The sequence below is a fragment of the Brachyistius frenatus genome, unplaced genomic scaffold, assembly GCF_029030835.1.
Source record: "Brachyistius frenatus isolate BFR_SWC_R1_liver_20210118 unplaced genomic scaffold, ASM2903083v1 Contig_89, whole genome shotgun sequence".
In the NCBI taxonomy this organism is placed as follows: Eukaryota; Metazoa; Chordata; class Actinopteri; family Embiotocidae; genus Brachyistius; species Brachyistius frenatus.
Window position 1 is genome coordinate 455,001 of NW_027210688.1, and position 120,000 is coordinate 575,000.

At 42.8% G+C, this 120,000-nt stretch overlaps 2 protein-coding genes and 1 long non-coding RNA gene across 3 annotated transcripts in view; all 3 read left to right on the forward strand.

Moving 5' to 3' along the window:
- The first annotated feature begins 17,170 nt into the window (after positions 1 to 17,170).
- Positions 17,171 to 105,865, forward strand: fat2 (FAT atypical cadherin 2). Its single transcript, XM_069710064.1, has 28 exons — positions 17,171 to 17,434; positions 27,732 to 31,001; positions 32,390 to 32,701; positions 41,284 to 41,342; positions 42,453 to 42,764; positions 43,245 to 43,452; positions 50,639 to 50,778; positions 51,290 to 51,352; positions 52,281 to 52,493; positions 53,019 to 53,229; positions 54,271 to 57,938; positions 58,521 to 58,917; positions 60,954 to 61,153; positions 61,283 to 61,436; positions 62,216 to 62,449; positions 65,604 to 65,993; positions 73,547 to 73,758; positions 75,168 to 75,305; positions 75,431 to 75,574; positions 77,369 to 77,566; positions 78,328 to 79,141; positions 82,798 to 82,955; positions 87,801 to 88,218; positions 92,237 to 92,390; positions 94,954 to 95,053; positions 95,160 to 95,308; positions 96,039 to 96,316; positions 103,078 to 105,865. The coding sequence occupies exons 2-28, from the start codon at positions 27,740 to 27,742 to the stop codon at positions 103,572 to 103,574; spliced, it is 13,083 nt and encodes a 4,360-aa protein (XP_069566165.1). The 5' UTR covers positions 17,171 to 17,434; positions 27,732 to 27,739; the 3' UTR covers positions 103,575 to 105,865.
- A 1,525-nt stretch (positions 105,866 to 107,390) lies between these two features.
- LOC138627633 (uncharacterized) lies at positions 107,391 to 108,182 on the forward strand. The gene is made up of 2 exons (XR_011311403.1): positions 107,391 to 107,894; positions 107,947 to 108,182. It is a non-coding gene; the product is annotated as an uncharacterized lncRNA (long non-coding RNA).
- Positions 108,183 to 119,647: 11,465 nt separating this feature from the next.
- The window catches only part of mtnr1al (melatonin receptor type 1A like), a 12,038-nt gene continuing 11,685 nt past the window's right edge, over positions 119,648 to 120,000 (forward strand). Inside the window, exon 1 of the mRNA XM_069710081.1 lies at positions 119,648 to 120,000. This exon is cut by the window's right edge and continues 423 nt beyond it. The gene's annotated coding sequence lies outside the window, so the exon portion shown is untranslated.

The window sequence follows — 120,000 nt, forward strand, 5'->3', positions numbered from 1 at the left end:
TACTGCCTGCTTTGACCTCGACTCACCTCGTACTAATACCGACTGTGAAGGTGTTTCAGTCTGCGCTGAAGTAAACAAAACCATCCTAGTTAGGGTTAATTAAAATAAATATTTCAACAATAATAAAATGATGATAGTAATTGTTGCTGAGGTTTTATTGTAGGTGGTTTCTACTTTGGTGCATGGAATGCATAGTGTTAGTTAGTGAGATGGTTGGCAGATATCGAGTCCCTTGATCTGCAGTAATTTGCCACTTTTGTGTGTTGTAAAAACTTTACACCAAAACATTTAAAATCGCTCCAAAACACAAGAAACAATAAAAGCAAAACATATTTGTGTTAAACCAATTTAATAGTAATAAATACAAAAAAGTACTTTTCCCCCCTAAAATTACTGGTGAAATATTCAATATTTTGGGATGTTTAGATAATTGTTTGTCAGATATAAATATTTTGTATTCACTCGACCCCCCCCCCCACCCCCAACTTTATTTTCCCTCCTACTCCGTCTCCTCTTTTCTTTTCTCACTTTCTTCATTCCTCCCATCATCACCCCCCTCTTTTCTTTTACCACCTCAATCCCTGCTCTGATTCTTCTCACATCATCCCATTGTCCGCCCCCCCCCCCCCCGATCACTCCCCCACTCCCCCTCACACACTCCCATTTCTTATCTTTTAACTCTCCGGCTGATTGACTGATTGCTCTCGGGAGTCGAGCGTGTGATTGACAGATGACAAATGTTAGCAGCATTGCCAGTCCAGACAGACGGAGCGCACCAATCACAGCGATGGGTTCAAGACTAACTAACAGCTGACCAATCACAGCCCAGCTCACCGTCACACCGAAGTGCTCAGGTGGCGACAGGCTGTCTGGTAACTGATCTACCAGTTTGGTCTGATTCCCTTTTTTCCCCCTTTTTATATCTACAGATCTTCCGACTCGCTCATTTGTTGTCCAACACATTCTTGGAATCACTATGTTGCAATGAAGTAGTTGAAATTTGGGAAACTTTGAACTGATTTTTTTTCACCATTTATTTTCTAACTGACTAAATTGCAAACAAATATCCACATCAGGTCTGTCAATTGACAAACACCCTTTCCCGGGGTGGGATTCATAATAATAATAATGCTTGAGTTTAAACCTGCTCGTGCCTGTAAGGAGGATCAAAGCATCGATCCTCTCTAAAATGTCTTTAATTTAAAGTTGCTGAAAGATTGCGGATGACGTGGCACAAAGTATAGCCTTTATCTTATTTTTTTTTTACATGACTACGATTTGTCTGATGTGTGTTTACTGGAACCATCAGAGCCTGCAGGCAAGAGAAAGAGTCCGTTTGAAATCCCCCAGACCAAACGAGCAGGGAATGCATCTGGTTGCCCGCAGTCATGGTGTCATTGATTTGAAAGTTCACTTTTGATCTCGAATAAAAGAAATTGTGAGAGAAATCTACATGTGAATCTGTGTCTGGATAAATACTGTAGAACTGGATAAACCATAACATGAGGTGAAACTCCTCCCTCAGTAAATACTGCAATAATGAGGGGGATTACAGGGATTCATGTAAAGGGAGTTAAGACACGTACACAGTTAAGGACTCGTCCTTTTTTCTTTTTTTGTCCTCAACTGGAAATAAAAAGGTTCCACCGTCGTAGAACTTTTGAGATAAATGAGTCCCTGCTCACAACTTTTCAAAGAATTTTTAAGAGGCAGTCTTGCTGGAAAGTGCAAGATCAAAAAATAACAACAACGATTTACTCAAAAAAAGAAGAAAACGTGTTCTCCGTAAATCAGTTCTGTTACTTTGACTTTTTTTGAGCTTATTGGTCGTGATGGGATTTGATATCAGCTCGACTCTCTTGTGTTCAGCTGACGCACGTGTTCTGGGAGCACACGAGGAAGTGACCGACACGGCTTTACCGGGGGAAAAAATTACTTTTTCTGTATGTAGTCATCAGAAAACACAAGAAGAAGACTTGGTCAGCAGCAGCGTGGGTCCCCGACCGGCACCGGGAGGGTCGGCGCCGTCGTTGCATATAATGGGCTTCTCACTAAAAGGGCTTTGAGAAGGTTCGGATATTTAGATGCATCTCATCTGGAGAAACTCCCACGCTCTCTCAAACTCTACATCATTGCTTTTTATTTTTTTTATATCATAATCATAATAATGATAATGGATCATAATATGCACATGAAAGAGTGTCAGTAGTGATACTCAATATTTTGAACGAACCAAAAACCAAACCCGTTTGAACTACCGGCGGAAGAAGTTACAGCGAGGACGTAAATCCCAAACACTTATTCAGTTTTAACAATCTGTATGTAATTTAAAGAAAAGTTTCTGTTGGCGACCGCCGCGTCGGCCGTTTGAAATGACGGTTATCTTCCACTAATTCGATCGGTTGTTAATTAGATAATCAATTTAATTAAAGAAGGTTTCTATTTGAGATGAAACAATCGGTCACTTAATCCAAACCCGCAGAAATCAATCACAATTTGAACGTTTTCTCACTCTTCTTTGCGCAGCTCCGATGAGATGGAAACGCCTAATGATCAATGAAGAAAATCATTAGCGGGTTACTTAGTAATGAAAATAATTAAATCCAGAACTTTTTATAGCTGATTAATCATGTCAGTCACTCCTCAAACAGCTTATTTTCTATCCTGCTGAGAACGAACAGAAAAACAACCAAGTACTTCTAGCTTAAGTAATGTAGTCACATTCAAACATATTAATTAATACCTACTGAGTTCCTGTTTCAAAAGAGAAAAAGATATCAGCAGCAACGTTATATTGGCCACAATAGTCAATTCTCAGATGCTGCACAAAGAAAATCATTTTGCTTTTTATCGTAAAAAAACAACATTGTTGATCTTTCCTCCATTGGCAATAAAGTTTTGTGAGTTTGTTCTTGTCCAGCATATTAAGAATTTGGATATGTACTGATCATAAATCCTTCGATGTCAGTTATGGCTTTAAGGACATGTCTTCAAAGTTTTTGGTTGACGGTTGAGGTGAGGACCATAAAAGAACAAATTTGAGTCAAAAAAAAAAACGATGGGGTTTTTGATTTTATTACAGTGTAGGTTTAAGGTTGCAGAAATCCAGGCAGTCAAACAAAACAAACACAGCAGGCCGAGGCAAAAACCCCAAAATACAGACGAGCTTCTATAAAACATGCAGCAACTAATCTAAGCAAACAGAAGGCGGGAAAGTAAAAGCACCAAAAACAATCTGGCAAATGAGTTGAGGCAGGCTGGGTATTTATGCTGTGATTATCTGGGGGGGAAAGAGGAGGGGCAGGTCAGGTGGCACTACTGGTGAGAAAAGGGCCGGCAGGTGAGAGTGGCCAGGTGTGAAACGATGAGAACTAGTGCACGGAAACAGGAAGCGGCCACGCTGAATGAATGACTGGAAAAAAAAAAAGATCTCTGCAACACATTTAATCCAGAGTAAAATCCGTCTTCTCTCTTTCATTTATTTGTCTTTCTCAACTTGTTTAATATTGTATGTTCTGTACGTTAAACGTTTGAAAATGAAATATTCCCCCCCCCCCAAAAAAATGCTTGTTTTTTAAAGGAGATCATGGAGGAGGAGGAAAAGAACAAGGAGGAGTGAACGCTGTGAGAAACGGAAAGATTAGCCTGGAGGCATCCACGGAAAGCAGAAAAAAAGAAATAACTGGGAGATTTAAGTTTGGATACAGACGGATGTTTAATCTATCCGTCCGTATCCAAACTTAAATCTCCCAGTTATTTCTTTTTTTTTTCTGTCAGAAGATCAAGGAGAAAATGTGCGAAATCACTTTCTTTCATCGTGTCAACCAGACGGCTACCATAACTCAACAGGTTCGGACGAGAAAAAACAAAAAACGTCACGCCCGAAAACGCCGCGTTGCCAAAATACTTAGTCGATATTGTCTCTGAGTCTGGCGGGATCGGACCCAACTTGTCAACATCTAAGTTCTTCACCGCAGAGCGTCAACAAAGAACAATGGGGCTCGTTTCACTCAGGAAAAGCTGATTATTTGTGTTTTGGGGAACGGCTGTAATTACAGATTGCTTGTTGCAAACCAGAGGTGGAAAAAACTTCCACCCTAAAATGAAATATTGGGTCCCTTCTGACAGCTTGTAATGTCACGGTCAAACAGAAAGGAGGTATCTTCCCTGAGCTTCTCGCTCCTTTAATCTCCGTGTTCTCCTCCCGTGATGCAATTTCAAGGCTTCGACGGCACAAACGTTACATTACAGTCTGTAATTTCAGTGTCGATAATATTAGAGATATTCTGTGTACGCTCCCACTTTTGGTTTCCATGCGACTACATGTTAACCTGAAATAATTAAAAAGGATAATGGGTATTTTGAGCTGTCGTATGAAAGCTGCTGTAGAAATAAAGTTTCTGCGGTTCGACACTGTTTGATCGATGAAAGACGCAGGTGAGGAATTTTTTTTTTTTTTTTTCCTATTTGTGGCGTCATGATAGAAAGCAGAAGAAACGACTACTTTCCTTTCAACGCAAGCTAGTTTTTACTATAATACAGCAGCTTATTAGAGCCAGAAAAAAATAAAAGAAGAAGAAGAACGCTTTTGATGGTGCAGAGTGGGATAGAAAGAATAACTGAACATTGATTTCACAAAGCCCATAATACTGTATCAGCTGCAAGCCTCAGGCAGCCCTGTTGTACCTGCTACTGTCAACACGCTGCACACACGTCCTTCATATCACTGATTTATTGATTTTATTTTTTTTTTGACATCCAAACAAATTTAAAAAAAATTCTGTGATAGCCCCCGAGCATCATGGGTATTGTAGTACCTGTTTACAGATGGCCACAACATCGACCTACAGGGTCGTTAAATTATCCAAGAGGAGTCCCTTGTTTCTCTGATTTGTAACATTGTGGATTTTGTTTTAAGTGTTGTGTTTGCGACGGTGAAAAAAAAAAGGGAAATATTTTTCCTTCGCTTTCCAGTGAACTAAATAGAAAGAGCTGTAATGAGAGCAGGCAGTTCAGGAGGCCCATTTGAATCGAGCAACCTGTTTGTTTGTTTGTTTGTTTGTTTGCTCTCTGGCACCCTGGCAGGTATATGATGTCACGGGGACGTGAAACATACGAGACAATATCGTCCCTGAAGAGACGGATCTTCCAATAAAACCGTCAGGAGAGTTTTTCTTTTTTTGTATCGTCAGTGTGTAGATGGCAGCGTGTGTGTGTGTGTGTGTGTGTGTGTGTGTGTGTGTGTGTGTGTGTGTGTGTGTGTGTGTGTGTGTGTGTGTGTGTGTGTGTGTGTGTGTGTGTGTGTGTACTTGTATTACTCCCATTGCGGCGGATATAAATCTGCTCACGCAGTCACATTGTGGACACCTGCCTCTCTTTTGGGGCCAAAAATCAAAACATTAAAGTTTTTAATGAATGAAAGTCTGATGTGATGGAAACTCGACCGTGTGTGTGTGAGAGAGAGAGAGAGAGAGAGAGATAGAGCGAGAGAGAGAGAGAGAGAGAGAGAGAGATCGAGAGAGAGAGAGAGAGAGGCGAGAGAGAGAGACAGAGAGAGAGATCGAGAGATAGAGCGAGAGAGAGAGAGAGCGAGAGAGAGATAGAGCGAGAGATAGAGGCAGAAGTATGAAAAGAAAATGAGAAAGGAGGGAAATGTTCGTAACGAGATGTGATGCCGATAAAGACATGATGGAGTTGGATGTTCGTTTCACCGTTCAACTGTGAAGTAAATCTGAAGCAAATATTTGAAGAGTTGCCAAATAAAAAAATAAAAAAACGCAAGCGAACTCTCTCCTGGAGGATGCGGGCAGGTTGTAAAGAGATGGACCTTTTCTCCAGTTATTGTTGTAGTCAGACGAGTGGCGTCGGATATTTCCCTGTGTTTTAATTTTTAATTTTTTTTTTGTCTGTAAATGGAGATATTTATCATCAATCTCTGAGTCAGACGCTGCAATGCTTCGAGACGGATGCTCACATCAGTTTGTCGTAATGTTGTGTTAGCATACTAACGATTTTACGAACTCAAAAACAGTCCGTCCATTATGTTGTTGAGACATTTCAGTGAACACCAGGAATGTTAAACCTGTTGGTGTCGTTTGGGGTGGGGAATACTAAACTGTCACACACAGAAACAAAAACATAATATAATTAGTTGGATGGACAAGAATACTACCAAACAGAACCAGAACCAGAACCAGACCTGCGACTCTTTATTTTTGTTTTACCAGCGTTAATATGACGTAGGAATGATTTAGTGGCTCCCGTTAAGGTTTTCTAAAATAGAAACCGAATGCTCCGTATGTTGAAGAATAAGGGAGTTAGTGTGGTTAATGAAGGCCCGAGAACAGGGGTACAAATGTGTGTGTGTGTGTGTGTGTGTGTGTGTGTGTGTGTGTGTGTGTGTGTGTGTGTGTGTGTGTGTGTGTGTGTGTGTGTGTGTGTGTGTGTGTGTGGGGAGGGGGGGGGGGTGTTGGTATGCTCATATATCAAGGAAGCAGATGGTGGTAAAGCAGGAGGTACAAGACCGCCCACAACTCATGTATGTATGCGTGTGTGTGTGTGTGTGTGTGTGTGTGTGTGTGTGTGTGTGTGTGTGTGTGTGTGTGTGTGTGTGTGTGTGTGTGTGTGTATTTTATTACCTCTTTGGGACCTTCTCCTGTATAAACACCAACCTCGTTAGGACCAGCGGCCCCCATAGGAACCAAAACCTCGGTCCTAATGAGGCAGAACGTCATTTCTGAGGTGCCGGTTAAGGTAAATTTTAATAAAAAATAAATGAATACATTTATTGTGGTAGCGGTTATGGAGGTCAATCTTCTAATGTATAGCTCTGGAAAAAGAAAAAAAAACACAGGCAGGAAAAAAAGGGGGAGCAGCCCACAATCTGGACACATGGTGTGTGTGTGTGTGTGTGTGTGTGTGTGTGTGTGTGTGTGTGTGTGTGTGTGTGTGTGTGTGTGTGTGTGTGTGTGTGTGTGTGTGTGTGTGTGTGTGTGTGTGTGTGTGAGAAACACAGCAGGTCCCAGGAAACGAGGAGTGAACTCCCAGCAGATCTGCTGGTTCAGACACAGTTATGCTTCAGTCTACACAACACCGTCTGTCCATCTGTCTTTCTCTCTCGTATGTCTCTGCGTTTCCAGTCCTTAAAAAAAAAAAAAAATTACGTTCACCCCAGCATTGATCATCTAAACCAATCGACCTTCACTTTTTTTGTTAAACTCTGCTGGACAAAACAAAACGTCAGATTCGTCCCGAGTTCTGTTAAAATCCTTCAAACTCTCCCGCGTCGGCGTGTCGACGCAGATTTTGTCGGCATTGTTCCCGAAGACACGACGACGTTTACAATAAAGTGATTTCTTTTCTTTTTTTTTTTCGAAAGAATCTGAATTTTACAAAGATTTGCCTGCTGCACAGTGGAAAGTAAAGCAGCTTTACCCAAAAGGTAGAAATAATGGTGGTAGTTTGTCACGTTGGAGCTTTTCAAACCCGCCGGTGCGGCTAGTTTTTATCAGTACGGAGTCTTTGACAATAAAAGCAGAAGCAGAGAGAAGATTTTTAAAAAAAAGAAACTGACGCGCTTTGTTTAATTTTGTTGAGCTTGAATTGTTATCGGGGGGGGGGGGGGCTCTGCTATCTTGTGCCACAGTAGTTGTGTTGTTCTGGAGCAACAATGTTATTTTTCATATCACAGTCTGTCAGACTTTTTTTTTTGGAGTTTGGAGAGCTGCTGCTGCAGTTTCACTCCAGCAGACTCACTCGGTTCCTCACAGTTCAATAGAAAATGCAAAACCCCGTAACAAAGACGGCGTTTCCCCCAAAACCGTGCCAAAGCAGACACACAGAGTGACTGACTTCAACCCTGCAGGGAGAAAAACAAGTGTGTTTAACTCCAAAGCTGCTCGGTGGCATGACATTAATGTCGCGCCTCCTGCAGAGATCACATTTTTTGATGCGTGACTCACATTGTTCGTGATTTGTAAATTAATCATTTTTGTGGCGACGATGCATCCTTTGATGAATCCTCTGACTTTCTGCTTCAATGGCTTTTTCTATCCTAAAAAAAGAAATCAAGAACAATCCACCACAATTGTGCTGAAAATGCTTTAAATCAGTTGGCTGTGATTATTAAATTCAAACTTTTTCGGTCTTCAAGCTTGAGCCATAAAAAAAAAACCAAAAACGTGCAGAGCAGAATTTGCTGACATTGCGTACGAGTGTAGCAACCGAAGAACACGGTGCATCTCTGACTCAAACTTATCAGTTTATGTGCCGAGTGGCTGAGGTGTGGGTTTGTGATAAGCAGGGGGGAAAAAACAAAGCGGGTTCCTCTTTGTCTTGCGGAGGAGCACGAGGCCGCGGTGAGGCCGCGGTGAGGACATGATAACGCCTGAAAGAGCGTCTTTGTCTGATACAGGCAACGGACAGCAGGGAGGAAACCGATGAACCTGCAGACACACAAACAAAAAAAAACCTTCAAGGCTGCATCTAACACTTCTATGAAATTGACAGAAATTTGCTGAGCTGGCAGGTCATCGATGAGCTCGAGCTGCAGATCTGAAGGCTTCATCAGCTTTTGATTCAGTTACGGTGAATTTTAAAGCCTGTGTTTGTTCCAGTAACTGTTTTGCATATTCGCTTAAATACTTTTGAGCGTCTCCAGTCTGTAATCTTACGTTTGCTACCGTCGTGATACAACGTGAAATACATAATCGGTACAATTTCTTCCAGAACCGGCGTTGGATCTCCGTAAGCTGATAAATTTGTCCATAACTCTGAGATCATCCTTCTTTCAGTATTATTAGATTGTTTAGGTATTTTTCAAAAACACATCAGCATGATCGCTCAGGGGATTTTCTTTTTTGCTCCGAAATCCACAAACAGAGTAAACGTGTTTGAAAATGTTCTATTATTTTGTTCCGATTAAATATGCAGCTTTGGCAGAGGGGCTGTTTTTCTTTTTCATAATTTTATTATATTTTTAATTCATGTGTCATTTTGAAATGGAAAATTGTCTGTTTTTCTGCTTTCATCATTTTTAATGTTTGATTATTTTCTTTTATTATTATTATTTTTTTTTTGTTCACCCCATTTCACCCTCCATTTCCAGCTGTCACTCAGGGCCGGCAGCAGAACGGCTGTGTGTGAACGATACTCGATGAAGTTAACTTTAGTAAATATCCATGTCGTATTTCCCCGCGCGTGCACTTACACACCGAGATCCCACAGAGGACGACATGTGTAAATATTGATGTTTGTGGTTCTGGTTTGACAGCGTTGTTATTTAGATAACATGCAGCCAGCGTGCGGATGACTGCGGCTGTACGCCACGCTGACACGGCCAACATCAGAGACATTAAATACAGATTTCCTGCCAAGTATAAACATACACAAACATTCATAACAAATCCATTTCTATTTCTATTTTATTATCAGAATGACGAGTGTCTCTTATTCTTTTTTTTTTTAGGACCAGTTTTGCATCTTTATAATCAACCTCCAACTTTTTTCTGAACTCAACAGACGAGCTCTTAAGATGGCGATAGAGGTGGGAATTATTTGTGTATTCACAGATCCGTGTGTAGGGAATGAAAGCAAAGGTGGTGAGTTATATTTAAGCCATTTTGTTTGTCAGAAAAAACTCCTGTAAATTTGAAGTTTTGATGAGTACAGATGAGTGCTTTTTTTTCGGGGTTTAATCAGTGCTGGGAGAGGAACTTTAATCATTAATCTCATGGTTGGATAGATAGATAGATGGAAGATTGGAGCAGAGGATCGATGGACAGGACGACATCAGGGGAAAAAGCTCAGTGAAAGGATAGATTCACAGTTCTTTTTTTATTTTTATTTTTTTTATTCAGATGATCGTCAGAGGACCATATTACCATTTAATAAAGAGATATGTTCCTAATGTGCTGTCAGTACTAGTGTTGCGGAAGAGAAGCTGAAATGAGGCTTTAGTTGCTTAAATTAAACAATTAAGTGAGCGTCCTCCAAACGTACAATCTTTTTAGTGCAGAAACGGACTTGATTAAAAAAAAAAAGGAGTCATTCTGATTACACAGCGCAAATTGAGCCATCTCAAAAAAACTTAAAATCTTGTCTGGCTTTCACGAAAACAAAATCACTGAAGACAAAATCATATAGATGTTATATCTTATCTCATAGCAAAGTGATATTTACAGAATCTAGTCGTTAAAACTGAGGTTAAATCTCCAAATCTTTCCATTTAACCAAAAACTCTGTAACACTGTGATTTCAACAACAAAAAAGTCCAGAATAAAGTGGCAGCCGAATATCTGAGGATTTTAAGAGTGATTTAAACAATGTGTTTTGTGCAAAAACTGAGTGGATCTTGAAAATGTTCGTAAAAATTCGTATTATTCCATGACTGTACAATCTGTTTCAGTCTTTTCAGAGAGCTGCCTCGTCCTGCTGCTTGACTGAGAACATTTCGTCCTGCTGCTGCCTGTATGATTTTTATCAGGCGCTAAGTGAGGTGGGGGGGCAAACACTGTAAATCAAAGCTAAGCCAATGGGGGTTATAGCTTCACAGCCCTCGGGGAGTATTTGTAGGGAGAATTCAATCACTGCATTCATTGTTGATTTTTCTTTTATTACTTTACACATGTGGGTCTGGAGGGTTTTAAAGAAAACACCAAAGCTGCAGCCTCAGTGTAGACAGACGCCTTTTTTTTCTGATTTTTGTTGTTGTATTTTATATCAGTTTATTCAGAATCAGCTTTGTTGGCCAGATATGTTCACACAGAAGAAATTCGACTCCGGTTATAACTTCTCTCTCAACGTGCAAAAACCATAACGGACAGACATAAGTAGACATATAAAACATTAATAGACATATAGACACCTAAACAATGGTGCTGATGCGGTTGGGTGTGGTGCAACAAGGTCCAGTATTATTGCACATTATTGTACACAGTGAAAAGATCCTGAAGATGAAAAAAAAACGAGGCTCAAGTTACCATTACTATGACGATATGCTGAATTACTCGGATCGTTATCAGTTTATTATCATTACTTATCAATCTGCATCTCATGGGAGTTTACAATTGAACTGTTACGTGACATTAAAATATTGTGTTCATGAGGCTTTTAATTACTCATCAATAAATCCATCGACATCAAGTGAAGGGGAAAACAGATCAAATAAATAAATCGTAAGTAATGTCTCCGTTTGAAGACAAAAGAGGGCAAAGTTTCAGAGAATTTGTTGACCTTTCGGGGTTCAACGTAACATTTTGTCACCACTGGGTTACTTCTCCGTTTTTTCATCAGTGAGACTTTACTTGTGGTGATGGGCGAGCTGGGATGTTTATACTGGGACACATGCACTTTACAGGGGGAGAGTGTAACTGGGTAGATTTTCTGTAGAAACAACTTACAGACGTTTCCTAAATGCAAAAGATCAGTTAATACTACAATTTACTGTACCGTTCCCACCGGTGTCTTATCCACATCCATTTTGGTGACGTCATCTCGAACACGCTCACTCTGATTGGCCGCTACTGGCCCTGAACCAATCAACCAACCAACCAACCAACTTGCCTTACATACCTTGCCCCCCCAACCCCCCAGGCGCTTTCCTGTCCCTTCCCCGAACCCAAATTCCTTCTAGCCTGTCTCAGGAGATGGAACTAATATGTGAACCTGTTGACAGACACATCGACACATTTTTGAGTGAAAGGTCAGCTGAGGACTGTTTGGAGGACCCTGCAGCTCCGCTCCATTACTGCACCTGAAAGCCGGTTCGGTCGACTCGCGGTGACAGTTTTCCTTTCACTATACATCAAAATGGAGGCGACGGGGACGGGAGACGTAGCAGAACTGATGAGCTCGTGAGATGACCCCACGTTCACACCGAGCAGCGCTCGGATGATGAGTTGTTTCGGCTCTGATGATGAAGTTGCTGAAGACAGCGGCTCCAGGTGCTGTTTTCTTTTTGTTTTGTTCTTCAGGTGAAGTGTCTTTCCTGTTGCTCCAGTTGCTTTTAGGTCGTCTTTCATAACATGAGTATAAATTATAGGGCAATTCACCAGGTCCCGATTCGATTTCTGTTCGGGATATTTCAGTTGCAATACCAACATGAAACAGAATCTCAGAGAATTGATTCTGTAAATTGTGATATAACGTGTACCAATGTTTACATTAAAACTAGACCTCAAAGCAGTCACATTCATGCACCTTTTATTCAATAACAGCAGGATACTCTTTTGTTTCTGGTATAAGCCCCGCCCACTGAAACCGCATATACTCGTGTTCAGAATTTCATTGGCTAAACAAAGCGTCAATCATCGCCAACGTGACTTCCAACTGGTTGGATTCATTACAGACTCTGGCTGTTTGTAGGCTGGGGGACAAGGTACGTACGCTCCCATTGGCTCGGTGAGATGTCAATCAAACCGGCAGCATAAGGAGGCTACTTGACTTTACTGTGTAGAATAGAAGTTGTTCTGCTGGATTTGGTCCTTATACGACTGCTGAACATCAAAGAAGCGGACAAAAAACAATTCCTTTCGAGAGGAAACACTGAAATCTGACATTTTATTCGCCTTTTTTTTTTTTTTTTTTGCGCTCTAAGTCGGCGAGGATGGAGGCATCGGTGGAACGTGTGGATGTAAATGCTGAGCGGTATGGATGGAGCAGCGTGAGGCGGCAGCAGCAGCGGGTTGCATGAGGTGGATTTGAGCTTTCATTTCCTCCAGGCTCTCCTGCTCTCCTGCTCAGGTTCACCTGCTGCCCGTGGCTCCATGCCCACCTTCTGTTGGTGTTTATTTCTGGACCAGACCTCCTCCTGCCTCTGCTCCTCTTGCTGTTCATCTGTCTCCCTCTCCTCCTCCTCCTCCTCCTCCTCCTCCTCTCAGTCCATCTCTTTTGTATCTCCCGGTTTCAATCTCATATTCATTTCGCTGCTTCTCTCACCTTTCTGTCCCGCCTCTTATCAACTCTCGCTCCACGTCTGTGTCCTGCTTTCCATTTTGTGTTTGCTCTTTCTTCATCTGCATTTGTTTCACGTCTTCTTTACCTTCCTCTCCCTTCCTTCATTCCTTCCTTCCTTCCTCCTTCCTTCCTTCCTTCCTTCCTTCCTTCCTTCCTTCCTTCCTTCCTTCCTTCCTTCCTTCCTTCCTTCCTTCCTTCCTTCCTTCTTTCCTTCCCAACTTTCTCTTTCTTTACTTTTCTTCAATCTTAATTTTTTTTTCCCATTTCCTCCCCTTATTCGTTGTGTCTCCACAGGTCGATGCCTCCTGTCTCTCTCTCTGTCTCTCTCTCTGCATCATGTGACCTCTCCACCTTGGCCTGGAAATCCTGCACACGGAGCCTCAGGGAAGCTTCTGCTCACCTTCTGGTCCGGTTTAAAAGGGACAGTACAACGTGTTTGTTTTTTTTTCTTCCAGCCGAGAGCAGAGAGGGTTGATACGCCAGTCTGCAACGTAGCGTTAGTTTACATCGAAGCACCGAGAGGGAACGGAGTAACGTCTCCACAGCTTACGGATCGCTGTACTTCTGTACCAGTTTTTTGGGGGTTTTTTTTGGGCTGTTTTGTAGCTGGACAGAATTTGTTTTGCGTCTTAAAACAGGAATGAGGACAGAGATCGTGATTTACAGCAACTGTTGCATTGTTAGTCGTGATGAAACAGTGAAAACGCACCAAAACAACTAATAAACAAGAGGGAGGAGAATTTGGAGCCGTGTACAGGTTGCTATGACAACACAAGTTTGCTCCTTTTCTCTTTTCTTTTTTGTAACGTTGATGAGCGAGCTTCTCTGAGATGTAAATACAATACATCTTCCTTTTGTGTAATTTCAGGTTATTGAGTTAAAGTTATTATTATGTTGCTTTGTTATATTAATGAACAATTTGTATTGGAAGTCCCGTAACTGTTTGACCCAGTTATTCTGAGTGACAGTTATTATGAGTGACACTCATACGGTTCACAAACGTTTATTTCCCGGCGTCATTAAGAAAATCATTAAAAGAAACAAGACTTTACGATTTTCCGACATGTATTTCTACACGTCATTAAAACGATTTCATAACTTCAGTGACATCGACAGTCATTAATGGCGGTAGAGTCAATAGCTCAGTGTTGAGATTGATAAAAAAAAAAAAAACATGTTTTCACACTTCAGCTGTAATTAAGGCTCGAATGAAGTCCACGCCGGCCTGAATATCTTCTACCATTAAAAAAGAAGTTAGATGACCCAACGTGAACTATATATTCACATCCCATTTACTTTCTTTCCCCTTATTCTGTTTCCAACAGCCTTCAATAATTCATCATAACTTCTATGTAGAGGACTGTATAATGTGTCTGCCGGCAAAATCAAATACGTCTTTGATAAGCCCTGAGGAGGAGGGAGAGGGAGAGAGGGAGAGCTTAAAGCAGCTCGGCGGAAAGAGTCTGAACACCGGAGTGTGAAAAGTTGTAAGTTGTAAAGGCCACTTCGGTGTATTGAAGTCATCACGGAGGAGATCCGGGCCGACGAAGTCTCCGAAGAATTACGCTTCTCTTCTTCCGTCGAAGGACATCTGCCATGAACATAAAAGTGGCATTAAACTCGATTTTTGTTTTTTTGTTTTGTTATTTCTTTTTTTTTCCTGCCCCAAATGGCTCTTAATTCGCAGCATCTGCAAGCGAGTTTATTTGAGTCACCGCTCGCACAACAATCCCTCCTTTTGTGCGTTTCCCCCTCCGCTCGCTAATAGGAAGACATTTTGTGGATTTGTTTATTAGTTATTATACAGCATATATCAGGGGTGAATAATTACCTCCTTTTATTATCCCGTCGTGCCTCCTTTTATCTGCCGTGTTGTTTACAGCTATCAGCTGTAATTTATCTGATTTCTTTGTCCCTTACAGGACATTGTAGGCACCTCCGATGTGAGCTCGTGGTTGTTGTGTGTTTTTTTGCAATTCTATGGGTCTTTATAAGGCAGAAATTACTTTCGACCTCTTTCTTCAGTCATTACTAAGGATTAGATACCCCCTCCACCCCCCAACCCCCTCCCTAACCCTCATTATTCCTCGTCTTCATTCCTAACCATTCGTGGCCCGAGGGCAGGAGTTAGACAGCTGTGTGCAGAGAGTTTATTTGTCGTGTTTACACAACAGCAGCACAAAGACCGTCGAGTATCTGCTGCCTCCACTGACTGTATCAGCTAATTACCCCCCCGACCTCCCTCCATTAGGCTCAGATGGTTTGAACTGGTAGTCCCAGCTGGGCCGGATGGCCCCGCCCACTCTTGTCAGTATAACAACAAGTGAAATGCAAAAATAATTATTATCTCGTGTGGATGGAGTTTAACCAGATAAAAGCAAATGTAAAAACATGATTATTTATGATTATCTTTCATTATTTCGGGTTGTTTAATAAAAAGATTCAAGATTATTGATTCAAGAAATAAACGTACGTGTGTGAAGTCTTGTGATTGTCTCCAGGAACTGAGACATTACATCTGGCCGTTAAAGCCCAATAAGAGCCTCATAGATTACATTGGAGAGGTATTTTTTCTTATTAGTCTAATTTTTTTTTGGACGTTTGGTTTTACGAGAAAAACACGTTTTTCCTCATGTCTTCACACGAACTTACTTTCTATTTTCAAATATGAACGATTCATGTGTTTTTCATGTTTGCGAATCGCCTTGCTACAAATATCCCATGCAGAGAAGCGTGTATATATTATATGAATTAAGTGCTGGGGGTTGTTTGTATGACCCAGGGGGGAAGTGGGACATTTTTCTGTCTCTGAATGAGCTCTTTTAATTGTGTTTTTTTTTTTTTTGCTGATCTTCTGCTGGTTGACCTTTAAACTCCACACAGGTCACCACCAGACCATCTGTATGAAGAGCACTTTGAGATTTAGATCTTTAGGAATGAGGACATTTTGGGAAAGTGAAGATATTTTGGGTGGCCTGAACTTCCTGACACTTTCAAAGGGGGCTGTGTCAGGGTTCATGTCTGGTTTTAGCATTAAAGGCGGAATTAGGTTGAGTTGGGTCTTCACAAAGACAGCCAGACAAAAATGTGTTTGCGTGTAATAACCAATCTATATATATATAGATACCAAACAGCGCCGTTGCCCGTTGCTTTGTGAACGGCCATTATGAAGCCTCAATTTCAGATTTTGTCCGGCGCCATCTTTGCTGGCTCAGAGTGGTTTGGAGCAGGAAGTGACCATATTTGGACGAGATAGGGGGAGGAGCCAGCGGTGGATCTGACTGATTGGAAACCTGAAGATACTATGTCCCGCCCACCAATAGCTGTAACCTGACTGCACCACAGGCCTGTCAATCAAACAACCCCCCCCAAAAAAAATATTAAAAAAAAACACATCTCTTTGAAGCTTATTTTTAGATGGACCTCCAGAAAACTAATAAGGAGAATTAAGATTTTATGAGAGAACTTGAATAGGAGTCTATGGAGGCTTTTTTGGAGCCGACCTCTAGTGGCACTCTGTGGTATTGCAGCTTCTGTATCGGCCTCATTTTCCAGACCTGGAAGCTACGAACATTTTTATATCCAGTCTGTGGTTTTACCCAGTTTGTGGACTCGCGTTGTCGAGAGCCGTCTTCTTTTTGTGGACAAATACCATGTCCCATAACACAGATGATTAAATTGTGGTATGAAGTGATGAAAACTCAACTGTGTGTCTGTGGTAGATGTGGTTTGTTTTTCTTACAGGTTGTTAATTTACTGTTTACAAAACCTCTCACCGAATCACACACGCACTGAAGAAAAATAAATCAAAATCAGGCTACATGATTCGGCTGGATGTACAGTGTCAACACACACACACACACACACACACACACACACACACACACACACACACACACACACACACACACACACACACACACACACACATATATGCACACACCCTAGAAGCACAGTCCTGGCCAAGGCCCAAAGGCCTGAGCCCACAGGCAAGAAAAAGGAGGGGGGGGGCAGCCCACAGCCCACAATCTGGGCACATGGAAGGTGTGTGTGTGTGTGTGTGTGTGTGTGTGTGTGTGTGTGTGTGTGTGTGTGTGTGTGTGTGTGTGTGTGTGTGTGTGTGTGTGTGTGTGTGTGTGTGTGTGTAAAGAGAGGAGGGACAGTGTAAGAAGTGGGTGGAGATGAGCCTCCTGAGGGAGTGTTGAGGTGTCTCAACAGACACTTTTGGTGCAGAGCCCTTCGAAGGCGCTGAAGTTGGAAGTTAGCGGCGGCCTGAGACTCACTCCCACAACTCTGTATGTGTGTGTTTTTATTTTTTTCTACACTACCTTCTCCCTTTTTGTCTCTTTGACTTTACACCAAACCACGATGGGAGTACGCCGCTCTTCGCCACGCCGTCGACGGATTCTTAAAGTTCCTGAAGCGTGAGGAGGAGAAAAGAAACAGATACTCCTGGAAGAGTCGACCAGCTGGACCTCAGGTGAGTTTTAGGTTGGTTTTTTTCTCGTTGCACACATGCATTGCTGCCTCACTCCACCTCCCGCTGCTGTTTATTGTGGAGATTGACGCCACTATTTAGTATGAAGGTATTACCAAACACCACCCAGGAGGATATATAAACGCAAGTACCTCAGAGGAAAATTTTATTTTTTTCTCCTGCAAAAAATCAAGCAGTTATTGAAAAATAATTTAAGTTTTTGCATCATTATGCTTCTCACATTCAGCTCTTGTTAAAGCTATGCATTTCTAATGTGCATATGATAGATAGATTTGAGCACCAGCTGTTGCTGCTTGCTGCCAGGAAGAGATTTGAAATGAAAAAAAAAAAAAAAGAGTTAACAAACAAAGTGTAGAGAGAGAGTGTTGAGAGTTTTGTAAAAAGGATTTTGTCTTTTACATCTGACAGTTTTTTCTTTTGCATGGGAGGAGGAGGAGGAGGGGGGAGGGGAAGGGAAGCACATGTCAACGCATGCAGACGAGCTCTTTGACATTTTTCAGATTTGGCCGAGCAGTCTAATTGAATTGCTCAACCGTGATAATGATGCACGTTCCCTGAAATATTTTTTTTTGCAATGCAGGGAAAGGAAAAGTTGAGTTTTTTTTGTTTTCCCCAGCTAAAGCGTGTAAACACCAGCGGTCCTGATACCGGCCCGCAGCACTAACGTAAGAAATCGATGATGGCATTTGTGATGGATGGGCGTTAAGATAACCTTTAATGACCGAACCACTTCATGTAGTCAGAAGCTGTTTTTTTGTTTTTTTCCCCCTCCATTAATGAAAGTGACACGCTGGTGATTATTTTGTAAACTCCCTGAAAAAGAAAACAACTTTTTCTTGAACCTCATTTGACCTGAGAGTCGCCAGAGGCCGTGCTGGGGTTTGATGTTGCTTTTCAGCACAGCCGGGTTTTTTTAACAGCACAGATGCCCCTATATCTCAAGATGAGGCGGTATAATTTGTTCAAGTAGGATTAAGTCGGTTTTGTGGGAAGCAGAGATTTTTTTTTTTTCCCCTCACGGAAATGTTGAGATATTTAGAAGCCGCCTCCGGACCGAGAGCTTTTTTTCAAATTATCTGATGGGTAATCCGGCAAAAACAAAAAAGGAAGCTGAGCCTCATTAAAGACAGATCTGATAACACGGCTGTTAGCAGCCATTGAGATAAAGTCTACACTTTAGGTAGAGCGATGCACGCACACCGCCCACCCCTGAAGGGAGAGCTGGATGTAGCCCCGCAGCAATTAGGCCGACCTGCTGGCCTCGCTAACTCGACCGCCTGAAAACGCCTTGTGAGCTGTGGAAAAATTATCAAAAGAAGTAATGAAATTAAAAAAGACTGGAAGCTTTAGAGGAAAAAAATATTTGCGATGTGAGGTCAGAATCAGATTAATTGCTTCCCATTTCAACTTATCTGCTTCGTCTGGCGCAGCCGGGTCCAAACGAACCTTCAGACCGACCGACGAACACAAAACACAAAACACCGCCGAGGTATTTCTGACCCTCCCCTGTAATTATGGTCTAGAACACTGTGGGTGTGTTTGTGTGTGTTTGTGTGTGTGCGCCTGTATGCATAGGAGGCTTTTAACCCCCCCCCCCCACACACACACCTCTTTCTCCACCCCCGACACCCCCGACCCACTTCCACACAGCCCATCCACCTTTCACGCGACCCGACCCTGCAAACAGGAGCTCAGAGAGGAGAGGCAGCAGAGCTCCGCTCTACTTTTAAAATGAGTCTAACGGGTTGAAACAAACGCAGTTCAACTTTTTCCCGACATTCACTTTAAATATCTTCCCCCCCCCCCGAACATTTCCATGACTTCAGGATTTTTTTTTTTTTTACGACTGCCTCCGGTGCAGCGCGTTTTCACAGATGCTCTGAAAGTAGAAAGTAGTGATTGTAGGAGTGGAGCTGGAGGAATTATCTGGAGTCTGTTTCACAGCGACATGTAAAAGTTATTAGCACACTGTGTGCATTTGTCTCCCAACTATTTGTGTATCTTATGGCATCTTAATTGTCTTTTTTTTGTGTTGTTTTTTTTAATTATGCAGTTCGGACCAATGCTGCAAATCCTTAAGTTAGATTGTGTTGAACCTTTATTGTATTTTTATGATTTATTTTTTTTTTTGCAACAATATGACGTCGTACCTGACCACATACGGTACACATGGATGTGGTCAGGCGTGTGATCAGCATCAGTTTGTCATTCGCATACAAAGAAGCTTATTCAGCTGGTTTTGGATGGAGTTCAGCTATGTGAACAAACGTGACTAAACACTTTCATTCAGTCAAAGTAGTTCACAGAGGAGGGAAGAAAAAAAGAACCGCCGGACTACTCGCACTCGCTACGAGTCCCCTAGACGGTGCAAGTGTGAAACGATGGACACCTTTCCATGGCTCCCCGGCAGTAAACCGTAGCTGCAGGCGCCAGCGGTGTGTTTAACGTGTGCGTTGAAGAGGGGGCACAAAAACAAATAATCAGAACCGTTGGCAGGTGATGCACTCGGAGTATGTCTACGCAAATTAAGTGTTCGAGCATGTCGGAGTACGTCATTTGGACCCGGCTTCATGCCGAGGGGTGCGAGAGAGGTCGGGTTCGGAGGTCGCGACCCCCCCACCCCCCCGAACCTTTCTAGACGGGGGGTTAACATCGTAAACCTCGACATCATCCAGGAATCTGAAATTACAACCTCTGCACAGGCATCAGATGGGAAAGTTGCTGTCGAGAGCTTTTTGCAACAGTTCACACCGATTTGAACTTTTTCAGTTTTGTGCAGAGTACAATTAAAAAATAAAAAAAAATAAAAAAAAGCTTTAATTCCCTGATTACGGTGAGATGATACAAAAACTGGGATTTAACGAGGTCCTACGAGAAAAGTAGTCGACACACCTGTAGAACTCAAACCTACAATTTTGACACTAATGCCTCATGAAATGTAGGTTTAATGTCCTGTTTATGATTTAGTCCAAAAACTATTGAATCTTAAGAGAAGAATGACTTTGGCTGCTGACTGGAGGTTTTTAAAAAAAAAATTTTTTTTAAGGAGGTCAAAGGTCAGAGCCATCGAGCACTGATAAAAGTCATGCAGGAAATAGGTAATAAAGTGGAGTGCTGCAGAGCCTCCATAAATAAGGAGTCAAAGCGAGGGGATGATGGAGACTCATTTAGTCCAACCTGTAAAACCCCCCAGAGCCATTGAAGCCTGGTTTTAATTGATGTCTGGATGCAGGAAGACACATCAGGGATTATTTGATCCGTTCATATCGCAACTTGTGAACGGTAACCGTCCCGGTAGACGTCGGCTGTGTCGAGTAGGCTGGATTAAAAAAGAAAATGATTGACAGGTCTCTCCTTGTAGACGTTAGGGTTTCACAGTGTTTAATACAGGAGGCCTCACCTCCATGTCCAGAGCACCCCACTAACATCAGAGGAATATTTACATTTTAAGGAAGTATAATAGGCTTATTAAGGTCACCACCTCCAATCAGCAGTTAGCTGGAAGGGAGGGAGGGGCGGTGGGGGAGGGGGGGAGTTACTGAATAAATCACATGTATGATGTAACAATGTATTTGCTGCCTGTTTTGCATCAGAGAAATACTTTGCTCTTCAAATATTTGACATACATTTGCTTTTAGATTAGAAATAGAGAAATAAAAATCCATCGTGATGGTGACGCAACGTTTCGTTTCTACTACACATTGGTAGAAATACAGGCTGGTTCGTTAAGTGGCTGCCTGGTTCTGGAAACCAGAACTTTTCTGGTGAAAAAGCAGCATCTGTAAAAATACAAAACATGTATTGATCACTACTGCACCACCGAAATCAAGTCAGAAATACATCCCTGATGAGGATTTAGCCCCGTAGTTGTGAAAATAATTCATATTTAACACCTGTAATCTTGTTCGGGCTTTTCCTTTCAAATCGCATGAAGACGTGTTTTTGCTGCGCAGCTCGGTCTGACACAAATCAATAAGGCTCAGACGATTCATGTTTTCCAAACTTAAATCAAGTACAAGTAAATGCAAATAATATATTCTGTCACATTGTTTTGAGTTCATAACGTTATAAAAAGGAGTGAAACGATATATCTGACCTCACGCTGTGTAAGACGATGACGCGCAAGATGTTTTACAGTCGCTGACCATTTGCAGCTTTGCAGCTATGATAAGGGATTAAGAGGGATTATAATGTGTTGTGGAGGACAAACCCCCTCGACTCTGTTTTCTACTTCCATAGAAGCCTTTAGGCCTCTTCGTACTAACACCATGTCATATTGAGCGTCTTCAACCGACTGAAGCTTTAATATTTATGATATTTATCGATATAAAATCTTTTTTGAAAATGCTAAAGACCCTCACATGTCACCGAGTGTGTTTCCAAACGACCTTTTTATCTGAACGGGGAACCAGCTGCTGTAACATCTTGTTGTAGCACCTTAATTGTGAAATTTGACATTTTCAGGTTATTTCACTCTGTGAATCTTTTAAGGAGGAGGGAAACAACACATTTTGGAGTAGTTTCTTTTTACCATAATACAAAAGTGAGCACTTAATGGACTGACACCGGTTGAAGCCTCCCCATCCATCACGGCCCAACGCTACAGCACAGACTCATTACTGTGTTAGATTGTACTGGTGTGTCGAGGCCGTGCTGTTGTTTTTTTAATGGGTAGGGAGGAAATTGAGCTCTTTTGCAATTATGCAAATGAGAGAGAGTCTTAAAGTCAGTTAAGTTTCAACACAGAGGAAAACGTGCTGTTGTTGTTGTGACTGGGCCGGGATGGTTAGAGATTTAAAGGATACCACTTCACTGAAAGCGCTGCTGTTTAACAAAACAACTTTGTTAAAATGTCTGAAACATTTTAACTGTTTAAGGGAGATTTTCTCTTTAAGGTTCATTTGGTTCCACAGAAATAAGCAAAAAATGATTTACTGAAAGGTCCATCTGTTAGATCTCTGACGGCTTCATCGTGTGGCTCAGACTTAAAGTTTTTCTCTTTCCCTTGAAAAATTCATGTTATCAAATTTACATGTGAAAAAAAATGTTTTGAAAATACACTGTACATATCAACATAGTGATATACAGTACTACACGAGACAAAACTAATGTATAAATGTCTGTAGGTTGGGATATATAGTAGAGATCAATCATATTAAATAAATACAAATAAAGTAGAACTTAAATTTATGGAAATTACCCTCAGTGCTTCTGTTATTTCTGATTCCTTTGAACCGCCCACATCACAAAACAGCACCTTGATGTTAATGCTGAGATATTATATTTCAGCCAAATCCAAGCAACCCTTTTTCTGTTTTGAAGAATGGGGGTGTAATCACTCCACAAAAAAACAGGAAACGGGTTAGCAGGATGAATACAGTCGAGGAGGGAGCAGGAGGGGGAATAATGCCGGATAGTTTGCAGCGACAAAAGGAAAACACCCCGAGGTCCTTTCATTCCCTGATACGACCACTTTAGTATTGTACCGCAAAACCTTCTGGAGAAGAAGCTTTTGTACAAACACACGGCGATAATTACCTGTATGCCACTGGGCCACTTGGCCCGGCCCTCCCTTTATTAAAATGTCCCTGATGGGGTTTTTTCTTTTCTTTTTTTCAAAGCCAGACTGGTAGTTACTTGGATCCATGATTCGACTTGTCGGTGTTGCAATAGTCATCACACAGGAAACGGGTGACTACCCTTTACACCGGGCGAGGAACGCAGTTGATTTCCTCGTAGGACTGATGAGTAAGCGGTTATAAAATGATAAGACATGACACAACAGGAGCTGCGGCTAACTGTTGTCTCCTGAAATTGATTCATCGAATGTCAACGACTGCGTAACCTTCAGACCGGGATCAGCATGAAATGTCATGTATGAGCACGTTCTGCACAGCAGCAACCAGATGATATAGATATTACAGTGCAGCATGTATTCATGCAGTGCGACCTGCAACTATCCTATTGATTGTTTCGACTGATACACTTTCTCATGCAACAATTACCTTCAGACAATTACAGACTAGATTGTTTTGAGCATATAAACCCTGCACTTATTGGAAATAGGATGCAGATGTTTCTCGGAGGCCCAAAGTTAGTCCATCTTTGAAAAATGGACGGAGTCTCCAGGTCTGAAAGTGGAAGCTAATACGGAATTGCCTTTAAAGTGCATTACCACCGAGGGCCACTAGGGGCTGGCTAGGCTCCCATTTAAATTCTCATGAAATACAAAGTCAATGGTATCTGGTATAAGTGGGCGGGGATTAGTGTCAGGTTTCTCAAGTCAGATCCACTGCTGGCTCCTCCCAGTTTGTCCAAATATGGTAATTTTCTGGCTCCAACAATCCCAAGGTGGCGACTACCAAAAAAAGAAAAACAGTAGTTCACAAACCAGTGGTGGTGCCACTTGGTTTTGACCCTGAACATTCTGATTCCAAAATTTACACAATTTTAGAAGCATGAATTAATATTGACATTTGATTTAAAAAAAAAAATCCTTTTGCACACCGACTCTGAACATGATACGTTGCCTAGTTTTGACAAACTTTACTGTCATCAATGATTATATCTGTAAATATATGCTTACAAAGAAAACCCGCAAATAAAAACACCAACACAGCCGAAAAATAGGTCAGAAAAATAAGGTTCAAAGATTAAAACAATCTCCCAGTGCACATGCTGATCTCGATAAACCTCTGATAGACCTTTATATTTATATATTTATATGTAGAAGATGAGATATCTGCTGCTGATATATCGGTGCAGTCTGCAGGAGAGAGCCGGCATGAAACATGAAAGAGAAAATTTTCCCCGAGTTGTTTAAAACTTGGAAGTTTGCAGTAGATTTCAGCACTGTAGAGGTTCGGTCAGAGAGTGACGACCCCGTCACGGTCGCTCTGACGGACGGACAGACAGACAAACAGAAAGACAGAGACAGACAGACAGACGGATGGATGAGGACTGAAAAAAAAAAGCTGCCAAACTGTTCTCTCTGCACCAGGAGCTATCGGGGTGATGTCGCAATGTGAGCCAGGAAGACTGAGATCAACATGTGGCTGCAGGTTGCTATGTGTTTGAGTGTGTGTGTGTGTGTGTGTGTGTGTGTGTGTGTGTGTGTGTGTGTGTGTGTGTGTGTGTGTGTGTGTGTGTGTGTGTGTGTGTGTGTGTGTGTGTGTGTGTGTGTGTGTGTGTGTGTGACCTCTGCAGCAGCAGTAATGACCTGTAAGCTTCTGGCCTGCAACACTGGATGTTTGGATAAAAACACTTTTCCTTCAGACTCAATTTCAGGTTCAGTTGAGTCGCTGAGTGACTCGTACGGTTTTTGCAGCAGAAACATGAAAAGTTTTGTTTTTTGTTTTTTTTAACAAGTGGCAAAAAAAAAAAAAAATCCACAGCAGCGTTAAAATTATTATTTTATTTTTTACTTCTAACCAGCATTTTCACCTCCGTTTTTGAAGTCACACTTCCAACTGCCTTTGTGTTGCAGCGTCGCTGTTAACGAGCCACGATGAAGCGAATAATGCTGATTTGTGGGATTCATTACACGTTTGTCATGTTTTCTGTGTTTTCGGTTAGAATTTAACGCGTCCTCATCTGCCTCTGAAATCAGCCTGCGCTCACTAAAAGGATTCACCTTTGTTTCACCGTTAGAGGAGAAAGTGTGTTTCTGCTGTGACTAATGATGTTGCCAAAGAAGGGTTCGATTATCACGCGGAGCAAATTGCAAAAGAGCACCGGATCATTTGTAATTTATATCGGCTGTTATTCAAGAGTTCTTGATTTTTTTTTTTTTTTGTAGGCTTTTGTTTTTCACTGTATGATTCATATTTTAATACATTTTTATCTTTGCAATAGTAGATATTTGTCTTTTAAACCGTGTCCTCAAATATAACAAAACAGAGGAGTTATGCATAAACCCTCTGAATAGCTTTAGAAAGCCCAAAATGTTTTCAAGGGCAGCTGGTGATGCAGTAACTATATTAATGTAGTCGACCCAGTGCAAAGCTTTTAAATTCAGCTGAGTTGCTCTGCCCTGCAACGAGGGAGGAAACACGACCTCTCGGGAACAAAATCGATCCTCTTGTAACCTGTTGCATCTATCATATTATTTCTGGAGACTTTTGTGGGAAAATATCATTAAAAGAAAACCATGTGCATCAAGTGTAATTTCACCCGAATCAATTTGCCCATTTAAAACCCGGTGATGCAGAAAGCCTTTCGTTTACTGAAGAAAAATATATTTTTGTTTTGTTTGCAGTTTGTGTGAACTGACCCTTTAAGCAGAGCCCGGATTGCACAGCTAAATTCCTGCTTGAGACATTGGAAATCTAACAGGTTTTTTCTGAAGACAAAATGCCTCTTAAACCTGTAATTATCACACAGAAAGTTACTTCATTCATCATTATGACAATCCTGTAAATCCACGTCCTTGAGAACGGAGATAAATGTTATGTATGAGCATGTACCATAAACCAGCGGCCAGACACCGCGCCCGACAATAGAAATATTCCACTGCTGCAATGTCCCGGTCCCAAAAATAGATATGAATGATTTAAAAAAAAAACAACAACAAAAAAAAAAAACATGGCAGTGCTGAAAATCTGGCAAGATTACAAAAATGCCTCAAATCTCGATGGAAACCCAAACAATGACCCTGACCGCTGTAATCTGATTATCTGTCACCAAGTGAGTGGAGATAAAAGAAAAAAAAAACACATACCCGCCATCCTCCACTGAAAAACAGACGCCCACCTCCACGTGTTAGGTGGACCCGTGGGGGAGCCGTTATCATAAACCCATATAAACCCTGAGATAGCGTACGACAATGGTATTCACACTCATTCAGACGCCAGCATACCGGCGGTCACACAACGGTATAGATTTTTCTCTAAGAATATTTTCTAATCACGTTATTTATTTTTTGGAGCGAAGGAGCAGGGAGGCGTGAGATCTTGATTTCTGCCCTCCAGATTGTTCTTGTGCGGATTGCTTTTTGTTTTTGCGTTGGATGAGCTGTCAGAGAGGCAGCGAAGAGCAAAGCGTGTTCTGCCCTCCGGTTCTGTCTCCGCCGTCGTTCCCCGGCTTGTTGTGAAATCAGGCAGCCGGCGCGGCGTGGTCGCACATCAGCTCGGGTTTCCATGTTGCTCTGGGCTTCGAGTTTCCATTTAACGAAGGAGCTGCAACTTGAAGCACGTTTCAAAATCTGAATTGAGGCCTTTTTTTCTTTGCAAATTGTGCACTATTTTTCCATCCTAATGGGATCACGTGTAAGCATGAGCAAAAAAACACCGTCTGTCATCGGACAGAAACTGGTTTTGGGCTTCATGTTTTGCATCAACATTAACTCTCCCCATCATCGTACGCATCACTCCCCCTTCTTGTGTTTTTTTTGCCGCCACTTTGAGCTTGACAAAACTTCAATCGCCGTGGCCGTGAGATGCTTCGTCCCGACCTGAATCAAAGTACTCATTGCGAGAGATTTTGATAACATCGGTTTACGCCGTTGACGCTACAACACCGAAGTATGAAAAAAAAAAACAGAGATTAAGATGCAGATGAAGTTCAAAAGAGGACTGTGGGAATATGACAAGACAATTTTCTCACCGTTGAAAAAGCTTTTGAAGGAACTGAACATGAGACCAAACCGGAAAAATATTATTCAAATGCAGCCAACATTACATACTGACTTTTTTTTGGGCCAGGTCTTCCTTGTAAGAGAATATGGAAGCACGAGTTTAGTGCCATCGTACAACATTACACGGTAAACGTTTGCTCTCGGATCAGAGACTGAACCACCCGCTGTCATCTGCAGGACACCGAGCCATCAAATCTACAAATCCCTCCTCGTTGCTCTGTGTTTACAAAAGGCTTAGACGTAATAATTTTGACAAGCACTTACTTGGGCACATTGGGCCTCCGAAAGGAATAATTACTGGGGAGGCGACTTGCTGGTCCTGAAACAATGTGTTGTTTTACTTTTTCTTTTTGTCAAGGCAAGTCGGGACAAGAGTCAAATACCTCGCCACAGGCCTTCCCTCTGCTGCTGTATCATTGTGTATTATGTGTCCATTAAAGTATTCTTAGTGGAGCTGCAGCTTAAAGGGACATGATTGGTCTATTTACAAAATAGTCGAGTGTCGTATTTGTTTTTTCTGCAGATATATACAAGGCAATTCAGACAAGACCTGAAGGACTCTATTGTTTTCCCCTCAAAGGCCTCTTTTTGTTCTTAATTTGTAGTATGTTGCCTGACGTGTCTTCTTCTTTCCTTTTTCCGCAGCCCTGAGGATGCTCACGGAGGCGCTAAGGATGGCAGTTTCGGGAACGACTTTCCTCGCTTTAGCCGCAGTCCTCCTGCCCGTGGCGAGGTGCCACGGGACGATGGGGAAAGGAAAAGACGTCTCTCCGCTCAGGTTCACGCACCATCTCTACAACGCCACCATCAACGAGAACTCGGCGCCGCGGACGTACCTGGACGTGCCGGTGAAGATGGGCATCGAGGCGACGGATCCGCTGTGGGACATCAAATATAACGTAGTCTCGGGCGACGACGACGGCGGCTTCCAAGCGGAGGCGGTCCAAGTTGGAGATTTCTGCTTCCTCAGGATCAAAACGCGGAGCAGCAACTCGGCCCTCCTCAACAGGGAGGTCCGAGACGCGTACGCTCTCACCGTGGAGGCGACGGAAAGCACTTTGGACTTCCAGGCGAAGACCAAAGTGTTTGTCCAGGTGCTTGACACCAACGACCTAAAGCCTCTTTTCTATCCCGCCTCGTACAACGTGGTCATTGGGGAGGACACTCCGCTGAAGTCAAGTGTGGCCAGGGTCAGCGCCACGGATGCGGACATCGGCAGCAACGGCGAGTTTTATTACTTGTTCACCAGCAGAGCTCACCCCTTCGTCGTCGACCCTTTCACCGGCACGGTCAGCCTCATCAAGAAGCTCAACCACACCCGGGCGGAAAGGTACGACCTCACCGTTTTGGCGGAGGACAGGACGAAAAAGATATCGGGCATTCAGAAATTTGGTAATGTCGCGCGGGTCACGGTAAACGTACAAAAGATGGCCACGGGGTCTCCGGTCATCACGCCACCGCCACCACCATCCACGATCTCCACAGACGGTAAAATAACTATCGATGTCCATGTGGAGGCAGGAGTTAAGCCTGTGGCATCCCTTCATATTGTTGGAGGGGATCCCCACAAGTGTTTTGAGATAATCCCGTTAGGTGTGCAGGGAAGTGACTTCCAAGTGATCTCCACAAAGAGGATTATCTGGTCTCAAACTCCCTTCGGTCTGAATCTGTCCCTTCAAGCAAAAGACAGGAGCATGCCAGGTTTGCTCTCTCCGGTTACACAAATCCACATCCCGGCTCATCATTACAGCCCCTTGGTGTTTTTGGAGGACACCTACATCGTTACACTGAGCGAGTTTTCACCCCCTAAAAGTCACGTCGTTAAAGTTTCTGTGACCTCGGTTCCCTATAATGTCACTTTTGGTATCAAAAATAACCCGGACAGCTCGAATTTCAGGATAAATCCCAAAACGGGGATCATCACTACCGCGGAGAAATTTGACTACGAGAGAAAAGATCGATACGAGTTCGACGTCGTGGCCAATCACGGCGAGGCGGAGACTCACATTGTGGTGGAGATAACGGACGAAAATGACAACAGCCCACAGTTCACGCGGACGTCCTATCAGGCCACGCTGGACGAAAACACCCCCGTCGGCAGCAGCGTGTTGAAAGTTGCAGCTACAGACCAAGATAAAGGCAAAAACGGCTTTGTGACCTACTCTATCGCCAATTCAGGCCCTCTACCTTTCACGATCGATCCATTCACCGGCGTCATCTCGACCTCCGAGCACCTGGACTACGAGCAGATGAAGCGGCGGTACCACCTGCGGGTTTGGGCTTCGGACAGCGGCGTGCCCTTCAGTCAGGTCAGCGAATGCCCCGTGACGATCACCCTGAACAACGTCAACGACAACGTCCCTCTGTTCGAGAGGGTGGACTGCAACGTCACCGTGCCGCCAGACGTGCCGGTCGGTCACGCCGTCGCCGAGCTGTCGGCCATCGATCTAGATGAGCTGCAGCAGCTGAGGTACGTCATCGACTCGGGGAACGAGCTCCGAGTGTTCGGCATCGACTCCGTTTCGGGAGCCGTCACCCTGGAGCGACCGATTCCCCCGGGAGAAGGTTCGTTCACGTTACGAGTTGTAGCCACGGATGGCAAGCATCACTCCGAAGACTCGGTCGTCCGGGTAAGCGTCACCGACAAAGGTGACGACGCAACGCTGCGTTGCCGGGAAACGGGCATTTTCAAACAGCTGACCGACAAACTGATCGAGTCAATCAAACCGGTTTTAATCAACCAGGAGGAAGATGCGTTCTCGGATATCCACATCACCAACCGACACTCGCCCAAGTTTGACCTCAGCGTTCCCGGGTCGATCGACCTCGCCGAGGACCATCCGTTGAACTCCACCATCGTTCAGTTCAACGCGACGGACGGCGACACCGGCTTCAACAGCAAGCTGGTCTACGTCATATCGAGCGGGAACGAAGACGGCTGTTTCTCCATCTGCACTTTCTCCGGGGACCTTCAGTTAGTTTGCCCGCTGGACAGAGAGAGTAAGGAGTTCTACATTCTGAACATCACCGTCTACGACTTGGGAACGCCGCAAACTTCGGCGTGGAAGTTCATTGCCGTGAACGTCCTGGACGTCAACGACAACCCGCCTGTTTTCGATCAGCCCAGTTACGTGATACGCGTGCCCGAAAACACGGAGGCGGACTCGATTATCTTCACGGCCCGGGCGGTAGACGTGGACACGGACGCCAGCGGTAACGTCCGGTACTCCCTGTTGACATCTACGGACGTGTTTAGAATCGACGAACTGACCGGAGAGGTGACCGTGACGGGTCGACTGGATCGAGAGAGCTCGCCCAGACACGACCTCTGGATCGAAGCGAGAGACCAGGCCAGACCCGGCCCGCGGCTCTTCTCCACCGTCGACCTCGTGGTGGTTTTGCAGGACGTAAACGACAACGCTCCCAAGTTTGTGCCCAAAGTGTACAAAATAAAAGTAGCGGAAGACGTTCCCGTGGGCACGCTGCTCGTCTGGGTGGAGAGCGTCGACTTGGATCTGGGCGGCGGAGGCGTCGTCACCTACAACCTCAAGAACACGGCGGGCGGCATCTTCCACCTCGACTCGTCCACGGGCGCCCTGACCCTGGAGAGGGAGCTGGACTTCGAGAGGCGGCCGTCTTACAACCTCACGGTCCGCGCCGTCGACCACGGCCTCCCGCGCTCCCTGTCGTCGTCCTGCTTCGTGGAGATCGAGGTCCTGGACGTCAACGAGAACCTCCACCGGCCGGCGTTCTCAGAGTTCGTGTATGAAGCCGCGGTGATGGAGGGCGCGGCGGTCGGGACGTCGGTGGTAACTCTTACGGCGTCGGACAAGGACCTGGGCAGAGATGGAGTCGTTCGGTACCACATCTATGACGGCTCTGGCCTCGGAATCTTCACCATCGATGAGGAAACAGGTAATAAATGCTTTTTTATAGTAATAGTGGTTGTATTTTTGCATTTTATTTTCCCTGATTATAAATTATATATTAGATTACTGATTACTTTGGACTAATTTGTTGTACCTTGATTTTTCCTGACTTGGAGCACTAACAGAACTAGCAGAGGTATAAAAACAAGCCAGTTGAAAACTTTTTTTCATCTTGCTGTTTCTGCCTGCATCTTAAAAAAGCAGACAAACAAGTCTTTTTTTATTTTTTTCTGTCTTGCCAAGAGAGGCAAGAAGATGTCAATCTCAATCTGGTGCCAGCGATCGGTTAGCTTGGAGACTGGAAAAGCCAAATTCGCAACGTACTGGCACATCTAAAGGTCACAAATTAACATGTCATGTCTTGTTTGTTTCATCTGTTTCAAAAAACAAAGTTTAGAAGCTACATATTCATTTTCCGGGGGAGTTATCTGCCTGATTATTTACCCAGCAGGCAGTGAAAGACTCTCTCTGGGACTCACTTGTTTTCTGACCGAGATCTCGTGATATGATTAAAATGGATAGCTGTTAAGTGGGGTGTGCAGTGAGATTGTTTTACCAGCTGCTTATACATGTGAAGAATGGACGTTTTGAAAGAAAAATATATCCACATTTAGGAATGTTCAAAGGTCACCGAATAAATATCTCAGCGTGAATTCTGTGTTACAAATTATTTTAATCGCTGCAACTAATCTTTTACGGCCGTGGATTTCCTCGTGTTGCTTCCCTGATAAGATGACACGTTAGGACACAGTGTTTCCTCCGAAGGGTTGGGTGAGGTTGTGTTTTTTCTACTGTGTGACCTCCTGTCATGTATTGCGACGCATTCCACGAGCCTCCTGCTGCACTTAAAGCTTCTGATAAAATCAGGGCAAACAGAGTTCTCTTGTCATGATGGGACTGTGCTGAAATACACCTCCGTCTCTGTGTTGCCGGTGTTTGAGTTCTCCCTCGGGTCGTCCAAATCCAAACTACTGCTGAAAGGCAACTACGTTCAGAAGTGTCAAGTTGTATACCCCGACTCCCCCCCTGTTTTCAGTGGCCTCTTGTATATTGGATGAGCCGGAGTACATTTTGGCAACACAAATGTGTCGCCCACGTTGCTGAGCAGGGAATGCTAAAAATTTCCCAGCACCACCTTCGGGCTCTAATCCAGACTTTTGAAAATGCGAGTAGGCACCTTTTTTAAGTGAGATGAAAGTCCCAGTGATTGACGCTTCCTCCAGGCTTGTTACAGTTATTATGGGTAAGTGAATTTTTGCCCAAGGCACAGCAGGAGGTTTGAAACAAGCGGTGTGCGGTTCACGAGTGAAAACAGTGTTTTATCTTAACCGTTAACCCTAATTCCTCCCAAATGCCCTTTGTGATGCGTCTCAGGTGTGATCTGCACCACGGAGACACTGGACCGGGAGACGGCGCCTCACTACTGGCTCTCCGTCTACGTCAGCGACCTGGGAACCGAGCCTCTGATCTCCTGGACTCACGTCTTCCTGGAGGTCCTGGATGTTAACGACAACGCTCCCGAACTCTCCCAGCCCGTGTATTTCGCGTCCGTCCTGGAGAACGTAGACATGGTCAAGTCCGTCGTCCAGGTGTCGGCCGCCGACGTGGACACGTCCTCCGAGGGGAAGCTTTCCTTCCAGATGCTGGAATCTCATCGAACCTACTTCGACGTCGATCCCAAAACAGGTAAAGTACACTTCTCACAAAGGTTGTGCACTGCATTGAAACAATCTGTCGTCAGTTAAAGGAGAATTTTAGTTTTTTTGTTTTTTACATGTAGTTCGGTTTACTTATCATGAGGAGCTACATGCTCTGAAAAAAGGTGTATAACCTCCTTTGTGGCTCCGAAGACTTCTTTCCAGCATGAAATAACCAGAATTATATCAGTGTGAGGTTTACATTTTTAACTGTAAGTTTATGTTAAAAAGTGGATAACTATTGATTTTTACATTGGAGTTGCATGATAGGAAATGAAGGATCCATTTGTTTAGAACCAGGCTGTGAGCATTGACCCATAGATCAATATATCTCATTACATTATTTTAATGTGTCTCATTTCCAGCTTTTGAGTGCAATAGAAAATGACTGCAGGACTGAAATTAGTGGCATGTGAAACACCTCCTTAAAACCATTGACATGTGTTTCATTGTCTAACTATAAACCCCGCAGATTATTTTGCCTGTTGAAAAAGCTTCTTGTAAAATCCCTCTGCAACTCCTGGACGTGCACCTTCAGTTTAGACCCTGCAGGCACTTAGAGGCAATGAATGAATCTGAATTAAATCCGAAGAGCAGCTTTATTTGAATAATATCCAGCTGTGCCCTGAAATACATTTAAGCTTATAGTGATCTAAAACACGAGCAGGAAGTTGTAGAGTATGCTGCGTGCTCCCTTCTGCTTGATTTACATCTTTATTCCAACTCCCTTTGTGATTATAAGACATCTGGAGGAACCTCTGTTCTTTCTCCTTCGCAAAATTGTTTCGACATGAATATGTCCGTGTCCCCACAGCGGATCATTTACATTTGTATTTCTTTTTATTAAGGCAGCTGTGAAACTGAGCAGTCGAGTTATTTCCCATAAGAGGTGTTAAAAAAAATAAAAGGGTGATATCTTCTGGTGCACAGTTGCAAGTCTGAGCAGAGAAAAGTGATGCAGAAACCCAGGGAGTGTTGCAGAGAGAGAGAACAAAATTATAACTTCATAATAAGAAACTCCTGCAGAAAGTCAGTCGATCGCGATCCGAGAAAGGAAAAAGAAATGAACGCGGAAAGGAAGAACGGAGTTCCTGGTCCATGTGCTCATCTTCTGACAGTTTCAACTGAATCACCTGGTGGCGACTTTGATGTTCAAACAAATGAGCATATCATTAACTCTGCCGCTACAAGCCGCTACAAGTCCCGTCCTCCTCTGATAATCTCCCTCCAGGTAGCCGCGGTGTTTGTCCACGCCCTGAGGCCAGTATGTCGAAGGATTACAGGGCAGAGAGTGTGAGTTGTGTTAATAGAGAGGCAGGTAGGTCAGGAGGTGTTGATACAGCCGGAGAGTGTCACTTAAAACAAGCTCTTTTTTGTCGTTGTGTAAATGCAGGTGTATTTGGTATTCATTAACTAATCCATGCAGAATGAAATGTGTCGTGTTGAAAATGGTTAATGTGTTTCGGTATTCTGAGGATTTCCATAACTTCAAGTCTTTGAGGTCATTTAAAGGGTCCTCGACCTAAATTCATGGAGAAAACGCTGCTGAACTTTACTCGGGTTGGTCTTCAACGGGTTCACATGAAAACAGGATTAAATAATAACCACCAATTTAAGATGACGCATAACTGGTGGAGCAAGAAAAAGACAGCTGAACGCACAAACATCAAAAGGAAACTGAAAGACTCCCACAAAACAAAGGTTAAATGAAAAAACTGAAAAAAAAAAATCAACATTGTATATTATAGTATACATTTATAATTAGCTCCGAAGTACATGAACCTGCTACTTTAACCTCAAGCTAAACGGCAAAAAGAGACTCTATGAACAGAAGTATGTGGACACCCCTGTCCATATACATGAATAACTTTGGTCAGAGGCAAGTTTCATGGCTCAGGTTTATCCCATTTAGTTCTAATCAAGGAAAAAACTAATTGTCGGCCGACAAAGGCTTTAAAATGCAACAAAAAATAATGAACATTTTGCTGATACGACAGGCCGAAAAAATGACGTTTTATTTGGGGATGGAGCACGAATTTTTAATATTCAAATAGTCATTGTAATCGACAAAATCTAATTTCACCGGCACCTGGTTGTAATTAGTTGCACCTGCCAGTAGATGGCGGTAATGCGTCTGAAAGCTGTTTGAGTTTAAAAAAAATCAAATAGTTACAAGCGAAGTTTTGCTTGAAATGCCCATCCCTAGTTTTAAACATGCCCAGTTGACTAAATACTTGGCTAAATGCTCGATGCCACTACCCTGTTATCCCACAGGATGACATCAGCATGTTTCTTGAGCAATATGTCCGTACTGACTGGAGGCTTTTTAAAAAAGTTTTCAAAATGGATTTCAAAGTTTCCATTTGCAATAATTGTCTCATCTGGGATGAATCTCAGTTTTACATATAAAGTTGAAGGCGTCCTGCACTTTGTTTGTTGAATGTTTACATTCTTTGTAAACACATTTCATTTTACATCTGCCGGTGGGCCATCACGATATGAGCCGGCATAATCATGTTATTTCCACTACGGGGGAGACGTTATTTTCTCTGCAATTAGGTGGGGAAAATATGAAATATAAAAATAATACGTGCATATATTGGAATATCAGCAGTTGGTTAAAATAGTTGGAAAATATCTGCACACACAAAAAAAAAATCAGAAACACTGGATCACAACACCAATAAGACCTGTTTCCACTTCTTTCCACTTGACTCTACTCACTGTTTTGGGGGTTTTCCACTTGGCAAAAGTTGTCGCAGTATCGCCGTCCGAGCTTCCGAAGTAAGCTGATAAATACGAGGTGAAAACACTGATCGATCAGAGAAAATCGTCACGATCGCTGCATACGCAACGACGCGGGACGTCCCGCACAAACATCGTTAAGCAGCTTAAGCTACGATAGCAACTTGCAATTTTTCTTTACTTGCTGGACTACTCGATTACTGGAAACCTTGAAAAAAACAACAACAAAAAAACACACCAAAAGTCAGCTGAAGAGACGTGTGGTTGGAGAAGGAATTGCTGTCTGGCTATTAAAGAGTCCAACCTCAGTGATTACGAGTGCTGAAGGGATTTATTCCCATTCAGCCATATTGGACTGGAGTTTAATAGCGGCACATTAGTTTCCCACGGTGTCCTTAAACCTTAGAGCATGTCGTTTTAAGAGATTAGAGCTTTTCATATGAAGACAACAAGGCCGCAGCTAAACTAAACCGTCATCCGATGACAAAAGTTACAAGATTCATGTCCTGGTGTCATTCAGAGATCTAATAAACCCACATTCATGGAGGGAGATCATGTTTCCCTCCAGTGACTGTAAACGTGCTTCAGAACATGACCCGCCTTGTCCCGTTTTTTTTTTTTTTTTTTCACAAATGAACCTGCTCTTATTAATAATGCCGGGTGTAGGAACCTCTCATGCCTTGACAGGATGAAAATGACTCACGGCTGCGCGCTGGTAGCTGACTAAGCTTTTATGCTTGTGAAGCCTGGATGTACTTTATACTTTATGCATTGTGTGTGTGAGTCAACTCAGATGAATTAGTTGACAGAGGGATTTATGATCAACCAAAGATACTGGAATCCTGTCCAGTCTGTTTTTTTTTTTTATTGAGCACCTGTTGGGAAATCGGAGTATCTCGGTTATGCAAGTTCAAAATGGGTTTAATTATGTGTTTCACAAAAAAAAAAGAAAAGGTTGTTTGTTGATGAAGGCCAGGCAAGTTAGGAATGTGACCATTTCATCAGCATTTAACAGGAGCAGATTCCTCACACCGTTGGAGTGCCTTCAAACTCTTTCAACTGCTATCATGGGAAGGATTCTTGTCATACTAATATAATTATCGATACTTTAGATCGACAGGCCATAAATAAAGAGGAGTTATATGTGAAGTTTGACATTCTGTGATTTCCTAATGTCAACAAATCCCACAAAATGACCACGAAATCGAAATTAATTTATCCTTGTAGCTCAAAAAAAAAAATCAAGAACAAACACTAGTTTATTTAGACTCAATGTGTGTTAATCCGCCGCTGAAAGTAGTCCCCAACAAAGGCTCTATTTCCTCTTGTTTGTTTGCTAAAAACTACAGCAGCCATTTGTTTTTCAGAAATTCCTGAAATGCCTTGTTTTCAAAAAGGAAACCGTATATTCATGAGCTGTTTTTAATCAATTTATGTCTTCAGGGACCATTGGGCTTCGGGCTGAGATCCACAGACCGGTTAGGGAGGGTTACAACACAATAAAAACAAACAATAAAAAAACCTGAAAAACATTAGGATTACTCTTTTAAATATATTCAACATCTACTGTAACATCTCCTTTCCGTGCACCAGTGAGATCGAGTTGGACAGTTTTCAATCGAACCCGAAGCGTCCTCGCTTCATGGCAGCCGATCTGTCAGCCGCCGTCTCTTTTGCTGCGTGTTTTTCTAAGTGATGTATTAAATGTTTAAAAGCCTCTAAATTACACATTCAGTCTCTGAACGCAACCTCGAGACAGTTTGTTCTGATCCGATGTCACTGACGATAAATCAGGCCAGCGGGGCGGAGAGTTTTCCCTCCCAGATCTCTGATCGGATCAGATGATGGTGGTGGTGGTGTGGGAGGAGCGACTTTCGCTAACAACACCGAGATAACTGCTGGAAAAAATGTATTGACTTCGTATTTGCTGAAAAGTTGAATGGGAGTCTATGGAGCCGGAGGCTTTTTGGAGCCGACCTCTAGTGGCACTCGCTGGTATTGCAGCTTAAGTCACTTCTGCATCTGCCTCACTTTTAAGACGAACACTTTTATATCCAGTCTGTGAAAACCACCTTCAACGTGGCCTCAAAGCACTTTAAAGTCACAAAACAAACACACAGCAAGGAAAGATAATAATAATAATAATAATAATAAAACCACATTAAAGTAACAAAAAAAACCTCATTTAAAAACGTCTCAAAACGTCACTCAGAAATTTAAGACGTCCCCCTTTTAAAGGCTGACTTTGACAGGGCAGCGTTAAAGAAAGAAAAGAAAAGAGGAACATTGCGTTGCAGACTGGCATAAAGAAACGACAGGGAGACAAACAAACCGGGTCCCGACACGCCAGACAAACACTTTGTCTTTCGCGTTTCTCTTGACAGCCGTCCGGCACGGCCGAGTGAGAACCGGCGACGAGGGAGACAAGGCTTCGGCCGCGATTCCCACGTCCGCCCTAATGACACTTTCTGATGCGTCCCACCTGTCCTAATGATGTCCTCCCAGCAGGGCTTGTTTGCGCTGTCGTAAAAAGGACCGAACGACCCTCAGCGGGGTCTTTACACCCCGTCCCCCACCACAACACCTCCCGCACCTTCTCCATTCAGCTTCCAACACTTCAACATGTCTCGCTGGAAGATTTTTTTTTTTTTTTTTCTAGATCAATTCCTCAAAAGTTGCTGCAGCTTCATCCTTAAGTGTTTTTTGTTTTTTTGTAAACAGAAATATTCCAGATGGGTTCATGACAGGCTGTTGAAGTTTTAACTAACGCAAACATTTACTCCACTTGTGTTATAATTTTTAAAAAATAACAAGTTTAAGCAATGCAGTTCATCATTTGTTTTTCAATTCTCACAGCTGAGTATAGAAACAGAATGAATAGAAAGATCATTTTTACAGCTGTTTAAGTTGTACTGATGGAAGAAGTACTCACTAATTAAGTAAAAGTAGTTCCACTGCAAAATGGAAAAATACTGTGTCACAAGAATGTCCTGCATTAGAATTTGTACTAAAGTGAAAAGGAAGGAGACGTGATATCGTTCATATTCTCTTTCCTGGAAGAACGAACTCGGATGTTCTCATGAAAAGTGACAGAAATCGTTAAAAAAAAAGAAAAAAAAGAACGAGAGCAAAGTTCAAACCGCGGCTCGTCTCTCGGTTCGGTTTCCAAAGATATTGAACTGAGAGGTTTGACACCATCTTGGCGTCAATCCTGCAAATACTTCTGTAACTTTTAGTGCCCTCTTTCGTCAGCAGTTATGCAGGTGTGCATGTTTTGTGTTTTTTTTTTTTGTTCACTGTCAGTTTTCGTTGTGATTTACTGAACCGACGCTCAGAAAACTGGAAATGTTTGCAGGGTTCACGGCGTCCTGCCCTCCTCTGTCACAGCAGGCTTTGCACCGCCTCATCCGAAGAGCAGCAAGTCAACACTTCAGTCTTAGGATGACGTTTTGTTGCTGTTATTTTACAGGCAACGTCCGGCCTTTACGCAACAGAACATCAGACCTCAAACCTCCGGACTCAAAACCACAAAAAAAACTTTAAAATATCCAATTCATGCACAAACGATGCCCTCAAACTCAATAAGTTCAAATTTATTACCTTCTAAAGCCTGTCAATAAACACTTTAAATGTAAAGCAGTTTGAAAGAAATGCACATAAAACTGATATAACCGATGAATATAAGGAAAAATAGAAGGTAGTACTAAAATAAAAGAACACTTTTGGCTGTAAATTGGTCGATTAAGTGATCTGACTTTTTAGTGAGAAGTTACAAGTTCAGTTTGGAGGAATTAGGGGGATCATTTGGCAGAAATGCAGCTCAAAGTGTTTTACAGCTACAAAATGAAATGCAATGATTCACAAAAAAACATTTCAAGGAACATAAAACCATGTTCAGATCTTATTTGAAATAAGGAAAAACAAATAAAATAGCATAAGAACAGATCAACACGTCAATAAAAGAAAATAGATAAAAATATATGGAATGAAGCGCCGTAGATTCTCACTTTGGATGTGTTTGGTTGGTCGTTATCCTTGAATCCTCCACAGACTCCTTTCGAAGGAACTCAATTAAAGTGTTTTTCGTGTCTCAGGGTGCAGAATTAGCAGAAATGTCTCTTTTATAAGATCACCGTGGTAACCCCGTTGTTATCATAAAACAAGACATTCTTTCAAAATGTGCCCAAAACAAACGGGATTAACAGCAGCAGTTGTTGATTTCACAGCTACGATAAACACGGGGTTTCCCGCCGACCCTCGTTATTATCCGACCGGCAGCGTTAGCCGGCGCGTTTCTGCTGTTCGAGCCAACAGCTGCTGGAAAACACTTCATTTATTTTGATAAGGGCAGAAGAGAGAGAGGGAGGGAAAAAAAGAAGATATTTACACAAGCAGCTTTGAAACATTAAAGCACGTCTGCAGTAAAAAAATAAAAATAAAAAATCCAAGATTTCTTGTTATTGATTACATTTGTTTTTTGTTTTGTTGGTGGATATTGATAGGATCCAGATTTATGATGATTTCCTTGGTTATGACGAATGCCTCGTAGCTCGATCCCCATACAAAAACACCTCTCTAAACATCCCGCAGCCTAATAAGAGATATGTCAACTCGTGTTCCAGGATTTCCTCCATAAAACAACAACAGAAATGAAAGCAAGTTTTTTAATATGTTTTTTTAGTTTTTTATTAGATCCTCAGAAATTGTAAAGGTTTCACAACAGCTGCAGACAGACAGACAGACAGACAGCTGCGTCTGAGTAACCTGTGGAGCTGCATGGTTTATCTCGTATCAGACACAGGAGCGCTTCTTAGAAATACAAACGCAACTGCTGACTCGTCAAAAATGCCAGACTGCAGTCTGTCGGCTTCTGGTTTTCCTTCACTGACTCTGGTCCCAAAAATAAAATATAGCCTCGATCAGATTCAGATTCGCTCTGATTGGTCGTTCAGCTCCACGAATCTGTGATTTATTCTGAATAATTTCACCAAGTTTTTTTACCATCAGACGTCATCTCTCTCGATAACAAGTCTACGTTATTAATAATAATGTAAAATCATTACAAGGCCAGTTTTGTTCTCGCTGAGCAGATACAAACTGGTGGTGAGGAAGTGAATCGAGTGTTTTCGATTCATAGCGAGAACAGTTATTCTTTATTCTCCTTTATTTGAACGGTTAGTTAATTCTTAGTTATGGAAATAGTTCAGCAATTATCCTTCTTTGCCGTCCTCTTCCGCTCAGTTTTGATTTTACTTTCTTTTTTTTTTTTTAATGAACAGATTTCAGTAAAGGAGGTTATACTCTTAGGGTAACACACGCATACACACACACACACACGCACACACACACACACACACACACACACACACACACACACACACACACACACACACACACACACACACACACACACACACACACACACACACACACACACACAACCAAAACAACAGCAGAAACAACATCCATGAACCAGAATGTGTTTGTTCAGGTGTGATCAGCTCTGTTACTGCTCGAGGTCACACACACACACACACACACACACACACACACACACACACACACACACACACACACACACACACACACACACACACACACACACACACACACACACACACCAACAACAGCAGCAGTAACACTTCCAACTGTCCTTGTTTGTTTGTTTAGCTGCAATTATCACTCTCACTTCTTCCTGGGATGGACAATAACACCATCGATTCTCCCCCCCTGTGTGTGTGTGTGTGTGTGTGTGTGTGTGTGTGTGTGTGTGTGTGTGTGTGTGTGTGTGTGTGTGTGTGTGTGTGTGTGCGTGTGCGTACGCAGGTGTTATCAGCACTCTCTCTGCCCTGGATCGGGAGGATAAACCCGAGCACAGCGTCGAGGTGAGACTCCTCATAAACAACATTTTTCACCTTCCTTCAGGTTGATGCCAAAACGGGGAGAAAAACAAATCCTGCCGCTCGGCGACGCATCCGAGGTTCAGCCCGTCGATAAATCCATAACAATGCACGTTCAACAGGCCGTCGAAGGGCTGATTTGAATACAGCAGGTACAGATTATAGCGCTTCTCCGTAAGGCTTGACTTCTCGTGTGCAGAAAACACGGCGTCGTGTTGGGATGTTTTAATCTGGTTTTAAAAGCAGCAAAAAGATCCGACTTTGAATTCAAAGTAAGTAAAAAGTGTGTTTTTGAAGTATCAAGCGTCACAGAGGACGACATCTACATTCACAGCAGAAGTAGCAGGAGGTCGACCAGAAACGTTTCCTCAGCTGGAAACGCTTTCCCCTTTTGTTCTTTCTGTGAGTTCGAGTATTGATCAGGAAAAAAAAAAAAAAAAAAAAAAAGCTGCCTGCTCGACAAAAAGTTTTTGGCCCCAAAATGACCTCAAAAACTTTTCTTTATAAATATAAAGGTTTTTTTTGTTTTTTGTTTTTTTTAAATTCCAGTGAACACGGCATTAATGTACCGTCTAATAATCAACGTATTTTATTAGAGCCAAACTTGTGGGTCAAAATTTTAGTCTTTACTTTTGAGAACTCTGTTTGACCCCGAAAACTACAAAAAATAAAGTCTCAACGTCCTCTTTCCCAACTTTCCTCTGATCACGTCAGCGTTCCTCTGCGGATTCACTTCACACAGCCCCGTTCATTAATTAATTCATTAACTTAACCGGGCTGGATTAATTAGGTTTTGATCAAGGTCGTTACATGGATGGGCAGGATTTTACATTTTCATATTCTTATGCAATCTGCACATTCATTTCTCGATCAATCACTAAAGTCTGTCAATGTTTAAAAAAAAAAAAAAAAAAGGTGTAACGTTTCGTTGATTATTGAAACAGTTGAAAGTTCATTTTCTGCACATCAGAGTAAGTATAATTACTTACCTGGGTTACCACGGTAACCATATCCAACCGAGAACTTTGACGGCCGAAGTGGAGAAGGGCTCCGCGTGAACAGAACTATTGTAATTCTGATATTTAACCCTCTCAGGTGATCGTGTCCGATAACGGATCTCCGTCTTTGCGCTCCACCGCCACCGTGGTGATCCGCGTCCTGGACGCCAACGACAACTGGCCGAAGTTCACCGACAAACTCTTCCACGTGAGGCTGCCGGAGCAGCGGCGCGGCGCCGGCGGGCGGGAAGCGTGCCGGATGGTGGCGCGGGACGACGACGAGGGCGCCAACGCCGCGGTGACCTACGAGCTCCACGACAACCAGGACGAGCGCTTCGACGTCGACCCGGCGACGGGCGTGGTGACGGCGCACGGAGACTTCTGGCCCGGGAACTACACCATCCTCACGGTGGGTGTTTTTCTGAAACGCAGGTATTTCAACAGGCTGGAGTTCGACGCTTTCTCCGAGTCGTCGAGCTTCATTAGTGCGTGTCGAAGGTGCGGAAGACGCCGACGACCCGACCGAGCACAAAGAGGTTAAATTAGCCCGAAAGGCACCGACGGCGTTCATCAGGGACTGAAAGGAAACATCAGCAAACTCTTCTGCTTTTCTTTTTTGTTTCTTCATAGGTCATGAATCAGGTTTTATTCTGAATGGCTTTAAATCCCATTTAAAAGTAATAAACCTCTGACTGTCTGTCGGTACTTTAACACATCCTGAGCCAAAGTCTATCACTTTCTGCCTGGAGGGCGAAGTGCGTTTATTGGGATCTATTTTCAGCGGCGGATTAATTCATGTCTGGTTTTCTAGAAGTATTTTTAGCTTTGAATAAACACAAAATACTAATATTAATATATTTAAACGCTCATTTAAAATCTTCGTTTCCAGATCAAAGCGACCGACCAGGGCAGCCCGCCACGCTCGTCCACCGCTCGTCTCGACATGGAGTGGGTCGCCTTCCCGCCGCCCTCCGCCGAGCCAATCACCTTCGAGGAGCCCCACTTCACCTTCGCCGTCATGGAGACGGAGCCCGTCACTCACATGGTGGGCATCATCATGACGGAGACGCACGGCCAGCGGTGGTTCGACATCGTGGGTGAGTGAACACACACACACACACACACACACACACACACACACACACACACACACACACACACACACACACACACACACACATACATACACATATACACACACACACACACACACACACACACACACACACACACACACACACACACACACACACACACACACACACACACACACACACACACACACACACACACACACACACACACAGTATTGATCAGGAAACTTGTTTGTTTGTGAAAGAAAACAGTAAAAAAGTTCAAACTCTCAAATGAGGTTAATGATCTCCAGAAGAGGACAAACGATGGGTAACGATACTATTTATATTTATTTCTACGGGACGCTCAATTTGACAAGAAAATAATGGTGCAGGAAAACCGAATCGGAGAAAGAAACTCTTTCATTCCCAGGACAACGACTCCTCGTCGATCACGGAGAGTCTCTCTGTCCGTCTCGGCTTCTCGTGTGACGTTAAACTCCCGCAGTCCCAGAAAATCAGACTTGACGATCACCGTATTGCCACTTACAAGCGAAGTTGCTGACTTGTAGAGGAGAGTCTCTACAAACAGGTTTCCCGTCATCATCCATCCTCATAAGGCTCCGGATGAACTGCAGACGATTTGTTTCTTTTCTAAAGGTCAGCAAAAGTGCCGCGACGGCGGAGGAGATTAGAAGGACGAACGATACGAGGGTGTGCGTTGAAGGGAAGAAAGTTGTTCTGTTTTTTGTTTTTGTTTTTTATTATTTTTATTGATTTCTTTGAGAGTTTGTCAGAACTTCTCTAACTTACAGTTGTTGTGTTTGTATAGAAGGAGAACGTGAGTAAAGGAAGGAGCCTTTGGTTTCTCGAACAGTGAAGTCAGACTGTTGGTTCGTAAACTGCTGTTCTGGCGTTTTGGTCGTTGCCATTTAGCTGTTTTTTGGAGCAGGAAGTGACCATATTTGACCGAGCTGGAGGAGGAGCGAGCAGGTGGATCTGCCTCGATCTGATTGGGAACCTGAGGGCACTAGGCCCCGCCCACCTCTAGCAAAATCCTGGCCCCCAAAAACAGGTCTTCTTGAATCTTCTTTTCTAATGAATGAGGGATTATTTTCAGATGGACCTCCAGAAAACTAAGAAGAAGGAGTGACTTTAGCTAACAACACCGAGATAACTGATGGACACATTTTATTCACTTTGGATTTGATGAGAGAAGTTGAATGGGAGTCTATGGAGCCGGAGGCTTTTTGGAGCCGACCTCTAGTGGCACTCGCTGGTATTGCAGCTTGCTGACGGGTGTATTACATATTTTTTGGCGAGATACCACGCTGTTTTGTTCCACTTGTGTGTCTAGAGGGTCTCCATGCATGTTTTCTATATTATGTTTTAGCATCAGACTCCACTAGCGGTGCAGAAAATATCTAGATGTGACATACAGACATACAAATGTACAAAAAAACAAACCCAGAAGGGAAAATTAGATGCTCAGAAATCAGTTTAAAGGACCATTCGAAATATTTTGGTCCCAAAAGAAGTTAATTCAACATAAAGTAGATCTGACTAACATCTGCCTCCTTTTGTGTTTATAATTGTACTCCTTGTGTTTGTTGGTTAAACCTGCTGCTGCCTGTCAGAATTAGTTATTTTTAATCTCCCTGTTATAAACAACTTGAGTTTAAAATAAATTAAAAAAAAAGACATGAAAGGAAGATCGCGGTGACCAGCAGTGAACGAGAGAGAATTTGTTTGGTGCTGGAAGCTCTGAAGCTCCAGGAAAGGGGCTTTGAAGTGATTGTGAAGCTGCTTGTTTTATTTCTGTTTGAAAGGTAGCTGATCGTTTAATCCGTAGAAAAGACACTTTAAAAACAGAAACCCAGACTGGAGAGGTTCTTGTGCCTTTGAGGGAAAGTGGCTCCGACTGACCTCGCTCACCCATCCACACCTTTATCCTCACTTTCAACCGGTCCGAATGAAGCTTCCTGATCGGCCGGTTATGTATTTTCATCGTGTAAATATGTGTAAATATTCTGTTAAATAACCACTTATTTTGTTGACATTTGCTTTAAAGCTTCTCTGAGGTTTTGTGCGGAAATATTTCACGAGGGATTTTTTTTTGTTTTTTTAATGGGGAGAATAAATGCTTAAACATATACAGACAGAAAAAGATCGAATTTTGCCATCGCAGAAGGTTTGAAGTGTCCCTGAAGTGATGGTGGGGAGGGGGTGGGGGGTGGAGGAGAGAGAGGTGAAAAAAAAAAGGTCTGGGTGTCGGCGGGACGTTTTGACTCTGTGAGGATGAAACAGTGGCGCGCCTCCTCTCATCACCTGCCAGATCACCGCAGGAGGGCTGGCTGCTCCTCCTCCTCCTCATTTTCCTCCTCCTCCTCATCTTCCCATGAAAACACTTCGAGTTGAAGTGGAAATCAGCCCTCTGAGTCCGGAGGTGTGTCTTCGTGTCGCATCGCATGGAAAAAACACATTGGGTGTGGGGAGAGGGGTGGAGGGGGTGGTGGTGGAGGGGGCGGAGGGGGTGGAGGGGGTGGTGGTGGTTTTTCCAACCGTTTCCTGCCAGGCGGGGCGGCGTGAGCAGGAGGAAAAGACCGAGAGCTTTTCCTCCTGCTGGGTTCGAGCCGTGCCAGAGCTCAGCTGAGCTCAGCAGAGACCAGAAGGGAACGTTTTCACTCGTCTCCGATGCCGCCGGACGTTTTACGTCAGCTGACGTTCGTTCTGTCACGAAGCGAAGGACTTAATCACGCTAAGCACACACGACATACGCTTCCTGTTTCCTCCGCTACGAATAGGTGCAACGTTTGGTTTTCATTTTCCATGAAAGTCTCTTATGAGCCAGAAAGAAGTCTGACTGCTGTGTTGTTGTTGTTGTTGTTGTTGTTGTTGTTGTTGTTTTTGCAATACTTTAAAATTAATTTCTTTGATCAGTTAATGAAACAGAAATGTCACGTCTCATTAATTGGATCTTCTATTGCATCAATAATTCAACCAATCAGTCGCTTCTTATTTAAAGTGCAGACTCCCAAAACACAAAGCAGTAAAACAACATGAAAACATCATACCAATGCATGGAGAGGAGAGGAGCTGCAGTGCATCATGGGAAGTTTTTCCTTTCCACATTGAGGCTCTGTAGACAGAGGGTCAAGCAGGAGGTTGGTTTTGATGATTGAATTTGCATTAATTAATGAAATTTCATTTGTCATTGAGGCTGTAATAGAAGAATTCTGGATCCTGACCCATCTGTGCTGCTTTCATGAACTCTTCCCTCGCTGGATGAATTTGCGTCTCGGTACAGAAAGTGCTGCTAAAACAGAAGCTATGAACCGTTTTTTTTGTTGTTGTTTTTTCTTGTTTTGTTTTGCGAGCTGCTTGACATTCAGGTCTGGAATAGAAAGTCGGTGTGTGCTGCTGCTGCCCGGCTGATACAGCAGGACTCTGTCGTCGGCGTGATGCCGCCGGCTGCCGCTTCCCTGCATCACAGGAGATTTGCATGAAGTGGAAACCAAATTGTTGGACGGCTTTTAAATTTACGAGCCTTGTTGGCGGGCCGCAGGGTGCCGCAGGGTGATTGTGTTTTTTTTTTTTTTTTTAGATAGGTCAGCTGCAGTGTTAAACATATGTATAGCTTATATTTCCTTGTTTTGTGTTATCAGATATGAAAGCGGCTGTATTACAGTGTTGGCAGTTTATTTTTTTTGTCAATCAAAGTGGCGAGCGGGAAGGTTCATAATTTAAATAAAGAATAATTTATGTGTAAAAGTTGTTGATATGTTGTAGAAATGAAATTAGAAATCTGTGAAGTAAAAGCAGACGAAGTGAAGAGGATGTTAGTAAATTGGAGTAAAAAAAAAAAAAAGAAGGCATATTTGTTTGTCATGTTAGAGCAGCAGAGTAAATGTAGTAGTTCAGTCCTGTGTTGTTGTGTTTCATCAGCCAGTCTGAGTTTTCTCCCTGTGGTCAAAACTCAGTAATTATCACTGATGGCCTGTCAACCGTCAGATCAACCAATCCTCCTCCTCGTCCTCCTCCTCCTCCTCCTCCTCCTCCTCCTCCTCCTCCTTCTCCTCCTCCTACCCTCATATTTCTGTTTTATGTCTGTTCCGCTCCATCCGCGGCCGCTCTGCCGTCGTGTACCTCTGACCTCCATCCCGTCGTTGCCAGATGAGGGCTGTTGTGTCACAGGCTTCCTCTCCTACGCAGATACCATCGTGTATTTACTGCTCCTCCTCCCCGGCGGCGGAGCCCTCCGATGGCCATCGCCGCTCTCCGGTTGCGAGATATCCGGGAGATACAGATGAAGATTTCCTTCGTTGTCAAAACAACTCGAACACATCCTGCGAGTCTGAACAACAACATCCCGCTGCGTTCAGAGCGACGGCGCGTCGAGGAGCGGGAGAGAATCGCTTCTCCGCCGTCCTGCAGCGTCGCTCCGGTGACCTGCGTGTCGCGTCGCAGCTGGACGCGATGCGGTCGGGATGCGGGTCAGCGCCCGCCGGTCCAAGGCCAGCGGCCCCCTGCAGGAGGACGAGGTCTGTCGCCTGCAGGGGAGGGTTGAGCATCCGAAAGGAAAAGTTTCAGAAACTTCTTGTTTGCAGTTGAAAGAGCGGTTAGCGGTTAGACGTGTCCATAAACAACATTATTTGACTTTAGCCGAGAGTCAACACGTCATTTTATTTGTTATCTCTCACGTTCCTATAAATTTCGACATTATACGAAAGACTTTCTACATTCCTCGAAGATGTTCTGTTCATTCAGCTTAAGCATGAAAGTTGCCAAAAGTCTTGATCTTGGAGAGAAAAGAAAAAGGAAACTTTACTCCCAGTATCAGCTTTTTCCAGAACTTTCACCTGCATCTCACGACCTTCTTCAGCAGGAAAAAAATGGAGAAATCTTCAGAAAAACACAAGAACTTTCTAATTTGACAAACTTTTACTTGAATCAAATATTACATATATTTCATATATATTCATGTGTAATTGTTTCACCTCGTCTGGGTCTTTAAAAATAATTCTAATCAAGCAGCACTTGAAGGTAGAAATCCATCTGTGCCTGAAGTGCTCGCAGATCAGAGCTGAGGAACCTTGATGAGGCGCTGTGAGGTGAATATGGATCATTTTAAAGGACCACAGCCAGAAAGAAATCATTTTTAATATAAGCTGCAGTCTAACACTTTTGCAGCATTTATCTCAAAGAAGCGTAACGAGAAATGTAAATTTGTTTTGTTTTTTTGTATTAATACATCAACCAATCACAACATGTCATAAGAAAGTCAGAGACTTCAAAAATATGTTTAACCGCTCTGCTTTTTATTTGTATTCAAAATAATATTAGAAAAATTTAAGATCTGTGAGTTTACAGCAATAAAAAGCAGAGAAAAAGAGCAATTTCGAATGTTTATGCAGGAAAGCAGAGAATATTTGACACGATAATGATAAATCAATTATTAAAATTGGACAGGAGTAACTTTCTATCGATCTACTAATTGAGTCGTGGCACCTCTGGGCGACCCGATAGCCGAGAGTTTTCCCGGGCAGCCGGACCTTTTATTTCCTGTCGTTCCTCTTTTATCATTTTCTGACAATAAAATGCCCTAAAGAAATCATCTTTAATCTAGTTAACGGCTTGAAATACCACCGAGTGCCACTAGAGGTCGGCTCTGGCTCCATAGCCCCCTAGCGGCACTCGGTGGTACTGCAGTTTAAGGCAATTCCGCTAAGTGTCCCAGTTTTTCCTTTTTCTACCGGTTCGTCTGTGACTGTCTGCTGGTTTCAGGGTCACCGGATCTCCTTTGAAACTCAGTTGACGTAGAACAGATAAATGTGGCTCAGGGACGTGTTGCTTTGTGCGTCCTCCTGCTGTTCATTTAACCCCTTTTGCTGAATGGATAATTGTGTTTTCCCACTTCACCCCGACCCCGCTTCTCTTCTGCTCTACGTAACGCTCCCTTTCACGACATACATGCATTGTGCCACACGATGAAGACGGTAAAATCAAGGCTGGCCTGTTTAAATGACTGACGGGCTGCTGGAGACGCTCGGCTCGCCTTGTTGCCGCCGTGAACCTGAATCTTCTTCAGTAAAAGATGCTTCCTGCGCGGCTTGCTCCCGGAGGAGAGAGGAGCCTCCGAGCTCGGGAAGGGATCTCATTTCTGTCCCGGAGATGATCAGCAATGTGAAAGATTGCTCTGACGGTACATCGTCCTCCTCTCTGTGCCGAAGCTGCGTCGGAGTCGTACAGGAAGTCAATCCGAGGGATTTAAGAAGATCAAAATCGGTTTCACGAAAAGCTGTCGATGTGGCTGGTTCATCTGCCGTGTTTCAGCTCCATCATTAAAGCCTAACTGACAGAAACAGACCCTCCGGATGACCCAAGTTATCAATCGATCGGGAGCCAACAGAGTCGTTCGTGTGTCGGGAGAAATAAGGGAAATATATCGGCGCTTTATCTCACTTCTTCTCTTTCTTGGTATACAAATGCAAAATGTAAAATGAAGCAGCAGCGTGGTGCAGCCTCAGGCATCACATAGTAAATAAAAGTGCATATGGGGTGTGTGTGTGTGTGTGTGTGTGTGTGTGTGTGTGTGTGTGTGTGTGTGTGTGTGTGTGTGTGTGTGTGTGTGTGTGTGTGTGTGTGTGTGTGTGTGTGTGTGTTTAGCTCGTTGCAGGATGGATATCTTAATAAACACCATCTGGCTGAGCAGGCATGAGGTTTACCTTCCTCACGTATGTACATGTAACCTGCTGAGAGAGAGAAAAGACACGGAGCCATAAAACACAAGGACGGAGCAAGGTAAGGAGAGAGAAGAGGAAAGAGTGGAGGAAGGGAAGGAAAGGAAGGAAGGGAGAAGGTGAACGAGATAGAAGCAGATGGTCAGAGTGAGACGGAGTGAACAGTGTGTCGCGGGTGATTTGTGACCGAAAGAGCGAAGACAAACGAACACGCTTAAATCAGGACGCGTTGAGGATGAAGCAGCGCGGCGATCCGATTCATAAGAAACCATTTCATCCTGCAGCCAATCAGGAAACACCAGAGAGGATTGTTAAAGTCCAACCAAACACACTTAAATGCACACACACACACACACACACACACACACACACACACACACACACACACACACACACTCTCAATTTAAGCTCATCTCTCTCTCTCTCTCTCTCTCTCTCTGTCTCTGTCTCTCTCTCTCTCTGTCTCTCAGGCGGTGACGACCAAAAGGACTTCGACATCCAGAGGAACGCGGGAACCATCTCTATCGCCCGCCAGCTGGACGCGGCTCGCCGCTCCAACTACAACCTGACGGTGCGCGTCACCGACGGCCACCACAGCGCCACCACGCAGGTCAGAGACCGGAATTACACTGCAAAACACATAAATACAAAAACAATTGAAAACAAGAGTGGATAAATATGTTCCCAAATAACTCGTTTATGGAAAAAGAAAGTCAGGACCAATCACAAGTAGTGCTTCAAAAATATCAGCAAATACCGGATGAAAATAAATATATAGCAAATGAGAATTTTTTTGACTGTTTATTTTCTTCATGGTTTGTTCACCCAGTCTTGGATTCAAACCAGAGATTCCCAAAACTTCCCATTGACCTGCAGTGGAAAATGTGTTTGAGAAGGAACTCGGACTCCCTTTTGACCTCCTTTATGTCCACCAGGGATCCTGAACTTAGTGTCTTCACATCAAACTCATTCCAAACTATACATTTTTTCAGTTTATTTACTACCAGAAATGGGAAAGCAGCTTTTTGAAGCGCCACCTTCCATATTTGATGTCGTTCATGCTGAGCGTCAATTTTCTATAATAAAAAAAACCCTGTTGTCTTTCTGTCTCCGAACTGCAGGCCTACGTCCGTGTGCTGGACATGAATGAGCATCGGCCCGTCTTCCTGAAGCCGCTGTACGAGGTGAGAGTCTGACACGTCTTTATTTGAGCTCACGGGTGAGTTATTACGGCGATAAAACACCCTAAAGGACGTCGTTCACAGATAATCATCGGCGAGCCTGCTGTGAAAAGCATCCCATAATCACAAGTCCTCAAGCATTTTATTATTTTTTTTTAAAGAGTTTTCTGGAATCAGTATCTCTCAAAACTTTTTCTTAACAGTTATAGTAACACTGAGAAAAAAACATAACATTTTAAATTTGTTGCCATGGCGTCGGTTGCTTCGCTGCAGTTTGAGCACCCTTTTTCTTTTTTGCAAAATTGGCACCGTTTAATCTGTAAAGGACCGAAAGTCGTACAGATGTTTGTAACTGGATTTCTTTGATACCCAAGAAACTTAAGAACAAAACAAAAATTATCTGCCGGGAAGTTAACGAACATCATTCATTCATCAATCATTGTTGTTCACTAAATATTACAGGTTTTAAAAGGAACGGCCTCCATGACCTGTTTCTTTTCATCTCCTTACAAACATCTTTTACTTTCCGTGCCATTTTGCTGTCTGAAAACCAGCTAAGTCATTCAACTTTAAAAATGCCTTCCCTCTTGCCTGTCCTGCATTACTTCCACCCCACCCCCCACTGTCTGAACCCTCGGGGCTACGCATCTTTTTCTGGATTTCCTCGATAAGATTTGGTCACGCAGTCGCACAGAAAAATTCTTTTTTATTTTTAATGTCCACCCACTTAGAAAATCTGTTATTTTTTTCCCCTCACTGCTGTTTCCTTTATTGCCGTAATCAACAACCTCTCCGGTCCCGTCCAGTGGGGAATTAAAGCTGTAACAGAACAATTTCTGCTCCTCAAAATGTTTTCCATCCTCAAAACCAACTTTTAACAAACACAAAAAATAATGCTACTGCTGAAATTTGAATTGGGTGTGTTTTTAAGGTGAGGGTCCCCGAGGACACGTCCCCCTGGAAGGACATCCTGCAGATCAGCGCTCAGGACGCCGACGCCAACAGCAAGCTGCTGTTCTCCATCCACAGCAGCCTCCACCCCGACAGCACCAAGTTCTTCCACCTGGACCCCAAGAGCGGAGTCCTGGTGATGACGGAGGAGCTGGACTACGAGATGATCTCTGTTCACACGCTCATCGTCATGGTAACGATACGGCCACAACAGTACACTTAAACTAATACGTCTCAATTGTCATTTTCTCATTTTGATTTAAACAGTAATGAATAAGGGGGATGATATTTAATGATTAAAAAAAAAAAGGAATATAAATCTCAAAATGTTTTATAAATAGCTGTATTTTTAATTTACATGTAATTTTTTGTCATTAGTACTTGAAAATGACTTTAAAATGTGTTCTGAAAATTCAATGACTTTATTTAAAAATAAAAAGCCAACCATTTAAATACACAAGATGCATACGATTTCCATTCTTTTAATCGCTGTATAAGTTAATAAAAAAGATAATAATTGACTTTCCATTCATTTATTTTAACATTAGCCAAATTTTCTAAAAAAAAAATAGCAGCAGCAACAGTAAAACATACGTCCGCTCCTCAATATTTTATGCTTTAAACAGATTTTATTCGAGGATTGTAACTCTCACAGTCGTCGACCTCCAGAAACCCTTTTAATAAGAAGACTTTAACATTTCCTCGCTCCTCCTCTCAGGTGCGTGACCAGGAGATACCGGTGAAGAGGAACTTTGCGAAGGTGGTGGTTCACGTGGAGGACTGTAATGACCACACGCCGGCGTTCCTCAGCCCCCGCTACGAGGCCAGCATCTCCAACCTGGCCCCCACGGGCTCCCGGGTCGTCCGGGTCAAGGCCCTGGATAAGGACACGGGAAGCAACGCAGACATCAGCTACTCTCTGCACTCCGGTGAGCAGCACAGGCAACGATTAGCATCTTTTATTTATGCTCGCTCCTCTTCGGCTTTAATTCTGCTTCACACTCACTTAGTCATACACAGTCACATCTGGGAGCCCCCCCCCCCACCCAGATGTCAGACGCTCCAGCGAGGCAAAAGGTTCAAGGTCACCGTGACGACATCCGAAAGAAGCGATTTTTTCCGTTTAGGATTTGAGTTTCGACACTTCGGCCCTCTTCTCGTCTCGCCTTTGCTTTCTCACATCGAAACCTCGTCTTGACCTGCCGAGAGATCCGTAATAACAGCTGAGGCCCGCAGCTCGGGCAGCGGCGGGGGGTTCATCCAGCGGATGTTGCTGATCATGTGTGATCAAAGCCTGCTTGGAAATAAAATGTGACACACACACACACACACACACACACACACACACACACACACACACACACACACACACACACACACACACACACACACACACACACACACACACCCTTAACCCCCGACCGCTGCAGTGGAACAAATTATGCCCACTCAGCGTACTTTTGACAGCAGAGAACATCCATCTTTGCAATTATTCCGTCTCAGATTTGGCTTTCATTAATTCTTTTGTCTTTAAAGGGGAGAAATGTGTTTGAAATTGGCCAACGGGGTGAGATAAATGTCACTGTTTCCCAGAGCGGCTTCACTGCTGCAGAATGAAGAAAATCACACTTTTATCTCTCAAGGTTGATCCGAGAAACAAACGACGTCATCAGTTTGTATTTTAAAGTGTAAAATCACAGCTCGGTTTCTAAATGCTTTACGATTACAACAGAACATTCAACAAAGCAAAACAAATGTTAAACAAACACAAATAAAAACATAACGAAATGCAGCGACCTGACAGTATAAGTTAGTGGATGGTTTAGTTTAGTTTGATCAAAAAGGAAAGTTTAAAGCTCCGATTTTTGGGTCTTTGACAAAATGATGATGTTTAGAGAACCGAAAGATGAAATTTTATGCATTTTAAAGTAATTAATCTGTGTTCAACATAACGTCCTTTCTCCCTGCAGGTAACACCGACAACATCTTCTCCGTAGATCCGGAGCTGGGCTCCATCAGTGTTTCCAAACCTTTGGACCTCCAGCCTCAGGACCAGTTCCACCTCACGGTGAAGGCCACCGATCAGGGCTTCCCGCAGCGCAGCGACCTCTGCTCCGTCCACGTCCGCGTCCTCGTCTCCGACCAGACTCCGCCCACCTTCCCGTCGGACGAATACCTAACGGAGATCAGCGAATCGAGCGCCCTCGGTAGCCCGGTGGTCACCGTGTCGGCCTCCAGCCCTGCCGCGGTGCATTATGGGATAGAAAGCGGCAACCCAAACGGGACATTTTACATGAATCCTTACACCGGGTTGATATCAACCCAAACTCACCTGGATTTTGAGAAGCGCGACTCCTACAAGCTCAAAGTTACGGCCTCCACCACGGCCGGCGCCGTTTCCCGGACGGTCGTCCACATCTACGTGATCGATGAGAACGATAACGCTCCTGTGTTTCAGCAGCGCGAGTACCTGGGGCAAATAAGCGAGGCCGCTCACATGAACAGCATGGTGATGGGAGAGAGGAACACTCCTCTGGTCGTTCAGGCCTCGGACGCAGATCGAGATTCAAATTCTCTGCTGATGTATCAGATCCTCGAGCCGGAGGCCCTGAAAGTCTTCAAGATAGACTCCAGTATGGGCACCGTCTCTTTGATTTCGCCCGTCGACTTCGAAGCCGAGGCCGAGTATCACTTCACGGTGCAGGTGAAGGACTCGGGGGAGCCGTCGCTCTACGCGGCCGAGCCCGCCGAGGTCACCGTTCGCGTCCTAGACCTGAATGACTGCCCGCCGCAATTCGCCGCGTCGGTGTACGAGCCATCCGTCATCTTCCCGGCTGTCGCGGACGCAGAGGTCGTGCGCGTAGCGGCCCGTGACGCAGACTCGGCAGTCACGTACAGCATCACTGAGGGAAATCTCCACAACGCCTTTTCAATTCACCCCAATACCGGAGTCATCACCGTGAGCAATGCGTCTGAATTCATGTCGTTTTACCAGCTGGTCGTCAAAGCCTCAGACGGCCTCTACAAGGACTCGGCTACCGTCAAGGTGAATGTGACAAACGTAACAGCGAGCGACCTCGGATTTGATCACGAAGTTTACACCGTCAGCGTCACCGAAAACCTAGAGGCGGTCAAAACTTTGGCGGCACTCAAAGTCGTGGGGTGTCACTTCAACGAGCCTCTTTCGTACGCTGTCGTGAACCCGATCGGGAAATTTTCCATTTCCCAGACATCCGGCGTGCTCGAAACCACGGGAATCCCGTTTGACCGAGAGGAAAAAGATGTTTACGACGTAGTGGTCAAAGTGCAAGACATGAGGACGCCCCCCAGAACGGCTATGACCCACGTCAAGGTTTTCATCGACGACGTCAACGACAACGCTCCACAGTTTCTCAACTTGCCTTTTTCGATGATGATTTCCGAAGACTCCGAACCGGGCGATGTTTTGTATCAAGCGACCGCCATCGATAGGGATTTGGGAGAGAACGCATCCATCATGTACTCGCTGAAGGAGGACTTCGACCTCTTCAGGATAGATCCCGATGTAGGCGACGTGTCCCTTCAGAGACCTCTTGATTTCGAAGCCCTGAATAAATACATGTTGACGGTCTTGGCCGCCGACGACGGCGAGCCCAGTCGCAGCGCCACGGCTCAGCTCAGCATTCAAGTGAGGAATCGAACCAACCCGGTTTTCCAAACTCTTCTCTACCCGCTGAAAGTTCCCGAAAACGTTCCCCCGTTCACGACCATCCTGCACGTCCAGGCCAGGAACCCCGAAGGTTATCGGCTCATCTATAACCTGGAGGAGGAAAATGCCTCCAAACACTTTAACATCGATTTCAAAACCGGCGTGCTGACCGTCACCAACCCGCTCGATTACGAAAGACAGACCATGTACGTGCTGACAGTCCGAGCTACCGACTCCGTGACCGGAGCTTTCTCGGAGGCCTCGATCGAAATAGAGGTGGAGGATGTGAACGATAACGCGCCGGTTTTCTCACAGCAAGCGTACAGCGTGGACGTCGCTGAGGGGCTCCCGATCAACACCTCTGTGATCCGGCTCTCTGCCTCCGACGAAGACTCTGGAAGAAATAAAGATTTTACCTTTCAGATGGTTAAAACAGACGGAGACGAGGCAGATTTCTTTGAGATAAACCCTCGGAGTGGGTTGATTGTTACCACACAGGTGCTGGATCACGAAAACAGAAAGCACTTTAATTTGATAATTAAAGCCATCGACAACGGGACTTTACCTCTCAGCACCGAGGCCGTCGTTTTTGTAAATGTCACGGATGTCAATGACAATCCACCGGACTTTGTCTCATCCGGCTACAAAGCCACACTAGATGAAATGGCAAAGTGTGGGCACATTGTCATCAAAATCCAGGCTTCAGACCCAGACGCCGAGGACCTGAATAACCTCAAGTATAAAATTCTCTCGGGGAACGAAGGCCGGTACTTCAACATCAACGAATCCTCGGGGATCATCTCCTTTTCTAACGTCTGCAAGAGGAATCTGGATCCTTTCTATAACCTGACCGTGGCGGTGTCCGACGGAGTGTTTCAGAAAACCGCACCGGTCAATATTGACATGATAAACAGCAACAGGCACAGTCCGTACTTCAAGCAGAGCCTCTACGAGGCGGAGCTGGCTGAAAACGCGGAGGCGGGAACTCGCGTGATCCGATTGGCGGCCATCGACCCCGACGACGGGCCGTACGGCAGCGTCGACTACACCATCATCAACAAACTCGCCGATGAGAAATTCTCCATCCACGCGGACGGGCAGATCGTCACGACTCAGCCGCTGGACAGAGAAAACCCCACCCAGAGAGTCATAGCAATCAAAGTGATGGCGAAAGATGGCGGCGGGAAAGTGGCCTTTTGCACCGTCAAAATTATCCTGACGGACGAGAACGACAACGTACCTCAGTTCAAAGCGTCCGAGTACCAGGTTTCCATCCAGTCCACCGTGAATAAAGGCGCCCCGGTCATTCAGATCATGGCTTACGACGCCGATGATGGCAAAAATGCGGACGTCACCTACACGGTCGACGAAGCCGAGGAGGTCACGGAGGACATCATCGAGATCAACCCCTTCACCGGAGTCGTGAGCGTCAAAGAGAGTCTCATCGGCATGGAGAACAAGATCTTCAATTTCAAAGTGAAGGCTCGTGACGGCAGCCTCCCTTTTTACAACTCCACCGTCCCGGTTCAGGTGAAAGTCGTCCCTCCCGAGGTCGCCCTCCCGAAGTTCTCAGAGCCCCTCTACACCTTCTCGGCGGCGGAGGACGTTCCCATGGGGACGGAGATCGGCTCGGTGAGGGCGGACTCGAACATGCCTCTCATTTACAGCCTGGTGAACGGGAACACGGTCGAAAGCAACAAAGACAAAGTGTTCAGCTTGGACAAAGAGAGCGGAACCTTGCTGCTGCAGAAGACCATCGATCACGAAAAGACCAAGTGGTACCAGATCGACGTGATCGCCCAGGGCAACCACAACGGGACGGACGTGGCGTCGCTGGTTTCGGTCAGCATCCAGGTGCAGGACGTGAACGACAACCAGCCGGCGTTTGACGCGAGTCCCTACAGGGCGTTCCTGGCCGAGAACATGCCGGCTGGAACAACGGTCATCCAGGTGAGACGAAATACGTTTCTTTGGAAATATTTGCAACCGTGTGATAAAGATAGTGAGTTTGATGAGCATGAGGTCCGATGTGGTTCTACTAAAGGCTTTTAAAAGATGTCTTTCACACACACCTTGAAGCCTCTTGTGAAATTAGCTCCCCCCCCCCAGACACTTTTAAATACCTTTGCATGAATTGAATGTTGTCTGTTTTCTCTCTATATATATAAAGCGAGACTTTTCTTTGGAATTAAATGTGAAGAAACTATACTAGTTTCATCTGTAGGTGAGTTTCTGCCTCAGAAACGTTTCTTACCTGCATTTTGGGTCTAAATTAAGTTATTTACCTCCAGAAATGTCCTCATGAGTGGCAGAACTTTCTGAAGGTTCACAACCGTTTTGGGTTAAGCTGTCTGCCAGCTGCCATTAAACAATATCAGAAGAAGAAGAACGCGTAGATTAATAGTGAAATAGTTCAGAATGAATCTTTACTAGATGTACGAGCCAAATTATCAGGAAGATGGCACAAAAGCGTTTTCCCTAAATATACTAAAGTTTGAATTTAACAACCAACTGCACGTTTTCAACCGCCAGGTAACCGCCAACGACCCGGACACGGAAACCAACGGTCTCGTGACCTACAGCTTGGAGTCACTGCCCAACGACACGGCGTCGGACATCTCGGCGGTGTTCTCCATCGACGGCGAGAGCGGCTGGATCACGGCGGCGCGGGAGACGGACTGCGAGGCGACCCGGCTCTACAGGTTCAACGTGCTCGCCACCGACCACGGCGGCGACGTCAAGCTGTCGTCCAGCGTCCTGGTGGAGGTGATGGTGACGGACGAGAACGACAACCCGCCCAAGTTCTCCGAGGACGTGTACCGCGGCTCGGTGGAGGAGAACAGCACCCCTTACGGACCCATCATCTCCATGACGACCACAGACGCCGACGTGTCCCTGGAGAACCGCCTCGTGACCTGTTACATCACAGGTGTGTATTCACGAGTCGCGCCACTCACTTGTGACCTTGCATTTGTGTGTGTTTATTTTTTTACATGAGCTCGAATGTGTTTATCAGCGAATTTACTGTCCCATTGAAGATGTCACGGCACAGTGGGATTTTTTATTCTTCCCCAAGATGTTAATAAGGTGAAATGAAATCTATGTTAATCGCCCTCAACGGAGTCCCGATGTTATTCAGCCACAGATTAATCACAAAGAATCAGCTGACAGGACGAGAATACCAACTGGATGCCCCGCAGCTAACAACAAAAACAAAAGCCTCGAATTAATGCAAATCCTCTGTTTTCCCCAGACGGTTAAACCACTCTAAAGGAGCTCTCTGTCACAACATTGGTTTTTGTAAGTGGGGAGTATTTGCTTTGGAATTATTTATAATGGAAGGGTTCGGCTGAGGCTCGCTTGTCACAAAGAAACAAAAACAGAAACAAACGTTGGATATTAAAGCCGCGCACCGGCAGTATGATTGACGTGAGGATTTTACTTATTCAGGAGAGTCCTGAGCCGCTTCACGAAACCATAATTCGCAATTCATCACTGGAAGTTTTTTCATCAAGGCTGCAGCCAGGATTTATGAAATAACAACGCAACCTACAATTTCTTTTGACTAGTGACCCAAAAAAAGATTATAAAATGGTGCAATATGTTTGTTTTTTGTGTTTAACATTTCTTTTGTTTAACTCTGCACAGTCACATAAACATCCAGATTTTATTTTCTAAATTCCATTTCAGAACTTTTGTACTTTGCAGAATTGACAAATTTGAGTCTAAATAATACAAATTAGACCGAATAGAAGTTATTAGAATAGAATAGAAGAATATTTGTGTGCAGCTGTAGAATTTGGTGTAAAACTCCCCGATTCTTATACAACCCTGATTTTTGTCATTTGAACCCAAATTTGATTCTGTAAGACGTAAAATGAAAAGTTTTCTCTTCATATTTAAGGTAATGTTTACCTTAACAGTGAAACTTCTATAAAAGAAATTGAGCCTCGTTTTTTTAAGCCTAAATTTAAATTTAGAAACGAGATAACCTTCTGAGGTGTTAGAAATCTTGTGTTTAGTGATAAATGATCTCTATTTGTCCTTTTTCTTTTTTTACCTTTTACCCCCAAAAAATTCCACCTTTTAATAAACGAATGCACCGAACATTGATGTTCCACTGTGGGAAAGTCAACGCCAAGTTAAAACCAACAGTATTCTTCATTTTGATGATCTAAATGAGCTTTCGGTGGCTTTTCTGCAGCGCTTCCGATCGCTACGCGTTTGATATTTTGTGAGCATAAACATCAGTTACGGTCTCGGTCTCTGGAAACTCTTGATTAAACTTCAGAGCGTGACGTCCTCCTCCTCCGCAGTAAGTAGCCTTTAATAAAGTCCGCCTGCAGCTGTTTACATCATCCGTAAGATCCACGCTTCTCCTTACAGATCTGCCGGCTGTTTGTGAAACGGTCGCATTTCAGTTAGTGTTCAGTCTCTCCTGACAGCTGCAGAGAAACGGCCTCCTGCTTCAGTTAACGGCTCCATCTGCACGCGTCACCTGTTCTAACAAGGTGTGTGTGTGTGTGTGTGTGTGTGTGTGTGTGTGTGTGTGTGTGTGTGTGTGTGTGTGTGTGTGTGTGTGTGTGTGTGCGGGTGTGTGTGTGTGTGTGCGCGTGCGGAGACCGACTGTGATGCAATCTGCCGCAACAATGTGCAGAACGACGTCGAGATAACAAACAAAAAAGTTTGATTGAGAACAAACACCAGTGAAATGCAAAGTAGCCAGGTGAGTCGGGCTCGTGTTGGAATATCCGCATGATGCAAAACAAAAAAGAAACATGCGAGGACGGCAAACGGGAAAAGTTCTTGAATTATTCAGGACCAACAGTGGCAGCGTTGCTCAGTATCAAACACGCTGCTGCCGGATTGAATCAGAGCGCTGGGCATTTTCAAAATACCTTTTTTTTTTTTTTTATGAAGCAGAAAGAAAGTGAGAAACTTTGAAACTCTCCGTCTCGCCTCCAGACGGAGACCCGTCGGGCCAGTTCGCCATCGTGCAGCTGGACGAGGGCGAGTGGGGTCTGATCGTGAAGGAGAGTCTGGACCGAGAGACCAAGGACAGATACGCGCTGAAAGTCACGGCCACCGACGGCAAGTTCGAGGCCCCGATCGCGGTGGACGTCCACGTGTTGGACATCAACGACAACAGTCCGCTGTGTGAGCAGGTGAGTTCGTGTTTCTCTCTCCGTCTCTGAACTGCTGCTTTCCTTTAGTTTTTGTTTTGTGTTTGTCTTTTCTGAAAAACACTCTGCCAATTCAGGCCCTGATTGTTGTTCTTATCCCGGCGTCCTCAGCTGGTGTACACGGAGGTGGTGACGGAGAACTCGCCCCCCGGCACGTTCGTGCTCAAGGTTTCGGCTTCGGATCCGGACGTGGGCGCTAACGGCCAGATCTCCTACACGCTGCACGGTCCGGACGCGGACAAGTTCCATCTGGAGCACCGGACGGGTACGAGGCTTTCGGGTTTTGTTTCCCCGCTAAGCGAGTGTTTGACTCGGTCGATGCCGTCGGCGCTCCGACGGGAGACGAAAACATCTCTGTTGTCTTTTCTGTTTTTCCCCCCATTTTTCAGAGGGCACCTCCCCGACATCCATCACACTTTATTCCTGTCATAACATCTCTCGTCTCGCGGCTTCACTGCTGCGTGGTTGCCTGGAAGGTATCGGACGGTCGGCCGCTGGGCAGAGACCGATGTCCAAAATGTCCCTCTTTCATTCCCACGTGCACACTGAAGACTGAATTTATTGTATAACACGCTAACATTAGCATGTGAGAATGATAATCTAAGTGAGCGTGCTAACATGAGGCCTTTTCCTCCTGAAACCCTTCGAACAAACTTTACACGTTTGTCCAGCTTCTCGTCGCCATAACAGAACATTTTGATAAATCCGAAAACTGCTAATAAATAAATTATAAAAAAGTTTTATAATAAATTTGGTTGTTTATTGAAGCAACCAAATTTATTGAGTAAATGAGATTAATTATTATTCTGGTGATGCGAGTTAATAGATTTAAGTTGCAGCGGGATCTACTGCGCTCACACAGTGCAGTAAATTAATGTAATTATATTCATCATATATTTCCTTTACAATTAAATATATTTTGATATGAAGATATGTAATTATATCTTTAAGTGTAAACTTATACCTCGGAAATTAAATTTGAGTTTGTCTCGTGGCTGAGTGTTTGTGTCCTCCCGTCCTCCCCGTCCCCCCGTCCCCCTGAAGGCGAGCTGTTCACTCTGGCCGTGCTGGACCGCGAGAAGGTCTTCGAGTTCAACGTGGCGGCGAAGGCGACGGACGGCGGCGGCCGCTCGTGTCAGGCCGACATCCTGCTGATGGTCCAGGACGTGAACGACAACCCGCCCCGCTTCTCCTCCAGCCACTACGAGGTCACCGTGTTCGACAACACCACCGTCCGCACGCCCGTCGCCGTCATGTACGCCAACGACCCCGACACAGGTGAGTCGTCGTCGTGACTCTCAGACATCGAGGGCGGGTGGGACACATCGGGGGAGATTTACAGCACAATAAATCTCCATCGTATTGTTTCTGTCAGAGCAGAACATGTTGTGACACACCCTCCGTCCTGGTATCTGCACGATTAAAACCTCATGCACGGGCTTGTGTGTGTGTGTGTGTGTGTGTGTGTGTGTGTGTGTGTGTGTGTGTGTGTGTGTGTGTGTGTGTGTGTGTGTGTGTGTGTGTGTGTGTGTGTGTGTGTGTGTGTGTGAGTGTTTTTTCTGATCCCGAACATAATGAAAGACTAAAGCCGTTCCTAACAGAGATTTTGCTTTCTGAAACTCCCACCTGATTCCTGATATGTTGTCATTCCAGCCGTGGTAATAATCATTCGCTTCGCACTGATTTTTATTTTTAACCCTTAAACCACCGCGAGCGTTCGCAACACACCACTCATCAGGTCGTTTCTTCACACTTTTAGCTTCTGTTTTTAGTCAGCACACAATCTGTTTTTAAGGAGCATTAAAAGGTTTTATTCACTAATATTTTACATTTTAGTGTTATTTACCAAAACAATTAACAAAATCTGTGTTGTTTTTTTAAATGTTTGCAGGCTGCAGTTTTTAACATCCAGGTGTGCTGCAGCAGTCGTGTTCTTCGGCTTGAGTACATTGGCACAGCGCCATGTTTCAACCACGAACTATTGTTAGTGTAAAATAAAAAGGAAACTCATTCAGTATCATGTTCAGACTAGTGTTAATGAAGTCATCGATACAATCAGACTTCACACACGAACACTATGTTGGTTTGAATCTGTTTTACATGTAAACAAAAAGTGTGTGTGTGTGTGTTGTTATTGTGACCACGACAGCATAAGGGGAAAACCAAATCTAGAAAAGTACCCGTTACCAAAGTTGAGTCTGTAACATCAACAGAAACGCATCTTTGAATAATCGTAGTTTACACGCTAGATTAGATACAAAATGTACAAAGAACATATTGAGACGCACACACACACACACACACACACACACACACACACACACACACACACACACACACACACACACACACACACACACACACACACACAGAGACTGTGAACAGGTCCGCCACTCCTTCAGATGTGCAGCAGCTTGTCCTGACGACTTTCTCAGACAACAATGACTCACAATCATTTTTCAAAGAAATGAATCGAAAAACACTTTGACAAGCTGGAAAAAAAAAAAAAAAAGACTCGAAAATAAAAACTGCAGCCATCAAAACGAAACATAGACAGAGCTGTGACATGATGCAGGTGTATAGTCGGTTTTATTCAGAAGGAATCACAGAATCTGATTCCTAACGCGGCTTTAAGAAACATGAAGTTAGACCGGCAGAGCATCGAAAAATCCAACATTTCAGCTTTAGAAATGTTGACCTTTAAATCACAACATTAGTCATCAATGTCAATTAATTATTAGTGATGATCCTACAACATTTGAACTCTTAAAACTAATCTGTCTGACTGACTCAGCCTGACGATCAATAACCATCAATCACCATCAATAACCATGAATAATCATCAATCACCATTAATAACACCAATAATCATCAATCACCATTAATAACACCAATAACCATCAATCACCATTAATAACCATCAATAACCAACAAGTTCTGTGGTTTTGCAGATCGTCACTTTGCACTTTTTTGTTTTATTTTTCTGTCTTTGAAGAACCTTTTTCTGTATTTATGTTACAAACCTCCCCCAACACCACTTCGTCGTCCATGACTCCGGTCCGTCCCTCCTAATCAGAGCGCTTTTATTCTCCCCGCTCAGCTGCTCACATCCACCTCCACCTCCACCACCTCCTTCATCCGCCAAAACGTTTCAGTTGTTCCCTCGAATGTTATTAATCTCGGGAACCATCTCTGTGTCACTCGAGCACACAACGTACGCCCGAGCATTAAGATCAGATGATGATGTGTCATCATTTGCGTGTCTCGTATTTTTTTCCATCTGATTAACAGAAGCGAGAAACCAACGTTTCCACTTGTCCTCAAAATAATAAATATCTTCATTAAAACTTCAACAACTCCCACTCAAAAAAAAAACCCCGTTTGTCGTGTCCTTTTGTCAAAATAAGTGTTCTCGCACGCAGGTGCTTTTTTATTTCATCAGTAGAAACAGTTTCACCCACGTGATACTTCACTAATTGTTTATCAATGTTTTTGTAAAAGTCTCTTCAAAGTCTGAACAGTTTTTCATCTTTATGGCAGAGTTGAAAGTTACATTTTGATTATTATTTTTCCTCTGTGCTTTGACATCATGAACACACCTCGTTTAATCTTGACGCGGTTTTCTATAACAGTCATAATTTGGTCTTCCTGTCAGATGAAAGAATCCAGGTGTCGCCTGGCAACTCGTCTGTCAGTGGCTGAAACTAAATGAAACCACATATTAAAAGTGCTTCTGCATGCTTCACCAATTGACCTCTTTAATTTTAAACTACTCTGGACAGCTTCCACAAAAACTAGTTTGAAATAATTAAGATAGATAGATAGAGAGAGAGAGAGAGATACTTTATTAATCCCCAAGGGGAAATGTGTTCTCGCTACAGCAGCATTTATAGATACAGGAACGAAATAAAATAACAGTAAAAAATAGTAAATATAAAAATGCACAGTATATACAGTAAAATAGAATAAAATAAAATAGAATAATTAAATTAAAACTAACTAAACAATAGTTCAAAGTTTTTTGTTGTTGTTTTTTTTTAAATATTTAAACAACCAAGAAAAACAGACAACGGCGTTATTGTTGTGTGATGGATTTTGCCAGAGGTGAGTTATTGTACAATCTTATTGCAGTGGGCAGAAATGATCTCCTGTATCTGTCCTTGTTACAGCTGAGCTGATTATATATTATATCAGCTTATTTATGTGCAAACAATATGGATATGTCAGCTAATTCTAACATTATATAATCAATCAGGAGCTAATTAATATTTTTGATTGAATCAATGTGACCTGTTAATTGGAAGAAAAATGGATGACTTAACCGATTAAAAATGATGAATTCAGGGAGCTGAACGGCCTCCTGCAGCCACAACTTTTATTTTGAAGGTGTCAAACATCTTAACGGTCTCATTTCTCTGTGTTTGTGCTCCAGGGATAAACTCAGAGGTGAAATATTCCCTCCTGGCCGGCGACGGCGGCTACTTCTCCCTGGACGAGTTCTCGGGGATCCTGCGGCTGGAGCAACCTCTGACCCCCGACGCCCCGCCCTCCTTTGAGCTCAAAGTGAAGGCCACCGACCGCGGCCTGCCTCGCCACCTCTACTCCGTCACCACGGTGACGGTGGACGTAGTCTCCCTGGACGACTACCAGCCCGTCTTCCTCAGCTCGGAGTACACGGCCCGGCTCCCGGAGTCCTCGGCAGTCGGGTCGGAGGTGCTGAGCGTCTCGGCGCTCACCAGGGACGGCGGCGGGCCGGATCCCATCGTGTACCGCATCGCGTCCGGAAACGAGGGCAGCCACTTCCTGCTGGACCCGCAGACAGGTCAGAGTTTTAATATTAATATTCTCACCAAAAAAACAACTTGAATTAAAACTGGAAGCAGTGATATGCGGGCTGCACAATCTACGCTGCACGTCGGCGGAGGGAGTATGACATTATGTATGTATGACATGCAATGCCTCTAGTTACTTCTCACTGTGAGGAGGTAACTCTATTGTCTAGTGCACAATGAAAAAAAAAAGTCTCTTTTGGACTTGAAGGGTGGGGGTTCGATTTCCCCCTTTGTTATGACTTTTTTTTAAAAATCATACTATAGCATGTCATCGAAATTATGAAAAAATAAGTCATATTACAGCAAAAAAGTGACCTAAAAGTCCTTTTTGGGTCACCTTTTTGGACAACATACTTTAGTATGACTTTTGGGTCACTTTTTGGCTGCCACGCCACGGGCACACCGATCAACGAAAACAAATTATTTTGATAAATTTTAATTCCAAACATGTTGTGAGTGCACAGACTAAATTTCAAGTCGGTCCGACAAAATCTGAAGGAGGAGTTTGTTAAAGTACAACGTGTGTGAATCGCCAAAAATGGCGACTAAATTCAAAATGGTGGACTTCCTGTTGAGTTGACGTAATGGTGCAATGTAACTTTTTTGTACATCTGGGTGTGATACACATGTCCACCGAATTTCGTACATGTAGGTAAATGCAGTCACCGGGGCCTCTGTTTAGGGTGCGCTAGCGAGCCATTTGGCCACGCCCACTCACGACTCCACTAAAATATGAAATTTATCGCCGGGAGAGACGGGTGTACCAACTTTCAGGAGTTTTTGAGTATGATAAAGCCGGCAAAAATGTAGTTGTTTATGGAGAATCATAATAATCGCTTGAATAAGAATAGGGCTTTCGCACTTTCAGTGCTCGGGCACTAATAATAATAATAATCATTTGAATAACAATGGAGCGTCGCACCTTCGGTGCTCGGGCCCTAACTAATGTGACACCAAAGATTATTTCTGGTGTTTTTAAAGTGGTGCTGCAGTGATTTTTTTTTTTTTTTTTGTACACATGAAGGTTTGTGAACAAGTATTATTAACAGTATTAACGATGCAGCAAAATTCGCAGTCAGAAATTAGCCACATCATTTATTTTTTCCAGATGTAATAATTCACATTTGTTGACAGATTATTAGAAACTTTTTGTCTAAAGGTGTTAAAATCTTTATTATAATTTTGAATTATGCTGGTGCAAATCTCCTGAAACAAAATCGGCCCGTCCCACTTTTTTGTTTTTCAAACTAAAAGTGTGATTACTTTCCTTTAAAAGCCGGAGAAGAATCGGCCGTCTGACCTTCAGGTTTTTTTCCTCGCACTCTTGTTCCTCGCTGGATAAAAAAAAACTTTTCAAGCTCGGGAGTGAAGTGCAGTCTCCCCTTTGGACTGCGTGGGATTGTCTCAGCCCGCTGCCAATAATTCATTAAAGGCCAGCTGGTCAGAAGAAGCGCGCTCATTGATCACTGTCCGCTGCATTAGGTTCCATTATTTAGGGAGAAGAGGGACTTTAAAAGTTTGAAAAGCCGAGACGCTGCGGTCGAGATCTCGAATTGCATTCAGCAGCTCTGAGGAGAAACTACCTGGATTTGGAAAAAGTTGTAGAAGTTCTTGGTTTCAAGTTTGAGCAGGAATTTTTTTATTTTTTATTTTTTTTTCCCCATAAAACATCAATCTAGAAACACAAATCTGTGGGATGTTATTAAAAAAGCCTTGTTTGAAGGCCAAGGTGAGAAGTACTGGAAACTGTTCTGCAGACTGTTGGGATGTTAAAGTTAAAGTTTGTAGTGTTTGTTAGAGGGTTTATTAAAAGTGAATCCTCAACACAGACTGTTTATAAAAGTGTTTGTAGCTTCAAGGTCTGAAAAATGGTTCTGATCCAGAAGTGTCTTCAGCTGCAATACCAGCGAGTGCCACTAGAGGTCGGCTCCAAAAAGCCTCCGGCTCCATAGACTCCCATTCAACTTCTCTCATCAAATCCAAAGTGAATAAAATGTGTCCATCAGTTATCTCGGTGTTGTTAGCTAAAGTCACTCCTTCTTCTTAGTTTTCTGGAGGTCCATCTGAAAATAATCCCTCATTCATCAGAAAAGAAGATTCAAGAAGACCTGTTTTTGGGGGCGTGTCTGTTTGATTGACAGGCCTGTGGTGCAGTCAGGTTACAGCTATCGGTGGGCGGGACGTAGTATCGTCAGGTTTCTAATCAGATCAAGTCAGATCCACCGCTGGCTCCTCCCCCAGCTCGTCCAAATATGGTCACTTCCTGCTCCAAACCGCTCCGAACTAGCAAAGATGGTGACGGACAGAATCTGAACTGGAGGATTCATAACGTTCACAAACCAACGATGACATCACTGATGGTCGCCGCTCGGTCCTCCCTGATTTAATTTGAAAAGCTACTCTGATCCTTTGAATCGATCCAGGGTGTCAGGACGGTTCCTGCTGATCTGTCCTCTGATCAATAACTGCTCCGGTCTCTCAGTGTGTGAGTTACACAGTGAACAGAACCGCTGACTCGGGTGTTGTTTTGGGTCTTTTTTTGTCTTATTTGCCGTTTGAATTTCGAGCGTCACGGACTTAATGACCCAATTCCCCTCGCTGTCAGCGTGGAGCTCACGTTCACAACGAGCTGCGAGTGTTTATGTTCGGCATCAAGCAGCACAAAGTGCCGAGTCAGCGTTTGTGCGAAGACATGTCACTGATAGTAATGAAAATTCATAAAGAAGCCGGTGCAACCCGCTCGCGCGCACCGGTTCACTTTCCTCACAGGAGTAGAATGCTAACTATATTTTTAAAAAGATACGGTGGTTCAAATTCAGGTTAGAAATTTGAGTCTGACATTTAAACTGTCGAACTTTAAATTATGGAGAATTCAAGGTGGAAAAGATCAATGTGTTTCATTATTTGCAGAGAAGCCGAGTGCGTTTAAGATTGACTCTGAACACTAACTCTGAAATGAATGATCTCTTATTGGTATAATTGATTAAAAAGATCAAACCCTAAGAAAGAAGAGCCGTGCAGGTGTGAGAGGTTTTTGTGTTTCAGTCCGTTAAGTGTTGCTCTCCGCCTGAAAGGCATTCTGGGAAACGTACCAACTCGCCGAAAAGTAAACGTTTTCCTTCTTTTTAGTGAAAGTTAATATTCAATAAGAACATTTTTATTTTCCCGCCCGCTGCATGCAGAAAAGAGACTCGGTGGCTCGTTGTAGTTTTTTTTTTATGTCCGCAGAATGATTCAGAATCAGATAAATTATAGATGCTTTGCGTCGTGAGTTAACACCTCCAAGGGTGCCGTTAAGGACGCGGTTATAAACAGTGAATCCCAAGGCAAGCGTTTTTTTTTATTAAAAAAAGCCCCTCGACAAGCTGCAGTTTGTCACATCGCGTTGCCGTTGCCAGATGGACCAGATCGATGAATCACAGCGAGGCGCTCGGCGGTTCACAAATCTCTCCGCGGCTCCGAGTTAAGAGTCACCGAACAGAATAAACTCCTCGTCAGACACGGCGGCGCGACAAGGACGTTTGCTCAGAGATAATTTTTTATACATTCATGAATTAAACTAAATAAAAAAAACTGACATTTTTATACTTGTGCTTCATGACATTTAGTAGTAAATACAGCATTTTTCACTGCACTACATTTTAAGTGACTAGTAAATAAAAAAATATTGGCCAACAAAGCAGATAAAAAGCTGTGTGAGCTGTGTTAATGCAGAGACTCATGCATTTTAAAGGGGGAGAGTGAAACCCAGGTTATTTTGTGTTGCTACAACTTAATGTCCCCTACATGCATCACATGGAAACTATTCATAGACATTAGCTCAGCCTCTAGTCCCTAAATCTGTTAGTATAATGTACACAATTTGAGTGCAACTAAATAGTTTGAAAAGAGTGAATTAAGGTTTTTTAATATGATATTTACCGAAGTTGAAACCCAGCGTTTCCCCGACCATTCGGACTCTGAATCAAACTTATTGACAGAAAAAAATAAAACCTGGTAAATGATGAGACCTTGTGTAAAACGCAACATGGCTTTTAATTTGAAACGAGGGCTTTTAATTTGAAAAGGATGTTACAGATTTTTTTGTTGTTGTTGTTTTTTTTAACCTTATTTCTGTGGATCCGATGTTTGTTCATACATCGTTTATAAATCAATTGACAGAATATTAATTGACCCCTCTGGTGATAATCATTAATGTACAAACTCCCCCAAATTTAAGGCTTCCACCTTTTTTAAACATATTATATTATAGTGATTATAACACTATATTTGCTGCTTATCCTTTGAATTGTTAGAATTTTTTGAATTTACAGTTTATAAATTTTCACGGCTGGTTTAACAAAAATAAGTCAGTTTGAGCTCTGAGTATCTTTTGACTCAGTTTTAATCAACAATTAATCAATTATTTGAATCGATACTCAACTTATTGATTGATTCGTTAAAAATCATAACAAAATATCATTTATAACAGTAAAATACTGCGTCACATTAAAGCATCCGTAATAATATTTGTTATTGTTTAAGCATATTTGCCTGATTCTCTCGTTGGTTTTTATGAGTGTTTGTTTTTACAGTGCAGTGTTACCACCATGTAAAAACCAAAGGAAACTTAAATTCCTCACTTTATTTGTTATTCTAATTGAGAGATTGAGTGATTTACAGTCTTGGCTCCTCCCCGTTATTTTTCTTTATGAGCCCACACAGCACACATCAGCGCCGCTGGATGAGTATCAACACGTCGCCACCATTTATTTTTTTGTAATTATTCTAGCTCATTACAGTCTCACACAATCAACACACCCTTGATTAACTGTCTTTTCGGGTGTCTTCGGTCTGAGAGTGTTTGTGCTCCCAATGAAACGTTTGGAAAACGAAGCGGGTTTTTTTGCCCTTTTTTCTCAGATTCGCTTCCTGCTGTACTCAGACACCTTTGAGCGAAAGAACAACAAAATACAGAAGCCGTTATTGACAGAAATCTGGCACCGCAGTCACATCTCACTCATTAGCAAAATGACCTGCACAAACACAAGCGGTTACAGCCGGGCATGTCTGTCGTTAGCCTGTCTGTCACACTGTGGGAATGTCAGGGGGGGAAATCGACACGATTAAATTGGGATTACTTACAGGAGCGGCACAGAAATGCAGCATTGTTTTCGGCAAGCTGAACTCTTTGTGAGCTCGCCGCCGTGGCAGGTGCTGGAAGGAGTTAGCAGCTGGTGGGAAATCAGAGCCAACGCTTTTATTCAGGGGAGAAAACCGGAGCTTCACCTTTTTCTGTGGAAGTTTTCCTTTGTGTCGTCACATTTAAATGTAAATAAGCTTCGGGGGAACATTTTGAGTCTTGAAAGGTTTCCAGGTGAGCTTAACAGGAAGGAGCTTTGAGTTTTAACTTCCTCTTTTTGTTCCCAATTAGAGCAAACTAAATAAAGGCAGGTCAGAGTAAAATACAGCCACAGAATCAGATTATCATCGGCCGTCCACTTCCACCCGTTGGAGCGACAGCTGAATTATCAGACTGAAAATCAGCGAGGATCGATTTAAACTGAAAGAACGAAAGAGGTGACGAAGCTCCTCCGCCCCCAGCTCGCCCAAATATGGTCACTTCCTGCTCCAAACCGCTCCAAACTAGCAAAGATGGCGACAGACAGAATCTGAACTCAAAGCTTCATAACGGCCGTTCACAAACCAAATGTTGGCGTCACTATAAGGAAAATGATGGAAAAGCACCAGACTTGGTTCAAAATTGAGGTTTCACACTAAAAGGAGTAAAAACTAGACTTTATTTGGGTCAACATAGCGCCACCGTTGTAAATTTATCCAGCTTTCACAACTGGAAAACCACACAGGATAAGAGGCTGATCCATATTTTGAGGAGTTTTTTTCCCCAAACTAATTAAATATGCTTTATTAAATATGGAAAAAACAACTGGAGCTCGGATGACTTTTTTCACAGCAGAGAAAGGTAAACAAAAAAAAAAGAACAAATTAATAAATAATACAGCTTGGATCATTCGTCCTCAGACTGGCTGCAGAAATCTCCTTCATCTCGGGAAGAAATCAATAAAACGAAGCGTGTGAGAGGCGCAAATAATTCACTCCCTGAAACGTGGAGGTGCTCATGGTTGTTTTTGTTGGATCCCATTTTGTTTTATCTTAATGAAGTGCGGTTCAGCAGACTGGCGGGCAGCCCAAAGAAAACGGTGTGTGTGTGTGTGTGTGTGTGTGTGTGTGTGTGTGTGTGTGTGTGTGTGTGTGTGTGTGTGTGTGTGTGTGTGTGTGTGTGTGTGTGTGTGTGTGTGTGTGTGTCGCGTCTTCATGCCTGCTCACTTTAACAAACAATAAAAAAAAATGAGAAAAGAAAGAGGAAGCAACAATTTACAAATTACAGTTTGTCCCTCGTTTCCAATGAGTCGTGTAAAAGCTTGTCGCGGCGGCTTCGCCGAAACGCTGATGACGTGTTTGAATGTGGTTCGCCGGCGACTGAGAGGTTTGTGGTTTTGTGAGTTTTACAACTTTACTGCGAAGACGGGTGCTGAAATACCGACGGAAAGAGACACTCTGAAAAAGACAAGGAAAGAGTGTTTAAAAGAAATCTGAGCAGAGCGACGACTACAAGTTCTCCACCGTGACTGACACAAGATATTTCTGATTTTTCTTATTTTTATGGCGTTTAAATCCAACAAAGACCGACAGACTGACGGAGTGTTGTTGTTCTTTCTTTAAGGATAAAGTTATTCTCTATTTGTCTCATCGAGGACGTCCAACTTACTCATTACTCGGATCAATTCACTGGATTCGATAAGAACATAAAAAAATATATATTTATCTACATAATAAAAACTCCTCAGTCGAAGTTTATGATTTGCAGATTCTGCAGATTTGTTTCTTCAACTGTGAAATCCAATTTCATGGAAAAACAACCTGACGTCTTAAAGTTTTGAGACAACACATAAGATTGTTTTTGTTTTGTTTTTACGAGTAATGAAATTAACTTTAAGTTCAATTTATTATGTAAAACAAATGATGAGCTAATAATGAACCAATAAACCTCCAAGCTGATGTCTTCTAATACTTGTCAGGCTAAAGCCCAAAAATATGAATTTAACCGTCAGCCAAAGTCCATTAATTAACCCTAATTAGTGCATATTTGTTCTACAAATGACTTAAACTATCAATTATCACATATTTAATCGTTAGCAGGTAATTAATAACCACCAAAAACGCCCCATTCTGTCCACAGTTTGTCTTTTCTTCCACATAAAAGATCGAAAACGGTGTTGTTTTTCTTTTCGTCCCGACACGGAGGCGTTTCATTTATAAAGCAGACGTTCGGTAACGAGGACGCGTTGAGCGACTTGACCGGAGGAGGAGAGATCAGGGTTCAAAAGGTCAAAGTTCAGCAGGTTCACAGCAGTTCAGAGAAATGAGGACTTCAAACCATCTGAACCTGAGAAGAGTCACTCAACAAAATGAAATAAAATACACAGAGAAAACGACTGAACGTGTTTTTAATAGAGAATCATTCAGCGTTGTGGTCTTGCAGGTCTCCTGACCCTCGTCGCCCCGCTGGATTTCGAAGTTTCCCGCGAGTACTACCTGTCGGTGGAGGGGAGTCGCGGCAAGTCGTCCCTCAAGGACGTCACCATGGTGATCGTCAACGTGACGGACGTGAACGACAACGCGCCGGTGTTCGGACGGGGCGACTACAGCGCCGACATATCGGAGGATCTGACGCCCGGGAGCCTCGTGATGAAGGTCAGAGACACATTTCAAACATTTCAATTAAAAGAGGATTTAAAAAAAAAAACAACACTGAACATTCAGAAGATATAATTGGTGTTTTTTTTGCCAGTTGTACTGAGGACGTTTTCAAATAAAGTCCATGTTCTTAGTTTGGTTTCACGATGCACCATACGCCCATATTTGCTCATTTCCTGCTGAACCAGCAGAAATGTGACCCCTTGGGACCCTTTTTTTTTTTCCTTTGGATACGCTAGCACAGTTATCACAGATGTTTTTCCTCCTACACTTTTACCTTTTGAATGAAGAAACACGGATGAACAGATTCGTGGCCGCTAGATTCTTATTTTTATGATGTTTCTAACACGTCCTTTCAGAAAATAAGTCAGAAGTTTCTTTTTTTTCTTTTTTTCTTCTCCCCTTGTTTTACCACGACTCGTTTAATTTACTTGTCTTTGTAACACGTATCAAAGGTGTAACCTGCAAATATTTTGCAGTCCTGCAAGCACACGCACTCGGATTATGTTATTTCACCTTCCGCCTGTGACACAGAACACACACACACACACACACACACACACACACACACACACACACACACACACACACACACACACACACACACACACACACACACACACACACACACACATGATTAATATGACAGCGTCTGACACCTGGCAGCCCGCCGACACTTCACCCAATAACAGAATAAAGTCGCATAATAAGAACAACGACGGTGTGAGATGATGTTCACAAAGCAGATTAAACACACACACACACACACACACACACACACACACACACACACACACACACACACACACACACACACACACACACACACACACACACACACACACAGTTATCCGACACCATGTCATCCTCCAGGCCAGCAGCAGAGATAGATAACGTAGCAATAACACGGCTCACCGACGGTCGCAGCACGGCGCCACGATGAGTCGGTAATCACACGGTTTCATATTTGATTTTTTTTCTTCTTCTTCTTCCAGTCGTCTCTTCGCGTCTCGTCCTTCTGTTACACGTCGTTATTATGAAAAACGCCTTCATTATTGTATTATTTCTCCTCCCCATAATTAGGAGAGAGGCTCGTCTGACAGCTGATTAAAGGATTCATTGTTCCTCTGAGATACATGCAGGTCAATGAGGAGGAAGACGGATGAGTCATCTTTAACTATTACAGAGTCCAAACAGTCTTTTCTTTAAGTACAGAGTTCCTATGGGTCGAGGAATTTCAGGGAATTTTTGTTTGCCTGTTTACATTTTTCTGAAAATGAAATCTGTTAATATTAGTTAGTTGTTGTGTTTGTTAGCATACACAGAAGATTGAAACTGTAGTTTATTCGTTTGAGGACTGCAAATGTCGCCTCGCCTCAGCTTTCCCTCCGTTTCTTCGCCTGCAGGTAACGGCCACCGATCAGGACGGCCCGATCAATAACCTGCTGCGCTACTCCGTCGTGAGCGGAGACCTCCTGCAGCAGTTCTCCATCGACCCTCGCAGCGGGGAAATCACCGTTCGCACCGCGCTGGACCGAGAGGAGGTCAGTGTGTCACACCATGTCACCGAAACCAGGAAACAAACAACGGGGCAAACGTCAAGATTTAAATAAATAAATACTTACGTGTTATTTTCCTCCTCCTCCTCCTCCTCCTCTTCCTCCTCCAGATCCCTCATTACTCCCTGACGGTGCAGGCGGCCGACGAAGGCAGCCCTCCGCTGTCGTCGGCCGTCCTCGTCGCCATCACCGTCGCCGACGTCAACGACAACCCGCCCGTCTTCTCTCAGGTCAACCACAGTCTGCTGCTGCAGGTACGACAACCTGCGGAACGCGTCGCCGCGCAGGAAACACTCTGTTCAATAACTTAAGTCGTTTTTCTGTTTTTAAAGCAAAGTCACACGACATGACGTCATCCGGACGAGTGTGAGCGCTCGACAAGAGGCAATAAACGCAAAAACCGACGCGGTGTTAGTCGGTGCTGCTGCACAAAAAAGTTCAGTTTCACTGTAATATAGATATATTAATATATTACATACATATTATATATAGATATATAATATATATGTGTAAACATGATGCAACTGAACCCAATTACAACAGCTTCATTTGAAGGGAAAAATGTGCCCTTTTTCATCACATATTTCATGTTTGCAGGTCTGTTAAAAAAGGGCCTTAAAAACAAATCCCCCACATTAATTAAGAGCGTGTGTTTTTGTACAACACCTAATGGATTTGACCCCTGCAGGACACCGTAGGTTTCTTCTCAGTGTGTTTTCTGGTTGAGAAAAAGCAGCTTTTGTTTCCAGTTCAGTTCATCCTTCCAGCGTAAAAATAAAAAACTGGACTATCAAGCTGGCCGTAAACTGCGAGCGCTCGGCTCCTGACCGAGGCGATAATGAAGACAGATGAACTAATGAGAGGAGATAATTAAAGACAAATCGCTGCAGATCAGTCGTCCTCCATCGGTCCGTCTGTCTCTTTTTTTCTCTCCTCCGAACACTCTCCGGTGGAAATATGCCGACCACTGAGTGCTGCTGAATCATAACTGAACTCATTAAAACTGTGCTGAGTTCAAGAAGTGAAACTCTTCAGAGCCCTAAAACAAAAACAAAAAAAACAAAGTGTGGGCTTCTCGAGTTTGTGTGGGGATCAAAGCGGCAGGAAGATCAGCTGTCACGATTTGTTGCTGTGTGTGTGTGTGTGTGTGTGTGTGTGTGTGTGTGTGTGTGTGTGTGTGTGTGTGTGTGTGTGTGTGTGTGTGTGTGTGTGTGTGTGTGTGTGTGTGTGTGTGTGTGTGCTATCACAACGTCGTTTTCGTTCTCTGCCAGCTCTCCATCACTTCATCACCCCCCACCCCACCCTCCCCCAGCCCCGGGCTTTTTCTGCCAGCTCAGGAAAAGTCCATATCCGGGCCCAGTCACGTTCTCCTTCATGAGCCCCGAAGCGCTGCCAAGATGTCCAATCCAAACTCCTGAGACATCGTCCCCATCTGCCGATGTCTCCGCAGCCAGCTGAAGAAGCTCTGATTGCATCGAGACGCTGCAGCCGGTGGAGAGCAGTTGTTGTTGTTGTGTTGCTGGTCGGCTCAAACTAACACCTGCTGCGTAAAAATATATTGAAAACGTTGTTTGTAATCCCATAAAAACATAAAGTAATCTGCTGGCGGCCTCTTCAATCTCAGACGCGTGCAGGGAGGGTGAATCCCTCCTGTCCGTTAATGCCTTGCTCGACGCACCGAGGAGACTCCTCCCCCTCTGATGAAGCCCACTGACTCTAAACTGTGTATATTTTGCCGTCTCCCGGAGTTGGCTGTATGTTTTTAGATTGATAACCTATTTTCCATTGAACCGCTGGTTCTCTATTCATCTCGGTGCTCTCTGTAAATCAGAGTCTCTCGGACGGCTTCAGATAGGTAATCCATCACCGGCAGCGGTTGAAGGTCTTCATTGCCGTTTGTCAGAGTTACCGTCCCGAGGTCCTGATGTTGGATTTTGATGTTTTTAAACTGGAACTGATTAAAGTTGGAAGATTTAAATGATGCTGTCCCCCCACCCCCCTCCTCCTGCTCCTTCTCCCTCCCCCCTCCTTCTCCCTCCCCTACGCAGGAGGGCGAGGCGCTCGGCAGCAGCGTCCTCCAGCTCCTCGTGACGGACGCGGACACGCCTAAGAACGGCCCTCCTTTCTCCTTCCACGTCGTCAGCGGCAACGAGGACCGCCGTTTCCACGTCGACCAGGGCGGCCTGCTGTCGCTCTCCGCTCCCCTCAGGAAGAAGGTCAAACCCCGGCATCAGCTCAAGATACAGGTAACAGAGACCGCTGTGTGCCCCCCCCCTCCATTACCCCCCTCCTTATTTTTTCAGCGTGTACCGGCTATCAGAAGTCCTTCGGAGTTAATAATGTAACTTCAAAGAGCTGCTGATTTATTTTTCTGTTTCCTTGAGAATCGGTCACATTCATACGATAAGCCAGGATGTCCACGGTGTGAATTTAATTAAACATTTCATTTCAACTATTTAATTTCAAACTGAAAGCTAGAAAAACACATTTAAAAAAAACGAGGTTGTTTTGAGGTTACGACACTTCGCTAGTACCCGCTGAATATTAAATATTAGTGGATTTTGTTGGTGTTTTGCATTTAAAACTGCTGATTGATGATATTTTAGTCCAAATAGCTGCATTTTTCATATTGAACATTTACATATTTGTAAAAAAAAAAAAGTGTTTGCTCACGTTCAAGACTGAAGGCAAATCTCAGATCAGATCTTCAGGACAGACTTTCCGCACCGTTATTATCAAGTGAGCAGATCGGACTTGTTGCGTCCAGACATCCCCGTACCTGTCTTCGTGGGTTGCCGTGGTAACGACATGTGCGGCTTTCAGACACGGAAGTAGCACAAAAAAGAAAACGTGTTCAATAAAAAGGCAAAGAACCCCCAAAAAAACAAGTTACAAGTCAAATTTGTTACATATCTGTGTGTGTGTGTGTGTGTGTGTGTGTGTGTGTGTGTGTGTGTGTGTGTGTGTGTGTGTGTGTGTGTGTGTGTGTGTGTGCGTGTTTGCTCAGGTGACGGACAGCGGCCACCCTCCTCTGTCCTCCATCTGTGTGGTCAACATCAACGTCACTGAGCAGAGCAGGTATCCTCCCTCCGTGGTGCCCCTGGAGGTCTTCATCACCACCTCCGGAGGGCTGTTCGCGAACCGGGTCATCGGCCGGCTCCACGCCTCCGACCAGGACCTGCAGGACGTCCTGACCTACAAGCTGGTGTCGGAGGACCCCGACGTCGGGCGGAGGTTCTCCATCGACCCGGCCGACGGCAAAATCTGGGCGGACGACAACCTGGAGGAGGGCTCGTACGCGCTCAACGTCAGCGTGAGCGACGGGAAGTTCGTCGTGTGGACGGGGGTCAAAGTTCACATGTGGGCGGCCCAGCAGAGGGCGCTGGACTCCGGGCTGACGCTGCAGCTGGCCGGGATGTCGCCCGAGGAGTTCCTGGGCGATCACTGGAGGGGCCTCCAGCACAGCCTGGGACAGGCGCTGGGTTTACCCCGACAGGAGCTCCACCTGGCCAGCCTGCAGCAGCTGCCCGACGCCCCGGTCCTGGAGGTCCTGCTCGTCCGGAGGCCTCAGAGCGGACCGGTCCGGCCGACGATGCTGAACGTTAAACTCTTTGATTCCAGGATGATATTGAACCTGGAGGACTCTCTGGGCCTCAGCATCCTCCGGGTGAAACACGACGGCTGTCTGGGCGCCGGCTGCCCGCCGCGAGGCTGCAGGAACGCTGTCCTCCTTTCGGCCGAGAGACTGAGCCATTTCACCACGGCGAGAGCCGGTTACATCACCCCGCAGCACACCTGGGAGAGCGTGTGCCCCTGCAACGGTACGTCCGTCCGTCTGTCCGTCCGTCCGTCCGTCCGTCCGTCTGTCTGTGTTTGTGTCTGTTTTTTTTTTTATCATGTGAGAGCCAGAGAAAGCAGGAACGACGACGGCGCGGTTGGCCGACCACGCAGCTCGGGCGTCTTGTCTTCTGAAGAGCAGTCGGCAGCCTCAGAAGCAGCCGAACAATTGATGCAGTTAAAAAAAAAAAAAAAAAGACGGTGTTGAAAGAGAACGAGCTCCGGCTCAGTCGTTTTTCAGCCCACTCTCTCAACTCTCCGAACATCCACAAAGAACAAGGAGCTGCACTCTGTCCTCGGCTGACTCATCCGCCTGCAGGAAAAAGACGAACTGACTGTGTGGTCACGGAAAAAACGATGTTTTCACGTTTTTTTTAATGAAAGTAGAAGAATTATGGAAGTCTTTAGTTTGCCTTCGGACTGACTTGCTGCCACGTTGACTCGGGGGTTTTGCAGGATGAAGAGAGTCGATATTCTCGCCGGCGTTCGTAAAAGTCGGGATCAGATAAAGAAGCCCGTTCCGTCCTGTTGTTTCCTCGTCGGTCCTGGTGGGCTTTTCCAGGACGTAAAGACTCACCCTCCATCCCTCGCTTCAGATTAGACGTCTCATTTCCAGACAGAAGATATCTTGTCTTTTTTGCCAGTAGATCAAAGCGGGGCCTCTTTTCTTCTCACCGGTTATAAACAAAGTGAACTCAAGGCTTAAAATCCCCTCAGATTTCACTCGCAGCGCTTCGGCTGTGAATGTGCCCTCAGTTAGCTTCTCAGTTAGGATCGTCTTCGCCGATGTTTGCTGGCATTCCTGCGAGGATTAGAGTTGTGCCAGAGAATCAGAGTCGGCGACGGGCTCGTTATCTTGTTTTGAAGTCCTTTTTTTTTTTTTTTTTTTTTTTTTAACCTCTGCAACATCTTCAGACTCTGTTATCGCCATACGGGACACCTCTTTGGTTTTAAAAGACTCAGAGGGTCGAAGTACGGAGCCGTTTAAGGGAGATTCAGGAGAACAAAGAGGGAAAACAGAAGTATCTTAGAAGCAGAAGAACAGAACAAATCTAATTTATTTATGTCTCTTTTAAATAAATAAGTTAAAAGTATATTAACTGAGCCATAAGACACATTCATTCAGAAGGTTTTCAGGGTAAAATCAGTGACTTTTGATTATTTTAAAATGTGAAGAAAAAAATCTAGAAAATGTATTGAATCCTCACTGGATAAATATTGAAAGCTCTTTTAAAACAGACAAACTAACAAACAGCAGGACAAACTCTGTTCTTGTATAACTATTGACTTTAACATCACACTTATTACAACTTTTAGGTGAACTAAAAGTGTTCGTAGCTTCCAGCTCTGAAAATTGTTTCCGATGCAGAAGTGCCTAAGCTGCAATACCAGCGAGTGCCACTAGAGGTCGGCTCCAAAAAGCCTCCGGCTCCATAGACTCCCATTCAACTTCTCTCATCAAATCCAAAGTGAATAAAATGTGTCCATCAGTTATCTCGGTGTTGTTAGCTAAAGTCACTCCTTCTTCTTAGTTTTCTGGAGGTCCATCTGAAAATAATCCCTCATTCATTAGAAAAGAAGATTCAAGAAGACCTGTTTTGGGGGGCGTGTCTGTTTGATTGACAGGCCTGTGGTGCGGTCAGGTTACAGCTATCGGTGAGCGGGACGTAGTATCGTCAGGTTTCCAATCAGATCAAGTCAGATCCACCTGCTGGCTCCTCCCCCAGCTCGTCTAAATATGGTCACTTCCTGCTCCAAACCTGCTCCTCAGGTGTGAGTATCTGCTGCCTCTCTCTCTAAGTCGCAATATTCTTTGCAGACAAAACTTTAATTCCGTTCATTAAAAACAATATTCACCAGATTAAACTTTAATAAAAAATGTTTTATTAATGCTGCCCCAGAAAGTTCAGAGATGAGAATCACTTTATCTTCCTTTATGAAGATGGTCAATTTGCCGAGTTTAACGAGAAACTGTAAAAAGTCATTCAACAAACGGTGATTGAATTTTTGACCTTTTTAATCATCATCAAAGTTTGATTATTAATAGTGCATTCTGTATTTATCATTAAATTGTATTGTTTGTTCATTATTTGTCGGGTTGACTGATAAACACAGAGCAGGACTGAGAGTTGCAGCAGCAGCTGATGAACAGTACTATTAGTTTCCAACCGGTGACCTTTTAAGACACAAACAAACTCCCATCGACCGATCCATAGTTGTTTTTAATTTTCAGCGGAGCCCTCGGGGGGGGGGCAGAAGGTAAAAATAAAATAAAAAGTTGCTGCATTGAAATCCTACTTCAAGGAAAGCTTGTTTTTCACCACCAAAGAGGAAAAGTTTTTTGTTTTTTTTTATAACGCAGTAGACTTTGGGAACATGTTACTCAACCTCCCCACAGGCATCATTAAAGTTTCATTCAAGAACCAGCAAAAAAAAAAAAAAAGCAAAAAAAGAATTTTGTCTGTTTACTAATTCACTCTCTTTTTCTTCTGGATGATCCATTCATCCATGAATTCATTCAGTCCTTCCTGCTGTTGTTGTTGATTTATTTTGGCTTTAGGGGTTGTTGTTTTTTAGTTCATCCTCTTTTAGCAACTTTCCAGTAAAAAAGTTCAAACAAATTTTCTAAAATCATGATGTTTTATTCTTTCTTTTCACATTACATCCAGTTTACTCCGTCTTTCATCTGCAGACGCAGCTGTCACATTAGGTGTAAAATGATGATGTAAAAACGAGGCCGCCTGGGGGGGATGATGGGGATTCATTCAAAAAGGCTCATTTATTCAGATCATTGTTAATGATTCTGGAGGAATTTGGTGCCTTCAAAGCGCCCTCAATGTTGACTGTGAAGACATTTTGTTTTTATTTGTTTTCAGTGTCTAAATTTATTTTGCAAAGTTTTATCTCCAGATTTTTTTTTTTTAACGTTTTCTAAATATTTAAATACAGACCCGAAAATATGTGAATGTGGTGAAAGGTCAACTTTACCTGAGTGTGAGTTAAAGCTGACATCGGTAGTTTTAATACAACACAACAATATATCTTCCACTTTATTTTAAACACAGAACTTTTGCAGATGTTGTATCTCAGTGTGACCTTCCCAATTTAAAACACGATATATAGATGAACTCAATAAATAACGAGCACTTTTGATAAATATGATGTTATATTTCTCATTGGTTGACATAAACATAGTAGTACTGGGTGATATATATAATATCCTACCTGTTGGAAAGATTTATTAAAACTGAAGACAAGGCAGTTGAAAAGAAAACTAAGAATATTTTAGTCTGTTCTGATAAAACATTTTTCGAGTTTATTTTTTTTATTAATATATTTAACTAAGACAATTATTTCCATTAGAAATTAATCAGTCAGTTACATTTTCTGATTAAAGTTCGAGAGCCAAAAGTGGCACCTTCAGATGTTTGGATTTGACCAAACAACGGTCCAAAACCCAAAGATACTTCATTTTAAAATAAATCAAAACAGCTAAACAATACACCTTCATATCTGAGATGATAAAAATCACAAATATTAATCATTTAAAATTAAACTATCTGTCAACCAACTTATTTATTCAACTTGGTTTTTTTAAGTTCTCAGATTCAAAAATAACAGACATGTTTCTGTGTTTCAGAGTCGGCCGTGAGGTTTGACGAGAAGTCCTACCTGAGGTACATCCACAGGATGGACGAGGACAACCAGGAGTTCAGACTGTCCCTGAGGTTCAGGACGAATCAGCAGCACGGCCTCATCGTGTTCACCAACAGCACCAACGACTGGGGAACTCTGCAGGTATTTATTTATCTTTTGACGCTGCATTTAGAGAGAAGAGCAGGAAACTGGACTTCATTCAAACCTATTAAGATTCAAGCTTTTGTAGCCCTATCAGCCAATCAGATATCAGTCCCAGCTCACCTGCATTATGTACTGTAGACATAGACTGTATATAAATGTTTCCAGGTCTGAAAAATGAGGCCGATGCGGAAGTGTCTTCAGCTGCAATACCAGCGAGTGCCACTAGAGGTCGGCTCCAAAAAGCCTCCGGCTCCATAGACTCCCATTCAACTTCTCTCATCAAATCCAAAGTGAATAAAATGTGTCCATCAGTTATCTCGGTGTTGTTAGCTAAAGTCACTCCTTCTTATTAGTTTTCTGGAGGTCCATCTGAAAATAATCCCTCATTCATTAGAAAAGAAGATTCAAGAAGACCTGTTTTTGGGGGCGTGTCTGTTTGATTGACAGGCCTGTGGTGCAGTCAGGTTACAGCTATCGGTGGGCGGGACGTAGTATCGTCAGGTTTCCAATCAGATCAGTTAGATCTGGTTCCTCCCCATCAGTTCGGCCAAATATGGTCACTTCCTGCTCCAAACCGCTCTGAACTAGCAAAGATGGTGACGGTCGGGACTTCATAACGTTCATAAACCGACGATGACCTCACTGCTGTAGGTCAGAGAGACTGTAGGTCATTTCAACCATTACATCTTTTTTTTTCTGTTTTCTCAAGTGACACACTTTAGCGAGACTAAATAATGTAATTAAAGTCAGTGGTGAAAACAGCGACTGCTGAATGACACTCAAAACTCATTCGAGTATGTTACGGCTGATTGTTGTTCAGCTGTTGCAGCATTCACTTAAAACTGGTCCAAGGTCGAAGCAGGAAAGAATAGAGCTGCTCGTCAGCGATTGTTGTGTTCACATGAGACGGACACCTCATTGTCTGTCGCTTTGAAAAGTCTCAACAGCTCAGGCAGATTAAAAGAGAAGAAACGGCAACGCGCAGACGGCAATTTAATTACAAGCGAAGGAAGCAGGAAATCATTACTTTTCATTCATTTCAAGTAAGTGTAAATATTTGCTGTGTTCTCCCCCGAGCGGGGACTTCATTTATTTTGCTCTTGGAGTACACTGCTGCCGTGGAGAGATTAAATCTCTTCCCTAATTTTCAGATGCTGTTAGTGTAATGTTGTTGTTTGACACTCATTTGCTGTCGGAATGATAAAAATCAGAGCGCGGCTGATTTAATCTCGAGGAGTTTGTCACTCGGGAACGACGACGACGCATGAAAGCTTTTCGTTTCCTGCTCAGATTCACAAACAACGGCCGCACGCTCGACTGGACTGATAGCATCTTAAATGCCAAATTTCACATGTTTCTTTTGTTTATCGTGTTGAAATACTTGATGTCTGGTGAGCCCTTTCGTTTTTTACATTTTGCCGTCTAATCCCAGAACAGCAGGACGCTCTGCTGCGTTTCCGGGTCGGCACCTGTTGACACGCCCGAAACTCGGCGAATCAAAATCAACTCGATTTAAATTTGTTCTTTTGTGGCGAACGCTGACATTTCAGACAAACGTGGCCTCCTTCTCGTGGAAACACCGGCTGAGTCCCGGCCCGTTGACAAGAAAAGCCAACGTCAGAGAGGATTTTCTGTTCTTTAGCCTTTGAGTCTGTGATTTAAGAAAAAATCCTGCAGACGAACGTTCGGCATTTCTCCCTTTTATCTCGTTGCAGCAGATCGTTTCATGTTTAATTTAACGTGCTTAAATGCTCGATTGAACATTTTAAAACGTTGGATTTCGAGGCCCGTGATGCCGGTCTGGCTTATCCAGCGTAATCAGCTCATCAGTGCCCTTTTTAACGGCAGTTGTGACGACCGCTCGCCCCTGAACGCAGCACGTTGCCCTTTTCCCTTCGAAAACACGAGGGAAGAGGAGGATTGGTCTCGGTGCTACGACGCCAGGTCTACTGCACCATATTAAACGGGCACATTGAAAGAGAATAACGAGCTGCTGTGCGTCTCCGTGGATTCTTAGAAAGCCTCCAGATCTCGTCGGTGTGCTCCTTCAGAAGAAAAAAAAAAAAAAAAACACAAACTTGAAGCTCAGACGTATTTTTCCTTTTATTTTACACCATCACATTTGAAATGGAAATGGTGAGCACTCAAACGAGGAGCAGTTAAGGTGACTCGTCGGTGGAAGGAAGAACGCCGTCCTTGATGAGGAGTGACAGCTGAGACCTGACAGCCGAGCAGTTTGCACACTCGCTGGTGAACAAAGACGCCGGTGTGGAAATCGGTGGACAAACGCTCCGTCGCAGTCAAACAAACTGACTCGCGTGTCAATTCAGGCTTTTTTTCTCTGCGACTGAGCAGAGACCTGAGATTTTTCACTTCGACGAGGCGCTGTATTTCCAAATAATCTCGGTCTGTAACAGCAGAAATGAGCTTTTTTTCAGCCTTGGTAGTGCCATGAATTTCGTTGGTTGGTCCCACCACCTTATCCTCCATTGAAATACCTCAACAGCTACTGGGCAGATATTTATGGCCCTTCGAGGATGGACACTAATGACCTCTAAAGAAATTGTTATCACTTCTGCTGCAAGCTTTGATGTCTGCCTCAGGATCGCAGACTGTATATAAAAGTGTTCGCAGCTTCCGGCTCTGACAAATGAGGCCGACGCAGAAGTGCCTTAAGCTGCAGTACCAACGAGTGCCACTAGGCTCCAAAAAGCCTCCATAAAAAATGCTGAGAACTTCAAATTAATCAAATTTTGATTTTCTGACTAAAAAATATTTTATCTTATATTTCAAAGTTGCTCCTTCTTCTTCTCTGCCAGTTATTAACTGGTAACACAAGGGGGCGCTGGTCTGTGATAGCCAATCAACTGCGCCCCCGTGCGGCGTCGTATCTGCGCTTCACATACATGACATGCGAGCGTAAACACACTCGGCGTGCCGCGGCTGTTAGTCGCATACTGAACTTCGCCCGGCGGCGTGCACTGATGTTGTAGAGCTTCGGTCGCTGAGAAGCTTCAACTTGACACGGCTCGCGCTGATACTGTAAAAAGAAAAAATTCCTCCGTGCATCAAGCTGCGCTGCCTCTCTTCAAATATCCACCATAAATCACGGCAGAAGCCAAAGCAAGCCATGTAAAATAGATTAAAACACAAGCAACACGGTTTTAGCTTGTTCCTCTGCCAGCGCTTCAGCGTCCATCCCACAATAAGCCCCTCCCTCCCCCTCCTGTCCCATCCCTGCCGAGCTGCCATTGATCCATTTGAAGAATTTCACAGGTCTATCCCTCCAAAAATGAATCATTCCTCTTCGGGGTTGTTTTGTTTTTTGTTTTTTGTTTCCATCTTCTCAGCTACAGGGAATAAAACAGAAAACTCTGGCAGGGACAGAAAGCAAACCGGCATCCACCAGAAGAACAGCGTGAAGGCTGAGCAACCGACGGGAAAGAGGAAAGAAATATATAAAACCCCCGAGAGAACAAGCATGCAAAACAAAGAGAGACAAGCGGTGATTAAAGAAGCAGGAGCTAAGCGTTGGGCATCAATAATGCAACGCGGCCTTCGGCATCCGACGGGGTGGTGCTCGGCAATTTGCAAAATACACAATTCATCTGTATATTTAACAGAGAACATATGAGGAGGCGTTCCTTTACATAAAGAAAACATGAATACATAAAAGGTACAAGGGGGAAAAAAAAAAAAGCTGCTGGCTCGTTACTTTTTAGGAGCGCCGAGTGTGCAGAAACGCTAAGCCGCTCCCGCTGATGTTGATGAAAAGCTGAGCAAACCTGTGTGTGTGTGTGTGTGTGTGTGTGTGTGTGTGTGTGTGTGTGTGTGTGTGTGTGTGTGTGTGTGTGTGTGTGTGTGTGTGTGTGTGTGTGTGTGTGTGTGTGTGTGTGTGTGTGTGTGTGTGTGTGTGTGTGTGTGCGCTGCGTGGTGTAGTACAGGAGAAACACGAGAATCCGACAGCAAAAACAGACTTTATTTGTTATATAAAGGACACAAACATGCAAGTCTCTTCTTAATGTCTGCAGTCAGCTGGATGCAAAGACTGAATATAAAAGTGTTCACAGATTCCAGTTCTTAAAAATGGTTCCGATGCAGATGCGCCTTAACCTGCAATACCACCGAGCGCCACTGGAGGTCGGCTCCAAAAAGCCTCCATAGACTCCCATTCAACGTTCAACAAGTTTCCTGTATTTTGCTATCGATTATTAAATAATAATGAGAGGCTCAACTAAATACAAAACCACTGAAATGTCATTGAAATATATAATTTATTCCACTTTTTAAACAACATGTCTAAATGTCTTCTGACATCTTCTGTGGGAGAAATAATAACTGCGATAATTGAATGTACAGATCACTATAACAAGCAGCTCAACATGACGCACGGCCACGAAATAACAAAGCTGTGAATAAACATTAAATATGAATGACCACAAGTTGTAAAATGTCAAACAGAATTAAACCTCCAGGTCCTGTTAACATCCTTCTGTAGTTCTGGCCTTTGAAAAGAAAGATTTTTAACTTTGTTATTAAAAAACAAAACAAAGTAGTCTTAGAAGTGTCTTTGAAATCCCCTGAAGGACAGAAATCAATATGGAGAATTTATTACAAGAAGTTATTGGCTGCAGTGTCACTGCAGAGCAGTATTACCTGAGAGGTTCCTGAGTTTTTCAAAGAGTGAATTAAATACCAGAGTTTATTTAAGTAATTTAACAGATCTTTGTGCTTAACTTCCGCCGCTCCCTCCGTCCGAGAAGCTCCTCCTAGTTTTGAAAAGTTTTGATTCTCTTCGTCGTCGATGGATTTTCTTTCTGACCTTTTATTTCCCTTCGACAGCTGACCAACGGAGAGCTGCAGTTCAGGTACAGATGTGGCAACGCGTCGCCCGGCTCGCTGCTGGTCCCGTCCCATCCCGTGTCCGACGGCCGGTGGCACAGCGTCCTGCTGGAGGTCAACTCCTCCTCCATGAAGCTGACCCTGGACCAGCGGCACCCGGCGTCCGCCGCCCTCGCCGAGCCGTGCCGGATGATGCGCTCCCACGGCGCTCTGCTCTTCGGCCGTCCGTTCGACGGCTGCCTGGAGGACCTGGAGCTCAACGGGGAGCCGATCAGAGCTGGGGACGCGGCGGAGTGGGCGGGGCCGGGGAGCAGGAGGGTGTTTGGCGTTTACAGGTGCTGCGGCGGAGTGGGAGGAGCCTGCGACGGCGAGCCGTGTCAGAACGGAGGGGTCTGCGAGGAGGAGGGCGTCGACGCAGGTGAGTGGAAGAAAATCTGAATTTTATGACACGACGTTAAGTAACAAAGCAAGTTCGTTTGGACCGAAGAGATTCATTTTCCAGCGTTTCCTGCTGAACATAAACACAGATTCTGACAGAGTGACTTCACAGACAGTAACAGGAGACTCTCCACTGCATCCTTTCATCTCGGTGCGCTGCAGGCGGGACTTTGGGTGTTTTCAGCAAACGAAAATACACAACGGTTCATGTGCGCTCGTAGACCAGCCTTATAGTGTAACGTGTACAATTCAACTGCACCGTCATTTCGTTTGATTTTCTTTCTCCTCGTGTTCCCTGTCAATCTCTAGTTTCATCTGCCAAGAATAAAAGGAAGAAAAATTAAACAAATAAAGAAGAAATCTGAACAAAACTTAAAAACCAACAGTCAGTTTTCTCCAATTAAATAATTACATGGATTTTCCAATAAAAATAAAACGGCATAAGACACACGTACTAATTTAGTAAGGAAGATATGTTTTTAGTTGTTAAAACCTCAAACTGAATAATAGATAAGTTAAAGCTTCAGAAGTACAATTAAAAGGTCTAATGTAGAGTTGAATTAATTAAAACCTAGTTTCAACAAACAGAATCAGCAGAAACTTCTGCATAGTGTAGCGCTGAAACCAAAAGCATAGACTCACTTAATTTAGATATAAGTGTCTAATTGTTTTGGCGTTAAGAAGAAAAATAACTCAAATATCCTGAGATGACTTTTCACTCCATGAACTTTGTGTTTAAAGCAGAACTGGAGTCTGAAGTGGGTCAAAAAATTAAATTAAAAAAAGCAGCGACAGCTCCGAGCTCACAGTTGTAGATGATTCAGAAAATAAATAAAAACCTCCTGCAGCATTGCTTTCATAAAAAAAAAAAAAAAACAGCGAGACGAGGCAGCAGTGAGGTCGAAACCAGTGTACATCTTTTCTCAATTGTCACTCGGCAACAAACTTTTATGACAAGCCCGAAACTTACAACGAGCTGGTCCTTCTGCCGACCGATCTCTGGGTATAAAACTAGACATATATCTCACTCCCTCGGGGCCACACGGCGCCGCTGTTGGTTTCAAATAACTATTAGAAACACAGTGAGGCCACACTGTTGCACTGGATTATGGAGCGATAAGACTGACATAATAAAGACTAAATCTCTAAAAGAATAAGGAAATCAATGTGGAAAAATAAAATGGATTGAATAAATTAAAAAAAAAATACCCAGAGCATCAAATGTGGGTTTATCTACTATTTTTGGTCGCTCCGAGCACCCGTACCGTAACACCACGGATAGTCGCTCACTTCAAATCCTAGCGGCGGCGAGCTGGACCGGTTTGGTTTGAACACATGACGCGGTGCTAAAATCTTAAAAACACACGAGTCCATCGATATTTTTTGTTCATCAGATATCTTTGTTCATCAGATATCTTTGTTCCAACCAGACTGAGCTCGCTGAGCAGTTTAGTGTTTCTATATTCTGTATTTATTCAGTTTGAGAAATCATCTCTAGAAAGCAATAAAACGGACTCGATCTCCTCTCCGTTGCTAGGGGTCGTCGCTAAGGGTCGGACTACTTCCTGGAGCGGTAAACATTGCGTACGTTACATACGAGTCTACTGGCGCGGCCGATTGTTTTCCAGTTTTCTTAGTCATACTAATGTTGCCATGGAAACGGAGATCAAACTAACAAAAAGTTCTATGTTTTAAAAGACACATTGCCCCACAATATGAACACACTTTGAGTACATGTTTTATTTAGTCGGTAATTTGCTGTATAAACTTCAGTGACAGCGTTAAAGGACACCGTTTAATTAAACTATATTAGTGCGACTTTTTTTTAATTTATTTTTTTAATTTATTAATTAGGAACCCAATTTGTTTTGGGGCTGAAAGTAGAAAACTGACTGAAAAAACCAGGTTGTTGTTTTTTTTTTTACTATAACAAGTGCAGAATAACTAACCCTGATATCAGCTCCTCTGTAGACGCTGGAGAAAGAAAACACATTGCAGTTTTCCAGCATTATATATTTTCCAATATTTCCTCTCTTTCACGGACAGCTTATCCAACTCTGCCTTTGTTTGGCCTGAAAACCTCGTGTGACTCTCGTCCCTCGTCGAGACGTTCCTTATTACCGTTTTAGGTTATCACTAATTGGACAGATGAGTCGCAGCTGATACGCACACCTGCAATTTTACAGATAAAAGAGCCGCAGCTTTTAAGCACTGTTCTCTGTGAGGCTGAAGTCCAGTCTTTCTCTAGCGAGGTGGATATGGAACCAAAACATAAAGCAGGGAGAGATACTGATCTCTGGAGGAAGCGTGTAAACAAAGAGACCCTAAAGCTGTTATCAGCAACCTGCCGCCTGATGTTATTTCTTTACTGCAGGTTTACCTGGTAGGTCACTGAACTGTATAAATTCTTATTTTGCTTTGGTACAAAAAGGGAAAAATGTCCACTGTTGGCTGTGCGGCGGTCACAGCTAGGTATTACTTTTTTTCTCAGGACTTTATTCATCATTGTGTCAAATCACATTTTCAGTTATGCTTCAAGGGATAAAATCTATGGTCGCGACGCCCCAAAAAAAACACATAGATTTCATTTCCCAAAAGATCCTTCCAGGTGAAGGAAATGTAATCAGACAGGCGGTAAAAACAACAACTGTGGATGTGTCTTCTGTTTTTTGTTTTTTTTCCAGTCACTCCTTTACTGTTTTACTGACGCCTCAATTCTGTTTGAGATTTTTTTTTTAAAAGGATGTGAAGTAAAACGAAATAACAAGACGGAGGAGATCAGTCATGTTGAACTTTTTCCTCTTATTGAACCACTTAAGTCTTTGTTGTTTATGTCAAAAGAAACAAGTCTTTAAAAAAAAAAAAAAAAAAAAGGGGATAAATGCCACAAACGCATCAGAAGTGCACCCACGAGTTTTAGAAATGGAACCGGCTCAGTGGTCCTCACGGGGCGTTAAAACACAGGATTTTGATAACAAATTGTCGTACAGAAGTCTGTAACTCCTTTTGTGTGCTTTACGGCCCCAAATGTCATGAATACTAAAAGAATCCAGGCATGTAGACATCATCAGCGCAGACTGAAACTGAGCACGGCAATGCCAGGGAGGGGGTCAAAGGTCATCCAACTGGTGGATGGCTAGAAAAGAAAAACAAAAAGTCAGGTAGATGAAAGTTAATCTCCCCCTGATATCAGAGCAGTTGTTACTGTCTGAAGTTGCATGTGTCAGGCTGAACGCAGAACCTGATGAATTTTCAATATTTCTGCATAAATATGGAGGTACCGAGAGCCAAAATAAACAAAGCAGAGTAATTTATTGATCGAGGAAAACGATCCAATAAAACATCCGTGAGTGGCAAAAAAATATGTGAACTTTCAGTATCTGGTACTCAGAGGTCTTTTAGAAAACATCTGGTCATATTTATGCAGAAATAACAAAAACAAGAACAAATACAGGAAAAACAAGAATAAAAACTAGAACAGGAACAATTTAAAAAAATGTCCCCTCGGGGATTAATAAAGTAACTACCTAACCTAACTTAACCTAACAAAAACAAGAACAAAAACAAGAATAAAACCAAGAACAGGAACAAGAACAAGAACAAAAAAAAGAACAGGAACAAAAACAAGAATAAAAACTAGAACAAGAACAGGAACAATTTAAAAAATTTCCCCTCGGGAATTAATAAAGTAACTACCTAACCTAACAAAAACAAGAACAAGAACAAAAACAAGAACAAGAACAAAAACAAGAACAAAAAAAAAGAACAAGAACAAAAACAAGAACAAAAACAAGAACAAGAACAAGAACAAGATCAACGCTGTGACAGTTTCTTTCTGCTGATTTGTTCTGTTTTTTTTCCTCTAAATATCAAACACATGTGCGTTGTCTCCAGTTGACCTTTGCTTTGATTATTTCCTGCCTGTAGGGGAAACTCGCCGCGGCTTTGATCAGTCGTTCTTGTCTCAGATGTCTGGGTGTGTTTTATTTGCTCTGCAGAGATCCGCTGCAGGTGTGCGGGACTCTTCCACGGCGCCCGATGCGAGCTGGCCGACAACCCGTGCGCCTCCCAGCCCTGCGCCCACGGCAGGGTGTGTGTTCCCAAACCTCAGGGATACATGTGCAACTGCTCGCTGGACAACTCCGAAGCAAGGTAGACACGACGCGCACACACTTCACCTACACTTCACCTGTCTGGTTTCCAACTATTTCTAGTGTCTAAAACTGACCGACAAGCTGTTCTAGAGGCTTTTACAGAACAATTATGAGGGAACTCCGAAACCTTTACAATGAACATGTTAAATCAGTCAGCCAAACTCAGTACCGAAAAGAATTCAGTGATGAAGCAATTATCCGATTAACGAAAATGTCAATTAATAATTTTTGCAACATTAATAAAAAAGGTTTTTTTTTTTGCCACTTTTGGTTAGAAGAACATGCAGAAAACACAAAAATATTGCATTATAAAAGTTAATATGATTGTATTAGATTGTATTGTAGAGTTAAGAGCCGCTACAAGCAACCAACATATATTTTGATTTATTATCACAAACTATGGATGACTGCAGCTGAAGTGAAATCACTGGTTACACGTTTTACAATTTACCAAACAAAATGTGCTGGTTGATGAAAAAAGTTACGAAAGTTAAACTGATTTTGATAGACAATATTCTACCTTTTGGATTTTTTTATTTTTTTTATTGGCTAATTTGTTCCCCAAATATTAAATGTAAGAATCTGCTTCTTTCTCACTTGATCAGAGTAAAATAAATAATAATTTAACATCACTATTTTCAATAGTCACACGTTGTTGGCATTCAGAGATTCATGACTAAACGATTAATCAAATGATTTAAACTCAATTAACAATTAGTGGATTCAAAGTTATTAACAGAATTCTACCAAGCAATAATTTTGAATTGAATAATTGTCTCTCTTATCTTAATAAAAATAGCATAAATTCTCAGCTTTCATTCGGGTTATAAACGAACGGCTGCTGGTTCTCTTGGCCTGCTATGAAAATTAACTGATTAATAGGAAACCATGATTACAAATACATTGATAATGAAACTGAATAGTTGCAGTCCAAAGAATAATGAGGGAAAAAAAGAAAAAAAGAATAGAAGTAATCAGTGATAAAGATAATTAATTACCTGCAATCTTAACCCTGACATCCACAAAAGGGTAATTAGACACAGAGTTGTTATCATGACTCCAACGAGGCCGAGTAAACACAAAATAAAAGGAACACAACATAATGCAGCATCACTTGCACTCGAGTAGCCGTGTATATTTGCATGTCTATGTGATTGGACTTTCATACTCCAAAAACAAACACATTCGCTCATCACCCCTTAAACCGGCGAGTCGTATTCCCCTCACACCACCGACGGCCGGCCAAAGAAATTACAGCCGCATTTGCATATTCCTCCTTTCATTAAAAGCCGCCTGTGGAATTGCGTCCATGTTGCAGGTGAGATTTTCATTAACTCCCTGAATGAAAAATTGACACCGCCGGATCGTAATTGCAGAAAGTGGGAGTTTTGCCGTACGACTCGTAAAACAAGCGGACGTGTTTTATTGCATCAAACTGTAATCAGTCCGCGCAGTGGACAGAATTATAGTTATAAATATGTTGATTGAATACAATCTCCGTGAACTAACAGCCGTCCACTCATCCAAATGGTGTCAAATATAACGGAAAATAATACACGACTTGATCAAAACTTTCCAAAAACTCCTCGTTCAAGAGAAAAGCAATAAACGCTGTGTTTCCTCTGAGGTGCTGCTGCAGCGAGGGAATTTTTCACTTGGGAAATGAGCAGTTTTGTGTAAAACAGGAGTGACAGGATTTTGTCAATGTGGCAGAACCAGTTATCAGACAGAGCTGGAAGATGGACGGCCACAAGTGAAGCTTTTAAAAAAAAAACATCTTTTGAGGATTATTTTATAATTAACGACGGGAGTATTTTCAGATGGACCTCCTGGAAAACTAATCTAGAAGATTGAATTTAGCGACATACAGGAAACTCGTGGAAATAATTAGAGCAGCTGAATGGGGGTCTATGGAAACCGCCACTTTTTGCAGCCGACTTCGTGGCACTCGGTGGCATTATCTTTTTCTCCATAATCTTTTGTCATTTTGATCTTGTTTTAATTGCAAATAAAGAACAACTTAATTCCTATCTAGCTATAAAAAAAATAAATAAAAAAAATTCAATCAGACTTGTTAACTTATCTGTTAAAGCTGCCATACAAAGTTAAAACTGATGGTTGTTTATTGTTTCCCAGTTAAGAAGTGGTGCGTGTTAAGTGTTACACACTTTGTTGCGATGCTAAAGTTATTATAATTACATTATAAATGCCGCATTCCTACATGTCTGCAATTTGAATGCATTTCAACAACTGTGGGCGTTGGCACGTTAGTGTACTAGCGTTGTTATTAATCAGCTCAAAGTGCTGCTGAACTTCACTGAGACCACAGCGGAGGTGTAGAAAGCGCTGACGAAAGCTGTGATGTCTAACAGCTAAACAGACCACAGTACTATAAAGGAACAACATTTCCTTTGGTCTCACCCTCAGGACAGAACTTTTGCTCCAGCAGAGGCCAAAAAATACAATCTATTGAGTTTTGGGAGCTTTGTGGGAACAATACACAACAACAAACGCTCAAAATGTATGCATTGTGTTAAATCTGGCTTCCTTTAATCATTCAGGTGCCACAATGAGATCAAAGTGTGTTTGCCCAATCTGTGTGTGGGAGGGTTTGACTGTAAAGTCACCGATGGGACCATCCACTGCGACCCGCTGCTTCAGGTCAGTCAGAACTGTCCTCTTCTCTGTTTTTAATGGTTCTTACTTGGTAGTTTCAGGAAAACTTTCCCAGGTGTCGTTTCAATCCGTCATCATCCTGTCTGTTCAGGTGTCTCCGATGATTGGCTATGTGGAAATCATGGAGATCAGCGGCAGTGTGCTCACATTGCTCTTACTGGTCGGCATCTTCGTCTGCATCAGGAAACGATATGTTCAGCACAAGAAGAAAAAGCCGGTCTGCGTCCAGGACTCCAACGGGTAAGAGGGACATTTCTTTTTAGTCTAAAATAAATCCTCATGTTATTTTACCAGTCCAGAGTGCTTGTTTTTACACTGTAATAAAATCAACATCTAATCTTTTAGACCCTATTGGCTGTAAAATCCACAAATTCACCACCTGCTTCTAAAATAAAATTCCAGGGATGGATTTTAAACTCCAACTCTTCTAACAGCACAAATAGAAAACATAGTCCAGTGGCTTTCTTGATTTTCTGCAGTGCATTTAAACCACATGTATTTAAAAAAAGGCAAAAGGGTCAGCAGCTGACCCGAAACAGAAAGTGACTGTAGGATTTCTTCAATAACACAACTATGAAGTTGTACATGGACTTCAGTAGAAACACTTTCTTGGAGAGATGTTTTAGTTGCAACGCTCAGCCGGGCTAAAATAAATCAATCCGCTATTTTCTTTTTCACCCAAACATCTAGTCAAAGCTGAATTAATGATTTTTTTTTTTTTTTTTCATCAGAGGGCAAAGCATGTACAAAACCACTTCACATGCCTTAAACAAACTGAATCAGTGTTAACGAGCAACATTACCATCCGTTTGGAGTCCGTGTTTCTATCCGGCTAGTCCATAACTGAAGAAGCTCTTAATTGACCAAAAATGAACAAATTTAAAAAAAAGTTTCGGAGTTAAGAATTCAGGTATCTGTAAAAACTGCACAAAGAGTAGAAAACAAATTGAGAGAAAACCGTTTCTTACAGATATTTCCAGCCCAGTCTGGCCAAAAGCCTCAAAGCGGACTGCCTGGAGGTCACACCCATCGAGATGAGCTCGCTGGTCAGCGCCACCACCAACCTCGACCACAACACGCCGTTCAGGTCGCTGCGGCCTCACAGCCAGATCAATTCGTCCGGAGGCAGGTCTCCGAAGACGCAGGGGCCGGTCGTGTGCAGCGTGGCCCCCAACCTTCCTGCCAGGCCGCCGTCGAGCTCTGACAATGACTCCATCAGGAAGAACCACTGGGACATGGACTATGAAGGTGTGTGTTCATGTTCGCTTAAGTTAAAGCCAGACGAACCAATCAGCTGGGCTACTACAAGTGCCGTCATAATTGTTCAACCCTACTTGCTTAAAAAGCCCAGTGACCTTGACCCACCAAATTTATATCATTTCATCCTCGAGTCCGGGAGGACGTTTGCACCAAATTTGAAGAAATTCCCTCGAAGCGTTCCTGAGATAAAGCCCGAAAAACCACAATGGCTCCGACCACAGCTACCAGCGAGGAGGCATGAAAAGATTTCCAAGAGACGCAGTTAGCGACATAATAATATGAAAGTTTCACCTTCGAAGTTGAATGGGAGTCTATGGAAACCGGCGCTTAATAATAATAAACTTGATTTGTATAGCATCTTTATGCAGCTCAGAGTGCTTCACAGCAAGAAAATGACACGCAGTGTTTCACATAAAAACGGAACAGCTAGAAATATAGAAAAGAAACTAAATGCATGAGAACAGAAAGAATACTTATAATAGAGTTGAAATAAAAGGGCGGTAGTTCAAGTGCAGGCAAGTAAAGAGATATGTTTTGATCTTGCTTTTAAAAATATGTACTGAGCTGAAGTGATGGAAAAATATCAAATGCAATGAAGAACAAAAGAAAATCAATGGGCAACAAACTGAGGCGTGTCATCGTTCTCTGTAACGATAGAAAAGGTCAGAAGAGGCTGAAAGATTCACTCACTCAAGGTCACAGTAAACAAGTATTTAATCGTGATGACGACTGGTGCATCATGGGAAACGCCGGACTGTCTGTCAACACGCGGCGCTGATTAAACTCGGGATGAGACATTCATAGTCGAGGCCGACTGGATGCGATAACATCAGGAAACAAAGTGGTTTCTCTGTTTCGTCGCTCCGTATATCTTTATTCTCCTCTTTCTCTATCTGTGATTGCTTCACTCTCATCATTCACGTCGCCATTTTTCTCTGTCTATATTTTTCTCTGTCTATCTGTCCTTCTGTAATACCCTCCTTTATTCATCGTTGTCTTTTCTCCTGTCACTCTCTGTAAAACGTCTTTTTCTGCCTCCGTCACTTCCTCTCGCTCAGTTTTGTTCTTTATGTTTTGAACTCCCTGTGCCTGTCTAATACAAGTGCCACTCACATCAATAGATACATTAAGGAAGATGCGCTCGCAAACTGAACTCAATGAATATTTGCCACACAAAATAGTTAAAGAAGCACCTTTGATTGACATTTTTACAAATCATTGTAAAGCACAATGTTTTGATCGTTTGGATTCAGCCTCATATTTAATCTCCTCCACATCACAGCTCCAGAAATGCATGCTGGTCCGCAGTTTGCGTTCACACCACAGGTTCCTGTTTACTTAAAAAAAAAAAAAAAAAGAAGTAGTTTGTTTATAAGACTTCGCCCTGAACTTGAGCCTCCTTAAAGTTAACTTCTCCTTTTTATTGAGACATTTTTGTGCATTAAAAAACTCTTTTGCTTCATGTAGAAATTTGATTTTCACCCATTTTGCTAATGATTGAATCTCTTGAATTCACACCTCAAAACGAGTTTATTTCACAGCAGCTGGGAGGATTTTTGCTGAGTCGGAAGATTCTTTGTCCCTTTGAGGTTTGCTGATAAAAAGGATTTAGGGTTAGAAAATGTTCTTATGTGAGGCCCATTGTCTTCTCACTTTATCACTCTTTTCTCTGTTGCATCCATCCGTCATCCATCCATCATTCATCCATCATTCATCCATCCATCCATCATTCATCCATCCATCATTCATCCATCCATCCATCCATCATTCATCCATCCATCCATCATTCATCATCCATCATTCATCCATCCATCCATCCATCCATCCATCATTCATCCCATCCATCATCCATCATCCATCCATCCATCATTCATCCATCCATCATCCATCATTCATCCATCCATCCATCATCCATCCATCCATCCATCCATCATTCATCCATCATTCATCCATCCATCCATCTCTCTGGACTATTTGTCTCTTTCTTTTCTTCTTGTCGCGTTCATTCTTTCTCTTCTCTCCTTTTGTATGCAGCATTATTTTTATTTTTTCTTCTTCCATGTAACATCAATACAGCCGAGCCGTAACTCATACATCCACCTATGTTCTTGAGACAAATGAAGAGAGGCAGATCGGGCGTTCGTCTTGCCATCGTTCCCCAGGCAACGCCGGGCTGGCAGGTCATTCGTCTGCTTGACCTTATCGCAGAGAATAAAGGACACATTCCTGAACCACTGCACTCGGTATCCGAGTCATTAAAGGAGACGGCCTCATGAATCCTCAACATCTAGATCTAGATTTGCCCTGTGACCCCGCTACTAAATCCTCTCTGGTTATTGACCAGACTTCAGGTTGATCTTATGTGTCTTAGGCCCCCCAAAAAACCGGTTGAAATGTTGTCTGTATACACAATATAAAGTATCAGTGTATTAATATAAAAGAATAAAAACAGGTTTAATAGTCATCATCGCCATTAGTGAATGGGTGATAAATCACCAATCAAAAGCTCATGTACCGATTACTAACAACTCCTTCTGCTTTACCGAGTATGTGCAGAAGGATAAATGCTTGAAATCAAGTGATTTATTAATTTTCTAAATTAATTATTGGATAAAAAGTGAAACTGCTCTGTAGCTGGAGCTGAAAGTCACGGACGGACGGACGGGAGCGCGAAAAAACATTCAGCCCTCAAATCACATTATAGCTTTTCAACTTGTCAGCTACCTGCGAGCCGTCATGCCTTCGTTCCTAGCGAAGCGCGATTTCATTAACAAATCATTATTTATTTTCTTTGAACGTCCTTTTCGAGGCTGTTTCAATACGAAATTGTGGGAAACACCTACAGGCGTGTGTTGCTGTGGGGGAATGCTGGGAATTTAAAAGCCATTTTATTGCTGATTTGTTCGCCCCCACCCGGTCTCATCTCTCAGATCTTTCCAGCTTAGCTTGCGAGCCACATCCACAGTGAAACAGGCCTAAAGACACACTACGGTGAATTTTAACATTAATTATGATCTTTATTTTCCTTCTTACGCACTTGTTTCATTGATTAATTCTAGGGAGAGGTTCAGAAGCTGCACACATTCATCAGCTCGCAGCTAAAGTGCATAGACCTTAACAAATAAAAACAATATGTTTGTAGGCTGTTTTATTTACGTTTAATGAGTCCTTGAATAATTTCCATCTGGACTTCAGTTGGAAGAAAAGGATTTTTTGAAAAGTTTGGTTTCGGTTTGGTGTAAAAAACCTCTTTGACTGAAACTTTGAGTGATAAGTAATTTATGCCATTTTTGACCACTTTTGCAGGCTTTGGCCGCGATTCAAGATGTTTTCATGTTCTCTGCAGCTCTTGATTAATTCCATTTTTTTGGCTCATGCAAAAGTGGAGAAAATAACCAGTGAATCTGAGCTAAATGCTTCCTCAGAGATTGAAAAGATAGCTTCAGTTTTCGACTTTGATGCAAAATAGGAAAAAGAGAGAACAGCACAAAAAAGATTACCAGTGTCCGACGCTGCCTCAACTAAATAATCTTGCAAAGTACATTTGTGGAAGTGCTTTAAGCTGCAATACCACCGAGTGCCACTAGAGTCCATAGAGTTTCCATAGACTCCCATTCAACTTCCCATTAAATTCTCAGTCAATAACATTTTTCCACACATTTTCTGTATTTCATTTGCTAAAGTCACTCCTTCTTCTTAGTTTTCTGGAGGTCCATCTGAAAATAATCCCTCATTCATTAGAAAAGAAGATTCAAGAAGACCTGTTTTTTGGGGGCGTGTCTGTTTGATTGACAGGCCTGTGGTGCAGTCAAGTTATGGCTATCAGTGGGCGGGACGTAGTATCGTCGGGTTTCCAATCAAGTCAGATCCACCGCTGGCTCCTCCCCCTCCCCAGTTCATCCAAATATGGTCACTTCCTGCTGCAAACTGCTCCGAACTTCATTAAAGCCGTTTTTATGTGAACAAGAAACTTCTGCCGTTTACTACCGATGTTGCAGCCTGCGGCGAGCGATCTGAGACGCGTTCCTGCGTTCAGAACGAGAACAACTCCGACCCTTAACAAGTTATTGAACTGTGCAAAAGCGTGGAAAATAACACAAGCACCAGATTAAAGAGTGTGAATGAACGATGTCTTTAAAGTCCACAGAGGGAGATTTAAAAGGTGCCTGTCAGGGTTTGCATCGCTTTAGCCCAGAAACATCTTCATTGTGAAAATAGTCATCTCTTCCTCCATCTTTCACTTCGTCTACCTCTCATCTATTTCATGTCTCTCTGTCTCTCCCTTCATCCTCGATCACTCTTTCACAGTCTCTCTCACTCTTAAAGTATTTTCTTTCTCTCTTTTTTCTCTCTTTTTTTCTCTCTTCTTTCACCATCTGTCTCTCTCCTGTTTCTCAACTCGTCCCCCTCCTGCTATTTGATCTCATTTTCAATCTCCGTCTCAATGCTCACAGCTCAGAGTCTGCTTATTATTCTCAGTGACTTGAGTGACAGCAAGAGGCTTTTTTTTTTTTTTTTTAATATATCATTTTGTTTGAATGAACTGTATAATGCGTCCGCCTTGTTAGTTGGAGATTTTGGAGCGTTCGAAGTGGTAATCCTCAAGAAGCCTCGTTTTTGTTTTCAGACTTTGCCTCACATCTTTTCTGCTCAGCGCTCATCGCTGGAGAGTTTCTCGTCAGTCACACAGTGTGAACACAGCTGTAGTACCGGGATTATTAATATTATTTAATCGTAGCTGTGGTTATTATGGTTAGTACTATGAAGTGGTTTTAGATCCTTAATGGTAAAACTTTATTCAAGTGATTTTACGATCCAAAACAATAGTTTTCCAAATACTTTCACAAATACTGTTTAAGTATTAAATGCCGTTTTAAACTGTCCAAATTGTTTGTATAAATCGATGCATATTTTGATCTCTTTGCTAAAAACTAATAAAAAGTACGATAAATGTGCAGGTAGATTAAGACTCCGCCAGGTAGGTAAAATCACTCGGTTTTAACTTCAGTAAATTTTACTTTAAAACTCTTCATTTTATCAGGTGTCTTTGCTTCTGTGTCCTCGGACGGATCTTTTCAAATTTCTTGGAAAGCAGTGACTTCTGACAGCTGAGATATTGAATATTGAGAACGAGTAATTCATGAATTCATCTAATAGTCTATGAACAACTAGTTTAATTTTCTAAAGATAAAAGTTGCCTGTAAACACTTTAAAACCATTTGTTTTTCATCTTATTGCCTGTTTTGTTCAGTCCAAAGTTCACAGCACAAGGACTTAATTTACAAAGATATAAAAGAGAAATAAGATGTAAATCCTCGACATCAGAGAGTTTTGAACAAGTGCTGCATGACTGCTGCCACGAAGACTTCAGTAATAAATCATAAAAATAGTCTTGTTTTTCCAATTAATCGTTTCAGCTTTAAATAACCTCGTTTACGTCAGTGGACGTAATAATAAATAACTGAAGTACTGCAAGGTCATCAACAAACCGAGGAACAGCAGCTGTTCTTCTGCTCCTCCTGTTTTAATTCTACACAAGTTGACTTAAAGAATAAATAAATAAAACCTCTCCCGTGTGTAACTTCTACTCGTGACTAGCACATCGGAAAGTTTGGCCCTTTCTCATGAAAATAAAGTATTTCAAGGTGTCGGGAATCAGCTCGAGATAAGTTTCGGGAAAACACTTAAACATCAAAGGTCGCACAAAAATCCGGAGGAGTTTATCTTTAAGGTCGCCCCTGAATTGTCTTGATGGTAGTTGGACGTGGAAGTGGGAGGAGGATTATTCTACTTTCGCAGTCACTAGAAGTGGTCCTGGATCAATCATCGGCCTTAAAGTAAAAACCAGGAGACACTGAGCTTTCCTTAGACCCCCCCCTCCCCCCTTCTGCTCCTCCAACCCCCCACTTCTTAAAAATCTAGTGATGGGATTTAATATGCAAACAAGTGAAAAGCCTTTTTTTTTTTTCTTTTTTTTGAGTTCAAATCCGTTCGGCGCACAGCAGCAACTGTCTGAGTGAGTATTAACATTAATCTGTCCGCTGACAGCGAAGTGTTGATTTGAGGTGTTTGTTCAGTCGGAGAGCTCGTCTGACGCCACGGCAACTGTTCATTACGTAAGGTTTGTTGAATGTGGACTTACAGAGTCCTGCAGAGGCAGATTCTGCACTCTTAAAAGTCTTTTCTGAGCCAGACAAAATTATTTTACTGGAAATTCTCTTACTTCTCTGTCAGATTGTGACATTCACAAAGGCAAAGATGAGCTTCTATATATTATATAGAATATTATTATATATATTGGAACCGTAGTAGAAAGGCCAAATAGAAAAAAAAAAAGTGACCGTTACATATTTAGAGTTCTGGAGGTCCATTTGAAAATAATCCCACATTTATTAGAAAATAAGGCTCAAAAAGCCGTGGTTTCTTTTGGCCTGTTTGATTGACAGGCCTGTGGTGCAGTCAGGTTACAGCTATCGGTGGGCGGGGCGCCGGAGTTCCAATCATATCGAGTCAGATCGCCCAAATATGGTCGCTTCCTGCTCTGAACCGCTCCGAACTAGCAAAATCTGAACTGGAGGCCGTTCACGATCCAACGGGTGGCGCTTGGTGTTAACTGAGATTTTCTTTTTTTTTTTGTAGCATTTGGTAACAAACTGAAAAACCAGCAGATCCCCCCAAAAAAACAAAAAAAACAAGTATGAGGACGAAATGATTGTGATGTTGTTTCCGTGTGTGTCGTCTCTCCTCAGTCTACCCGGCCGACCCCGACTACTACGGCCGCCCGTCGGTCCAGGACTTCCCCCAGTTCGACATCGTGGAGGACGCCTACTCCACCTCCACCGTGGACTCTCGGAGGAACTCTCGCTTCGGCGGCTTCCCCTTCCCGCTGGACCGCTGCGACCGCCGCGCGCCGCTGCCGCCGTGCTACAGCAACCAGAACCTGGACGACTTCCTGGGTCCGGACGGGCTCCCTCTGCCCAGCGCCCAGTGCCCCAACGAGTACACGGCCATCAGCTACTACCCGACGCAGCACGCCCGCAGCCTGGACAACGTCTCGGGGGGCTACAAGAGACTCAGCATGCGCCTGAGCGTGGCCATGCCGTCGTACGCCGAGCAGGCCAGCCCTCCGCCGGCGCCGAACCCGGCCCGGCCTCAGACCCGGCCCGCGGGGAGGAACCTGCGCAGCTACGACGGGTCGAGCATGGTGGAGAGCGACTACGGGAGCTGCGAGGAGGTGATGTTTTAAGTTTTGGGGTCCGAAGCCTCGAAGCGATCCGCGTCGTTTCCTCAGCGAGCTTCGGCTTCAGTTTTGATACGAGAACCTAAACAGAGCGAGTAAAAAGCCCCCGACGGACGACTCCGCCCCTTTATGGCAGCTTTGTTACATCTCCCACTCGGATGGAGATGACGGCGCGTCTTTGATTTATCTGACTCGTGAAGAGACGTCGTCTCGCTGCGCCGGACCGGACGGGGAAGAAGTTCAGTCTTCTTTTGTTTTGTTCGTCTCGGAGACGCTAACCGAGAGCTGTCGTTGTGAAACCATGAACCAGTATTACTGACGTGGCTGCGCACGGATTCAAAGTCAAAACGAGGCCAAAATCAGACTTCGACGTGGAAGAATTTGCCTCTCGGAAGAAATCGAAACGCTTCCGAACGACTTTTTTAACTTCCTGCATTTCACCGCACGTCTGACAGAAAAGTCCACGATCAACTTCAACTGCGGCAAACGTCGCCGACGGGAACGTCACGCCGGCGCTCCCCGTGACGTACGAGACGGCCCGCCGCCAGGAGAACCGGTTGTCACGACAACGGTTGTCGTGACAGCGGCCGTGTGACATTCAGACAGACGATGCTCATTAAGAAAACATCCTGCGACGGAGGTTCGCTGAGGACTGCAGCTCCGTACTCTATCAAAAACAAATCACCACGTAACATTTGTTTGGACGTAAAAAAAAAACATGACGTGGGGCACATTTTACGCAGGATAAACATTTCAATGATAACTGTTGCTGTTGTTTATTGTTGGTGTTTGTTACAATGAAGAGGGCCGGCTGCGCGTCAAAAAAAAAAAAAAAAAAAGCCATAAACGCAACGTGACGTTATTTGTGAAGTAGACGTGTTTTTAACGAGTATTACGCTAATAACAATAATGTAAACAATTCTGTGGATTTAATTGAGAGCCTCCTCGTGGATTTTAACGATCGCAAACTCGACTCCAGTATTTTTCTCTTCGGAGGAGACGTTAGTGTTTCTAATTAAGTTTCCTGCTCTGCAGTGTTGTTGCCCTCAGTAATAAAAGGAACCACTTAGTGCGGATTAGATTTGCAGCAGTCAAGAAATGTCTACTCAGCCATTTTAAATGCCGTGATTATACAGCCGGAAGTTAAAACATACTTATTTTAGAGGAAAAGCTCCGTTGATGTTGAAAAGTGAATGTTATTAAAGTTGATGTTAAACCTGAACAGCAGTTTCTAAAAGAGCCTCGATATTCACAACTAAATCTTCAACATTTATTTTTCTAAAAACAACAAAGGGTGCAGCTACAGGTTATCTATGACTGATGAATTTATTTTTTTTTGTCACATTTTCCCAAACCCATCTTTGTCTTTTATTTCCATCTAAACCCAAAGATATTCAGTTTACTATCACATAAAACAAGAAAATAACCACATTTGGGAAAGTGTTGCTTGTAAAGTTACTTTCCAGGCTCATGTATTATTTCGGCGCTCGTCTCTCGATGATTTCATCATTTAATCTATAACAAGATTTCCTGCCACGTTACTTGATAAAAACCAGAACATAATTTACGATATGAAATAGAGAAACATAAGCAAACCTTCATATCTGAGAAGCAGCACAGGTTAGTTCACTGAATTCAATTCTCAATCGTCTAAACGAACGTATGATTCCTCTGTGAACTTAAATCTCTACTGTGAAAGCTGTGGAAGAAAACGTTTTGTTCTATGTTACATGTATGTTGCTATAGTTACAGAAAGCTAAATGCTTTACGTGTAAGACGACGTAGAGAAAACAGATGTGTCAGCTGATGTTTTCGTTTCTGCCACTCGGTAGTTATTTCTTACTTCTGTTTATCCGATATTCAAACGGATTTGTTCGTATGACTTCCATCACCATAGCAACCTACGTTAGCGAGCGATTATACAGTTATCCTGCATCGAGTGAATTTATGCACAGCTTTGGGAGGGTTGGGGGGGGAGATAAAGAAGACATGAGGGCACTGCTTGTACCCGAACGAGGCATTTGTTCTCACTCGAAGATGTTAACAGACATCGAGGTGAAGCAGAACAGGCTGTCGGTCAAAGAACAAAAAGAAAAGATGTTTCTCTGACTTAATGTCCCGACTGGGCGCTCTGCTGGTGATGCTGACGTCCCGCTGGGCTCCTGCCGAGCTTTCGCTCTATATTTTACACAGAAACAAGCAAAAGAAAGAAACTGAAAAGAAGATTGGAAGCATTTGCGGCACAGATTCAAGAGACTTGGCGAACAAACAAAAAAACCTTCAGGCGGTGATTATCTCTTAAAGAAAATTCTGTCATTAATTAGAAAATGGGTATTGATAGACTGAATATAAAAGTGGACGTAGCTTTCTAGGTCTGAAAAATGAGGCCGATGCAGAAGTGTCTTAAACTGCAGTAATCCATCATTAACTAGAAAATAAGCTTCAAAAAGACCTGTTTTTGGGGGCGTCTGTTTGACTGACAGGCCTGTGGTGCAGTCAGATTACAGCTATCGGTGGGTTACAACAAACTACAACTCACTTCCTATTTCCTTACATACAACATATACAACTTACATACAACATATACAACATATAGTATGCAGATTTTTCTAAGTAGTCCTCTAAATGATCAGAAAGTGAAAAAGGCATCCTCAAAAAATACATAAATGTCACCTAAACTTTATTTACATTTTAAACTTGTTTTGCAAAGTCTGAGAAAGTGCTCCTGAATCCTGCCAACAGTTCATCGTTGTTGTGTGTATATATTTCTATCACTGGTGGTTCGACTGTGACATGTTTTAAGTTCAAACAATTTGTACGTCCTTTGTACAAAAGAGCTCTTATAATCTACAGGTATAGTGTTGTACATACAGTCTGTATTTGTGTTGCTGTTGTTGTTGTTGTTGTTGTGCAAAATATGAATCACTTGAATGTATAACGTTTTGTTTTTAACCGTCTCATTCATAAAGTTTTATTTTTGTATCAATGTGGGCCTCCCCATGTTTTGCCCTGTTGTTTCTCTGTGAGAGATATTATTATGATGCCGTCTTCCCATTTTGTTGTTTTTGTTTTCCAATATTGTAAAAAGAGAATAAGAATAAAGATATTATCTTATATAAACGCTGATTGAAGATATCAGACGTTTGGCTTCTCAGCGCAGACGAGCTTTAAAAACACACATCTGTGGCTTTTATCGTTGTCTGCAAAACAAAGTGAAAAAACATGAAAGCCCCTCTTCCGGACGGGATCAGTGTTATCACAGGGAATCGTGGGTAATTTGAATTTTCCCATGCACGGCGGCGATGTAAGTCACCCTGACAGTTCAATAATTTTTGGGGTTAGTCAGAAACACGGAGAAATTTCTGGGGCCAAACATTTCGAAGCCTCATCAAACAGAATTTCATAGGGAGGCAGTTTAGGACATGAGTGCAAAAGAAGCCCTGAAGTTCAATTTAGAGATTTGAAGAAACATTCAAAGATGTTTGAAGATACATGTAAAATAATCTGCTTTGAATAATAATTTGTGTCTAAAACACAGACTGTATTTAAAAGTGTTTGTAGCTTCCGACTCTGGAAAAATTAGGCCGATTGCAGACGTGCCGTAAAGCTGCAATACCAGCGAGTGCCACTAGAGGTCGGCTCCAAAAAGCCTCCGGCTCCATAGACTCCCATTCAACTTCTCTCATCAAATCCAAAGTGAATAAAATGTGTCCATCAGTTATCTCGGTGTTGTTAGCTAAAGTCACTCCTTCTTCTTAGTTTTCTGGAGGTCCATCTGAAAATAATCCCTCATTCATTAGAAAAGAAGATTCAAGAAGACCTGTTTTTGGGGGCGTGTCTGTTTGATTGACAGGCCTGTCAGGTTACGGCTATCGGGTTTTTTGCAGATATCTCGTTCATAAATATCCCGTAATGAACTAAAACGATGACAACGACATAAAGCAGCGAGGAGAAGCAGGAAATGAGCAGAAGCGGCAATAATCATCCAATTCCTAAAAAACAAAACAGACACACGAAACCCATTTATGAACCGACGAGTGCAGAGTGAGAGAGTCGGAGAGAAACGAGATAAAAAGGCGTGACGAAGGTGTGAAGGCGTCTGACAGTCGGAGATTCGCAGAACACTTTAAGTGACGGGATGACAGAACATTTGTGATATATCCAGAGATGGAGGTGGCGAGATAAAGGTGTGACTGTGTTTCAAGCTCTCATTAGTTCAGAAGCAGCTCTTATCTGACCCAGTCAGCAACTTTCTGACAGATCCTGACGCTACCTGATAAGTGTGTGTGTGTGTGTGTGTGTGTGTGTGTGTGTGTGTGTGTGTGTGTGTGTGTGTGTGTGTGTGTGTGTGTGTGTGTGTGTGTGTGTGTGGACGTAGCTATAACACACCGCATATCAAAGACGACACACACACTTTCCACTGCTCTAATTTCTGTTCCCTCCTGGAGGCTTGAAATATATCATCATTCTGTGATGATACTTTTTGTTGTTGTTGTTGTTGTTGTTGTTGTTGTTTTTTGGGTGAACCTACTTTTCACCCCCCAAAAAACTTCTTCTTCTAATTCTGCTTCAAGTTGGTGACTCATGTCGTCGTCGTCCCCCCCCCCCACCCCCTCCCCCCAAAAAAAGAAAAGAAAAAGAAATCGTTTGAACATCTCCACGTTTTCTGGCTCTCGAACTCTTTTGTTTACTGCTGCAATAAATATGTGGATGCAACATCACATCGTCCTTATTTACCGGGATCTTTTTGTCAATGGAGGCGCTTTTTTTAAACTACAAAGGTATCACAGGTAACGAAGCTAAAACATCAAAAGCAAATAACAAAAGCGTTTTTAGGGTGTGATTTGTGTTTCACGTCGATTCATGAGGGCTGTTGGGAATCGCAACGGCAAATGCAATCAAATATTCACCGATACGACTATCATCCAAACACATGATCCAGTATTCATCATGTTTCTCTTATTTTGCAATATTTCCGTGTTCCTGTTTTATTTTTGTACTCACCTCTTGTTTCAGTTCAGATCGCATCACTTCCTTTCTGTTTTCCCGCCTTAGTATGACTTTTTTTTTTTTTTTATCACATTTTGGATGACGTGCTATAGTATGACTTTTTTTTATTTTTTTTATCACATTTTGGATGACGTGCTATAGTATGACTTTTTTATTTTTTTTTATCACATTTTGGATGACATGCTATAGTATGACTTTTTTTTTTTTTTTTTATCACATTTTGGATGACATGCTATAGTATGACTTTTTTATTTTTTTATCACATTTTGGATGACATGCTATAGTATGACTTTTTTTTTTTTTATCACATTTTGGATGACATGCTATAGTATGACTTTTTTTTATTTTTTTTTATCACATTTTGGATGACATGCTATAGTATGACTTTTTTTATCACATTTTGGATGACATGCTATAGTATGACTTTTTTTTTTTTATCACATTTTGGATGACATGCTATAGTATGACTTTTTTTTTTTTATCACATTTTGGATGACATGCTATAGTATGACTTTTTTTATTTTTTTTATCACATTTTGGATGACGTGCTATAGTATGACTTTTTTTTTTTTTTATCACATTTTGGATGACATGCTATAGTATGACTTTTTTTTATCACATTTTGGATGACGTGCTATTTTTTATAGTATCACATTTTGGATGATGACTTTTTTTTATCACATTTTGGATGACGTGCTATAGTATGACTTTTTTTTTATCACATTTTGGATGACATGCTATAGTATGACTTTTTTTTTTTTTTTTATCACATTTTGGATGACATGCTATAGTATGACTTTTTTTATTTTTTTATCACATTTTGGATGACATGCTATAGTATGACTTTTTTTTATTTTTTTTATCACATTTTGGATGACATGCTATAGTATGACTTTTTTTTCACATTTTGGATGACATGCTATAGTATTTTTTATCACATTTTGGATGACATGCTATAGTATGACTTTTTTTTTTTATTTTTTTTATCACATTTTGGATGACATGCTATAGTATATGACTTTTTTTATCACATTTTGGATGACATGCTATAGTATTTTTTTTTATCACATTTTGGATCACATTTAGGATGACTTTTTTTTTTGCTATAGTATGACATGCTATTTTTTTTTTTTTTTATCACATTTTGGATGACATGCTATAGTATGACTTTTTTTTATTTTTTTTATCACATTTTGGATGACATGCTATAGTATGACTTTTTTTTTTATCACATTTTGGATGACATGCTATAGTATGACTTTTTTTTATCACATTTTGGATGACATGCTATAGTATGACTTTTTTTTTTTTTTTTTTTTTATCACATTTTGGATGACATGCTATAGTATGACTTTTTTTTATCACATTTTGGATGACATGCTATAGTATGACTTTTTTTTATTTTTATCACATTTTGGATGACGTGCTATAGTATGACTTTTTTTATTTTTTTTATCACATTTTGGATGACATGCTATAGTATGACTTTCTTTTTTTTTTTTTATCACATTTTGGATGACATGCTATAGTATGACTTTTTTTTTTTTTTTATCACATTTTGGATGACATGCTATAGTATGACTTTTTTTTTTTTTATCACATTTTGGATGACATGCTATAGTATGACTTTTTTTTTTTTTTTATCACATTTTGGATGACATGCTATAGTATGACTTTTTTATCACATTTTGGATGACGTGCTATAGTATGATTTTTTTTATCACATTTTGGATGACATGCTATAGTATGACTTTTTTTTTTTTTTTATCACATTTTGGATGACGTGCTATAGTATGACTTTTTTTATCACATTTTGGATTTTTTATCACATTTTGGATGACATGCTATAGTATGACTTTTTTTTTTTTTATCACATTTTTTTATTATGACTTTTTTTTATCACATTTTGGATGACATGCTATAGTATGACTTTTTTTTTTTTTATCACATTTTGGATGACATGCTATAGTATGTATGACTTTTTTTTTATGCTTTTGGATGACATGCTATAGTATTTTTTTATCACATTTTGGATGACGTGCTATAGTATGACTTTTTTTTTTTATCACATTTTGGATGACTATAGTATGCTATAGTATTTTTTTTTTTTTATCACATTTTGGATGACATGCTATAGTATGACTTTTTTTTTTTTTTATCACATTTTGGATGACATGCTATAGTATGACTTTTTTTTTTTTTTTATCACATTTTGGATGACATGCTATAGTATGACTTTTTTTTTTTTTTATCACATTTTGGATGACATGCTATAGTATGACTTTTTTTTTATCACATTTTGGATGACGTGCTATAGTATGACTTTTTTTTTTATCACATTTTGGATGACATGCTATAGTATGACTTTTTTTTTTTTTTTATCACATTTTTTATCACATTTTGGATGATGTGCTATAGTATGACTTTTTTTATCACATTTTGGATGACGTGCTATAGTATGACTTTTTTTTTTTTATCACATTTTGGATGACGTGCTATAGTATGACTTTTTTTTTTTTTTATCACATTTTGGATGACGTGCTATAGTATGACTTTTTTTTTATTTTTTTATCACATTTTGGATGACGTGCTATAGTATGACTTTTCTGACTGGATAAAGCTGGAGCTGTTAATAATAAGGCAAATTGTTCAAGCTTTCTGAACTCAAGGTTGACTCTTTTCAGCTTTTATTCTGTGATTACATGAACAGATTTCTCCACTTCCCTCCCTCCCTCCAAGCCTTTGAATGCAGAAAAAGCCAGAGTGCAAACTTGGAATTAAAAAAAATGGAATCACAGATACAGTTTGTTTTCCCCTGACCCAAGAATTAATCTCCACATATCGATTCATTTGAGATTTTCCTCTTCAGACAAATAAAAGCACTGTGGTTAGTTATAAAAGCACAAAACAGCCCATGTTTAAATGGCAAAGTATAAAGTAGTGTGATAATATAACGGCTACAGGGATAAGGTGGTGGAGGACGCCTGGGTGTACCAAAGCATTCGCTATCTATGCTTACTGACGTGAGCCATGTTCTTTGTATTCTCACTGTTCCTCACTGCTGTCGCTACGGCTGAAAGAAATCTGCCAGAAGGCCCTCGGGCAAAAATGAGCAGTTTACATTACATTTACATAACGTAGCGAGTACCATATACAGCACCTCCTTTTACTCCTAGCCTCAGGAAACATTGTGCATATTTAACCAGGCCGCAACTTTACTCTGCATCAGTTGAATTAACAGGAAAATATTCAGGAATACCATGTGAGCACAAAATGGTTTTAAAGCTCTGGTAGGCACTTTTTTTCTTTTTAAATGGGCAGAAATTCTGAAACTTGCAGCATATTGTAATTACATTACATTTCCAAAACGACTTACAATAAGTACATTTCAACCATAAGGGTACAAATTCAGAACAACAATCAAGAAAGTACAATTTTCTTCAAGAAAGCCAAACTACAAAGTGCTATAAGTAAGTGCCATTTTAAGTGCTACTAGAGTGCTACCTATTCAAGGTGAAGTCTGAAGAGGTGTGTTTTTAGTTTGCGGCGGAAGATGTTCAGACTTTCTGCTGTCCTGATGTCATTGGGGAGCTCATTCCACCATTTAGGAGCCAGGACAGCAAACAGTCGTGATTTTGTAGAGTGTTTAGCTCAGTGAGGAGCAACAAGCTGATTGGTAGAAGCAGAGTGGAGTGAACGGGCTGGGGTGTAAGATTGGACCATGTCCTGGATGTAGAGGAGGAGGAGGAGGAGGAGGAGGAGGAGGAGGAGGAGGAGGAGTGGGAGTGAATTTAGGTTAAAGACGAGTCGAGCTGCTGCATTCTGGATGAGCTGCAGACGAATGGCATTAGCAGGTAGACCTGCCAGGAGGGAGTTACAGTAGTCTAGATGTGAGATGACCAGAACTTGGACCAGAACCTGGACCAGAACCTGGACCAGAACCTGGACCAGAACCTGGACCAGAACCTGCGCCGCCTTCTATACTATACAAGTAATAACTAGTAACTTGTAATAGAAGTGGTCTGCATACTAAACCTTTAAAACTAGATTTTGACAAATGACCCCATTACTGGAGAAGGCCACAAGATACCTTAAGACTACCACTTTACAAGGTAGATAAATTAGCCCAACATTATGCCTGAATGATGCCTACAGACTTTTCCTATCGTATCCTCAGCAGGTGGACATTTGTGGATTGGAGTGAAACGTCTTAACTGCTCCAGGACAGATTACCATGGAACTTGGTACAGACATTTATGTCGCCCTCAAGATGGTTACACGTACGTTTGGCGACGGTCTGACCTTTCATGAAGCATTATTGTCAAATCAAGTACTTTGGTTTATGACAAAATACAAAAAAAACAAAAACCAGATGAAATTGTTATCAACTAATAATATCTTCTAATAAAAAAAATAAAAAAAACAGTCGTGCATTTTCCGTGTTGTCCATCAGTACTGTGATCATGAGGATAACGAGCTCTATTCTGCCATAAAGGAACAATTATTTCTCTTTACGTCTTCCTCTTTTACATGAATCACCCCACTGACTCACAGAGTTAGCGCCAATTATCGAGCCGGCTCCAGCTGCTGTAGTGACAGATCTGCCGTTAGCATGCAAAGTCCACACATAGCTGGGAAGAAATGAGCCGTTTCAGTCTATGGAGCTATTTTTGAGAAAATGAATATGTATTCTGGGGGCAAATGTGACACTACTATCATTTCAAACTATATGTGCCCGGCAATAACTGCTGCATCAGTAAATAAGGTCCAATTTACATATCACCAGACCACCTCCACTTTGTGCAACGGTGTGAACAAGAACGGATCTGGACTAGAAAGAGCCGAACTACCCTCACACAAACACACACATCTACACACACAAGTGCACACACAAGTACACACTCCCGTCAGGCCGTGTTAGATGCGTGTCTATTGGATTCCCCCGAACAGCATCAAGGATCAGACATCTATTAAACACGGTCTCAGTGTGCGTGTGCGACTTCATTTGCGGTCCTCCTGCGTGTGTTCTTGTGTTTGCCATACTTATGAGGACAGGTTGACGTGTGTGTGCGTGACAGCGAGTGTCAAAGGTGTGTGCAGGTGTGTGAATAATATTTGACGAGACATCAAACAGCTTCAATTATTTCAGCACCTCGGGTGTCGTCCTCATTATCCACTTAGAGCGACCAGTGTGTGTGTGTGTGTGTGTGTGTGTGTGTGTGTGTGTGTGTGTGTGTGTGTGTGTGTGTGTGTGTGTGTGTGTGTGTGTTTTATAAGAGATGAGTTAACAATGACGCTGCTGTTACACAGGAGGAGAGAGACGACTGTCCCCGAGGAACATTTTAAAAATGATCTCAGTGCTCATACGTACGCAGGAATAATGAGTTGAGCCTCAGAGGAAGGTTTTCTGAATTCAGGAACTTCAGTTTTGACTCAGTTGGTATATGTTTGATTTTGTTTCCAATGCAGTAAATGAGTCTGATTCAAGGATTTTGTGGGGAAAATTATAACTGATGTATGTAATGTTTGGATTTAATATTTGAATGATGTGGACTCTATTCAGCGGCCGATGAATCCACATGCTTCTATTTGGTGAAGAACATGTCATCAACAAAAGAGGTCTGTGGCAGAGAGAAATAAGATGTCAGGCTTTCTGCTAAACCGGAACAATACCAGCTCCCTGCACTGAGACCTCAGGTCTTCAAGGTTCAACAATGCACCTGTAAAAATGTGGAAACCCGCCGTGGGCCAGAGCTGCTTCACATTTGGCATTTCTCCTCCTATTACTGCCCATTCTGGAAAATAAGAAGAAGTTGGAAGAGCTCCAACCCCACAGAACTGGACGGTAACAGGTCAACGTAACTGTATGGAACAAGTCAAAGACAATACTATTTGTTGTCTATCAAAACACACGACACGGAAACAGCAGGTTCTCATGAAATCAAAGACAAGAAATCCAAAAACAAAGTGAGTCCTAAAAGAACTAAGGAGGCAAAAATCAACGACGAGGATATTCAACGAACTAAAACACAGGAAATAAAGTAAAACTGAAAAAAAATAAACGTGAATGGACAAGCGACCGAAACAAACTGACAAAGAGGGAAGGAGAGCAGGACAACGAGGGACAAATGAAACGCATCAGGACGGGGGGAGATCAATCACACTAAGGCAGGAAGTGAAGTAGACCAAGACACCGGCTACTAAAACTAATAAGTCAAACAGGAAACATAAAACCCAGACTGAATTAAAGACTGCAAAATGGAAACAGAGTCCAAACCAAGACACATAAAGCATCTGAAATCAGTATTTCTGTCGCTGCTCGCTGCCCGTCACTCATCACTGTAGTCAGAGAGGAACATACTGATATATCACCTGAATCCCGGCTCGCCGTGGCTTTATGCAGCTTCACACTAAGTTTCCGCTCGCTGCACAACCTTTTCTGTTTGTTCACTCCTCACTGCTCACAGCCTCATTTTTGATCACAGCAGGCAGCTGTTTTCAAAGAAAAAGCTATAAAAGCACCGCAGACAGCAAATAGCAGGCGGCCACAGTCAGACACTCGCAGGTGAACATTATGCAGCATTTAACAGATAAAGGAGCCAGACACGTCACTTACAGACCAAAACAAAGCTAAAGTACAGAATATATAACGGACGTGAATTTGACACAAACACGACACCGAATGAATGATAACGTTGAGGCCGTACCGGCTGGATGCGTAAATAAGCATCTGTTGGGTAAAAGGCTGCTGATGTTGTGTTGAAATGGTGAAAAAAAAAAGGAAATGCCACCTTTTCTCTCTTGAACATCTGCACATATTTTTTTTTAGTTAAGACGCTATATTGTAATTTTAGTCGTGTAGAATTCGTCTTCATAACTTAGATAACAGCCGACATCTGAGGGGAAACGCTGATCTTCCCGACGGCCTCATCTTTTGTTGGCTTGTCAACAATTTTTATTTTAAGTGTTTAATATTATCATATTAAATATGATAATATTAAACACTTTGTGCAGAAAAACCAATAACGTGTGTGCGATGACTTGAATAAATCTGTTATGTGGAAAACAGCACAGCGATTCACACTGTGACTGTGGGCAGTAATGAGCCGAGAGAACAGACAGGAGGGTCAGAGGTGAGGAAAAAACAAAAGATCTCACAGTCCCACACCGCTCATGCCAGGCAGCGGGGGGTTCTGGGAAATATGGTGTGAAAATGTACCCTCGTTGTTCTGCACCTATAAGACTGCATTCAGCAGAAAGAACGGGTGAGTCACTGCAGCAAAGTGGAGCTAAATTACAGGAAATACATGAATCCTTAAGAGAGGTTACTAAAAGAGTCACAGCTCGTTACATATTTATTTGTAGCTGAATTTATTGTGTTGAGACTGTAAGTGGGTTATCTACACGGTCTAAACTGCAGGCACGATATATTTATTTATTGCCAGCCGTGTGGAGAAGTGATGCAATAAATAGGTTTTAATGGTTTCATAATCTGACAGCTCCTCATTTTATAAGCAAAATCAATCAAACACATCAACAAATAACACCTCTGCATATATATATGTATATTTTTTTTAAGCCTGACAGGACCCAGATGCAGCAGAGGCGGCAGATTAGAAGGCTTGGTTGTAGAAAATAAATGAAATTTAAAAGATAACTTTCTCTGAAAAGTGGACTTTTTTTTTTAAAATCCGGACAGACTTTTGTTATTCTTCCTCTCCTCCTGAGGCTGCTGGGCAGCACACATCAACTTTCTCATTTCCAGGTGTGTCTCTAAACTTCTTTTTGACCGAATGCCTCGGGATCTAACTAAACCTCTCACAACGTTTGGGAGTGTGGACGTGCCCTGAAATCACAGTTATTTATGTACGATGCACGGAGAGATGGAATATGTTAATAGGAAGCAACCCAGTGAGTGTTTTTGGAATCTCTTTCTGTGCGCTTTTCTTGACGCTTTCTGCTTCTCTCACCCATCGACAGTAACGTAGAGTACATTTGGCCAATCATGTTAGAGAAGCACATGCAGGTCTGTCGGCATTCACCGGGTGTCTAACGTGTGTGTGGATGCTCACATGTACTGAATAATGTGAATCAACCCCAGTCTTCACAGCGGAGAGCGTTTCAAGCAGCAACAAAGTGCATGTCAGATGAAGCAGACTTGTCTTGTTTGGATGAAAATCCAAAGACTTGGCGAACGCTGCATTTGATGTTGAAATGAATGATTCAGATAATCTGGGCACCATCTTGTCTTTTTTATTTTTTTTTATTCCCCAGTCCTAAATATCCACTTCTTCTTCTTCTTCTTCTTCCCTTTTTTGTTTTGGCCAAACGCCAGTGGTCTAGATCGATCTCCTCGTACACTTCAAGTTGCGGCGGTGTTATTTAAAGGTCTGCTAAATTTTCTGTTTCTATTTGCTGAGGCAAAAAGTAGGTGATTATATTATTCTTTTTTCTGCTCCTAGTTTTTTTTTTATTATTATTATTTTTCTTTTGAAATTGCACCAAAGGGGACTCGCAGAGCACTTCAAAAAATATGGCCTTTCAGTCAGCAGGTGACAAGAAAAACTGATTTCTTCCACATTATGTCTTGTGGCTTGAATCAGATCTCTACGATAAGTGCAACACCGAGGTTTTATTCTACATGTGGTTTTTTTCACGATGGTTAATCAACACAATTTCCAAGAAGCCGAAAAATATAAATAAGTGTATTATACAGAACTAAAAAGGGAAATTAAAGCCAAGTACAAACACAACTAGAATCACCACCTCAAGATTGTTTGCCTCCGCCAACCAGTCGAGTTGCTTTCTCCATCCCCGTCTATCCAGACTCATATAATACGTGTTGCGAAGACTTTGAAGGAATTTGTCCAGTAAAGCTGATTTTAATACTCAACATGAAAGACGGAATGTAACACAACAGAAAAAGTGAAATATCACATTGATACGAGGATTCAGACTTTTTCTCCCGGTGCTGAGTTGAAGCACCTTTGGCAGAGATTACAGCCTCAAGTCTTCTACGACGCCACGAGCTTTACTCACCTGGATTCGGGGATTTCCTGTCGTTCCTGGAGTAAGCCTCGTCTGGTTGGACGGGGACGCTCGGTGGAAAGACATTTTTAGGTCTCTCCGGAGACGTTGGACCGGGTTCAAGTCAGGGCCGCTGGATGGGCCACTGCAGAGAGGGGTGATTCGACGTCACTGGTGTTTTTTATACAGGCTTTATGTCGGGTTTTTGCACATCATGAAAGAAATAAGGAGACTCAGAACAGTTCTTCATAAAAATGGGCTGATTTTTTTTTTTAAACTTTTCAATAAACTGTTTAAAATCAAACCGTCTCTCTGTTGGGTGTGTACATTGTCAGAGAAAGTGTGTAAGTACATAAATTAGACTTTGGCCACAGATTTATTAATCTTATAAAGTATTTTTGGGCATGTTTATGTCTTTATTAATAAATATTGTAGAGACATGGAAGGACACAAAGTGAACTGAAGTAAAACAATGCAATCAAATTTATGCCACGACGACTCGACAAAAAGAGTTCTGCGTTTATACTTACACTTTTCCAAACATTCACTGTCACATGGAAGAAGACTGGAAAAAGAAAACAGCGCCACCTTCAGACACTCAAACTGTATGAATTAAAAATCCAAATGCAATTGTGAAAATAGAATAAAATGAAGTTTGATTTTTAAAGTTATATGGAGCTAAGTTGTTTGAGATCAACTGCGCTTTCTCACCTCCTGAATGGTGCTTATGTTTAAAAGGTCATTACAATGAAGGGTCGTTTTAAATCATAGTCTTTACATGTTTTATCTTCCATTAGCAGCCTGGCTGTCATCCAACAGACACATATATTTGTCCAGGAAGCTGTTATTACCCGCAGCTGCACTCACCGTTTTCACTGGCCTTCGTAATTGACCATATTTCAAATCAGACATGTTATCTCACTTCATATAAGTGATATCAGCACTTAAAGCACGATGAGGAAAGACATTAAAAACAGTGAAACTGAAGGAAAACCGGAAATGGAGTAAACTGAAGAGCACAGGAGAGGACGTAAAGGGAGCGCTCCCCTCGTGGATCACCCACAGACCGCGAAACACGCGCGCGCTCGAGGGGGAGAGAGAGAGAGAGAGAGAGAGAGAGAGAGAAGAAGAGAGAGAGAGAGAGAGAGAGAGAGAGAGAGAGAGAAGAGAGAGAGAGAGAGAGAGAGAGAGAAGAAGAGAGAGAGAGAGAGAGAGAGAGAGAGAAGAAGAGAGAGAGAGAGAGAGAGAAGAAGAGAGAGAGAGAGATACGAGAGAGAGAGAGAGAGAGAGAGAGAGAGAGAGAGAGAGAGAGAGAGAGAGAGAGAGAGAGAGAGAGAGAGAGAGAGAGAGAGAGAGAGAGAGAGAGAGAGAGAGAGAGAGAGAGAGAGAGAGAGAGAGAGAGAGAGAGAGAGAGAGAGAGAGAGAGAGAGAGAGAGAGAGAGAGAGAGAGAGAGAGAGAGAGAGAGAGAGAGAGAGAGAGAGAGAGAGAGAGAGAGAGAGAGAGAGAGAGAGAGAGAGAGAGAGAGAGAGAGAGAGAGAGAGAGAGAGAGAGAGAGAGAGAGAGAGAGAGAGAGAGAGAGAGAGAGAGAGAGAGAGAGAGAGAGAGAGAGAGAGAGAGAGAGAGAGAGAGAGAGAGAGAGAGAGAGAGAGAGAGAGAGAGAGAGAGAGAGAGAGAGAGAGAGAGAGAGAGAGAGAGAGAGAGAGAGAGAAGAGAGAGAGAGAGAGAGAGAGAGAGAGAGAGAGAGAGAGAGAGAGAGAGAGAGAGAGAGAGAGAGAGAGAGAGAGAGAGAGAGAGAGAGAAGAGAGAGAGAGAGAGAGAGAGAGAGAGAGAGAGAGAGAGAGAGAGAGAGAGAGAGAGAGAGAGAGAGAGAGAAGAAGAGAGAGAGAGAAGAGAGAGAAGAAGAGAGAGAGAGAGAGAGAGAGAGAGAGAGAGAGAAGAAGAGAGAGAGAGAGAGAGAGAGAGAGCGCGCGCATGACGGTTGGATGCTATAAGACGCGTGAACCTCCTCCGCGCGGACTGAGACGCTCAGAGTTGGACTTGCTTTCCGCACGTGAGAGTCTGAATGAGCGTGAAACCGGCAGACCGGTTGGCGTCTGAGACTGAATGAAGCTGGACTCGTTAATAACGGAGCGGATTTGTGAATGAGAGGTGAAGAGTGTGGAGACGTCATTCTCAACATGACTCGGGCGGCACGAGACGCGTCCGACCGGCGGTTTGGTTTGATTTGTTCCGGTTTCATTGGGAACTAGATGACAGACCGGGAAGATTTCTTTCTCTCTGACGGTTCACTGGAGATTCCTCCGGCCAGATTGTCGATAGTTCTCGCTTAGACCGGTGACCAGAGAGCTTACAGACAGACAGACAGACAGGGGGACAAATCGAAGACAACACCAA

What these genes read in the sequence shown, in the direction of transcription:
- fat2 (XM_069710064.1), top strand. Translation starts at nt 27,740, where the DNA reads ATGCTCACGGAGGCGCTAAGGATGGCAGTTTCGGGAACGACTTTCCTC. An exon ending in CGTGACCTGTTACATCACAG is followed by an intron (nt 58,918 to 60,953) that starts GTGTGTATTCAC and finishes TCTCGCCTCCAG; the next exon opens with ACGGAGACCCGTCGGGCCAG. An exon ending in CGCCAACGACCCCGACACAG is followed by an intron (nt 62,450 to 65,603) that starts GTGAGTCGTCGT and finishes TTTGTGCTCCAG; the next exon opens with GGATAAACTCAGAGGTGAAA.